Here is a 144,179-nt window from a genome sequence, read left to right as displayed (position 1 = left end):
TAGTTTAAGTTATCCCACTTCTGAGCTCAACCTACCCTTGGGGTAAGTTGTGCCAAAAGTCAAACCTTTTCAGGACTACATATCAAGTATACCAATTTGTTTAAATACAATGATGTTTTTCAAAGCATCAGGAAAAGTTTGAAGGTAATATTTTGTATATTTCTGATTGCATATGATTGCTCTACAAAGCAATCAATCAATAAGCAATCAGGAAAAATTCAGACACTTACGTCTTGCCTTGAGAACCAGCGAGCATCTTCAATTTCATTTTCATCAACCTTTATGGCTGTAGACACTGCTACTGCAAAGCAACCAATCATGAGCGATGAGGACATTGGCCATGGCTGGCAGGAGATATATTGGACAGGGCCAACAGCAACTCCACTCTCTTCTAAAACCTCTCTCCTGACTGCATTTTCAATGGTCTCACCTGTTCCAACAAGCACAGTAATCAATTCATTTACAAGACACTGTATATGTCAACAATACAAAAGTCAATATAAATTAAATCATAGATATGCACTTTTTCTACATAATTACACTCATAACAGAGGGTTCCTCATGGTTTCTCTGTATGGTTGCTTATTCTAGCTTTCAAGAAAGGTTTTACTCAGAACCCTTGTAAACTAAGTGCACTTTTGTCATTTTAGAGCTTTAGTTGCACAAATTTTTTTAAACATTCATTCATTCATCTTCAGTAACTGCTGTTTCAGTGGATTCAAAAACAGTCCTGGGAAACCTGAGCACGAAGTAGAAATATGGCACTGATTAGATGCCACTCCATCACCGGGTGCCATGCGCGTGCACACATTCACCGACAGTGGTGCTTGAAAGTTTGTGAACCCTTTAGAATTTTCTATATTTCTGCATAAATGACCAAAAACATCATCAGATTTTCACACAAGTCCTAAAAGTAGATAAAGAGAACCCAGTTAAACAAATGAGACAAAAATATTATACTTGGTCATTTATTTATTGAGGAAAATGATCCAATATGACATATCTGTGAGTGGCAAAAGTATGTGGACCTCTAGGATTAGCAGTTAATTTGAAGGTGAAATTAGTCAGGTGTTTTCAATCAATGGGATGACAATCAGGTGTGAGTAGGCACCCTGTTTTATTTAAAGAACAGGGATCTATAAAAGTCTGATTTCACAATACATGTTTGTGGAAGTGTATCATGGCATGAACAAAGGAGATTTCTGAGGACCTCAGAAAAAGCACTGTTGATGCTCAGGCTGGAAAAGGGTTACAGAACCATCTCTAAAGAGTTTGGACTCCACCAATCCACACTCAGACAGACTGTGTACAAATGGAGGAAATTCAAGACCACTGTTACCCTCCCCAGGAGTGGTCGACCAACAAAGATCACTCCAAAAGCAAGGCATTTAATAGTCGGCGAGGTCACAAAGGACCCCAGGGTAACTTCTAAGCAACTGAAGGCCTCTCTCACATTGGCCAATGTTAATGTTCATGAGTCCACCATCAGGAGAACACTGAACAACAATGGTGTGCATGGCAGGGTTGCAGGGAGAAAGCCACTGCTCTCCAAAAATAACATTGCTGCTCATCTGCAGTTTGCTAAAAATCATGTGGACAAGCCAGAAGGCTACTGGAAAAATGTTTTGTGGACGGATGAGACCAAAATAGAACTTTTTGGTTTCAATGAGAAGTGTTATCGTTGGAGAAAACACTGCATTCCAGCATAAAAACCTTATCCCATCTGTGAAACATGGTGGTGGTAGTATCATGGTTTGGGCCTGTTTTGCTGCATCTGGGCCAGGACAGTTTGCCATCATTGATGGAACAATGAATTCTGAATTATACCAGCGAATTCTAAAGGAAAATGTCAGGACATCTGTCCATGAACTGAATCTCAAGAGAAGGTGGGTCATGCAGCAAGACAACAACCCTAAGCACACAAGTCATTCTATCAAAGAATGGTTAAAGAAGAATAAAGTTAAATGTTTTGGAATGGCCAAGTCAAAGTCCTGACCTTAATCCAATCGAAATGTTGTGGAAGGACCTGAAGCGAGCAGTTCATGTGAGGAAACCCACCAACATCCCAGAGTTGAAGTTGTTCTGTACAGAGGAATGGGCTAAAATTCCTCCAAGACAGTGTGCAGGACTGATCAACAGTTACCGGAAATGTTTAGTTGCAGTTACTGCTGCACAAGGGGGTCACACCAGATACTGAAAGCAAAGGTTCACATACTTTTGCCACTCACAGATATGTAATGTTGGATCATGTTCCTCAATAAATAAATCTCATCATCTCTAGCCACTTTATCCTGTTCTACAGGGTCGCAGGCAAGCTGGAGCCTATCCCAGCTGACTACAGGCGAACACCCTGGACAAGTCGCCAGGTCATCACAGGGCTGACACATAGACACAGACAACCATTCATACTCACATTCACACCTACGGTCAATTTAGAGTCACCAGTTAACCCAACCTGCATGTCTTTGGACTGTGGGGGAAACCAAAGCACCCGGAGGAAACCCACGCGGACAACATGCAAACTCCGCACAGAAAGGCTCTCGCCGGCCACGGGGCTCGAACCCGGACCTTCTTGCTGTGAGGCGACAGCGCTAACCACTACACCACCGTGCCGCCCAATAAATAAATGACCAAGTATAATATTTTTGTCTCATTTGTTTAACTGGGTTCTCTTTATCTACTTTTAGGACTTGTGTGAAAATCTGATGATCTTTTAGGTCATATTTATGCAGAAATATAGAAAATTCTAAAGGGTTCACAAACTTTCAAGCACCAATGTTCTTGTATGTATTTTGGGAGGTGGGGGAAACTCTCGCAGATATGGGGAGAACATGTTTTCACCTTCAAATTTTCAAGCATTTAGAAATTCTCCTGTTGCTTTTCCCCCAAAAAAGATTAAAAGAATATCAATATCAAGAATACCAAAAATATTTACTCACACAAATTTATAATGATTAGCTGCTTTGTGTTTTTATCCCATAATAATACTTAAAACAGAGTCCTAAGTTTTGCGTAAAGAGCAAACTTCTGCTTTTTGTCTACCTGGTTCAATGAACCCAGCAAGACATGAATACATTCCTGGAGGAAATATCTTCTTTCTTCCTAGTAGGCACTGATTCCCATCTGGGTGAAGGACCAGCATGATCACAACAGGATCTGTAGTATAAGGAGCCTATAAATCTGGTGACTCTGATCAGGATTTCTGATAGATAGCAGAAACAACTAGGTTGCTTACCAACTCTAGGGTAACAGGTATTGTGGATTCCCTGGAGACTGCTGCAGCCCTTTGTTAAACAGGTTCTTTTGTAACCTCCTTCATCCACTTTGGTTTTACCACCACAAGTTGGGCAGAAACTGTACTGGCTGTGCCATGCAAGGACAGACCTGGCTTGTGCAACAATACCTGTGCATATCAAAGAAAAAAATGCAATTCTGTGTGGATTAAAGGAGCAAACTGAGTACATGAAATTCATACCTTTGGAACAAGAATTTATTCAGAAGTTACTGCTTCTAATTGGTTATCCTTAAACGTCATAGTAAAGGAAAAATATGCAAAATATAGAAAACATTAAATTTTACTCTGCGTAGACCTAATCAAATGGATGTCCTACCTGCTTCATCTTCATTGAGCTTGAGGAGTGCTGGCATTGGCCCTGTAAGGAATAAGCTGTTTGATGCTCTGACCTTAAGGTTTTCTGTGGGATTTGTCGGTGTATTTAGAGCAAACCATGCAATGAGTCCATCCTCCTTTGACACTGGTGAAGGTAAACATTTCTGCTTTTCTGCTCCCAGAAAAATAACCACTGTATCACTCTTTTCAAGTACCTCTTTCACAGAGTTCCTTCCAAACCTGTACAGTTTTAACTTAGGTTGAATATCATTAATTTCCTCTTGCTCTGTTGTAACAAAAGGATCCAAGTTGTGAAACACGATGAACACTGTTTCGGGAGAAGACTGTTTAGCTGAAAGCCATTCCAAATCAGTCCTTTTATCGCTCATTCTGTTGAGATATTCTCTACTGAAATAAGTTTCATTTTCTGTAGATTTATTGCTTGGTAGAATCCCATGAAGTGTGATATCCCCACTGCTAGCTAAGAAATGGGCAATGTGTCTGTGTCCCCAGAATTTTGCTATGTCATAAGCAGTTTGGCCTGATTTATTCACCAAAAACTTATTACACCTGTTGACAAGAAAAAAAGTTCATCTTAGTCAGGAACTAAAACTACACTTATTACTTGAAGGAGTTGTATCAAACTGAACAATGTCAAAATATTTTTATATTATTTTATATAGCACTTTTATTCAAACATTGTGAGAGAATAAAATATACACACATTAAAAAAACAGGTGAGGTTTAGGGCCTTGTTTATGGTCCCAGTACAGTCTCTCGGATAATGCTGAGGTTACACATGACCTTCATTTCACTAACAACTAAGATCTATGCTAACAGTTACAAACTTACCCATTTAAGAGTAACGTTTTTACCACATCAAAGTGCCCGTTTCTCGCAGCCAACATTAAGGCTGTCCATCCTTGTCTCCCACTTTCATTGAGCACTTGACTGGAGTGAGAGATCATAGTGGAAACTTTGGCCAAGTCGCCCCTAGAAGCAGAATCCAGGAACTGTTCAACCATCTCATCCTTAGCACTCATCTGAACACTTGTCATGTCTTAAGTACTGAAATAAAACAATAAAGCCATTGTAACATACAGGAATAGACTAATTCACTGTACGTTATAACACGTAGATATCTAACTTCCAGCACATAATAATAATAATAATAATAATAATAATAAGCTTTTTAACGTCATGTAAGTTGACGGTTAAATGATCGGAATTTTAACCTCAACCTTCCGCACTATTTTTAAGTACAATGTGTTAAAAAAGTATTACTTACTTTTAAGTATCAAACGGTAGTACGTGATGAAAGAACTTTCAGTTAGCAGAAATTTAGCACTATGCTAAATGGGTCTTTAGGTATAATATAGTACGTTTAAAATTAATAAAAATAATTAAGCTTTCAATTTTGACACCAATGGCGCTGAGAAAGCACAACGCTACATAATATATACTTGCAGAAGTAGGGTAGGAGTAAATAATTAACAGTCTTCGTCCGAAATGGTGCCCTACTCCCTAAAGTGCATTAGAGGTATTGTTTACCCTCTAAGGTTCGTTGTTTTGACTGTAATATATTATAACGCATTGTGTAATTTTATGAATTCACCAAGTTTTCCCCAACAGTGTGTTTATACGTGGACCCAAAACTCCCCAAATAGTCAAGCGCACTATCTAAGGAACAAGGTACGACTTCTGATATATATTTGTGGTCGCCGCATGTTGATGACGTAACCCCACTTCATAGGCTCGTCAGAGTGAAGCCATCTGGCCACCATCTTACCACTCGCATCGCGGAGCTAAACGGTCATTTAGGCTATTGAGGTATTTCACTCACGTGACCAAGTCATGTGATGCTGCCATTTTGGACGGCACGGCTCGAATCAGTTTGAATGCGAGGAAGGCGACAAACGAAAAACAAAAGAAAAAGGAGCGCGATGCAGAAAACACCTTCACTATCCAGTGATGTAGGGCATTTACAGGGCGAGCAGAGGGAGAGGTATTTGCAAAAATTGAGGTTAGCAGGCTTAGAGAACGACGTTTACCTGCTTCCACCAGGATTGTTCACTGACGTACGGAAGTACACGAAGCCCTCGTCTTTACCTGACTTCAGCCCACATGATCTGTATACCTATGTCGTTAAAAACCCATCGCCATACACAGGTATTGATCTGAAAGCGTATAAGAGTTTGGATGCCTACAAATATTTTGTGTCAGGCTGGGTAACATGCCTACATCAGCGGGTCGTCCCTGGAGCCGGTGGTCGCCATCTGATTACAGCTAAGGTTTGTTCACATTTTCATTTACTTTCGGTCCTCAGGATAAACAAAATGTTATTAAATGTCATTGAAATAACTTCTTAGTCTGTTGAGACATGGCCCGTTATAAATTTGCTGTTACCAGGCAATGACCAAGAACTGTATTATTAGGGTCGGTGTCTGTGTTGTAGCAGTGTACTAGCAGCTAGCTGTTAGCACTAGCTAATGTCAACAACATAGTAGCTAGTATGTTACTGTAGCAATGTTTACGTTCAGTCATTTGGATGACTGTTAAAACCTTTCAGTCTCAAGTTTTTCCTTTACTGGATTTACTAGTTTACTGAGCTAGCGCTCTCCGGCCAGGCCGGGAGCCATCGCGCGCTCTCCGTCCGAGCCGCGAGCCATCGCGCGCTCTCCGGCCGAGCCGCGAGCCATCGCGCGCTCTCCGGCCGAGCCGCGAGCCATCGCGCGCTCTCCGGCCGAGCCGCGAGCCATCGCGCGCTCTCCGGCCGAGCCGCGAGCCATCGCGCGCTCTCCGGCCGAGCCGCGAGCCATCGCGCGCTAGCTCAGTAAACTAGTAAATCCAGTAAAGGAAAAACTTGAGACTGAAAGGTTTTAACAGTCATCCAAATGACTGAACGTAAATATTGCTACAGTAACATACTAGCTACTGTTGTTGACATTAGCTAGCTTGCCGTCCAAAATGGTGGACACCGGGGCGTCACGTGACCCTGTGACGTCAGGTGAAATACCTCAATTGGAAGTTACACAAAACTGGGCAAGTTATTTATGTAGATGGTGATAAAAATTACAAGAAAAATACCTTGTGAACTGGACAAACCGTCAAGTCAAAGGCTGTGGACAGACATTTCACCTGTGAATATTGATAGTGTGATAATTTTTACACGTGTGTGTGTACAGTGCCATTTGCGTGGGCCCCATTGTATAGCATTTTATGATGGTTTGCAAAAGGAAAAAGCAAAACAACAACAACAAAAAAAACATAAAATGTGTCTCATCGTCTTGTCTGTTTTTGCTGAAAATCTTGGTGATATCTGGGATGAACACGGTGACTGTGTCAGATTTTCGATGGAAATGTCCCAGACTAAATCAAAGCCAAAGTTGAGACATGTTTGATATTGAATGTGAGAGCTCAAACTCAAAGGCTCAAATTCAAAAAGAAAAATGAACTGAGCAAATTAGCCCGAGTAGCCTAGATGAAAGAACACGAGCCTTATGCAGAAATGGCAGTGAGGGATGCAAATAAAAAGAGATGTTATTTAAGGTGACCAGATTTCTGAGAAGAAAACCAGTGACATTTTCGGTTCGGCAGTGAAAATATACTTAAAATGTCTGCTTTCATCTTTGTAATAAAAAGGGGGACATTTATGGTTTTCATGTATTTTGATCATGCATTGCATAAAAAGTGGGCTTTTCCTCATTGAGTGCAATGTAGGCCTATTCTGCAACTGTTTTACATTAACATTTAATTAAAGACAATGTGAAAATCTCTGGTATGTAGATTTATAGACATTTATTATACATTTAGATTTAGAGACTCTTAAATTGTAGGCTAGCTGAAATAGATGTTTTAGACCCATGAAAGTAAATACAGTGGTATGCAAAAGTTTGGGCACCCCTGGTCAAAATTGTCTGTTACCGTGAACAGTTAAGCAAGTTGAAGATGAAATTATATTCAAAAGGCATAAAGTTAAAGATGACACATTCCCTTTATATTTTACGCAAAAACAATTTATTTTCATATTTTACATTTTCAAAATGACAAAAAAGGAAAAGGGCCCAAAGCAAAACTTTGGGCACCCTGCATGGTTAGTACCTAGTAACACCCCCTTTGGCAAGTATCACAGCTTGTAAACACTTTTGGTAGCCAGCTAATAATCTTTCAGTTCTTACCTGGGGGATTTTCACACATTCATCCTTGCAAAAGGCTTCCAGTTCTACAAGTTTTTTGGGCTGTCTTGCATGCACTGCTCTTTTGAGATCTATCCACAGATTTTCAATGATGTTTAGTAGGGCTGTAACGATATGCGTATCGAAATCGCGATACGCAGAGCCACGATCCGTATCGCGGTACACCCTTTCAAACTCAGCCCAAAAACAGAGGCACTTCCAAACTTCAATTTATGAATACTTTACTTTTTATTTAAATTACATTTTAACCTTACTTAAATTACGTTTATTTTTTTTTTTTTATATATCTATTAGTAAGCCGTTTTTTCGCCGACCTGCGACAATCTCCTGCAAGTCACGCAACGTCCACACTCGCCACTGGCAGAGCATTCATTTCTTTTAAGCGGTCGCCATTCTGATTGCGACGCGGGGAGCGAATCTGTAAACAAGCAGCTCATTGGCTGGCTAGGTGTGCCACAAGCCAATCACAATCACTTGACCGGAAAGGCATGCAGTGTTGCCAGATTGGGCAGGTTTAGGTGCTTTTTGGCTGGTTTTGAACATATTTTGGGGTGAAAGACGTTAGCAACATCTGGCAACACTGAAGGCATGTCTGCTTGGGCGGAAGCCTTCTGCGGCAGTTACATTTTGACACGCGAGCAATGTTTCACCATAAAAATTCCGTAATTTCCATCTGTTTTCCGCGATCACAGAAAATCATTGGCCTTATGAGAGTGAGACAGTGAGAGAGCCCCCCGCCTCCCCCCCAAAAAAAATCTTAACGGATTTACACGATTTGGAAAAATGACTTTTTTAGAACCGAAAAAAACAGAGCTTCCGGCTCAACAGTATTATTTTGAGAAATAAAACAATCTTTGGATATACATTTGTTCATTTTTGCATACATATTACTCATTCTCTGCAGTGGTCTGAATTATTTGTTATTAAATAGTTAATGTAAGTAAGTAAATGTTTATAAGTCAAATTTACTACTTTAAAAAAACATTTAAAAAAATCGTGGGCGTATCGAATCGTGGGTCAAAAATCGCGATACGAATCGAATCGTGAGTTGGGTGTATCGTTACAGCCCTAATGTTTAGGTCAGGGGACTGTGAGGACCATGGCAAAACCGTCAGCTTGTGCCTCTTGAGGTATTCCATTGTAGATTTTGAGGTGTGTTTTGGATCATCGTCTTATTGTAGGACCCATCCTCTTTTTAACTTCAACTTTTTTACAGATGGTGTGATGTTTGCTGGTATTTATTCGAATCCATGCTTCCCTTGACCAATGAAATGTGCCCTGTGCCACTGGCTGCAACACAACCCCAAAGCATGATCGATCCACACCCATGCTTCAGAGTTGGAGAGGTGTTCTTTTCCTGGAATTTGGCACCCTTTTTTTTTCTCCAAACATACCTTTGCACATTGTGGCCAAAAAGTTCTATTTTGATTTCATCAGTCCATAGGACTTGTTTCCAAAATGCATCAGGCTTATTTAGATGTTCATTTACAAACTTCAGACGCTGAATTTTGTGGCTAGGATGCAGGAAAGGTTTTCTTCTGATGACTCTTCCATGAAGGTCATATTTGTTCAGGTGTCGCTGCATAGTAGAACAGTGCACCACCACTTTAGGGTTTGCTAAATCTTTCTGAAGGTCTTTTGCAGTCAAATAGGGGTTTTTATTTGCTTTTCTAGCAATCCAACAAGCAGTTCTTTCAGAAAGTTTTCTTCATCTTCCAGACCTCACCTTGATCTCCACTGTTTCTGTTAACTGCCATTTCTTAATAACATTACAATCTGAGGAAACAGCTACCTGAAAACACTTTGCTATGTTCTTGTAGCCTTCTTGTAGAATGCGAGGGAGTTACTTAGAGGAGCCCATGGCTGTTGATTTTAGGGACAAGTTTGAGGAGTCAGAGAATTTATACAGCTTTGAAATCTGCATCATCTGACCTTTCCTAATGAAGAATTTGAACAAGCCACAGCTCAATAAGTTAATTAAGGTCTGGAACCTTGGTAAAAGTTACCTGAGAACTCAGATGTACAGTATTGGGGTGCCCAAACTTTCGCATGGTGTTCCTTTTCTTTTTTCATTCTCCAATTGTACTAAACAAAAATAATACACAAATCTTGCAGAAAACGCTGAAAAGAAATGTGTCGTCTTTACCTTTATGCCTTTTGGTGATCAGTTCATCTTCTGCTCACTTAACTATTCACAGTAACAGACATTTTCACTAAGGGTGCTCAAACTTTTGCATGCCACGGTATAGTAAATTAATTACCACATATGCCACTAGTAATGGACAGTATATTTAAAAAAATACAAAATACACAACACAATTTAAATAAACAGTTTACTTCAATCCAAGCAATTTCAAGGTGGTGGTGGTAGTAGTAGTAGTAGTAGTAGTAACTGGGTAGTGGCCTAGTGGTTAGCATGTCTGCCCCTCAGTCGGGAGATTGTGAGTTCTACTCATGATTGGGTCATACCAAAGACCATCATAAAAATGGTACCTTCTGGCAAAGCATGCTGCAATACAGATGCAAGTGGGGAGTCAAACTCTCGCAATTACCAGAGGACTAGCCCACAGAGAATGTAAGGAGAACGTTAGCATTTGGTTCTCTAAAAGTTAGGTTAGAACAAATCCTAACGTTTAAAGAGTGTTCCCTTTTGTTATGCAAAGAACCTAACAAAGGCTAACGTTCCTTGAACGTTTAGGGGACCACCCAACTGAAACGTTAGCCTGTAGTTGCACTGCTACCATCAGCCAACGTTATTCTTGGTTGTTTTTTGGTTGCTCTGAGAACCATCCAGAAAGTTTTTGTTTTGATTTGCTGGTTGCATTTTTGGGACAGGGCGGCACGGCGGTGTAGTGGTTAGCGCTGTCGCCTCACAGCAAGAAGGCCCGGGTTCGAGCCCCGTGGCCGGCGAGGGCCTTTCTGTGCGGAGTTTGCATGTTCTCCCCGTGTCCGCGTGGGTTTCCTCCGGGTGCTCCGGTTTCCCCCACAGTCCAAAGACATGCAGGTTAGGTTAACTGGTGACTCTAAATTGAGCGTAGGTGTGAATGTGAGTGTGAATGGTTGTCTGTGTCTGTGTGTCAGCCCTGTGATGACCTGGCGACTTGTCCAGGGTGTACCCCACCTTTCGCCCGTAGTCAGCTGGGATAGGCTCCAGCTTGCCTGCGACCCTGTAGAAGGATAAAGCGGCTAGAGATAATGAGATGAGATGAGAGATTTTTGGGACAGTTTTTTGAAATATGAGGTTTATAAACATGAGGCTTTATGGCTTGCCATTTCTAATGGCTATTTATTCTTCTTTTTTCATAGCACACTAATTGGACCAAAGTGCAAAGACTAAATACTTACAAAGTCAATTACATTTCAAGTTGCATTCCAAATTTGGTTTTAAATTGAGATACAATTTAAAACACACACACACACAACCAAGTAGGCTGGACAACCATTACTATTCCAGACAAAATGGATGATTTGCTGCCCATTGCTTATATTATGGAACCTGGTTTAAAAATAGCTTTTTGAAATGTTTATAACATGAAGCTTTTTAATGGCTTATGAGTTCACGTACACGACAGCATAATTCTAACAGTTGACTCAAGTTATACAAAATATGCGGTATGCCTTTAAGCTTGCGTCACGCGTACATGGCTGGAGCGCGGAAATTAGATGGGCCGGATGTTTTCTGCGGAAGTTGTTTTGTCTGCACAAAACGAAAAGTCTCACGGCAATTCCGCATGCATATATTTGAAAATGTGTCAGCGTACGCCTACAGCAAAATCAACGGAAGGTATGTCGATTGTACAGCCACTTATTTTCCTTGCTAGCCTCCATGAAGCTATATCCCTTGTGAAAAAAATCACACTCTTAGTAATACTGTAGGTACCTTGGTTTCCCATAAGGGACATATGCCTGTGTATTTACAAGAAAAAAAAACGGTTGTTGTTACAAGCTTTATCATTATGTAGTAGCATATGTGGGGTAAGTCGATATATTTTTAGAATTGGATAACTTTTTATGAGGGGGTTCTATCAAAGATATTTAACATTATACAATGTAAACGTTTGACCTCCCTCCGTCTTCAGTTTGAATTGAATGTGGAATGCTGATTGGCCGCTAGGTTGCCTGACGTCAAGGAGGTGTGGCTGTGAACGCACCCCATTGGCTGAACAAAATGGTTAAATGGCTGCTCTGACTGAATGGAACCACTAGCTACAACTTTGGACGCAGAGAGCTTCTTCTACGTTGACAGCTACTTCACAAGAAGACTTCTTTACACGACCTGAATCAACTCTTGAAAAGGTAAGATGCATTTTATTGTGGTTGTAGAAAGCCAAGTACTGAATGCTGTATATGCTTCTGCAAATACTTGCCCCGTTTCCCAACGGCGACTTAGTATAATGTTATATAGTATACCAGGGCTTTTCAAAGTGTGGGGCGTGCCCCCCCCGGGGGGCGCCAGAGTTCTTCGGGGGGGGCACAACGTGAGGAAAAATAAACCAGAATAAGTTACTATTGCGGACATTTAGCGAACTTCAGCTAGCCTTTACCAGAGACAAAATGGATCAATTTTTAGTACCTAAAGTGAGGTGAGGAGACAGAGTCTGGGCCAAGCAAAAAAACAGAGCCTCCAGGATGTTGCGATTTGCAACTTCAACGCAAATTCAACCAATCCCCGCAAATTCAGGGCGGTGTTGCAATTATATCCAATCACCGCAACTTTCCCGCAAATTTGACCAATCATTGGCGTCGTCTTGAGGTGACGTCGACAAACTACCTTCCGCCTTACTTCCATGTATACGTTCAAGAGAAGCAGCATGTGCGCAGTGTTGCCAGATTGGACGGTTTCAAGTGCATTTTGGCGGGTTTTGAACATGTTTTGGACTGGAAAACGTCAGCAGTATCTGGCAACATTGCATGATGTGCGAATCAGTGTTTATGTTGGCTTAAATTCTGTTACTGAAAGTGTGTTATGTTTACAGTGAAGGACTGTGCACACTTTATTTTTTTTAATACAAGAAATTAATGGATGTCAACATTTTTGCCAAAATGGTATTTTATTTTCCACTGTTTAGGCAGCTTCAGCATCATACTGTGAGATTCTGTTCAAATTGTTTTTTCTTCTATGAAGCCTGAGCCATTTATTTTATTAGTTTATAATTATTGTTTAATTTAGTCTTCAGGAGCGACTGCCTGCACACAGTACTAGTATTAAGTGTTTTTTTTTTTTTCTTACATGAAAGCTGAGGCATTTATATTATATTTTAAGGTAACTTCATGTTGTGCTGTGAGGTTCTATGCACTTTAACTTTTGAACCAACAGGTGCATTTGGATAAGTAAAGCCTATTTTTCTGCATTTTTGTAGTCCTGGTAATCTTTTATATTGGTAAAGTTTTTTATAGGACCATTTCTCAGTGTCTTTTTTGTTTTTTTTAATCAATAGTTTTTCGGTAATAACTTAACACTCAATTTTAATCACAAAAAGAGAAAATCACAATTTCTCGCAACTTTCACTTCCTCCCGCAATGTAATCGCAACAAAAACCTAAAAAACACCGCAACTTTCATTGCAATTTTTTGGAAAACCCCCCACAACATCAGACATTGTTGCGGGCTAAAATCACAAAAAAGGCCTGCGGAATCCTGGGGGGACTGAAAAAAGAAGGAAGTATGACCACGATTATTTAAAGTTTGGATTTTCATGGACTGGATCTGAAGATGCTCCACTGCCACAATGTGTTGTCTGCCAAGATGTGCTAGCTAACGATGCTATGAGATGTTTAAAATGTGTAAAACAAGATGTTTTAAAAAGCACAGATGTTTAAAATGTGAAAAAGAAGAAAATAAAAATGTGTACAACAACCATTTTTTAAAAATACGAATGGAACATTAAGTATAGCAACAACAAAAATTGTAAGGGGGGGCGCTGTTGTTTATTTGCTCTCCGAGGGGGGGGGGGGGGGGGGGGGCTGACTCTCCCACACTTTGAAAACCCCTGTAGTATACTATAGACCCCTTGCACTGACGTCACCCGAAACCGGAAGTAAACAAACCCTGCGCCATTATTGGAAGACCAACAAACTCGTGATTAGGGGGAAATAACGGCAGCGTGCGGTATGTGAACCCACGAGGCACTTGATTCATCAAAAACCTACAATGGTAAACTTTTGTGCTGTGTTAGGGTGTTCTAACAAAGCTGATGGGAAAGGTGAAAAGAAGTCTTTCTTCAGAATACCAGCTGTGATTGAGACACAAGGGGAGCAAACCAAGGAGCTTTCTGCCAGGAGACAGAGTATTTAGCTGCTTTATGCAGAGCGGATCTGAATACTTCAAGTCTACAACAGTACAGAATATGTTCAGACCATTTTGTTACTGGTAAGTCACTAGGCTAGAGTGTTGTAGAACATTTTTTTTTAAATGTTTACTGAATAAAAACATCCTTAATTTTATCACATTTTATGTTATATATCATTTCTTTCTTTTGTTTTAATTTTCCTCCCTCCATCCCTCTTTGGATTTTAAATATAGGTTTTTCCCCATGTCCAAATAATTCAAAGATATATAAATAAAAACAGATAAGTAGTAAATTAAAAATAAATTATGAAATAAAAAAAAAAAAATCCATAACAGCATGAATACAGATTGCAATAGTGGTCAAGTGCTATAATTTTTTTTTTTTAACATGATAGTGGAGAATTTCATTCAATCTGCATTGATTATTATATGAATGTTTACAATGTCTGGGTAGCAAACAGATGGCAGAATTGGTGTCAGGTCCTCCTTATGTTTCCATTCTCCCTTGCCCCAAGTCTTATCATATGGGTCAAACCCATCAATCACAGCCAGTTTCTCCACCTGGTAACCAGTTTCTGCAGCTGGTAATGTACTCACATAACCAGAATTATCAGCCATCGTGTCACTTCACTCTCGCTCGTAGTTTGTTGTATGTATGTACTTGGTCTTCCAATATGGCGCCCTAACAAAATCTCGCGGTACGGTGACGTCACGCGGTAGCCCTCTATTGATTTCTCGCTTCGATTTTAATATCCACGGGATACAGTGCCAAACTGAAGATAATAGATCGGGTGCATTTGATTTGTTTCCCTCTTTGGAATTTTTCCTCATGGTTTCCACCTCGAAACCCAATGCAAGTTCACTCCCTCATGCAAACACTAGCCTACAGTTTTGATTTCACGCAACCATCGGCTTGGATTCTCATGTTGGTTGATTGTTCTATGCCATAGATCGTATTTAAAGCTATTTTGCTGGGTTGTGTCTGAGGGTGAAATAAATTTGCATTGTGTTTCGAGGGGAAACAGGAATTTCAAATAAAGAACCGCATCGAATGCTTTGCCGCCATTTTTGTTTACAAATTCGGGGGGTATGGCGCGAAGCATTCTGGGTAGTAGGCAAAGGTGCAAAGGGGATTGTAATAACTCGAATTTTTTTTAAAATCCTGTTAATGTCTCAATAACTGTACATACCACCACACAAAGGTGGCCAACATTCTTCTGTTACACGTTTGCTTTGCTTTCCTGCTCTATTGAACGTGATGCTACTGATGTCATGTTTGTCAATGCATATTCTTATCTCATTCGCAATTTTTACCCTATGTTACCCAATGTCTGTGTCATGCAAGTATGGTTGTAAGCTGAAGCACTGAGTAATTAATTTTTGTTTTTAATTTTGTCTTCAACTTCGCTTCACTTTTTTCATTACAACAGGTAGGCATCGTAGGTCAAGTCATCTTGCATAGTTTGGCACTAACATCTTTACGGAATAACCTGTTGCAAGTTGTGACTGGTCTGATGGGTTCTTGTACCTTTTTCAGGTCGGCAGATGCCGCCACCCCCATCATGTAAGGTGTTTTTGTTTGTTTGTTTGTTTTGGGTCAGTTGTGTGATATTAGCATGGGTTTATGTTTTTAAATTATATTCATAAGAAGCCCACCATAAAAGACTGACATTTGTATCATCTTTTATTTTCAGACGTGTCAACGCCTCAGATGCGCATAGGCACCAGTCCATCGAGGCCTTCCTATTCCAGTCAACCACCAAGCCGGTTGACATGGGAAGAATCCCTAGAGGGATCATCATACCCACCAGTTCAAGGTACATTTGTTTCAAACTTTACATTTACAATCTGATTACAAGTTCTTTACCAAGAAAGCAAACACTAACATTTTTCTTTTCAAAAACTCCAGAAAGGACCCATGGTAATGAGGAGTGGGCTTCAGTCTTGGACGTCATAAAGAAACGTAAGTACTTAAACACTTTAGATGTTCACATAGGGAAAGTATATTGGATATAAAAACTATAATGAATTTCATCTCAATTCTCCTTGTAGTGCTGGAGGAAAGCGTTATGGAGAGGTTTGATGACCTGGAGAGAAGTAAGTACTTTATACACATTTTTATACACAGATTTTCACATATGAGAAGTATATTATGTACAAAAACTAAAATGAATTCCATCACAAATCTACCTAGCTGTAGAAATACACATGGAGCGGCTAGGAAGAAGAATGGAGGCCATGGAGAGGAAGATGGAAGAAATGGAGGGGACTGCCCTGACATCCTCTGAGTGTGCAGGAAACTGTGCTGTTGGCCCCCTGCAGCACAGTGGAGGAGCTAGACAGGAGTCTGGCTTCAACGGAGAGAAGAAATCAAATGGTAATTAATTGGCCATAACTATACATAACAAATTGTCATTGGTAAGGTATTGATTTGCTTAATGAAAGTAGACCATATACAGTGGGGCAAAAAAGTATTTAGTCAGCCACCAGTTGTGCAAGTTCTCCCACTTAAAAAGATGAGAGGCCTGTAATTTTTATCATGGGTACACTTCAACCATGAGAGACCGAATGGGGGAAAAGAATCCAGGAAATCACATTGTAGGATTTTTAATGAATTAATTGGTAAATTCCTCAGTAAAATAAGTATTTGGTCACCTACAAACAAGCAAGATTTCTGTCTCTCACAGACCTGTAACTTCTTCAAAAGGCTCCTCTGTCCTCCACTCGTTACCTGTATTAATGGCACCTGTTTGAACTCGTTATCAGTATAAAAGACACCTGTCCACAACCTCAAACAGTCACACTCCAAACTCCACTATGGCCAAGACCAAAGAGCTGTCAAAGGACACCAGAAACAAAATTGTAGACCTGCACCAGGCTGGGAAGACTGAATCTGCAATAGGTAAGCAGCTTGGTGTGAAGAAATCAACTGTGGGAGCAATTATTAGAAAATGGAAGACATACAAGACCACTGATAATCTCCCTCGATCTGGGGCTCCATGCAAGATCTCACCCTGTGGGGTCAAAATGATCACAAGAACGGTGAGCAAAAATCCCAGAACCACACGGGGGGACCTAGTGAATGACCTGCAGAGAGCTGGGACCAAAGTAACAAAGGCTACCATCAGTAACACACTACGCTGCCAGGGACTCAAATCCTGCAGTGCCAGACGTGCCCCCCTGCTTAAGCCAGTACATGTCCAGGCCTGTCTGAAGTTTGCTAGAGAGCATTTGGATGATCCAGAAGAGGATTGGGAGAATGTTATATGGTCAGATGAAACCAAAATAGAACTTTGATTAAAAACTCAACTTGTTGTGTTTGGAGGAGAAAGAATGCTGAGTTGCATCCAAAGAACACCATACCTACTGTGAAGCATGGGGGTGGAAACATCATGCTTTCTGCAAAGGGACCAGGACGACTGATCCGTATAAAGGAAAGAATGAATGGGGCCATGTATCGTGAGATTTTGAGTGAAAACCTCCTTCCATCAGCAAGGGCATTGAAGATGAAACGTGGCTGGGTCTTTCAGCATGACAATGATCCCAAACACACCGCCCGGGCAACGAAGGAGTGGCTTCGTAAGAAGCATTTCAAGGTCCTGGAGTGGCCTAGCCAGTCTCCAGATCTCAACCCCATAGAAAATCTTTGGAGGGAGTTGAATGTCTGTGTTGCCCAGCGACAGCCCCAAAACATCACTGCTCTAGAGATCTGCATGGAGGAATGGGCCAAAATACCAGCAACAGTGTGTGAAAACCTTGTTAAGACTTACAGAAAACGTTTGATCTGTCATTGCCAACAAAGGGTATATAACAAAGTATTGAGATGAACTTTTGTTATTGACAAAATACTTATTTTCCACCATAGGGGAAAATAACTTTTCCACCATGCAAATAAATTCTTTAAAAATCAGACTGATTTTTCTGGATTTTTTTTTCTCATTTTGTGTCTTAGTTGAAGTGTACCTATGATGAAAATTACAGGCCTCTCATCTTTTTAAGTGGGAGAACTTGCACAATTGATGACTGACTAAATACTTTTTTTCCCCACTGTAAGTTGTCCACTTTCATTTTATACCAATATATATTTTCTTTTGCAGCAACATTTCCTTGCAAGCCTAGGAGGGGCTAACCCAGGAGCAGCCATTCGGCGAATTCTTCACCGAGTGGCGACCAATGCTGTACTGGCCGAGTATAGCCTGAGGGGGAGAAGAGCCAAAAGGCCCTTCCAGAACCTCACTCTGTGCAAAATTGTAACGGGTAAGTGTTTATATTATTCACATCAGTGTTATGCCAAACTTGATTTAGATGTGTAACTTTTTTTTTTTTTTTTTTTTTTTAAACTTGTAGCTGCCTGCATGCAAAACTTCCCTGGACAAAAAGAAGTGGACATCGAGAAGTGCATCGGGCACGCCCTAAAGTTCACGCCACACAGACGGTAAGTTAAATTTTATCAATTGCTGAATATTCTCAATAATTAAATAAAATGTTGTGGTCTGTACTAGGGTGTATTTAAAGGTTGTGGGGTTTTTTTTTTTTTTTTTTTTTTTTTAAATTCTTTAGGTCAGCTGGTCCTCAAGAGCAAAGACCCTGGAGACCCAAGACACACCCACTGAACACAAGATCCAACACTTTATTTTTAAAAGCATTTTTTATTGTTTTATTCTTTTTTTTTTGTTTGTTTTTAAATTATTTTATATATCAGTTTTTACATTGATTTTTAATATATTGCTTTTTATTGCTCTGGTTAGTTTTTGAAATGTCCATTTTTAAATTAAACTTTCATGTCCTGCAAAATTTGCCTGGTTATTAATCACTGATTACATTTGACAGTATTATGGTAACATTGAGGGAGCCAAACATGCAACAATGTTGAAGGAACGTTCGGGGAACACTGAGGGAACCAAACAGGGTTACAGGAATGTTGTGGGGGAACCTTGTGGGAACCAACACACACAATGAACAAGGTTGGGGGAAAGTTAGAAGAACGTTTATGGAACAAAAAAGTAACCACAAACGTTACTGCAACGTTGCTAACCGCTAACGTTTAGGGAACAAAAAAAAAAACTTTCCAAAAAAACCAAGTGACAACCTTCACACAACCAAAAGTTACTTTCAGGGAATGTTACAGGAACCCCAGTGAGCAGCGGTAGTAGGCGCGCTGCATGCTGCTCGACCGGCCAACCCCACGCTTTGGCCACTTGCTCAAAGAATGCAATGAAGGCTTACGGATCGTCGTGTAGCCCCATCTCGGTAAGGGTGACGTGGGGCGGGTCTGTTGCGGTCAAGGACCCCGCTGACTCAAGCAGGTGCCAGAACGCCTGGCAATCTTCCAGCTGGGCCAGCATCAAGGCTTCATCCCAGCTGACTACGGGCGAAAGGCGGGGTACACCCTGGACAAGTCGCCAGGTCATCACAGGGCTGACACATAGACACAGACAACCATTCACACTCACATTCACACCTACGGTCAATTTAGAGTCACCAGTTAACCTAACCTGCATGTCTTTGGACTGTGGGGGAAACCTGAGCACCCGGAGGAAACTCACACGGACACAGGGAGAACATGCAAACTCCGCACAGAAAGGCCCTTGCTGGCCACGGGGCTCGAACCCGGACCTTCTTGCTGTGAGGCGATAGCACTAACCACTACACCACCGTGCCGCCCGCGAACAGACATTTTACCCAAATATTAGGTGTCCTGTCAATGAATTTTTGACCCTGTATGTATACTTTTGACCGTGTTGATTTCAGAAAACCCAAAGAAAATTGTGCACCAAATTCTAGTATGTATGTATATATATATATATATATATATATATATATATATATATATCTGGATAGTACAGTGGTAATGCTCACTGACTACGACGCAGGAGATCGGGGTTCGAATCCCGGTCGGGGCAAAACATCATCCAGTAAGGGTCCTTAGGCAAGACCCCTCATGATATATCGGCCTACCTCAGGAATGAGTGAAGACATAACTGAGAGAGTCATACCGGCTCAGACGTCGCCCGGGTCAACAAGGTCTGCGTCAGTTGCTAGGGAACCAGGGCAAACTGATGAGAAATGGGCTACTGGAACAAGACATCGATGGACGAGGACAGAAAATACGGAGTTGCTGGAATGCTACTATACAAGCAGTCCCAGAGAGAAGGGATACATGCAGCGAATGTGGGACCATTGGATACTTCGAAACCCACAATCAAGGCTAACAAAGAAACAGCTATTAGCCCAGTGTTCCAACATCTGTAATCGAAATCTACTATCACAACTAGAGATTAATGAAATACAACAACGATGCTACGGCAAGGGGGAGCCAGGAAGACAGGTCAGTGGGGAGATGTCATCATCCCCACAACCAGAGATTGGGTACCAAGCCCCAACACCTAACAGCCTCAACACAAGAGCTGCTGACCTGAGAAGGAAGATCGTGACCCAACTGGAAACCTGGAGCCCCCGACGAATACCGAAGATGAGTTGCCAAGTACCTTCAGAAGATCTACTAGTAGATGTGAATACTGCTCTGAAGACAATCTCCACAAGAACCATCACTGAGACCAACAAGCTGATACACAGTACAGCAACAGTAATCATGGAGATGCTTGGACACAAGCATCTCAAACAGTATCCACCATGGAGAGAAGTTAGCCAGCTAGCTGAACTACAGAAAGGGAACATGGTGAATAAAGGGGCACCCAGGAAGTACAACTCACTCTCCATACCAGAGGCACTTGAAACTGCCAAACAGCGACTAACAGCTCTGGCCACCCGGTTGAAGAGATACACCAAGGAGGGAGAGGCCAGGAGAATAAACAAGCTGTTCTCCACTGAACCAGCCAAGGTGTACTCTCAGTGGCAGGGGAACAACAACCGGTCAGACCCACCAAGAGCTGAGGTGGAAAAATACTGGAAAGACATATGGGAAAGAACGGCATCACACAACACCGATGCCCAATGGTTAGTGGACCTAAGAGCTGACCACAGCAACCTCCCAGAACAAGAACCAGTAACCATCTCAATGGCAGACGTCCAAGAAAGAGTGTCAAAGATGAAGAGCTGGACAGCACCAGGCCCCGATATGATCCATACGTACTGGCTGAAGAAGCTAACTGCACTCCATGAACGCCTAGCAGCACAGATGAACCAGCTGCTGAGGGATGGAACCCACCCAGAATGGCTAACCCAAGGCAGGACAGTCCTAATCATGAAGGACCCCCAGAAGGGACCCATCCCATCCAACTACCGGCCAATTACCTGTCTCTGCACAACATGGAAGGCCCTGTCAGGCATCATTGCGGCAAAAATGAGTAAGCATGTGGCTCAATACATGAGCGAGGCACAGAAAGGGATTGGCAGTAACACCAGAGGAGCCAAGCACCAGCTACTGGTCGATAGAACAGTCACCCGAGACTGTAAGAAGAGACAGACCAACCTGTGCACTGCCTGGATTGACTACAAGAAAGCCTACGACTCAATGCCACACACATGGATACTGGAATGTCTGGAACTGTATAAGATCAACAGGAACCTAAGGACCTTCATCCAGAACTCAATGGAAATGTGGAAGACAACCCTAGAGGCCAACTCAAAACCCATTGCCCAAGTCAACATCAAGTGCGGCATATACCAAGGAGATGCGCTATCACCACTGCTGTTCTGCATAGGCCTGAACCCCCTCAGTCGGATCATCACGAAGAGCGGCTACGGGTACCGATTCCGTAGTGGGGCAACAATCAGCCACCTGCTCTACATGGATGACATCAAGCTGTATGCCAGGAACGAGCGAGAAATAGACTCGCTGATCCACACCACCCGGATCTACAGCGATGACATAGGGATGTCATTCGGATTGGACAAGTGTGGCCGGATGGTCTCAAAGAGAGGCAAGATGATCTGGACTGAGGGGATTGACCTACCAGAGGGCAACATAGGTGATATCCAAGACAGCTACAAGTACCTTGGCATCCCACAAGCTAATGGAAACCATGAAGAAGCCACAAGGAAGTCAACCACAGCCAAATACCTCCAGAGAGTAAGGCAGGTCCTGAAAAGTCAGCTGAATGGTAAGAACAAGGTCCGAGCCATCAACATGTACGCACTACCAGTCATCAGATACCCCGCTGGCATCATAAACTGGCCAAAGGAGGAGATAGAAGCCTCAGATATCAAGACTAGAAAGCTCCTCACCATGCATGGAGGGTTCCACCCCAAGTCCAGCACCCTGAGACTATACACTAAGCGGAAAGAGGGAGGCCGAGGGCTAGTGAGCGTCAAGACCACGGTCCAGGATGAAACATCGAAAATCCGAGAATACATCAGAAAGATGGCCCCAAAGGATGAACTGCTAAGTGAATGTCTCAGGCAGCAGAACCCTGATGAGAGTGCAGAGGAGGAGGAGGAACAGACAACCTGGAGAGACAAACCCCTACATGGTATGTACCACCGTCAGATAGAGGAAGTGGCTGATATCAAGAAATCCTACCAGTGGCTGGATAATGCAGGACTGACAGAGAGCACAGAGGCACTAATCATGGCAGCACAAGAACAGGCCATAAGCACAAGAGCCATAGAGGCCAGGATCTACCAGAGTAGATCAGACCCAAGATGCAGACTGTGCAAAGAAGCCCCTGAAACAGTCCAGCACATAGTAGCAGGGTGTAAGATGCTAGCTGGATCAGCGTACATGGAGAGGCACAACCAAGTGGCTGGGATAGTATACAGGAACATCTGCAACCAGTATGGAATAGAAGTACCCAAGTCCCAATGGGCCATACCACAGAAGGTGGCTGAGAACAACAGGGCCAAGGTTCTGTGGGACTTCAGCTTCCAGACTGACAAACAGATCCTGGCTAACCAACCGGACATAGTGGTGATGGACAAAGAGCAGAAGAGGGTGGTGGTGATAGATGTGGCGATCCCAGCTGACGCCAACATCAGGAAGAAGGAACATGAGAAACTTGAGAAGTATCAAGGGTTGAAAGAGCAGCTGGAACGGATGTGGAAGGTCAAGGGTTGCGTGGTCCCCGTGGTAGTGGGGGCACTTGGGGCAGTAACCCCCAAACTGGAAGAGTGGCTCCAGCAAATCCCAGGAACAACATCTGAAGCCTCAGTCCAGAAGAATGCAGTCCTAGGAACATCGAAGATACTGCGCAGAACCCTCAAACTCCCAGGCCTCTGGTAGAGGACCCGAGCTTGAGGATGACATGGATACCCCCCCCCCCCCCTCCCCCGGGGGTGAGAAGGAGATTTATATATATATATATATATATATATATATATATATATATATATATATATATACACACACACACACACAGATCCCTTTCAGTTCTGCATAACAAAAATAGTGAAAGGAAGTGTTGTGCTCTCTGGCAATGGGGATTTGTGTCATCTTCCCTCTGTACAGAAAACTATTGTTTTCTTCTGACTTGCAGATGCAAATGAGAGAGCACGTGGGAAACGTTTAGCCTTATACAGGACTTTCTTTCTTTCATACCACTTTAGTATGGAAATAACTGATAAGCTGTTCACATAAGCTTCCACTGAAGTGAACACAGCATCAGGTTTATAATGAATGCCTCGAAATTGTGGGGGGAAAGCGTTGTATAATTAATAACCGTCCCCGTTTCATTCTGCAGGCGCACGCGCGCACACAATCTCCAGCTATTGCCGCCGTGCGCAATTACGCACATTAAAAAATCCTTGTGTGATGTATAGTTTTTTTTAAACAACAACAACAACAACAAAAGCTAAAAGGGTTTGGTAAGGTGTTTAACACCTAAAGAAGCCGTATAGTATGTTTAAAAGCTGTGATGATTTCATTTTGTTGAAATTGGAAGTTATCGCGTAACTTAGCAGTTTGGACACCGTTGTTGTTGAACTGTTCACTCTGAAGTGACTTGGCCTCAGTCTGGCAGTGAGCTCCAGCTTGATGAGTCACGAGCTCATGAATTACGTCCTTCACTGCGTGTGGATGCGCGCGCAAGAAAACGCGCTCCACTGAATCCGCGCGTTTTGGTCATTCAGTCCAGCGTGTGCCAGGAGTAACCACCAGTACCATGTCAGAGCCACCATCATCACCTCCTTCAGGCCAGAAACCTACTCTGAAGACCACTGGAACGACTCCAAGCCGGTTTCAGGTGGATCGCGTGGCAGAGGCGGCGGCGGCTGCAGCAGCAGCAGCAGCAAGCGGAGCACCAAAAACTCCTCCAGTGCAGAGATCTGGTCAAACAACGGAGGGATCGGCTGGAAGTGGGGAGGAGGCCAAAGGTCGATTTCGTGTCGTGAACTTTTTGGATCCATCAGGTGCTCCTGCAGACGGAGCACCGGATGTGGCGTTTGATGGCGACACGGTGCGCAGCGAAGCCAGTCTGCACTCCTCTACAGGGGGTCTTAGTCATTTTTCTGACACACACTCTAGTACATATTATCTGCGAACCTTCGGCCATAACACCATCGATGCGGTACCGAATATCGATTTCTACCGGCAAACAGAGGCACCTCTTGGTGAGAAGCTGATACGGCCATCCCTATCTGAACTTCATGATGAACTCGATAAAGTAAGAAATCTGACGACGTCCAAGTCTCTAATTCACCTATAATTACACTCTACTTATTTTCATTTCAGATTAACTGGATAGTGACTAGTCAAAAAAGAAGTTAAACAAACAAGCAAATAAATAGGCTAAATAAATAAGACCTTTAAAATGTGAGCGATACATTAATAATATCATAGATTTATAATGTTGGCTTTATTGGCTTCCTATTATTTCATTAGTTTCATGCTTTCAAGATCAAGGCTGCTGTTAAAAAACCTTCAATAACAATAACAAATTAAATATAAGAACAAACAAAAAGGATTGAAATAATGTAGATGTTTTCTTTCTTATATTGCCATAATACCTTCCACCTCTCGATTTCTTTATAATCATGCATGCTTATTCCCAACTGAATGGGCTGTGTGATGTCAGAGACCTACCCACACACTTGTCTTTAAACAATGGTCTTTTTTCCCAAGCCCACTCCGTGCAGCACCATGGACATTTGGGGCAGAACACAGGAACCCATAACAATAATCTTATGTTTAACCAAAGTTCATGTCAATGGCCTAGTGTTTCCTTGCTGTGGACAGCTGTAGCGCTCTCCTGGGGAGATAATGTGACTTGTTTAGGGTGGCAGCATGTTGTCACATGATCTGACTTGATGTAACATATTTTGCACAAGGCAAACACATACTGTTTAGTAGATAACACAATGTAAAACACTTTTATTATGTACACTTTTCAGTGACTGCTGATATTTTACTGCACATTTGAGAGACTAAGTTACCCAAAGGCAGTGAGAACTGAAGGAAATTTCAGTCATATAAATTTTTCTACATTATATTGTTGTGGGCCAAGTATTTTGATCTTCTTTCAAGACAAAATGACATAATTTATGCTGCAAAACTGCTCTGTTATGCATGTCGGTGATTGAGTATACAGTTGCGTTCAGAAGTTACATGGAGATTCTTTTCTGTTCTCTTACTGTAACGGAATGATTGTACGATATATATCTTTAATAGGGAAAAAAGTATTTGGCCCACAAGTTTTATTTTATTTTGGGTTTTCTGAAATCAAAACAGTTAAACATATACATACAGGGTCAAAAATATATATTCAGCACACCTAATATTTGGTTAAATGTCCCTTGCAAGTTTCACCTTGACTCTTTCAACAAGCTTCTGTCAGAATTCTGGTTGGATATTTGACCAATCTTCTTGGCAGAATTGGTACAATTAAATTTATGTTTCCTGGCATGGAGCCAACCTTTAAGCACAATCCACATATTTTCGATAGTGTTGAGGTCAGGACTTGTTTTAACCTTAATACAAGACTGCTTTATCCATTCCACAACCAGCTTTGATGTGTATTTGGGGTCATTGTTCCTGTTGAAACACCCAGTCGGATCCAAGTTTCTGATGTTTTGAGGTTATGCTTAAAAATTCTGAGGTAGTCCTCATTCTTCATTATTCAGTCCACTCAGTTCCATTCAGTTCCACTGGCAGCAAACCAGCCCCAGAGTGTGATACTACCACCACCATGCTTAACAGTTGGTACAGTGTACCTCTGGTCTTTGTGGCCAAACAAATGAATTTTTGTCTCATTTGAATGAAAAACATTCCTCCAGGAGGCTTCTTCTTTGTCCATGTCATCAGCTACAAACTTTAGTCAAGCTTGAAGGTGTTGATTTTGGAGCAGAGACTTCTTTCTTGGGTGGCATCCTCTCAGTAAAAGCTCGCTTGACTGTGCACAATGTTCCAGCAGCTTCCAGTTCATGGCAGGCCTGTGCCTTGGTGGTTCCTAGGTTGGTTCTGACCATCCAAACCAATTTCCTCTCAGCTGAGGGTGACAGTTTGGGTCTTCTTCCAGCAAAGTAGCTCCACCTCCCAATAACTTGCACTTATGTACAGTTGTCTGAACTGAAGATCTTAGAATCTGCAGTTGTTTAGAAATGGCTCCAAGAGAAATTCCTGAGTTTTATAAATCTATGCTCCTCCTTCTCGGATCTACACTGAGGTTGTGTTTTGGCCAATCCAGTAAGTACTGTCAAACAAACCCTTTTTATGTTGGCACAGAGAAGCTACCAGCTGTAGTCTATCATGATCACTAACATGAAGTTAAGAGGCCTTGGCAAGTTAAAAGACATCTTTGAACTTCCGTCCATCCATCATCCGTAACCACTTATCCTGTGCAGGGTCGCAGGAAAGCTGGAGCCTATCCCAGCTGATTATGGGTGAGAGGCAGGATACACCCTGGTCAAGTCACCTGATCATCATAGGGCTGACACATAGAGACAAACAACAATTCACACTCAATTTAGAGCCACTGATTAACCTTACTTGCATGTCTTTGGACTGCGGGGGGAACTGGAGCACCCGGAGGAAACCCACGCAGACATGGGGAGAACATGCAAACCCCACACAGAAAGGCTGTGGGGCTCGAACCCTGAACCTTCTTGCTGTGAGGCAACAGAGCTAACCACTACACCACCATGCTGCCCATTTTTGAACTTTCAGCATAATTTAATTAAGTGGGTATATGTATTTTTTTTTGGACCCTGTATGTATAATTTTGACTCTGGATTGCTTTCAGAAAACTAAAGTCAATATGTTCAAAATAAATTAAAACTTGTGCATAAATTTTTTTTCTATTGAAGCTGGACAGTACCATAGTAATTAGTAGGTGTGTCCAAACTTTTGACTGGTTGTACTGGTGTCCAAACTTTTGACTGATGTTGTACAATCATTCTGCCACAGAAAAAGAACAATTCAAAGAAATAACTGAAAGATCAATATTGCCATGACATTCATTTCCATGATAACGTGCATGTCTGTGTATGTAAACCTCTGACCACAACTGTAACTATCATTGTTGGTGTATACAGATTATCTTGTGAAATTCCATATTTTTTGTGGGTGCATTACAGTAACTTGAGTGGAATTTTAATGTCTCTAAATTCAAAATAATTGCACTTCATATGAAATATAACCTGAAAAAAAACATTTCTCATAACATGATGCTTTTATTTTACTGTTACTTTAATTTGAAGAATGCTCAAACTATATGCCTCTGGTGTTTAAAATTACCTTTCCTTGTCCACAGGAACCTTTTGAGGATGGCTTAGTAAATGGGGAGGAGCCAGTGGCTGCAGATGAGGCTACATTAAAGGATGTGCCTGAGTCCAAAGGAGGCACAGTGAAGTTTGGCTGGATAAAGGGTGTCCTTGTCAGTATTTCATATCTTGGAGATTTGTAGTCCTAAAATTACAGCTTCAAAGTTGAAGAGTCGGCCACAGAATAAATGTAGCTTGCAGACACTTTAGCCAGTTAAACTTACAAGTGAAGCAGATTACTTCCTGTTCAAGGGCCTGACAGTGGTTGTTTGGCAGACCTTGAGGTTGAACTCATAACTTTCTGGTCACTAGTGTACAACCTTACCTACTGAGTCACCACAGATTTCAACAGTGTCAATGAGCAATAAGGAGTAAATGAATACTAAAAGAGGAAGTCTAATAAACAAATGATGTGTTACTCACTTCTTTTGTTTTTGATTAACACATGGGCCATTTATCGGTCATCTCTGTAGGTACGATGTATGCTGAACATCTGGGGAGTGATGCTCTTCATTCGTATGTCATGGATTGTTGGCCAAGCTGGCATTGGTAATCTTTTGAAAGACTAAAGGCCCTTCAGTCGATAATGATTACATTTTCATAACTACAAAGTTTGTGAAAAACGTGAAATGTGAAAAACACTTTTTTTCTCCTTATTCCCCAGCTCTGTCATGCGCCATCATTCTAATGGCAGTTTTGGTGACTACTATCACCGGCCTTTCCACTTCAGCAATAGCCACCAATGGCTTTGTACGAGGAGGTAAGAATAGTTTTGTCTCAGATGTGTTTATACATTTACTGTTGATGTGAAATACACTACCGTTCAAAAGTTTGGGGTCACCCAGACAATTTTGTGTTTTCCATGAAAAGTCACACTTTTATTTACCACCATAAGTTGTAAAATGAATAGAAAATATAGTCAAGACATTTTTCTGGCCATTTTGAGCATTTAATCGACCCCACAAATGTGATGCTCCAGAAACTCAATCTGCTCAAAGGAAGGTCCGTTTTATAGCTTCTCTAAAGAGCTAAACTGTTTTCAGCTGTGCTAACATGATTGTACAAGGGTTTTCTAATCATCCATTAGCCTTCTGAGGCAATGAGCAAACACATTGTACCATTAGAACACTGGAGTGATAGTTGCTGGAAATGGGCCTCTATACACCTATGTAGATATTGCACCAAAAACCAGACATTTAGTAGAATTTAGCTAGAATAGTCATTTACCACATTAGCAATGTATAGAGTGTATTTCTGATTAGTTTAAAGTGATCTTCATTGAAAAGAACAGTGCTTTTCTTTCAAAAATAAGGAAATTTCAAAGTGACCCCAAACTTTTGAATGGTAGTGTATATAAATGATTTTGTAAGATCTTGATGCATTAATATGAACTGAAATCCAGTAAATTATTGTCTTTACAGGTGGGGCATATTACCTGATATCAAGGAGTTTGGGTCCAGAGTTTGGTGGATCCATTGGCCTCATTTTTGCCTTTGCCAATGCTGTTGCTGTTGCCATGTATGTTGTGGGCTTTGCTGAAACTGTGGTAGAGCTCCTCGATGTAAGTATGCTAAAATATTTAGGTAGAAGAATATAGTGGTTAATAATTACTAGGGATTAATGATTGATCTAGGGATGAATGTTATGATGAATGCATCTATGATTATTTAATTATTGATTTGCTCGATATGGCAGAGTGTAGATGCTCTCATCACAGATGAGATCAATGACATCCGTATAGTTGGGACCCTTACCATCATCTTACTTCTTGGCATATCTATGGCAGGAATGGAATGGGAGGCTAAGGTACTAATGAACATACTCCATGTTTTTAATGACATTATAAATTATGTCTACCACAAAACTGTATCTGAGCAGTCATGACATTCTGTGTTCATCTTTCCATCATATATCATTAAACCTCAGTAAAGCTGAAAACAGACCTAAATCTAATAGGCACCTTTGGGATTTTAGCCATGGCTTGATTGATGGCTATTTTCACAGGCCCAGATTGTGCTGTTGATCATTCTTATGGCAGCAATTTTAAATTACTTCATCGGCTCATTCATCCCCATGGAATCAAAAGTGCCCAAAGGCTTCCTTGGTTATAATGGTTAGGACTATTTTAATTCAGTTATAATTGGTAAATGGTAAAGTTATATGGAATTCATGCCACTGTAAATAGAAATGAATTATAAATATATTTATCTTGTAGTGTAGAATGCAAAATATGACAAAATGTTCTTTTAATTTTCCTCACAGCTGCAATTATGATGGAGAACATGGGTCCAGACTTCAGAGAAGAGGAAACATTTTTCTCTGTTTTTGCCATCTTCTTCCCTGCTGCAACTGGCATATTAGCAGGAGCTAATATCTCAGGGGACCTATCAGTAAGTTTGGGTTTCCTTTGATGTTATAGAAGAGTAGATATTAAAAAGGAATCAGGAACCTATCAAATCACTTGCATCCTTCTGTGTTTACATGCTAAATACTCAAAAATCATGGTTTTGTAAAGTCATTTTTTATTGATTAAGATGAAAGTTAAGAAGAAATATACACAGGAATTTATTCTACCATTGTTACTTTTTAAACTAATTTGTAAAATTGGACAATGGACTTTTTCTGGCATTTTATCAATGATTTTAGGAGACTGACCCAAAAAGCAAATACAATTTTATATATTTGGAAGTCAGGCTTGTAGTACTCGAGTCCAGGACTCAGACTTGAGTCCGACTCATGCCCTAATTTTAAAGGAGATACGCAGAACCATGGCCTCACTTTTTGTTTATAAATGCCTTGAGACCTCAAGAATGGCATAGGAATAGTTTTAAGCATTAACAATAAATCTAATATAGTAATTTTTATGATTAAAATTATTCATATTAGTAGTGGTCTGAGTGAATGATCTTGACATCACAGCAGGAAGGCTATCGGTCTCATCGCCATTTTCGCTATACTAAAACAAAGAGCTAACTGCAACTTCGAGCCTCCATTTTGAGCTAATTTATCGCCATGCCATGAAGATGTGTTGCTGGCGGGTGCAGCAACATGACAGAAGGTGGACTTATGTTGCATTCATGGCTCAAGAATGTTCAAACTGCAAAGATTTGGACGCGTTTTGTGAGAAATTCATGGGCACATTTTACTGATGACTCATATGAAACCTCTGATCTGTTGAGGACCATTGGCTATAAGCCCATATTGAAAGATGGTGCAGCACCAACAATTAAAGGAAAAGAAAACTACAAGAAAAGGAAAGTAAGTTCAGTTGCACCAGTTCTCCCGGATTGTGAGCCGAGCAGTAATGGCGGAGTACTCAGTATGGAGAAAATGGAGAATGAGTGGACCAGTTATCAGATTTCTCTGCTGGATATGCTTGCCTCAGCAGCAATATCTCGCCCTTACATGGAAGAAGTGAATGAATGAAGAACTGGAGGTCAGATTGTTTCAAAACAATTGGCCACAAGATCAGCCTTCAAGAAGCGAGAACACAGACGGGTAAGATGAGACTCTCATTTGGTTACATCACAACAACACTACTTGTTGTTTACCTGCATTCAGATTAATATATGTTTGTAGGACTCCCTAAGTGTGGGTGGAGCACAGAGGACGGCAGGACAGAGATCAGGTCTACAATTCGGCTTTATTGCCACACTTTTCAGTTTAACAATAACCACTCGTTTTGTCACACACAACCGGCGTCTGGTTCAGGGATGAGAGACACTTCCTCTCTCGCTCTCCCTCCTGATATAGGGCGCGGTCACTGGGAAGACACACAAACACAGGTTAATTGTTCTCAGGTGTCGTGATTCTGCCACTTACCTTCCCTGACTCTGCCCTCCTGTCACAGACCGGCGCTTGACCACGCCCCCGCTGCCACATACCCCCACCGCCCGACTCAGGCCAGGCGGCCGTCCGGCCTGCAGCCGACTCCCCCCCCACCCCACCCCTTGACGGGAGAGGAAGTCCGCCACGACCATCTGTGCCCCCGGCCTGTGGACCACCTTGAAATTAAAGGGTTGGAGCGCCAGATACCAACGGGTGATCCGCGCGTTGGCATCTTTCATGCGGTGGAGCCACTGGAGGGGCGCGTGGTCCGAACAGAGGGTGAAAGGGCGCCCCAGCAGGTAGTACCGGAGGGCGAGAACCGCCCACTTGATGGCCAGACACTCTTTCTCTATGGTGCTGTAGCGCCCCTCACGCACCGACAGCTTCCTGCTGATATACAGGACAGGGTGGTCCTCCCCCTCCACCTCCTGGGACAAAACCACCCCCAGCCCTCTGTCCGACGCATCGGTCTGCAACATAAAGGGGAGAGAAAAGTCAGGGGAGTGTAGAAGTGGCCCCCCACACAGTGCAGCCTTTACCTCTGAGAAAGCCCGCTGGCACTGCTCTGTCCACTGGACCGGATCTGGTGCCCCCTTTTTAGTGAGATCAGTCAGCGGGCTGGTGACGTCCGAATAATTAGGTATAAACCTACGATAATAGCCAGCCAGCCCCAGGAACTGTCTCACCCCCTTTTTGGTCTTGGGCCTCAGGTAGGCCGCAATTGCTGCCGTCTTATTAATTTGGGGACGCACCTGCCCGTTGCCCAAGTGGAAGCCCAGATACCGTATTTCCACCCGCCCAATCGCACACTTCTTTGGGTTGGCTGTGAGCCCTGCTCGCCTCAGCGACCTAAGGACGGCCCTCAGGTGTTCGAGGTGCCGCTGCCAGTCATTGCTATAGATGATTATGTCGTCTAAATACGCTGCCGCATACGTGGCGTGAGGGCGGAGGACTCTGTCCATCAGCCGCTGAAACGTCGCGGGCGCCCCAAACAGCCCAAACGGAAGGGTGACGAATTGGTGTAAACCAAACGGTGTGGAAAAGGCCGTTTTTTCTCGGGATAGTGGAGTCAAGGGGATCTGCCAATATCCCTTCGTCAAATCCAGTGTCGAATAAAAGCGAGCAGTGCCGAGTCGATCGAGCAACTCATCAATACGAGGCATTGGGTACGCGTCGAATTTAGACACCGCGTTGACTTTTCTATAGTCCACACAGAACCGGACCGACCCGTCGGCCTTGGGTACCAAGACCACCGGGCTGCTCCAGTCACTGTGGGACTCCTCGACGATGCCCATTTCGAGCATGGTCTGAAGTTCTTCCCGAACCACCTTTTTTTTGTGTTCGGGTAGCCTGTAAGGGCGGCTACGCACTACCACCCCCGGGGGCGTCTCTATGTGGTGCTCTATGAGGTTAGTGCGACCGGGCAGGGGCAAGAACACATCCGAAAACTCGGTCTGCAACTGGGCGACCTCCGTGAGTTGGGTCGGGGAGAGGTGGTCTCCACAGGGGACCGGAGAGGTACGTGATGCCAATGTTCCTTTTTGAACCTCCGGCCCCAGCTCCGCCTTCTCCGGAACTACCGACACCAACGCCACGGGGACCTCCTCGTTCCAGAGTTTAAGCAGATTGAGGTGGTAAATCTGTAGCGCCCCACCCCTGTCCGTTCGTCTCACCTCATAGTCGACATCCCCGACTCGCCGTGTGACCTCAAAGGGTCCTTGCCACTTGGCGATCAATTTGGAGCTCGACGTGGGCAACAGTACGAGTACCTTATCTCCCGGAGTGAACTCTCTAAGGCACGTACCCTTGTTGTACAGGCGGGCTTGCCGTTCCTGGGCCTGCCACAAATTCTCCTGAGTTAGGTGGGTGAGCGTGTGGAGTTTTGCGCGCAGGTCCATAACATACTGAATTTTGTTCTTACTTTGTGAAGGTCCCTCCTCCCAATTTTCCTGCAGCACGTCCAGGATGCCACGCGGCTTACGCCCATATAATAATTCGAACGGGGAGAACCCCGTGGAGGCTTGGGGGACCTCTCGCACTGAGAACAGCAAGGGTTCGAGCCACTTATCCCAATTACGTGCATCCTCACTTACGAATTTCTTAATAATATTTTTGAGGGTGTGGTTGAATCGTTCTACTAAACCGTCCGTTTGTGGGTGATACATGCTGGTGCGGATCGGCTTAATCCCTAATAACTCATACAGTTCGCGTAGTGTTCGTGACGTAAACGTAGTGCCTTGATCAGTCAGAATCTCTTTCGGGATTCCAACTCGGGAGATGACGCGGAAGAGTGCCTCTGCAATACTGCGTGCTGAGATATTGCGCAGAGGCACGGCTTCCGGGTATCGCGTTGCATAGTCCACCAGAACTAATATAAAGCGGTACCCTCGTGCTGACCGATCTAATGGCCCGACGAGATCCATCCCAATTCTCTCGAACGGGGTCTCGATTAACGGTAGAGGGCGCAAAGGCGCTTTTGGAATGGCCGCTGGGTTTACTAACTGGCATTCGCGGCATGCCGTACACCACCTACGGACATCGCCGCGAATCCCCGGCCAATAGAATCGGGCCATTATTCGGGCTAGTGTTTTATCCTGCCCTAAGTGTCCAGCCATGGGATTAAAGTGAGCCGCCTGGAATACCAATTCCCGGCGGCTTTTCGGAATTAAAAGCTGCGTGACTCGCTCTTTAGTTTGAGTGTCCTGCGTCACTCGGTATAATCTATCCTTCATAATCGCGAAGTAGGGGAAGGACGGGGTGGCGTTCGGCGGGAGCGTTTGACCATCGATTACTCTCACTTGGTCAAACGCATGCCGCAGAGTCTCGTCTCGCGACTGTTCTAATGGGAAATCCGCGAGGGATTCCCCAATAGAGAGAGGAGGAGCCGGTGGCTCCTCTGACGCGGAGATGACGTAGACGGCTCTGTGACAGCTGCTCCCGCCAAAGCAACACCGGGACCTCCCCCTGTCAAATGGCAGGACCCACTCTCGACTAGGCGTGTCATTAAACCCCGAAATCCCGGCCAATCAGTCCCCAAAATTAACGAGTGGGTAAGGCGAGGATTAACTGCCGCCTTTACTATAAATTTTTCCCCTCTGAAAATAATGTGGACCGACACCAAAGGGTAGCTGTGAACATCCCCGTGCACACACAACACCTTCACCCCTTGTGCTCCCCCCAATGCCTCGTTTTGAACCAGGCTTTGGCGAATTGAGGTCTGATTACAACCAGAATCCACCAACGCCTGATATGTAGCCCCTTGGATACTCACCGGTATGCGATACGCTCCGGCCCGATCGAGGGCGGCCTCTGGCGCGTCAGGGATCCGAACCACCGCGCCCACTTCCATTGCTGTGCACTGCTGTTGAAGGTGGCCCGGCTCCCCGCAGCGCCAGCAAACCGGCCCGGGCTTACCCTCTGCACTGGTGATCTGGGGCTCACTCACCTGAAGTGGGGGAGAGACAGACACAGAAGGGAGAAACGGGAGGGCACCGTGGGTGCGGCGGGCCGGCTGCGGTGGTGCCGGCCCCCGCCTCCGCGGTGGGGGAATGGGGCAAGGACGGGACACAGGAGGAGGGGGGGAGAGAGAGAGAAGAGGAGAGAAGAGACGATGCCATCTGCTGTCCTGCCTCCGGGACAGCCACCAGATGATCCTCCGCCAGCTCGACTGCCTGATCCAGCGACGCTGGGCGGTGGCACTGGACCCACTCCGCGGTTCCGGCTGGTAAGCGGGCGATGAACTGTTCCAGTACCACCTGGTCGACGATTCCCTCGGCGTCGCGATTGTTGGCCCTCAGCCACCGCCAGCAGGCGTCCTGGAGCTGCTGGCCGAACGCGAACGGCCAGCCGACTTCCTCCAGTCGCAGTGCGCGGAAGCGCTGGCGCTGTTGCTCCGGTGTGCGCCCCACGCACTGGAGGATGGCCCAGCGGAGGTCCGCGTAGGCCAGCCGGCGATCGGCGGGGAGCTGTAGCGCGGCCAGCTGTGCTTCTCCCATGAGCAGGGGGAGGAGGCGCGCTGCTCCATCGGCCACCCCGAGGCTTCGGCGACCTGTTCAAACAACGTGATGAACGCCTCGGGGTCGTTCTGCGGGCCCATCTTGGTGACAAAGAGGGGAGACGGGCCCGCGGCCGGAGCGCTGGTGGACCCCGCCGACGCGAGGAGATGCCGGAACGCCTCGCGATCTTCCTGCTGGGCCAGCACCAGGGCTTCAAAGCGCCGCTCCTGCTCCTTTCGGAGCGTGACAAGTGCCTGGTGCTGGCTTTGCTGAGCCGTGGCGAGGGCGTGGACCAGATCGGCGAACGGGGAGGATTCCATGGGGCTGCTGGTTTGGTGCTCCACTGTCCCGGGTTTCAGCACCACTGTAGGACTCCCTAAGTGTGGGTGGAGCACAGAGGACGGCAGGACAGAGATCAGGTCTACAATTCGGCTTTATTGCCACACTTTTCAGTTTAACAATAACCACTCGTTTTGTCACACACAACCGGCGTCTGGTTCAGGGATGAGAGACACTTCCTCTCTCGCTCTCCCTCCTGATATAGGGCGTGGTCACTGGGAAGACACACAAACACAGGTTAATTGTTCTCAGGTGTCGTGATTCTGCCACTTACCTTCCCTGACTCTGCCCTCCTGTCACAGACCGGCGCTTGACCACGCCCCCGCTGCCACAATGTTATTTTTTTTGTACTGTGTATTTAAGTTACTGGTATAAGATTATTTAATTTGCTTCAGAATGTGATTGTCTCAGTTCATTTGACTATTTAATCAGCCTTTTACATTTTATCAGTGAAAATGCATGCATGCACATGTATGTTGCATAAGTTATAACACCTATCCTGTTTTAATGAGTGTCCCATGAGATTGTCAGTTCAATTCCATCTAGTTCTCTAGATGGCTTTGTTCTCTGGCTTCATTTCGTAAGGTGGGGGCATCCGTGGCCGATGTGTTACTATCGGATTCACTTTCCGATGGTTCGAACTGATACGGTTCTACGTGTATAGCAGTAGCATGTACACACACTCCAATTTCAGGACTATCACAGTTAGATGTATTACTATCTGAGGAATCTGAAGAATCTCCAATAAATCCAAACAAAGAGGCCACTGCAACCACTCTCGCCTGCCGAGTCTGGCTTTGGTCTATAGCTGTCAAAGGCCTCGGCCTTAAAACTAGTTACCGCTGTGATGTCACTCACTCAGGGCTGGCTGTCTCAGCAGGGCAGCTTGAATGCCAACTTTGCGGTCAATTTTAACTCTCTCAAATATTTTTTTAAAATTCCCATTTATGCAGCATACAAGAGTCAAGGATGGAGATACTATCCACTCAGAAAGATATTTAAAAATAAAGGTTCTGGATATTTCCTTTAAGAACTTGTGACTCAACTTGGACTTGAGCACTGATGACTCATAAATTGGAGATGAGGATTCGGATTTTTTCTTTATTTTTTGTAACATACCATAATAATTTGTCATGAGATATTTATATTTACCTTAATTTTTGTAATAATTTCATGAAAGAGTGTCACACCTGCATACCTTGGTGTGTGCATCAGATAGACTCTCGGGCATGCTCCAGACAGCGCATGTACCAAGCAGACTCTCGCACGTGTGCTGTAAACGACGCGCACCTCCATAGGATTAAGGCGCAATTGGTGCACCTATATAAAAACTGTGAAAACACACTTTGTGAAGTATTGAGTTGCGTTGCTGACACATTACTGAGCCTTATTGTCATGCTCCGCCCCGGACATCCACTCTGGAGATTACGGTTCTTCCACGTCAGCGCCGATCCAGATCCGGGACGGGAATTCTATCCTGCCTGTTTCCCCGTTCAGCAAGTGCTCACCTGAACTCACTTCCTGGTTTTCACCGCTGCATATTTAAAGGCCGTTCTCAGACTTTGACAGAACGTCTCATTTGATACTGTAGCCTTTTTCTGTGCCTCTATTGCGTCTCATGTTTTTTTGCTCTAGCTATTTTTCTGGTTCATGTTTTTTTGCACTAAGCGGCTTTGTTGTTGTTGTTCATGGTTTTTTGCACTAGCATTTTTGTCTTTGCTTGTCTCGTGTTTTGTCAAGGTTTTTTTGTCTCTTTTTACCCGGAATATTTTTGCCATTTGTTTTTTTGTCCGGTTTGTTTACCTTTTTTGCCACGCCCTTTTTATTTATTTTTTCCCTGGATTAAATCACCTTATTTATTGGATTACTGTCTGTGTTCTGCTTTTGGATCCTTATCTCACCACACCTCCACCACCCTTACCAGTACATTCTGGCCAACATGGATCCAGTGGAACTCACCCATCTGAGAATGGCCATCCAGCAACAAGGGACTCTCCTCAGGACCTACCAGCAAGACCTCCAACAGATTACCCAGAACCTCGCCACCCTGTCCAACTCACTCAACCTCCTCACCACACAGATGCAGCACTATCAAGCCATGCCTACCCCTGCCCAGCTGTCTCCAACTTCAGCTCCGGCCACTGCTTTTCTCTACGAGCCGAGACTCCCAGCACCTCAGCCCTATGATGGAGAGCCAGGTACTTGCAGATTGTTCTTATTTCAGTGCTCATTGGTCATGGAGCTGCAACCTCTGACCTTCCCCACAGAACGCTCCCGGGTGGCATATATCATCACGCTCCTCACCGGCAAGGCCAGGGAGTGGGGGACAGCAGTCTGGGACGCCAATGCTCCCTTCTGCTCCTGTTTCAAAGACTTCTCCAAAGAGATGAGGTGAACTTTCAATTGCTCACTGTCTGTCCGGGAGGTGGCTAGGGAACTCATGGAACTGCGGCACAGGTCCCGGTCTACCTCGGACTACGGCATCGAGTTCCGGACATTGGCAGCATCGTGCAGTTGGAACAAGAGTGCCCTGGTTGACATGTTCCTGCATGGCTTGTCTGACGCCATTAAGGTTGAGCTGGTATTGCAGGAACTGCCGTCGGACCTCTCCAGTCTCATGGACCTCTCCAACCTTAACGGAGGAGAGAGAAGACCTGCCCCAGCTTCACCTCCTCTCCACCACCCACCTCGTCCATCGAACCCATGCAGGTAGACCGGGTATGGGTGTCAATGGAGGAATGACAATGCCAGCGGAGCACGGGGCCTGCTTCTACTACAGTCAGCGAGGACACATCGGCCGAGCCTGCCCGCTAAAAGGACAAGCCCACCAGGGAATCAAGGGGCCCTGGTGGGTAACACTCGGAACCAGCCCCCTGCTCATCATCCGTTACTCCCTGTCATCATCATCCTTGACAACCAGCATCACCATCTCCAGGCCCTCATCAACTCGGGGGCGGACAGGAACCTGATCTGCTCTGCCACCGCCAAGCCTCTTAGAATCCCACTACTCACCCTTGACATCCCTCTCACTGTCCTGACACTCAATGGCACCGGCTTGACCACCATCACACACCTTACCGCCCCACTCACCCTGAGGATTTCCAGTAACCACTCAGAAACCATCCAACTCCACGTCATGAACAACCCCCATGTACCCATCATCCTGGGATTACCCTGGTTAACACAGCACAACCCCCACCTTAACTGGGCCAACAACACCATCCTAGGCTGGAGCCATTTTTGCCTAGCTTTATGCCTGAACTCCACTCTGCCTCCTGCTAAACCACCGCAGCCTTCAGCCAGCGAGTTTCCTGATCTCTCTCACGTACCTCTGGAATATCTGGACTTAAGACTCATGTTCAGAAAGACCCAAGCAGTGTCCCTCCCTCCTCACAGACCCTATGACTGTGGAATTGACCTCCTGCCCAGGACAGCGCCACCCAAAGGGTGAATCTACTCTCCCTCTCCCAATGAGAGCTGCCAGAGACTCAGAGAGTACATCTCTGAGTCTCTGGCAGCTGGGATCATCTGCCCTTCCTCTTCGCCAGCAGGGGTGGGATTCTTCTTTGTGGAAAAGAAGGACAAGTCGCTCCACCCCTGCATTGACTATCGAGGTCTCAATGCCATCACGGTCAAGAACCGCTACCCACTACCGCTTATGACCATGGCCTTTGAAATACTCGAGGGAGCCAAGATATTTACTAAGTTGGATTTACGCAATGCCTACCATCTCGTGAGGATCAGGGAGGGGGACAAGTGGAAGACAGCCTTTAACACCACCACGGGCCACTACAAGTACCTCGTGGTCCCTTTCGGCCTGACCAGCACGCCAGCAGTCTTCCAGGCGCTCGTCAACGAAGGGACTTTCTTAACATCTTCAAGATTCAAGATGTTTATTTGTCATATACACAATAACAGACACAGCGGTTTATTATTGGGTAATGAAATTCTTATTTTGCAATTGCCCGACCAAACTATGCTTACCAATATAAAAAGGAAAAATATATATATATATATATATATATATATATATATCTCATCTCATTATCTCTAGCCGCTTTATCCTTCTACAGGGTCGCAGGCAAGCTGGAGCCTATCCCAGCTGACTATGGGCGAAAGGCGGGGTACACCCTGGACAAGTCGCCAGGTCATCACAGGGCTGACACATAGACACAGACAACCATTCACACTCACATTCACACCTACGGTCAATTTAGAGTCACCAGTTAACCTAACCTGCATGTCTTTGGACTGTGGGGGAAACCGGAGCACCCAGAGGAAACCCACGCGGACACGGGGAGAACATGCAAACTCCACACAGAAAGGGCCTCGCCGGCCCCGGGGCTCGAACCCAGGACCTTCTTGCTGTGAGGCGACAGCGCTAACCACTACACCACCGTGCCGCCCATATATATAAAAAAAAAAATCTCCTTCTCACCCCCGGCGGGGGGGTGGTATCCATGTCATCCTCAAGCTCGGGTCCTCTACCAGAGGCCTGGGAGTTTGAGGGTTCTGCGCAGTATCTTCGATGTTCCTAGGACTGCATTCTTCTGGACTGAGGCTTCAGATGTTGTTCCTGGGATTTGCTGGAGCCACTCTTCCAGTTTGGGGGTTACTGCCCCAAGTGCCCCCACTACCACGGGGACCACGCAACCCTTGACCTTCCACATCCGTTCCAGCTGCTCTTTCAACCCTTGATACTTCTCAAGTTTCTCATGTTCCTTCTTCCTGATGTTGGCGTCAGCTGGGATCGCCACATCTATCACCACCACCCTCTTCTGCTCTTTGTCCACCACCACTATGTCCGGTTGGTTAGCCAGGATCTGTTTGTCAGTCTGGAAGCTGAAGTCCCACAGAATCTTGGCCCTGTTGTTCTCAGCCACCTTCTGTGGTATGGCCCATTGGGACTTGGGTATTTCTATTCCATACTGGTTGCAGATGTTCCTGTATACTATCCCAGCCACTTGGTTGTGCCTCTCCATGTACGCTGATCCAGCTAGCATCTTACACCCTGCTACTATGTGCTGGACTGTTTCAGGGGCTTCTTTGCACAGTCTGCATCTTGGGTCTGATCTACTCTGGTAGATCCTGGCCTCTATGGCTCTTGTGCTTATGGCCTGTTCTTGTGCTGCCATGATTAGTGCCTCTGTGCTGTCTGTCAGTCCTGCATTATCCAGCCACTGGTAGGATTTCTTGATATCAGCCACTTCCTCTATCTGACGGTGGTACATGCCATGTAGGGGTTTGTCTCTCCAGGTTGTCTGTTCCTCCTCCTCCTCTGCACTCTCATCAGGGTTCTGCTGCCTGAGACATTCACTTAGCAGTTCATCCTTTGGGGCCATCTTTCTGATGTATTCTCGGATTTTCGATGTTTCATCCTGGACCGTGGTCTTGACGCTCACTAGCCCTCGGCCTCCCTCTTTCCGCTTAGTGTATAGTCTCAGGGTGCTGGACTTGGGGTGGAACCCTCCATGCATGGTGAGGAGCTTTCTAGTCTTGATATCTGTGGCTTCTATCTCCTCCTTTGGCCAGTTTATGATACCAGCGGGGTATCTGATGACTGGTAGTGCGTACATGTTGATGGCTCGGACCTTGTTTTTACCATTCAGCTGACTTTTCAGGACCTGCCTTACTCTCTGGAGGTATTTGGCTGTGGTTGACTTCCTTGTGGCCTCTTCATGGTTTCCATTAGCCTGTGGGATGCCAAGGTACTTGTAGCTGTCTTGGATATCACCTATGTTGCCCTCTGGTAGGTCAATCCCTTCAGTCCGGATCATCTTGCCTCTCTTTGAGACCATCCGGCCACACTTGTCCAATCCGAATGACATCCCTGTGTCATCGCTGTAGATCCGGGTGGTGTGGATCAGCGAGTCTATTTCTCGCTCGTTCCTGGCATACAGCTTGATGTCATCCATGTAGAGCAGGTGGCTGATTGTTGCCCCACTACGGAATCGGTACCTGTAGCCGCTCTTCGTGATGATCTGACTGAGGGGGTTCAGGCCTATGCAGAACAGCAGTGGTGATAGCGCATCTCCTTGGTATATGCCGCACTTGATGTTGACTTGGGCAATGGGTTTTGAGTTGGCCTCTAGGGTTGTCTTCCACATTTCCATTGAGTTCTGTATGAAGGTCCTTAGGTTCCTGTTGATCTTATACAGTTCCAGACATTCCAGTATCCATGTGTGTGGCATTGAGTCGTAGGCTTTCTTGTAGTCAATCCAGGCAGTGCACAGGTTGGTCTGTCTCTTCTTACAGTCTCGGGCGACTGTTCTATCGGCCAGTAGCTGGTGCTTGGCTCCTCTGGTGTTACTGCCAATTCCTTTCTGTGCCTCGCTCATGTATTGAGCCACATGCTTACTCATTTTTGCCGCAATGATGCCTGACAGGGCCTTCCATGTTGTGCAGAGACAGGTAATTGGCCGGTAGTTGGATGGGATGGGTCCCTTCTGGGGGTCCTTCATGATTAGGACTGTCCTGCCTTGGGTTAGCCATTCTGGGTGGGTTCCATCCCTCAGCAGCTGGTTCATCTGTGCTGCTAGGCGTTCATGGAGTGCAGTTAGCTTCTTCAGCCGGTACGTATGGATCATATCGGGGCCTGGTGCTGTCCAGCTCTTCATCTTTGACACTCTTTCTTGGACGTCTGCCATTGAGATGGTTACTGGTTCTTGTTCTGGGAGGTTGCTGTGGTCAGCTCTTAGGTCCACTAACCATTGGGCATCGGTGTTGTGTGATGCCTTTCTTTCCCATATGTCTTTCCAGTATTTTTCCACCTCAGCTCTTGGTGGGTCTGACCGGTTGTTGTTCCCCTGCCATTGAGAGTACACCTTGGCTGGTTCAGTGGAGAACAGCTTGTTTATTCAACCGGGTGGCCAGAGCTGTTAGTCGCTGTTTGGCAGTTTCGAGTGCCTCTGGTATGGAGAGTGAGTTGTACTTCCTGGGCGCCCCTTTATTCACCATGTTCCCTTTCTGTAGTTCAGCTAGCTGGCTAACTTCTCTCCTTGCTGCCTTTATCTTGGCCTCTAATTGTCTCTTCCATGGTGGATACTGTTTGTTATGTCCCGAGCCCACCTTGTGTCCAAGCATCTCCATGATTACTGTTGCTGTACTGTGTATCAGCTTGTTGGTCTCAGTGATGGTTCTTGTGGAGATTGTCTTCAGAGCAGCATTCACATCTACTAGTAGATCTTCTGAAGGTACTTGGCAACTTATCTTCGGTATTCGTCGGGGGCTCCAGGTTTCCAGTTGAGTCACGATCTTCCTTCTCAGGTTCCTTCTTGTGTTGGGCTGTTAGGTGTTGGGGCTTGGTACATCTCCCCACTGACCTGTCTTCCTGGCTCCCGTAGCATCGTTGTTGTATTTCATTAATCTCTAGTTGTGATAGTAGATTTCGATTACGGATGTTGGAACACTGGGCTAATAGCTGTTTCTTTGTTAGCCTTGATTGTGGGTTTCGAAGTATCCAATGGTCCCACATTCTCTGCATGTATCCCCTCTCTCTGGGATTGCTTATATAGCATTCCAGCAAATCCGTATTTTTTGTCCTCGTCCATCGATGTCTTGTTCCAGTAGCCCATGTCTCATCAGTTTGCCCTGGTTCCCTAGCAACTGACGCAGACCTTGTTGACCCGGGCGACGTCTGAGCCGGTATGACTCTCTCAGTTATGTCTTCACTCATTCCTGAGGTAGGCCGATATATCATGAGGGGTTTTGCCTAAGGACCCTTACTGGATGATGTTTTGCCCCGACCGGGATTCGAACCCCGATCTCCTGTGTCGTAGTCAGTGAGCATTACCACTGTACTATCCAGCTGATACATGCTGTCGCCTATATATATATATATATATATATATATATAATTCCTTTTTATATTGGTAAGCATAGTTTGGTATATTTATATACATATATATGTACACACACACACAGTTAGGTCCATATATATTTGGACACTGACACAATTTTTTTTTTTTACCTGTTTACTGAAACGTATTCAAGTTGTAGTTATATAATGGACATAAAATCCAGACTTTCAGCTTTCATTTGAGGGTATCCACATTAAAATTGGATGAAGGGTTTAGGAGTTTCAGCTCCTTAACATGTGCCACCCTGTTTTTAAAGGGACCAAATGTAATTGGACAATTGACTCAAAGGCTATTTCATGGGCAGGTGTGGGCAATTCCTTCGTTATGTCATTCTCAATTAAGCAGATAAAAGTCCTGGAGTTGATTTGAGGTGTGGTGCTTGCATTTGGAAGATTTTGCTGTGAAGAAAACATGCGGTCAAAGGAGCTCTCCATGCAGGTGAAACAAGCCATCCTTAAGCTATGAAAACAGAAAAAACCCATCCGAGAAATTGCGACAATATTAGGAGTGGCAAAATCTATAGTTTGGTACATCCTGAGAAAGAAAGAAAGAAAGAAAGAAAGAAAAAGAAAGAACTGGTGAACTCATCAATGCAAAAAGACCTGGATGCCCACAGAAGACAACAGCAGTGGATGATCGCAGAATAATTTCCATGGTGAAGAGAAACCCCTTCACAACAGCCAACCAAGTGAACAACACTCCAGGAGGTAGGCGTATCAATATCCAAATCTACCATAAAGAGAAGACTGCATGAAAGTAAATACAGAGGGTTCATGGCACGATGCAAGCCACTCATAAGCCTCAAGAATACAAGCCTCATTCTTTGGACAGATGAAACCAAGATCAACCTCTACCAGAATGATGGAAAGAAAAAAGTATGGCGAAGGCGTGGTACAGCTCATGATCCAAAGCATACCGCCTCATCTGTAAAACATGGCGGAGGCAGTGTGATGGCTTGGGCATGCATGGCTGCCAGTGGCACTGGGTCACTAGTGTTTATTGATGATGTGACACAGGACAGAAGCAGCCGGATAAATTCTGAGGTATTCAGAGACATACTATGTGCTCAAATGCAGCCAAACTGATTGGTTGGCGTTTCATAATACAGATGGACAATGACCCAAAACATAAAGCCAAAGCAACCCAGGAGTTTATTAAAGCAAAGAAGTGGAATATTCTTGAATGGCCAAGTCAGTCACCTGATCTCAACCCAATTGAGCATGCATTTCACTTGTTAAAGACTAAACTTCAGACAGAAAGGCCCACAAACAAACAGCAACTGAAAACCGCTGCAGTAAAGGCCTGGCACAGCATTAAAAAAGGAGGAAACACAGCGTCTGGTGATGTCCATGAGTTCAAGACTTCAGGCAGTCATTGCCAACAAAGGGTTTTCAACCAAGTATTAGAAATAAACATTTTATTTACAATTATTTAATTTGTCCAATTACTTTTGAACCCCTGAACTGAAGGCATTGTGCTTAAAAAATGCTTTTAGTTCCTCACATTTTTATGCAATCATTTTGTTCAACTCATAAAAAGATATGTGTGCATATGGAATGCAAAATATAAAAGTAGAATGAAAAAGGAAGATAACATTTAAAAAAAAAGAGGCAAACAAACAATGTGCAAACATAGAGGTAGATATACTGTGCAATGTCTCGTGCAAAATTGCTAATATAGAGGTAGATGGTGATTATAATCCGTGGTTCAAAAGCCTGATGGCCTGGGGGTAAAAACTGTTTGTCAGTCTAGTAGTCCTTGCTTTCACACTCCTGTAGCGTCTGCCAGATGGTAGGAGTGTGAATAGTCTGTATTGTGGGTGTGTTTGATCCCTGATGATGCTCTGTGCTCTTTTTGTGACCCGGGTGTTGTAAATGTCCTGTAGTGGGGGGAGGACAGCTCCACAGATGAACGGTGCCATTTTAATGACACACTGGAGAGCCTTTCTATCCTGAGTTGTGCAGTTCCCGTACCACACAGTGATGGAATTTGTCAGGACACTCTCCACTGTGCACCTGTAGAAGTTGCTGAGGAGTTTGGTGGACTGTCCAAATTTCCTCAGCTTCCTCAGAAAGAAGAGTCTCTGTTGAGCCTACTGGTCTGCTGTGTGTTGTGTGTCCAGTTGAGATCCTCACTGATGTGAGTTCCGAGGAATTTAAATGTTTTCACCCTCTCCACCTGTGTCCCGTTGATGTGCAGTGAGGCGTGCTGGTCTCTCCTCCTCTTCCTCGGGTCAATAATCATCTCCTTGGTCTTCTCAGCATTCAAGAGGTTATTTTCCCGGCACCAGGAGACCAGCTGAGCCACCTCCTCCCTGTAGGCTCTCTCATCTCCGCCGGTGATCAGCCCAATGACCGTGGTGTCATCAGCGAACTTGATGATGGAAGTGTTACTCTGGGTGGGGGTGCAGTCATAAGTGAAGAGGGTGTACAGGAGTGGACTGAGCACACAGCCTTGGGGGGTCCCTGTGCTCACTGTCTTGGTGCTGGATGTTCTGGTACCGACTCTGACAGCCTGGGGTCTGTTTGTGAGAAAGTCCAGGACCCAGCAGCAGAGGGAGGATGTCAGTCCAAGGGTGGAGAGCTTCTCAGTCAGTCTGCTGGGGATGACGGTGTTGAAGGCTGAACTGTAGTCCACAAACAGCATTCGAACATAGGTGTCCCTGTGTTCCAGGTGTGACAAGGCTATGTGGATGGCTGCATTGACGGCATCATCAGTTGAACAGTTCTGACGATATGCAAATTGAAGGGGTCTCTTGTGTCTGGGATGTCCTTTTTGATGTATGACATGACTATCCTCTCAAAACACTTCATTACAACTGAAGTGAGTGCAATTGGGCGATAGTCATTCAGGCATGTTATATTGTTGTTTTTCTTTGGGAGGGGCACTATGGTGGTGGTCTTGAAGCATGTGGGCACAGAAGACATGGAGAGGGACAGGTTGAAAATGTCTGTGAAGACCTCTGCTAACTGTGTGGAGCAGGCCCTCAAAGCATGGCCGGGGATGTTGTCAGGGCCGGCTGCCTTTTGGGGGTTAGTCCTCCTGAAGACCTTGCTCACCTCGGTTATGGTCACAGTAGGTGAAGAGCTCTGTGCTGCCTCTGTTGGTAGAATCCCTCTGTGTTGGTTGGTGTTGAGGGTGTCGAAGCGAGCATAGAACTCATTCAGCTCATCTGGTGATGTGTTGTGGTTGGCTGTGACCCTGCTGTTCTTCTGCTGGAAATTGGTGATGTTTTGCAGGCCCTGCCACATGCATCTGGAGTCTGAGGTGTTGTAATATCCTTCCAGCTTCAGTCTGTACTGCCTCTTGGCTTCCCTGATGGATCTGCATAGGTCATATCTGGCCTTTTTATATCCATCTGTGTCACCAGAGGCAAAAGCGGTGGAGCGTGCATGTAGCATGGAGTGTACTTCACTGTTAATCCAAGGTTTTTGGTTAGGATATATTTTGCAGCGCTTGGTGGGGACAATGTCATTAATACACGTACTGATGTAGCTGGTGACTACAGATGCATATTCCTCTAAATCCACAGAACAGTCTCTTCTCTCAAAGCAGCAGTCTTAAACACATCCCAGTTTGTAGAACTGAAGCAGTCCTGGAGCACCAGATCAGTCTCTTCATTCCAAACTTTAACAGTTTTACTCACTGGGGGGGCTTGTTTGAGAAGGGCCTTGTAAGCTGGGTAGAGGAACACAGAGATGTGGTCAGACTGTCCAAAGTGGGGGCAGGGCACAGCCTTGTAGCCATTTCTCACGTTGCTGTAGACATGGTCCAGGATGTTGTTGTCCCTTGTCGGAAAGCTCACGTGTTGATGGTACTTCGGTAGTACAGTCCTGAGGTTGCAATGATTAAAATCCCCGGCCATGACGAACACGACATCTGGGTGTGTGATCTCATGTTTGCCGATGATGTCATGTAGTAGTCCTAGCGCTGTAGTGCAGTCGGCCCGCGGCGGGATGTAAACAGCCAGCATAAACACAGCACTGAACTCCCTCAGTAGATAAAAGGGTCTGCACTTCACCATCAGCACTTCAATGTCCGCACAACAGTGTTTTTCAACCACCTGTACGTCTGTATACCATCTGTTGTTAACATAAACACACACACCGCCACCTTTGTTTTTACCGGAAGCAGATGTGCGGTCTCCGCGGTGCATGGAGCGGGTCTGTAGTTCAATGGCCAGGTCTGGCAGGCTTGCAGTAGTCCAGGTTTCCATAAAAATCAGGGCACAACGCTCTCTGATCTCATGTTGAGATGTTATCCTGGTTCTCAGCTCATCCATCTTATTCTCGAGCGAGTGAATGTTAGCTAGCAGAAGGCTAGGTAGCAGTGGTCTTGTAGCCCTAGCCTTTAGCCTAGCATGTAGCCCGCCTCTCTTACCGCGCCTCCATTTTGGGTGCGTGGATCGTTGGCCGTTTCGCCTACTCGAATGTGATGATGATGCGGCCTGCTGGATGGTGTCGGTGTAGCTTCGGTCAGTGTCAGCGATGAGAAGAAAGCTACAGTCCAGAAGGACTGGACTGGGCCCATGGTGAATTTTACCAATGTCCAGAAGTGTGTCTTTGCTGTAGGTGATCCTAGCATACAAGCACTGAGCATTTGTCACAATCAAAAGTACTAAAATAAACAATAAAGACAATATAAACAATAAAGACAATTCGTGTACCTGGATGACATCCTGATCTTCTCTCGCTCCCTGGACGAACATCGGGGCCACGTCCAGCAGGTCCTCCAGTGCCTGCTAGAGAATAAATTGTTTGTCAAGGCGGAGAAGAGCGAATTCCACCAGAGCTCTGTCTCGTTTCTGGGGTTCATCATCTCCCTGGCTAGGATCCAGATGGACCCCCTCAAGCTTGAGGCAGTCACTGACTGGCCTACCCCATCCTCATAACGAGAGCTCCAGCGTTTCCTGGGGTTCACTAATTTCTACAGGTGCTTCATCTGTGACTTCAGCATGGTGGCCAGACCTCTCACGGTGTTGACCTCAATCAAGACCCTGTTCAAATGGGGGGAGGACGCAGAGAAAGCCTTCTCCATGCTCAAGCGCAAGTTCACCACAGCACCCATTCTCACCATACCCGATCCGACCAAACAGTTCATCGTGGAGGTTGACGCTTCCGAGTCCAGGGTTGGAGCCATTCTCTCCCAGAGGCCCAACAATAACAAGGTCCACCCCTGCTCCTCCTCTCACTGGCTGTCCCCTGCTGAATGAAATTATGACATCAGCAACAGAGAGCTGTTGGCCGTCAAGCTAGCCTTGGAGGAGTGGAGGCACTGGCTCGAGGGGTCGAATCTCCCCTTCCTTGTCTGGACCGACCACAAAAACCTAGAATACCTCAAGTCTGCCAAACGCCTTAATTCACGGCAAACCCGATGGTCTCTCTTCTTCTCCAAGTTCTGATTCACGCTCTCCTACCGCCCAGGCTCCAAGAACGGTAAACCTGATGCCCTGTCCCGGATATTCTCTGCCCACCAGGAGGAGTCTAGTATGCCCGAAACCATCCTCCCTCCATGCTGTCTGGTGGGGGCTGCCCTACTTGAGGTAGAGACATTAGTGCAGAAGGCCCTGGAGCAGGACCCCAGAGAAGGTAACTCTAACAACATACCACCTAACCATCTGTTTGCTCCCTGTTCTGTGCAAACCCAGGTGCTTCAGTGGGATCATGGCTCCAAGTTGGCTTGTCACCCAGGAGCTGCTCGAACCCTGGCGCTCATCCAACAGCGCTTCTGGTAGCCCTCCATCAAGGAAGACGTCCAGGAGTTTGTGGCAGCCTGCGACACACGTGCCCAGAACAAGACAGCCAACTGACCCCCTGCCGGCTTGCTAAGACTGCTCCCGACTCCTCACCGACCCTGGTCTCACATCGGCCTTGACTTTGTCACAGGACTCCCCAACTCAGGTGGCAACACATGCATCCTCACCATTATTGACTGTTTCTCCAAGACAGTCCATTTCATCCCTCTGCCCAAGCTTCCCAGAACTAAAGAAACCACCGAATTACTCATCCTTCACATTTTCCACCTACATGGACTCCCCACTGACATTGTCTCCGACCAGGGTCATCAGTTCACTGCACAGTTCTGGAGGGCCTTCTGCAAACTCATTGGGGCCACCTGTAGTCTCTCTGTAGTTGAGGTTTTCATCCTCAAACCAATGGCCAGGCAGAACGGACCAATCAGGATTTGGAGGTGGCACTCAGGTGCATGGCATCCAGGGATGCCAGTTCTTGGAGTAAGTACTTACTTTGGGTCGAGTATGCTCACAACACTCTCCCTTCATCTGCCACAGGTCTCTCACCCTTCCAGTGTTCCCTAGGTTACCAACCACCACTCTTCCCCAACCAAGAGGAGGAGGTCGGCGTACCCTCAGTCCAGACCTTCATACGCCGCTGCAGGAGGACATGGACATTGGCCTGGAGAAGACTCATTCACTCTGCCCTAGCATCCAAGAGGTAGGCCGACAAACGCTGCTCTAAGGCACCCACCTACCGGGTGGGGCAGCGAGTCATGCTCTCCACACGCCATCTGCCACTCAGAACCGTCTCCCGTAAGCTGGCCCCCAGATATCTAGGACCCTTCCTCATCAGCAAGGTAATCAATCCATGTTCTGTCAGACTGGCATTACGACTCACCATGCGACGTATTCACCCCACTTTCCAGGTGTCACAGCTTAAACCTCTGATCTCTAGTTCTACACGGTCAAAAAGCTGCTGAAGGTGTGGCGATGAGGCAGAGGACTCCAGTACCTGGTGGACTGGGAAGGTTACGGTCCCGAGGAGAGAAGTTGGGTCCCTGCCAGGTTCATCTTGGACCCAACCCTCATCTCTGACTTCCACCGGCAATACCCCGATGCTCTTCCTAAAGCACCTGGAGGCACTCGTTGAATGGGGGGGGTACTGTGATGCTCCGCCCCAGACATCCACTCCGGAGATTACGGTTCTCCCACATCAGTGCTGATCCAGATTTGGGATGGGAATTCCATCCTGCCTGCTTTCCCATTCAGCAAGCGCTCACCTGAACTCACTTCCTGGTTTTCACCGCTGCATATTTAAAGGCCATTCTCAGACTCTGGTTTTGCCAGAATGTCTCGTTTGCTAGCCGTTTCTGTGCCTCTATTGCATCTCATGGTTTTTTGCTCTAGCTATTTTTCTGTTGTGCTGATCAGATGTAGCCAGCAAGTTTTTGCTTTTAAAATTCATTAACTCAACTATGAATAACAAAACAGACAGGCTATCACTACCAAAAATTTGTCAGGGATTGCAATCTATATCAAAATTAGAATTCTACCACCACTGTGTGTAGCCTGATTTTAACATAGTATTGTTGTGTCTCTTTAGGATCCACAGTCTGCCATTCCAAAAGGAACCTTACTGGCTATTCTCATTACAGGGCTTGTTTATATTGCAGTTACTGTGTCTAATGGTAATAAATATTTGGATATTTATGGTCCTAATCTCTATTCTTTATCTAAAAAAACATTGTCAGATTTTGATCTTTGTTAATCTCTCTTTTGAGGTTCTTGCATAGTACGGGATGCAACGGGTGATGCTAATGACACCATCATGGGTTCTCTCGAGAATTGCACAGATGCAGCTTGTACACTTGGTTATGACTTCTCCATTTGCAAGGAAGGAGGCTGCAAGTATGGGTTACAGAATGACTTCCAGGTACAACCATTTCAAATCATATCCATTTTTCTACACCAATCAATTTCTAGAAAAGACTAAATATCTTATTGCTCCTGAATATAGGGATGATCATGTTTGCATGACCATGTTTGTTTAACACAAACTTCAAAAACCACTTGCTGTCTTGATGCAAGTTTCATGGACAATGCATGAGATGTGTATGGACAATGTTAGTGCTGAGTTTCTCTTTTATTGCAACCCTTAGAAATATGCAACACTCTTAGATATATACTGCTTATACCTAATCATTTATCTAATTACATGTTTTTTGTTATACTGTTGTTTTGGTTAGGTCATGAGCTTGGTGTCTGTTTTTGGACCACTTATTACTGCTGGAATCTTCTCTGCCACTCTCTCATCAGCTCTTGCATCTTTAGTCAGTGCTCCCAAAGTGTTTCAGGTGATATAATTCATTCTTCGTGTATAAACATACACCTGTAAATATATACACAATATTACTTAGGTGCATATTGTCTTGCCAAGAATACCTAGTTATTTGTTAGTTATGGTTCATTCATATTAACAGGCAGGTGAATGATGAGATGAGTGGTATCTCCTAGCAGCTACAACCTCTGAAATAAGCCTTGCCACTCCAACTTTGAAATTACGTCACACATTTCTCAGGTCTATCATTCTAGTTCACGTAGATCAAATACATTTACATTTATGGCATTTGGCAGACGCCCTTATCCAAAGCGACAGAAGTGCTTTGAAGTCTCTATCATTTAAATACATCCTTCACTAGTGAAGGGTCATGGACTAAGAACATCAGTCTAAAAACTCAGTTGAGGAAGTAATATAGTAAGAAAAGCACACAGAAAACATTTTTTTGTTGTTGTTTTCAATGAAAGTGCTAATTTAAGTATTTCAGGAAGATGTAGGTCTTTAGATGTCATTTGAAGACAGCCAGTGATTCAGTTGTTCAGACAGCTAGGGGCATTGTTGCAGTCGAGTCATTAAACCTCGAGTCCAAGTACAGTCTCAAGTCCCCAGTGTTCAAGTCCGAGTCATTAAAAAAAACTGAGTCAAGTCCGAGAACAAGACTCCAACCCCACCATTTGATGGTGGCTGTTTTAGCGCCATTAACATTAGTTTGTTCCTGAACATGACATATGAACAGGTGAATGTGCATTCTCTTTGTGAGGGAGTGCAAAGTATTCTGTCAGAGATGGTTGGGAGACAGATGTAAGTGCAGAAGGTGTGTTTATTAATACAAGTGAAGACAGGTAAACAGTTCAGAATGGCAGGCAAAATCATAAAACAGTGAAACAGGCAATAGGTCGAGTGAGGCACAAACAGGTTATCGTAGACCAGGCAGAATCAAAGACGAGAACCAGGAAATCAGGGATCAGGAAACCAAACAAGGAAATAACTCAGTAATGTGTCAGCAACGCAACTCAATACTTCACAAAGTGTGTTTTCAGTTTTTATATAGGTGCACTGATTGCGCCTTAATCCTGTGCAGGTGCAAGTCGTTTACAGTGCGTGTGCGAGAGTCCGCTTGGCACACGTGCTGTCTGGAACGTGCCCAAGAGTCTATCTGATGCACATGCCAAGGTGCACAGGTGTGACACACTTGCACGAAATTAGTACAAAATTAACATGGATATACAGTTAGGTCCATAAATATTTGGACAGAGGCAACATTTTTCTAATTTTGGTTCTGTACATTACCACAATGAATTTTGAACAAAACAATTCAGATGCAGTTGAAGTTCAGACTTTCAGCTTTAATTCAGTGAGTTGAACAAAATGATTGCATAAAAATGTGAGGAACTAAAAGCATTTTTAAACACAATCCCTTCATTTCAGGGGTTCAAAAGTAATTGGACAAATTAAATAATTGTAAATAAAATGTTCATTTCTAATACTTGGTTGAAAACCCTTTGTTGGCAATGACTGCCTGAAGTCTTGAACTCATGGACATCACCAGACGCTGTGTTTCCTCCTTTTTAATGCTCTGCCAGGCCTTTACTGCAGCGGTTTTCAGTTGCTGTTTGTTTGTGGGCCTTTCTGTCTGAAGTTTAGTCTTTAACAAGTGAAATGCATGCTCAATTGGGTTGAGATCAGGTGACTGACTTGGCCATTCAAGAATATTCCACTTCTTTGCTTTAATAAACTCCTGGGTTGCTTTGGCTTTATGTTTTGGGTCATTGTCCATCTGTATTATGAAACGCCAACCAATCAGTTTGGCTGCATTTGGCTGGATTTCAGCACATAGTATGTCTCTCAGAATTCATCCGGCTGCTTCTGTCCTGTGTCACATCATCAATAAACACTAGTGACCCAGTGCCACTGGCAGCCATGCATGCCCAAGCCATCACACTGCCTCCGCCGTGTTTTACAGATGAGGCGGTATGCTTTGGATCATGAGCTGTACCACGCCTTCGCCATACTTTTTTCTTTCCATCATTCTGGTAGAGGTTGATCTTGGTTTCATCTGTCCAAAGAATGTTCTTCCAGAACTGTGCTGGCTTTCTTAGATGTTTTTTTAGCAAAGTCCAATCTAGCCTTTTTATTCTTGAGGCTTATGAGTGGCTTGCACCGTGCAGTGAACCCTCTGTATTTACTTTCACACAGTCTTCTCTTTATGGTAGATTTGGATATTGATACGCCTACCTCCTGGAGAATGTTGTTCACTTGGTTGGCTGTTGTGAAGGGGTTTCTCTTCACCATGGAAATTATTCTGCGATCATCCACCACTGTTGTCTTGTCCAGGTCTTTTTGCATTGATGAGTTCACCAGTGCTTGCTTTCTTTCTCAGGATATACCAAACTGTAGATTTTGCCACTCCTAATATTGTAGCAATTTCTCGGATGGTTTTTTTCTGTTTTCACAGCTTAAGGATGGCTTGTTTCACCTGCATGAAGAGCTCCTTCGACCGCATGTTTTCTTCACAGTAAAATCTTCCAAATGCAAGCACCACACCTCAAATCAACTCCAGCCCTTTTATCTGCTTAACTGAGAATGACATAACGAAGGAATTGCCCACACCTGCCCATGAAATAGCCTTTGAGTCAATTGTCCAATTAATTTTGGTCCATTTAAAAACAGGGTGGCACATGCTAAGGAGCTGAAACTCCTAAACCCTTCATCCAATTTTAATGTGGATACCCTCAAATGAAAGCTGAAAGTCTGGACTTTATGTCCATGTCCATTATATAACTATAACTTGAATATGTTTCAGTAAACAGGTAAAAAAACTAAATTTGTGTCAGTGTCCAAATATATATGGACCTAACTGTAATTATCTTATGCCAAATTATTATGGCATGTTACAAAAAATGAAGGAAGAAAAATCAGTCCTTGTCTCCAATTTAGGAGTCCTGATGCAGTTAACGCACGAGCCCGAGTCCAAGTTTGAGTCATGAGTCCTTAAAGTTAGGGCATGAGTCGGACTCAAGTCCGAGTCCTGGACTTGAGTACTACAAGCCTGGCTAGGGGAAACATATTCTATCACCTAGGTGTCCAAACATAGAGTCTTGGTGCATGCCTTCCTTGCACCCTGAGAGATGGTGAGACCAATTGAACAGTGCTAGAGGATCAGAGGGAGTGTGGTGCAATGCGGGGTGTGATAAGAGCTTTAATGTAGGTGGGTGCTGGTCTGTTTTTGGTTTTGTAGGTGACCATTAGTGTTTTATATCTGATGTGGGCAGCTACAGGAAGCCAGTGAAGGGAGCGTAGCAATGGGGTGGTGTGGGAGAATTTGGGAAGGTTGAAAACAAGTCTTGCAGCTATATTCTGGCTTAGTTGCAGAGGTTGAATGGGGTTCATGGGGTCGATGAGCCAGGAGCAAGGTGCGGTAGTCCGGTATTGAAATGACAAGGGACTGAACAAGCACCTAAGTGGCCTGTGTGGATAGAAAAGTTATGCAGAGGGAGACCTACCAAGACTGAGTTGCAGTAGCATAGTCTCAAAATAAAAGGGCACTGAAAAGGCACCGAGTGGCCTCAGTAGTTAAAAATTGACAAATCCCTCTCATGTTGTAAAGGAGAAATCAGTATGAACATGTCAGATTAGCAGTGTGAGAGGAAAAGGATAGTTGATTGTCCATGGTTACCCCAAAGTTGCATATAGTAACATCTGAGAGTTGTCCAGGGAGATCACAAAATCCAGATGTGGGTGTGAATCACCTGGGATGAACAGCAATTCAGTTTTTCTGGAAAGACATTTCAGTGGATAGGCTGCCAACCATGATGAAATGTCTGCCAGACATGCTGAGATCTGAGTGGAAACATGAGTGTCTGAGGGAAGGAAGGAGAGCGTGAGTGGTATGAAATCCCATGTGAGGATATGCCCTCCCCAAGAGATCGAGAGTAGAGGGAGAACAGAAGAGGACAAGTACCGAGCCTTGTGGGACACCAGTGGAGATTCTGCATTGGGCAGACGTGGATCCCCTCCATGTCATCTGATATGACCAGCCCTTCAGGTAGGAAGCAAACAATTGCCATGCTGTTCCACAAATTCCAACACTCATGAGGATGGACAAGAGACTCGTGGTTGACTGTGTCAAATGCTGCTGAAAGGTCGAGGAGGATGAGGACTGATGACAGATCTAGCAACATCAGCATCAAGTAATAACACTTGTTGCATTGTACATACTAGTGCATCTCAAAAAATTAGAATATTGTGAAAAAGTTCAAGATTTTCCATCAGTTATTTAAGAAAGTGAAAATGTTATATATTATAGACTCATTACACATAAGCTAAAATGTTTCAAGCATTTTTCTATTTTAATTTTAATCAGTATGGCATACAGTACAAAAACATAAAAAAAATCTCAAAATATTAGAATATTTCATTTCGAGTTTGAGTAAAACAGTATGAACACAGTGTATCTCTCAGTCTAGTTCAGTACACACAACCACAATCATGGGGAAGACTGCTGACTTGACTGTTGTCCAGAAGATGATCACTGATGCCCTCCACAAGGAGGATAAGCCACAAAAGGTCATTGCTGAAAATGGTGGCTGGAAAAGGTGCACAAGCAACAGGGATGGCTGCAGTCTTGAGAGGATTGTCAAGAAAAGTTGATTCAAGAACTTGGGAGAGCTTCACAAGGAGTGGACTGAGGCTGGTGTCAGTGTATCAAGACCCATCACAAACAGACATCTTCAAGAAAGAGGATACAACTTTTGCATTCCTAATATCAAGCTACTCCTGAGCCAGAGACAATATCAGAAGTGTCTTATCTGGGCTAAGGAGAGAAAGAAATGGACTGTTGCTCAGTGGTCCAAAGTCCTCTTTTCAGATGAAAGTACATTTTGCATTTAATTTGGAAATCACGGTTCTAGAGGAAGAGTGGAGAGGCACAGAATCCAAGGTGTTTGAAGCCCAGTGTGAAGTTTCCACAGTCTATGATGATTTGGGGTGCCATGTCATCTGCTGATGTTGGTCCACTGTATTTTATCAAGTCCAAAGTCAACACAGCCATCTACCAGGAGATTTTAGAGCACTTCATGCTTCCATCTGCTGACAAGCTTTTTGGAGATCCTGATTTCCTTTTCCAGCAGGACTTAGCACCTACCCACAGTGCCAAAACTACTACCAAATGTTTTGCTGACCATGATATTACTGTGTTTGATTGGCCAGCCAACTTGCCTGACCTGAACCCCATAGAGCAGTGGTTCTCAACCGGGGGGGCGCGCCCCCCTGGTGGGGCGCGGAGGTACTCCAGGGGGGTCGCGAGTAGGCTTCATGTATGGAGGAAAAAAAAATCTGGGGCTAACAGGCTATAGTAGCTAAGCAGATGCAACACATTTACCCATGTCAAAATGCAGGACATTGGACTATTACATACAAATCAATACTATTATAAAATCTATCATCAATCTATCATAAAATCTTGTGTGTAGGTTATTTTAAGCCCGTGACGCGAACATGATGCAACGTCACATGAGTGAGTCTGCATACCATGGCCACCGTGTGAGTGCTTGCCACACACACACTAGTCTGGTTTCTTGCCGAGTTAACTCGTGCCGACTCTCGCTAGTCTACTATCATCAATCCATCGATACAGCGCAAAACCCAAACAGTCTTTTTAAAGACTACTACCCCACACTGTATTTTTGCTTTCCCCATTTCAGCTCTACCCAAATAATTTGTTGTTTTTGTTGTTTTCTTACTGCTAGTCTACTATGGATAATGCTACTACTGCTGCTACTGCTACTACTACTACTAATAATAATAATCTAGCCCAGGGCTATCTATCTATCTATCTATCTATCTATCTATCTATCTATCTATCTATCTATCTATCTGTCGATATAAGGTGCTGTAGGTCGGGTGGCGTCACTGCGGGTGAGTGTGTTTGGGTGGGGGGATGGGGGCGGGGTGAGAAGAGGGGCCCCCAACTGCAATGAACCAGCTTTGGTGGGGCCCAGGTTGCAAAAGGTTGAGAACCCCTGCCATAGAGAATCTATGGGGTATTGTCAAGAGGAAGATGAGAAACACCCGACCCAAAAATACAGATACGCTGAAGGCCACTATCAAAGCAACCTGGGCTTCAATAACACCTCAGCAGTGCCACAGACTGATCACCTCCATGCCACACCGCATTGATGCAGTAATTCATGGTAAAGGAGCCCCAACCAAGTATTGAGTGTATAAATGAATATACTTTTCAGAAGTTGGACATTTCTGTATTGTAAATCCTTTTTTGATTGATCTTAGGGAATATTCTAATAATTTGAGATACTGGATTTCTGATTTTCATGAGCTATAAGCCATAATCATCAAAATTAAAACAAAAAATGCTTTAAATATTTCACTTTACATGTAATGAATATAGAATATATGAAAGTTTACCTTTTTGAATTAAATTATGAAAAAAGGAACTTTTTCATGGTATTCTAATTTTTTGAGATGCACTAGTATAGTATTTTGACCAAATTGCTTGAAATGTTAAACTACAGAGTAACTATATGAAATTAGTAAAGTAATGGTATTCAAATCAAATCAAATCAAGTTTATTTGTATAGCGCTTTTAACAATAAACATTGTCGCAAAGCAGCTTTACAGAATTTGAACGACTTAAAACATGAGCTAATTTTATCCCTAATCTATCCCCAATGAGCAAGCCTGTGGCGACAGTGGCAAGGAAAAACTCCCTCAGACGACATGAGGAAGAAACCTCGAGAGGAACCAGACTCAAAAGGGAACCCATCCTCATTTGGGCAACAACAGACAGCCTGACTATAATATTAACAGTTTTAACAGGTATAACCCTCAACTGTCCTCATGGGGCCGTCCTTCACAGGAGCGGTGCGATAAAACTCCGACCAGACACAGGGCACCAGGATGGATCAAGCAGGTCCGAGGGGCAGAAGAGGCCAGCATCTCAATTCCAGGATCAACATGTAACTCAGAGGGACAGATTGGGGGGGGAAGAGAGAGAGAAAGAAAACACAGGTTGTTAGGTATGCCCTAAAAATGACAAGTATTAAATCTGTGTGGTAGGCTCGCAGAGACTAGTCTTTACATCAGGCATAACACACAACAATGGCATGTTAATATGGTAAAAAAATATCATGACCCTGCTCTGGCTGGATGCTTGATTGGGTGATGGGAGCACACTCCTCAGCAATGATGAGATGCAGATGGGACCCTTAGGGCTGGCCAAGACAATTCAGTTACATTTCACCGGGTCTGGGACATGCGACAGAATGTCTGACGGCCGATTCCCTGCAGGCTACGATAGCCAGTCGAGGTCTCCACCCTCTCCACCAAAAGATTTCCTGTTGACTCCATGTAACTCAGAGGGACAGATTTGGGGTGGGGGGGAGGGAAAGAAAACACAAGTTGTTAGGTATGCCCAATGTCACCTGAATAAGTAGGAGCAGTATACATATTGCACCGAGTACAAGCAGGGACTCCGGCAACTAACTATGACAGCATAACTAAAAGGAGAGAGCCAGAAGGTAACACAGGCATGAGGGAGCCCCGGGATATAAAGCAGCCAGCCACTACACCGTCAACAAACTCGAGTGAGCAAGCGAGTGGGGACTGACAGCATCCATACATCCCAGTTTACCAAAACACTCTATGTCTGAGGACCCTCCAGATCTACTCCTTTACCTCATAAACACCATTAACAAAAGGCTTGACTAAACAGATATGTTTTCAGCCTAGACTTAAATGCTGAGACTGTGTCTGATTTCCGAATATTACTTGGAAGGCTGTTCCATAACTGTGGGGCTTTGTAAGAAAAGGCTCTGCCCCCTGATGTAGCCTTCACTATACGAGGTACCAGCAGATAGCCTGCACCTTTTGATCTAAGTAGGCGTGGCAGGTCATAGAGGAACAGAAGTTCACTCGGGTACTGTGGTGCGAGACCATTTAGTGCTTTAAAGGTCAATAGTAGTATTTTATAACCAATACGAAATTTGATTGGGAGCCAATGCAGTGTGGATAAGACAGGCGTGATGTGGTCATATTTTCTAGTTCTAGTAAGGACTCTTGCTGCTGCATTTTGAACTAACTGGAGCTTGTTTATGCACTTATTGGAACATCCATACAGTAAGGCATTACAATAATCCAACCTGGAGGTAACGAAAGCATGGACTAGTTTTTCTGCATCATGCAATGACATTAAATTTCTTATCTTTGCAATATTTCTGAGATGAAAGAAAGCTATCCGGGTGATGTTATCAATGTGAGTTTCGAATGAAAGACTGGGGTCAATAATCACTCCGAGGTCTTTTACTGCTGCACGTGAAGAAACAGAAAGGCCATCCAGAGTCACTGTGTAATCAGAAAACTTACTTCTAGCTGTATGTGGTCCTAGCACAAGTACTTCAGTCTTTTCAGAGTTAAGCAGAAGGAAATTAATAAGCATCCAGTGTCTAATGTCCTTAACACATTCCTCAATTCTATTAAGCTGGTGTCTCTCATCAGGTTTTGCAGAGACATACAACTGTGTGTCATCAGCATTATTATGTCCATCCATCCGTTATCTGTAACTGCTTATCCTATGCAAGGTGCAAGCTGGAGCCTGTAATAGTATTATGTGAACATTCATTTTGTGGCAGGCAACAAATTAGCTTCGAACATCTCATCTCTCTCATCTCATTATCTCTAGCCGCTTTATCCTTCTACAGGGTCGCAGGCAAGCTGGAGCCTATCCCAGCTGACTACGGGCGAAAGGCGGGGTACACCCTGGACAAGTCGCCAGGTCATCACAGGGCTGACACATAGACACAGACAACCACTCACACTCACATTCACACCTACGGTCAATTTAGAGTCACCAGTCAACCTAACCTGCATGTCTTTGGACTGTGGGGGAAACCGGAGCACCCAGAGGAAACCCACGCGGACACGGGGAGAACATGCAAACTCCGCACAGAAAGGCCCTCGCCGGCCCCGGGGCTCGAACCCAGGACCTTCTTGCTGTGAGGCGACAGCGCTAACCACTACACTACCGTGCCGCCCTAGCTTCGAACAAATTCTGCAAATACAATTATGTCCCATGCCTAATTAGATGGTGTCATGAAGTAGTTTGCTTTTCCCCAGCTTTCCAGCCAAGTTTAAAAATTTGGATGCACCCCGGATAAGAGGAAGGTTTTGTCAATAAAGTCTTCCTGATTTTATTTAATTAAGATTATGGATTTGTATGTGTCCTTGTAGGCTTTGTGTAAGGATAACATCTACCCAGGCTTACGGGTTTTTGCTAAAGGCTATGGCAAGAACAATGAACCTCTGCGTGGCTATGTTCTAACTTTCATCATTGGTCTGGCTTTTATACTAATTGGTAAGTTTATCGCATACGTTGTTCTAATTTTATTGATTGTTTTAAGATTCTTAACGTTATTTGATCTGACTTTTTTTATTACTACTGTTTTTTGTTTGTTTGTTTTAGCTGAGCTAAATGTTATTGCTCCCATCATTTCCAACTTTTTCTTGGCCTCTTATGCCTTGATCAATTTCTCTGTCTTCCATGCATCGTTGGCTAACTCTCCAGGTGGGTGAAGTAAAGCAAATTTGCTAGAAGGATAGCTTCCTTAACTCCTAAGCAGTTGCAATTGCATAGGTGTTCTAGGATTAGTGTGGGTTAATAATTAGTTAATAGTATGTGATATGTATGTAGTCTTTTGGCATTAAGGCCCATGTTGCAGCACATGTCCAAAAAATTCTGATTGGGGTTTAAACAGACAAGAAGTATTGAATAGTGAAAAATATTCTGTTTTATACACATTTATTTTGTTACTCTTAATGTGCACCACTTATTTTATTATGGTTGTGTCTGACTTCTGTATTTTTTTACCCTTAACATAAACCAATCAGGATGGCGTCCAAGTTTTAAATACTACAATAAGTGGGTATCACTGGCGGGAGCTGTGCTGTGCTGTGTGGTTATGTTTGTAATCAACTGGTGGGCTGCCCTCTTTACCAACGTCATCGTTCTGGCACTCTACATTTATGTCAGCTACAAGAAACCAGGTATTCCCCTTGCTTTTAGTGGGCATTAGGAAGTCATTATACAGAAGCTATGAAATGTATGCAATTTACTCTTTTAAATATTTCATTAGTGAATTGGTTAAAATATTGATTTATGTATGCTAAAATTGGATAACAGTCAGATATTGAAATTGAGGCTTTCACCACCATAGATGTAAACTGGGGCTCATCCACTCAAGCTCTCATGTATAACCAAGCACTGTCACACTGTCTGCATCTCACTGGTGTAGAAGATCATATCAAGAACTTCAGGTGATCATATTCTGAAATATGTTGAATTTTTGAAACCTGTATCCTGTTTGTGATTACTACTTTTGTTTAAGGACACAACAGTTATGTTTTCATAAATTTTACCATAGACCTCAATGTCTTCTAATGATTGGTGCCCCAAATGCAAGACCAGCACTACTTCACCTAGTACATGCATTCACCAAAAACATGGGCCTAATGATCTGTGGCCATGTTCGTATGGTAGGCACCAAAAGCACAAATTGTTACTGTTGAAGTTTCAAGCTTTTTCAGATATACTAAAAAAAAAAAAGATACAAAATATGATTTCTTACTTTTGTTTCTCTTAAGGCTTCCCGAAGGCCAAACCACAAAGAGATGATGAATGACCAAGTGCGTTATCAACGCTGGCTTCTTAAGAAACAGATCAAGGCTTTTTATACTCCAGTGTTTGCGGAGGACCTCAGACATGGAGCCCAATATCTATTACAAGTACAGTTTTACATTAATTTGTTGGGTCCTGGTGAGATTAAAAATGTTATGACTGAACATCTCTGAATTTAATCACTGTCCTCAAGCACTAGACATTTAAAATTCTGACTACTAAAAATAACTATTTACTGGGTAATTATTAAGCACTTTTGTGAGGGTTGCTGGAGGTGTGGTGAATTAGGACCCAAAAGCAGAACACGCACACAGACAGTAATCGAAGAAGCGTAGTAGGTTTAATCCAGAAAGAGGCGTGGCAAAAATGTAAACAAACTTGATTAACAATAATGGAAATAGTCCAAGTGTGTGTATATATATATATATATATATATATATATATATATATATAAAAAAAAAAAAGTGAAACTTGACTTGGGGAAAATGAGGCAGGCAAAGACATGAAAAAACGCTTGGAGGAAAACCCATGAAAAACTCGAGGCAAAAAAAAAAAAAACAGCTAGAGTCTACACCAGAGGTGGGACCAAGTCATTGCTTTGCAAGTCCCGAGTAAAGTCCAAAGTCAAGACTGACAAGTCTCAAGTCAAGTCCTAAGTCCAGCAGTTTGAGTTGAGTCCTTTTAACCACAGAGTAATAATATTTACATAGATCATGTATGCTTTTAAATTCTGTATTTATTTATTAAAAAACAAGTGCGATTTGAAATTGCAGGAAAAAAATAAAATAAGTGTTGACATTGCACTATTAACCAGTCATTAACATTTAACTCCTTTTGTAAGAACATTCTTCATTTTAAACACATTTGAAAAGTGTGCAACTGTAATTTGTACAAAAGTGCTAACATTGTATTTCCATGACATATTGCATTTCAACTACTAGTGCATCTCAAAAAATTTGAATATTGTGAAAAAGTTCAATATTTTCCATCAGTTATTTAAGAAAGTGAAAATGTTATACATTATAGACTCATTACACAAACTAAAATGTTTCAAGCATTTTTCTATTTTAATCAGTATGGCATACAGTACAAAAACAAAAACCCTCAAAACATTAGAATATTTCATTTTGAGTAAAACAGTATGAACACAGTACATCTCTTGGTCTAGTTCAGTACACACAACCACAATCATGGGGAAGACTGCTGACTTGACTGTTGTCCAGAAGATGATCACTGATGCCCTCCACAAGGAGGGTAAGCCACAAAAGGTCATTGCTGAAAAGGGTGGCTGGAAAAGGTACACAAGCAAGAGGGATGGCTGCAGACTTGAGAGGATTGTCAAGAAAAGTTGATTCAAGAACTTGGGAGAGCTTCACAAGGAGTGGACTGAGGCTGGTGTCAGTGTATCAAGACCCATCACGAACAGACATCTTCAAGAAAGGGGATACAACTTTTGCATTCCTAATATCAAGCTACTCCTGAGCCAGAGACAATGTCAGAAGTGTCTTATCTGGGCTAAGGAGAAAAAGAAATGGACTGTTGCTCAGTGGTCCAAAGTCCTCTTTTCAGATGAAAGTACATTTTGCATTTAATTTGGAAATCACGGTTCTAGAGTCTGGAGGAAGAGCGGAGAGGCACAGAATCCAAGGTGTTTGAAGCCCAGTGTGAAGTTTCCACAGTCTATGATGATTTGGGGTGCCATGTCATCTGCTGATGTTGGTCCACTGTATTTTATCAAGTCCAAAGTCAACACAGCCATCTACCAGGAGATTTTAGAGCACTTCATGCTTCCATCTGCTGACAAGCTTTTTGGAGATGCTGATTTCCTTTTCCAGCAGGACTTAGCACCTTCCCACAGTGCCAAAACTACTACCAAATGGTTTGCTGACCATGATATTACTGTGTTTGATTGGCCAGCCAACTTGCCTGACCTGAACCCCATAAAGAATCTATGGGGTATTGTCAAGAGGAAGATGAGAAACACCCTACCCAAAAATACAGATACGCTGAAGGCCACTATCAAAGCAACCTGGGCTTCAATAACACCTCAGCAGTGCCATAGACTGATCACCTCCATGCCACACCGCATTGATACAGTAATTCATGGTAAAGGAGCCCCAACCAAGTATTGAGTGTATAAATGAATATACTTTTTAGAAGTTGGACGTTTCTATATTGTAAATCCTTTTGTGATTGATCTTAGGGAATATTCTAATAATTTGAGATACTGGATTTCTGATTTTCATGAGCTATAAGCCATAATCATCAAAATTAAAACAAAAAAGGCTTTAAATATTTCACTTTACATGTAATGAATATAGAATATGAAAGTTTACCTTTTTGAATTAAATTATGAAAAAAGGAACTTTTTCATGGTATTCTAATTTTTTTGAGATGCACTAGTAGTTCCACAGCAGTTTGTCCTGTCCTTCTCATCTCATAGTGTGTGTGTGTGTGTGTGTGTGTGTGTGTACACGTACATGTGAGAAACAAATACATGAGCATAATGAACAGGGTTGTGCTTTTTATGTCAGAGCCCTATGCTGCATTGCATTTGCAAAAGACCAAATTGGCCAAAAGTCTAGTCAGTCATTTGTGCACGATGGGGACGTAGTATGATGCCACCATGGCTGAAAACTCGCTCCACTGGAGCACTGGAGGCAGGCACTGCCAAGACTCTGATGGCCACTCGGAACAGTGAAGGAAGAGTCTTCATGTTCAATGCCCAGAACAAAAGGGCATTCTGTCCTTCGGCTAAGTCAAGGTAGTGACTTAGCTGTAGTGATGGAGTAGTCCCAACATCCTTCTTCTGCCTCTTATGGTATGCAGCAAACAGCCCTTCTCTGAGGTCCTCTCACTCTTCATCAACAAAAGGCACAGGTTGCTCAGTCTCTGCAGCATCTTGCAGGATCAATTCTGGCAAAACATGTAAAAACAATAGCAGAAACAATAGAGTTCTTATTACCATTTATGTTGGTGATGCAGTGTGTTAGACTGAAATACTACAGAACACTTTATTGTTGCAGTCAATTAGATCAGATTATGAGGGGAAAAAAGTTACATTAGACTCAGTAACATTTACCTTTAACTCGTGCCACCTCTGCCTTGATGTCACAATTGACCACCACATGGGACCCCACCCACAACAGAGAAAAGGCTGGATCCAAGGCAGCTGCTTTGAGGTAGACTGGATCTGAAAAGGGAGCAGTGACCCCATCTTGTGTCCTGGCCATTTTCATGTTGATGAAGATTCCAAGAAATCATCTGTTCAGGGATGCCTGGAGATTTCTGACCAGGCTGCTCAGGAAACAGACTTGAGGCTTCAGCTTCTCAAGGTGGTGGTTGAGGGACAAGACGGATGGAACAACAGCACTGATTGTGATGACCACCTCCCCTTGTGTCAAATCAGTTGCTTCTTCAAATGGCTTCAAGATGCCCAACTCCTTCAACAGATTCCACTCCCTGTGCCCAGCCTTTTCTAGAACAGCACAGAGCTTTAGATGATTGCACTGGAGAACTGCCTTCACTTGCCTCAGTGTTGAGTTCCATCTTGTGTTAACTGCAGCAGGGATGCCTTTCTGTTCCCCAAATTCAGCATCAAACACATCTTTGAATGTTGTGCTTGTGTGCAGCAGTGAGCTGAGTGTTGATAACTTTGAAAGAGGAGATACCACTTTTGTTTCTTTCAAACCATCTCCCACTACCAGCTGAAGTGTGCAAAACACTGCAAGCGCTGTTTCTTTGCCATAGCAGCATCTAATGTTTGCTGATCCTCCAGGGTTAAGTCACACCAGAGCTCAGGGTCATCGAGATTATCTCCATCATCGTCATCCTCTTGTTCACTGGGGAAGCACACAGTGAACGCTTTTCACATGTTAGCAGCATTATCACTAAAGTTAGTCCAGTTTATCTTTCATATTGTATTCATCACATATTGACTCAAATTGGTCACAGATTCTTTCAGCTGTGTGTGAGCCTTTGAAGCAGTCACAGGCCAAGAGATTGGACTTCAGCTGTATCCTCTCTGCCTCTTCCTCTATCCAGTGCACAGTGACACCCAGGAATCCCCTCATCATTTGGTCAGACCAAATGTCCACAGTGACTGAAACATGGTCAGTGTTGCTCAATTGAGTTTTTAATTTTGAACATCTCTCTTCAGCAAGGTTCTCCGTTTTTGATGCCAGTGTTCTGCGACACACTGGGGGTGTACTTGCTGTCAAGTACTGTCAGAAAGTGCCTAAAACTCTCTTGTTTTCCACAATAGACAGGGGCAAGTTGCAATCAATAATCAGGTCGAACACTATTGCATTGGTGATAGCTTTCTGCTGTGGATGACTCATGCTGTAATGCCCGACACGATTATCCAGGAATTGCGAGATTGAAGGCTGTTGTGGTTCATTTGTGATGCTTTTGTTCATCTGGTATTCTTCAAATCTGTAAGAGGTAAGCATATTAGATGTCAGAAAATCCCTTATAGCCACAAATGAATTGTATTGAAACTACTCTTTACTCATATTAATATCAATCTTAACATTGCGTTATGAATTGTATGTCTTTGTAGGTGGCTAAAATACGCGTTGCTGCTGACCACCGTCTACTGTGTGTGATACTGTACATTGACTAACATTATGTATAAGTACCTCATACAACCCCGCTTAAAAAAAAAATCACTTAAATGTATGAATAAAGGAATGAACTCGCAGTGGACGCAACAGATTACCATATTTGCAATGTAACGTTAACAGTGAGTTTACAGCCTCATTGATTTAACTACACAGCAAAGAAAAGTTGGCCAATAAACATTAGCTTTCATTCAGAACTTACCGTTCTTTGTGCAACTTCAAATATCGAACGAAGTTGGAAATTGTTGCGTCTCCGTCTGTAATCTTTGACCCGCATGTTTTGCATACTGCAATTCATTTTTTGTTGACCACCTCGTAGTTTTGATACCCGAACGAAACCATCCTTGATATCATTTTTTCTAACTGGCACGTTGTTTGACAGTCTCTCTTCATTGGTTGTCCTGTAATTTGATTGGATGTATGCTGTTGGATCAAAACAACGTGGATCTAATTTGATTGGATGTTGTGCCGACAGCAAATACACGCACAGAGGCACACATACACACAATGAAAGATGCGTTCCTTAATAACATACTTTTTAATCTTCGGGGTTTGGGGAAAGCAGCAAGTCTTGTCAAGTCAAAAGACTCAAGTCCAAGTGAAGTCAAGAGTCATTGATGTTAAAGTCCAAGTCGAGTTACAAGTCTCTTTGTTTTGTCGAGTCTAAAGCCGTCCAAGGCATGTAACTTAAGTCCACATCTCTGTTACATACGAGATGTTCTGGCACGGTCTGTGGCTGAGAACGGCGTTTAAAAAGGCAGCGGTGGTAATCAGGAAATGAATGCAGGTGAGCACTCACTGAACGGGGAAGCAGGCAGGATGGAATTCCCGTCCCGGATCCAGATCAGAGCTGACATGGAAGATCCGCAAACTCAGGAGCGGATGTTCGGGGCGGAGCATGACAACTTTATGAGCTGAGACAAGCATGTTAAAGCTTTTAAAAAAAAACCTTGCAGTATATAAGGTCCATAGAATCATGTTTATCAGCTGCTGCTTTTGTCTCAATCATCAATGATCAATTTGTGTATTTTAATATAAAACATCAGTTAATGATGAATGTGATTCAAGTTTGATTCTATTCTAAGGCTTCTGGTTTGGGTCGTCTAAAGCCAAACACAATGATACTTGGATTTAAAAACAACTGGAGGGATGGTGAAATGAAAGATGTGGAAATATATATAAGCACAATTCAGTAAGTAATTTCAGATATTCGTAATTAAATTTTTTAGTTTGATTTACTTTGGTTTGTTTCTTGGTGTTTAAATAAAATGTTTTACTACATGATCATTTAATTCCTCTACAAGTCCTCTGTAATTATATACATTGTCTTTAAAATAATTTACATTTTCCTTATTTATTTTAGTGATGCTTTTGACCTACAGTATGGTGTGGTCATCTTAAGACTAAAGGAGGGTTTAGACATTTCCCACATCCAAGGCCAAGGTACATTATACAGTACCTATGAACTTACTGTAACTAATATTAATATACACTAAAACATACATCACTGCCAGTCGAGTGAGTATTTTAAACCAATGCTTTTAACTTTATTTAAACTTGGATTATTCTGACCTTCACATAGATGAATTTCTGTCCTCCACTGAGAAAGCTCCAGGGATGAAGGAGCTGTTGGTGGCTATTAACATTGGAAAAGATACAGATGATTTCTTGAAACCATCATCTAAGACCACCAGTGGTCAAAGCAGTCCACTCATTATCAGAGGTGAATTCTCATTGAAATTCTCTCTAAAATACAGCAGAAACTACTCTGATATATGGTAGTTTGATACTTTTTGCATGTAAAATTTTCAATGGCAGTACAGAAAATTCTCAGTTGCAATATATAGAAATGTAAATAATCTTGAAAAATTTGTTTATGGCTGTCAAATATCTGTGTGCTCTGTTGTGAAGATATTTAACTTTCCTATTATGAATTCAGACACCAAGAGTCCTCCAGTACAACTTAGTGTTGCAGATGAAAAGCTGCTGGCAGCCAGTCAGCAGTTCAAAAAGAAACAGTCCAAGGGCACCATCGATGTTTGGTGGTTGTTTGATGATGGAGGTAGGTTTAAGGAACAGTAATTTAAGAAACCTGTTAATGTATTGTTTTAGTTTAAATAATAGCTTTTAATAGCTTAAAGAGCTAAATATTGTCCAATATTGTTCATTAAATTCTTTAATACTGTTTTCTTCATTTGGCATTGTTAAGAGAAATGAACTTGCTATTTTAGGGCTGACATTGCTGATACCATATTTGCTAACTAACAAGAAAAAATGGAAGGATTGCAAGATTCGTGTCTTTATTGGTGGAAAGATAAACAGGATTGATCATGACCGCAGAGCGTAAGTTGCCATAATATGTGTAATAAGGAGCTATAGCTATTGCAGTGTTCTTAACTCCATAATAGTTTAACTCCATGCTGATTAGCATACTTCATAAATATAAACAAATCTCATCATTCACCTTTTGTAACTGGTCAGTGTTGAAGTGGATCTGAAGCATGGCCATACCCTCAATGGGATGCTTGTCCTAGAAGCAAAACTGATTACATACAATAATTAAAAATTTCCCTGAAACAATAGAATCAAATAAAATGAATTCTCATATGAACTTAACATGCATACATGGGGAAAAAATTGATAACCCTAAATCATTATGATTAATGTAAAGAACTTCCCTTGAAAAAATTCTTTTAAAATGACCCTCAGTCCCCAGGATCTATGTTGCCACTCATCATGTCCTTTATATCTTGGGCATAAATGTCAGGTTGCATACATGCACAGTGCAATCTCTTTCATCACCATGGAAAACACAAAACATTTTCAACCTAAAAGAAACAGATTTTATTGATCTCTATAAACATGCATATACCATTAAGCACCATCAGGTTCAAAACTTGAACAGTAAGCATACAGCACCCAGTACCTACATTTAAACCATAAAGAAAATGTGTGAATCGTTACATGCCTAGGAGAAAATGTCAAAACATGACCATGTGAAGGGTTTTTCCAGGTTGCCATACACCATCAGATAGGGTGAATTGTGCCATGGAAGCGTTGTCACATCCTGATCTGGGCTATCACACTGTCACCACTATGACTTCTGATGTATCCTGTGTAACTATCCATCTGAAACTCAACTTTGCAGGAATAGTGTGTTGGGAGCCATGGGCATCTAGTTTGTGGTCAAAGTCCTTTCCATGCCATCAGGCAACACCGATCTCTGTTTCAGTAGCCCTTGGCCTCTCACCTATTACATGGTGTAACACTTCTTTTTTTATCTAATAGTAAGCCCAAATACCAGGCAGTAAAACACTGCGAAATTTGTTTAAATAATCAGAGTATGCAGGTTAAGTGGGGGGGGGGATGCACAAGAACACATGTATCAACTTCAAGTAATCACATGAATCCTTAGTTTCAATGGTTAACTAATGTAGTATACTTGCTTTTAATCTCGGAGACACTTAATGTTTAGTACTGAATTATAGGCAAGAATTAAATTACCAGCACCCACCACATCACACAAGCTGATCTTGGTGCTTCAACCTCTGGCTTTCCCCACAGAACGCTCCTGGGTAGCTTATACCATCATGCTTCTCACCGGCAAGGCCAGGGAATGGGGAACAGTGGTCTGGGACGCTGATGTGTCCTGTTCCAGCTTCAAGGAATTCTCTGAGGAAATGAGGCAAACATTCGACTGTTCTCTGTCTGGCCAGGAGGCAGCAAGAGAGCTCATGGAGCTGCGGCAGGGGTCCCGATCTATCTCGGATTATGCCATCGAGTTCCGGACATTGGCAGTGTCATGCGGTTGGAACGAGAGTGCCCTGGTCGACGCATTCTTACATGGCCTGTCCGATGCTGTTAAGGACGAACTTGTCTCTCGGGAACTGCCATTGGACCTCTCCAGCCTGATGGACCTTGACAATCGTATTGACACGCAGGTTCAACAATGGAGGAGAGTGAAGAACTGCCTCAACTTCAACCCCTCTCCACCTCCCGCCTCATCTGTTGAACCCATGCAGGTAGATCGGGTACAGGTGTCATCGGAGGAACGACTGTGCCGATGGAGCACAGGGGCTTGCTTCTACTGCGGTCAGCAGGGACACATCTGCCAAGCCTACCCGCTAAAAGGACAAGCCCACCAGTGAATCGAGGGGCCCTGGTGGGCAATGCTTGGAACCAGTCCCCTGCTGACCGACTGTTGCTCCCCGTTATCACTCTCAACAATTGGCATCACCATCTTTCGGCACTCATCAACTCAGGGGTGGACAGGAAGCTGATCTGCTCCACCACCGCCAAGGATCTCGGAATCCCATTACTCGCCCTCGAGGTCCCTCTCACCGTCCTGACACTCAATGGCACTGGCTTGACCACAATCACTCGCCTCACCACCCTGCTCACCCTAAGGATTTCAGGCAATCACTCTGAAATGATACAACTTCCTGTCATGAACAACCATCACGTTCCCATTATTCTTGGACTACCCTGGTTGATGCAGCACAACCCCAACTTAAACTGGACTGACCACACCATCTTAGGCTGGAGTCCTTCCTGCCTGAACTCCGCTCTGCCTCCCGCCAAACCACCACAGCCCTCAGCCAGTGAGTTTCCCGACCTCTCTCATGTGCCTCTGGAATATCTGGACCTCAAGCCTGTCTTCAGTAAGACCCCAGCAGTGTCCCTTCCCCTTCATAGACCCTATGACTGTGATATCGACCTCCTGCCCAGGACGGCGCCACCCAAGGGACATGTCTACTCTCTTTCCCCCGCCAAGAGACAAGCCATGGAGAAATATATCACGGAGTCTCTGGCAGAATCCCCAGCAGGGGCGGGATTCTTCTTCATGGAGAAGGACAAGTCGCTCTGCCCCTGCATTGACTATCGAGGTCTCAACGCCATCACGGTCAAGAACCGCTACCCGCTACCCACTACTGCTCATGACCACAGCCTCCAAACTACTCCAGGGAGCTAAGGTGTTTACTAAACTGGACTTGCGCAATGCCTATCACCTAGTTAGGCTCAAGGAAGCGGACGAGTGGAAGACGGCCTTCAACACCACCACAGGCCACTATGAGTTCCTTTCGGCCTGACTAACGCGCCCGTGGTATTCCAGGCATTAGTTAACAACATCTTGAGAAACTTTAACATCTTTGTCTTTGTTCACCTGGATGACCTCTTGATTTTCTCTCGCTCCCTGGAGGAACATCGGAGTCACGTCCAGCAGATTCTTCAACACCTGCTAGAGAATAAGCTGTTCGTTAAGGCAGAGAAGATCGATTTCCACCAAGGCTCAGTCTCATTCCTGGGGTTCATCTCTCCAGCTAAGATCCAGATGGACCCCCTCAAGCTGGAGGCAGTCACTGACTGGCCCACCCCATCTTTGAGATGAGAGCTCCAGCGCTTCATGGGGTTCACCAACTTCTACAGGTGCTTCATCCGCAACTTCAGCATGGTGGCCGGACCTCTCTCAGCCTTGACCTCCACCAAGACCAAGTTCAAGTGGGGGGAGGAAGCAGATAAAGCCTTTTCCAGTCTCAAGCTCAGGTTTACCACAGCACCCATTCTCACCATACCCAGTTCAACCAAGCAGTTTATCATTGAGGTCGACACCTCTGAGTCAGGGGTCGAGCCATCCTATCCCAGAAGGCCAATGACAACAAGGTCCACCCATGCTCCTTCTCCCGCCAGCTATCCCCAGCCGAATGGAACTACGACATCGGCGACTGAAAACTACTGGCCGTGAAACTATCCTTGGAGGAGTGGAGGCACTGGCTTGAGGGGTCTGATCTCCCCTTCCTAGTTTGGACCGACCAAAAAAAACTGGAGTACCTCAAATCCACCAAATGTCTCAATTCCTGTCAAGCCCGTTGGTCTCTCTTCTTCTCCTGGTTCAACTTCATGCTCTCCTACCGCCCAGGCTCCAAGAACGGCAAACCCGATGCCCTGTCCAGGATGTTCTCTTCCCACCAAGAGGAGTCCAAGCTACCCAAGACCATCCTTCCTCCACGCTGCCTGGTGGGAGCTGCCATTCTAGAGGTTGAGACGCTGGTGCAGAAGGCCCTGGAGCAGGACCCCAGTGAAGGTAACGCCAACAACATTCCTTGTAACCATCTGTTTGTTCCCGGTCCTGTGCAAACCCAGGTGCTGCAGTGGGGACATTGCTCTAAGCTGGCCTGTCATCTGGGAGCCGCCCGAACCCTGGGTCTCATCCAGCAGTGCTTTTGGTGGCCATCCATCAAGGAGGACGTCCAGGAGTTTGTGGCAGCCTGCGACATATGCTCCCGGAACAAGACAGTCAATCAACCCCCTGCTGGCTTACTGAGACCCCTTCCAACTCCGCATCAACCTTGGTCTCACATTGCCCTGGCCTTCATCACCGGACTCCCCAACTCAGGTGGCAACACATGCATCCTCACTATTATTGACCGTTTTTCTAAGACCGTCCATTTCATTCCTCTGCTCAAGCTCCCCTCAGCCAAAGAGACCACAGAGCTACTCGTCCACCATGTTTTCCGCCTACATGGTCTGCCTACCGACATTTGTTTCTGACCCGGGGTCCTCAGTTCACTGCACATTTCTGGAGAGCCTTCTGCAAACTCATCGGGGCCACCTGTAGTCTCTCCTCAGGCTTCCACCCACAGACCAACGGGTGACCCAGGCTTTGGAGGTTGCACTCAGGTGCATGGCATCCAGGGATGCCAGTTCTTGGAGCAAGTACCTATCCTGGATTGAATATGCACATAACACTCTCCCTTCCTCTGCTACAGGTCTCTCTCTGTTCCAGTGCTCACTAAGTTACCAACCACCACTCTTCCCCAGCCAAGAGGAGGAGGTCTCTGTACTCTCAACCCAGCTCTTTATATGCCGCTGCAGGAGGATGTGGGCATTGGCCTGGAGAAGACTCATTCGCTCTGCACCCACATCCAAGAGGCAGGCCAACAAACATCACTCCAAGGCACCCACCTACCGAGTAGGTCAACAAGTTATGCTCTCCACGCATCATCTGCCACTTAGGACCATCTCTTGCAAGCTAGCACCCAGGTTCCTTGGACCCTTCCTCATCAAGAAGGTAATCAACCCATGTTCTATTAGACTGGCATTACCACTCACCATGCGACATGTTCACCCTATCTTTCATGTATCTCAGCTTAAACCTCTGGTCTCCAGTCCTTTGCTCCCACTCTCCAAACCCCCTCCTCCTCCCAGGCTCATTGATGGCGGCGAGGCCTACACGGTCAAGAAACTGCTGAAGGTGCAGCGGTAAGGCAGAGGTCTCCAGTACCTGGTGGACTGGGAGGAGTATGGCCTTGAGGAGAGAAGTTGGGTCCCTGCCAGGTTCATACTGGACCCAACACATCATGGAGTTCCACCGGCAACACCCGGACACTCTTCCTAAAGTGCCTGGAGGCGCTCGTTGAAGGGGGGGGGTACTGTCATGCCCCACCCTGGACTTCCACTCCAGAGATTTTATTATCTCCCAGTCCAGCGCTAATCCGGATCCGGGATGGGACTTCCATCTTGCCGGCATTCACTTCCTGGTTTGCTCTGCTGTGTATAAAAAGGCCATTGTCAGAAGGGGACTTTGCCAGAACATCTCGTTGGTTTTTCACGTTGTCTCTGTGCCCTTATTGCTTCTTGGATTTTTGCTCTCTGTTTTGCCTGTTCATTGCCACAGTTTTTTGCACTCACGTCTTGTCATTCTTTCATGTTTTTTTGTGCTACATTTTTTGTCAGGACTATTTTTCATGCTCGCATTTTTATCCTTGCCTGCTTCATTTTTTTTTGTCAGGATTATTTTGCTATTTTTGTTCATTTACTCTGACTTTAAATCACTTATTTATTGGATTTTCTGGTCTGTGTTCTGCTTTTGGATCCAAACTCCCCACATCTTGCCACCCATAACAAAAGAAGGATTTAAATTAAATTAATGTATTTCTTAACTAATCTTCATGTTGTATTCATGTTAATAGCCTTTTTTGGTCATTTCAAGAAGGGTGCCAATAATTATGACAAACTTTACACTCACTGTCCACTTTTTAATAGGAATGCTGGTACCTGCACATTCATGCAGTTATCCAGTCAGCCAAACATGTGGCAGTAGCACAATGCAGATACAAATCAAGAGCTTCAATTAATGTTCACATCAAACATCAGATGGGGGGGGGGGGTGATTTCTGTGACCATGGCATAGTTGCTGGTGCCAGAAGACCCTCTGCAATACCCAGTACTCATCTGGCAAAATCCATGCCATGGTTAAAATCACTGAGCTCATATTGCACCCCCCCCACACACACACGCACGCACCCCACCCCATTTTGATGTTTGACATGAACATTAACTGAAGCTGCACCTTCATACTTTTATGCACTGTGCTGCTGCCACATAATTGGCTGATTAGATAACTGCATGAATGAGCAAAAGTACAAGTGTTCCTTTTAAAGTGGGTGGTGAATGTATGTGCTATAACAAAATACAGCAATGTGTAATAGTATATTGAAAAGGTTTACAAAAAGACGATTATTTCTGTTTTAAAACAAAAATCAGAATGTGGCTGATAATATTAATATGCCTCGTCTCCGTCTCGTCTTCGTCCGCTTATCCGGGGCCGGGTCGCGGAGGCAGCAGTCTGAGCATGGAAGCCCAAACTTCCCTTTCCCCAGACACCTCGGCCAGCTCCTCGGGAAGAACACCGAGGTGTTCCCAGGCCAGCCGAGACACATAGTCCCTCCAGCGTGTCCCAGGTCTTCCCTGGGGCCTCCTCCCGGGGGGACATGCCTGGAATACCTCCCCAGGGAGGCGTCCAGGAGGCATCCGAAAGAGATGTCCGAGCCACCTCAGCTGATTCCTCTCGATGTGGAGGAGCAGTGGCTCTACTCCGAGCTCCTCCCGAGTGGCTGTGCTTCTCACCCTATCTCTAAGGGAGCGCCCAGCCACCCTGCGAAGGAAACTCATTTCGGCCGCTTGTATCCGTGATCTTGTTCTTTCAGTCATTACCCAAAGCTCATGACCATAGGTGAGAGTCGGAGCGTAGATCAACTGGTAAATCGAGAGCTTCGCCTTTTGGCTCAGCTCCTTCACCACAACGGACCGGTAAAGCGACCACATCACTGCAGAGGCTGCACTGATCCGCCTGTCAATCTCACACTCTATCCTTCCCTTACTCGTGAACAAGATCCCAAGATACTTAAACTCCTCCACTTGAGGCAGGATTTCTCCACCAACCTGGAGAGGGCAAGCCACCCTTTTCTGGTCGAGAACCATGGCCTCGGACTTGGAGGTGCTGATTCTCATCCCAGCCGCTTCACACTCGACTGCAAACCGCTCCAGTGCATGCTGAAGGTCCTGGTTTGAAGAAGCCAACAGGACAACATCATCCGCAAAAAGCAGAGATGAAATCCAGTGGTTCCCAAACAGGATTCCTTCCGGCCCCTGGCTGCGCCTAGAAATTCTGTCCATAAAAATTATGAACAGAACTGGTGACAAAGGGCAGCCCTGCCAGAGTCCAACATGCACTGGGCACAGGTCTGACTCACTGCCGGCAATGCAAACCAGACTCCTGCTCCGTTTGTATAGGGACCGGACAGCCCTTAGCAAAGAGCCCTGAACCCCGTACTCCCGAAGCACCCCCCCCACAGAATACCATGAGGGACACGGTCGAATGCCTTCTCCAGATCCACAAAGCACATGTGGACTGGTTGGGCAAACTCCCATGAACCCTCGAGCACCCTATGAAGGGTATAGAGCTGGTCCAGTGTTCCGCGACCAGGACGAAAACCACATTGTTACTCCTGGATCCAAAGTTCGACTGTTGGTCGAATTCTCCTCTCCAGTACCCTGGAGTAAACCTTCCCAGGGAGGCTAAGAAGTGTGATTCCCCTATAATCTGAGCACACTCTCCGGTCCCCTTTCTTAAAAAGAGGGACCACCACCCCAGTCTGCCACTCCAGAGGCACTGTCCCCGACCGCCACGCGATGCTGCGGAGGCATGTCAGCCAAGACAGCCTCACAACATCCAGAGACTTGAGATACTCAGGGCGGATCTCATCCACCCCCGGTGCCTTGCCACCGAGGAGCTTGCAAACCACCTCAGTGACTTCGGCTTGGACAATGGATGAGTCCACCTCTGAGTCATCAGCCTCCTCTTCCTCAATGGAAGACGTGACAGTGGGATTGAAGAGATCCTCGAAGTATTCCTTCCACCGCCCGACAATGTCCCCAGTCGAGGTCAACAGCTCCCCACCCGCACTGTAAACAGTGTTGGCAGAGTACTGCTTCCCCCTCCTGAGGCGCCAGACAGTTTGCCAGAATTTCATCGAGGCCGACCGATAGTCCTCCTCCATGGCCTCACCAAACTCCTCCCAGTTCTGAGTTTTTGCCTCCGCAACTGCCCGAGCTGTGGCACGCCTGGCCTGCCGATACCCATCAGCTGCCTCAGGAGTCCCAGAGGCCAACATGGCCTGATAGGACTCCTTCTTCAGCTTGACGGCATCCCTTACTTCTGGTGTCCACCACCGGGTTCGGGGATTGCCGCCACGATAGGCACTGGAGACCTTGCGGCCACAGCTCCGAACAGCCGTGTCTACAGTGGAGGTAGAGAACATGGTCCACTCAGACTCGATGTCCCCCGCCTCCCTCGGAAGCTGGGAGAAGCTCTCCCGGAGGTGGGAGTTAAAGACCTCTCCGACAGAGTGCTCGGCCAGACGTTCCCAGCAGACCCTCACCATACGTTTGGGCCTGCCAGGTCTGTCCGGCTTCCTCCTCTGCCAGCAGATCCAACTCACCACCAGGTGGTGATCAGTTGACAGCTCAGCCCCTCTCTTCACCCGAGTGTCCAAGACATAGGGCCGGAGATCAGATGAAACGACAACAAAGTCGATCATCGACCTCTGACCTAAGGTGTCCTGGTGCCACGTGCACTTATGGACACCCCTATGCTCGAACATGGTGTTCGCTTTGGACAAACCATGACTAGCACAGAAGTCCAATAACAAAATGCCACTCAGGTTCAGACCGGGGAGACCGTTCCTCCCAATCACGCCCCTCCAGGTGTCACTGTCGTCGCCCACGTGAGCGTTGAAGTCCCCCAGTAGAACAATGGAGTCCCCAGTCTGAGCACCTCTCAGTACCTCTCCCAGGGACTCCAAGAAGGCCGGATACTCTATACTGCTATTCAGCCCGTAGGCACAAACAACAGCAAGAGCCCTCTCCCCGATCCGAAGGCGCAGAGAGGCGACCCTCTCATTCACTGGGGTAAATTCCAACACATGGCGGCTGAACTGGGGAGCTATAAGCAAGCCCACACCAGCCGGCCGCCACTCACCATGGGTGACTCCAGAGAAGTGGAGAGTCCAGCCCCTCTCAAGGAGCTGGGTTCCGGAGCCCAAGCTGTGCATGGAGGTGAGCCCGACTATCTCTAGCCGGTACCGCTCAACCTCCCGCACAAGCTCAGGCTCTTTCTCCCCCAGCGAAGTGACATTCCATGTCCCAACAGCTAGCCGCTGTGTTCGGGGATCAGGTTGTCGAGGCCCCTGTCTTCGACTGCTGCCCAATCCACACTGCACCGGCCCCCTACGGCTACCTCTGTGGGTGGTGAACCCACAGGAGGTCAGGCCCACGTCACCGCTTCGGGCTGAGCCCAGTCGGGCCCCGTGGGCAAAGGCCCAGCCATACAAGCCCCAAGCCCGGGCCTGGCTCCAGGGTGGGGCCCCGGCTGCGCCATACCAGGCGACGTCACGGTCCTTGATCTATTATCCATAAGGGTTTGGGTGAACTGCTCTTGGTCTGGCCTGTCACCTAGGACCTGTCTGCCTTGGGAGACCCTAACAGGGGCGTAATGCCCCCGACAACATGGCTCCTAGGATCATTCAAGCACACAAACCCCTCCACCACAATAAGGTGGCAGTTCTAGGAGGGGAACATTTTAATATGCTTTCTTATTTATTACCAAAATGTATGTATTCACAGCTGGCTTATTTATCTAAATTTAGAATATACAATTTCTCATTAATTTTGTAACTGATTTGAGCCTTGCAAGTAAATCCTACATTCTTAACATGGATTCTTATTCCAGAATGGCTACATTACTGAGCAAGTTCAGGATTGACTTCTCTGACATCAGTGTTCTTGGAGATATCAACATAAAGCCAAAGAAACACAGGTAAGTGGAGAATGATTGTTATGCAGAACAAGCAATTGTACTACTTGTAGCTGATAGATAGTGGCCTAATGTACCCTTTATTTCAGTAAAGAAAAATTTGAGGAGATGATTGACCCATACAGACTGAAGGAGGATGATATGGAGCAGGAGGATGCCGAGAGATTAAAGGCTGAGGAACCATGGAGGATTACTGATAATGAACTAGAATTGTACAAGGCCAAGGTGAATGATCAGTATGTATTTATTCTAGTTTGTTCAAGTAACTCCTGCTGTTATTAGTCATTAGAACCATTTCAGACTTGCATAGATGATATATGGACATTCATACTAATTCTGTTTTTAAATTAGACAAATCGTCAAATAAGATTGAATGAATTGCTAAAGGAGCATTCAAGCACAGCAAACCTCATTGTCATGTGAGTAATTCTTCTTTATATATCTGCCAGCATTTTTGTCAGTTTGTATCTAAGTACCTGTAGTGTACTTTTAACATGGGGTAAAATTTGGAGTCACTTCCAACTAGAAATTTACATGTGCAGACTGGCCAACCCCAAATGGAGCAGATTTGAAACAAATCCCCCACTCGTGATATTTTATAATATTGATCATATTATAAAATTACTCTGCACCATGTTGGTACCCAAATGAAGAATGCAGTCTTATGCCGCTTTTCCACTACCAACGCGGCTGAGTTGGGCTGAGCCGTGCCGTGCTGAGTCGAGCTGAGCGGGGCTGTTGGAGTTGCGTTTCGACTACAACTGCGCTGAACCGTGCTGGCTGGAAGTGGGTGGACACATCGGGTGGAGTTAGCAAAAGTGGGTGGACGTCAGGTGATGTCGTTCGGCGGCGCAAACAGTGACATCAGTGATCTTTTAAGCGGTAGTCTCACAACCCGGATAGTAAACAATAAACATGGAGGACATGGAGTCGTTAGTGTTGCTGGTCTTGGTGCTGTGGCTTGTTGTCACCGACAACGCCAACAGATACTGGCAAGAGCGTATAGATGAGGCGAGGTGCATAAGGCTTCATAATTCTCATAATTCGTAATTCTTCTTCTTCCGGGTTTACGGTGTTTACAGATCCCAGCGTGCTCGCGGGGCATGTGTGGGCGTGTGAGGACACTCCTCCTCACCAATCAGTGCACAGGGGAGTGTCTCCTCACGCCCCTAGCCTCACTCAGCTTGGTTTGGCTCGCTTCAGCCCCACTCCAAAACCGTGCGAGTTTTGGGGGCTGAGCAGGGCTGAAGCGAGCTGAGTCGTGCTGTTCTTAGATAGTCGAAACGCGAGCTGTGTCGGGCTGAAGTGAGCTGAAGCGAGCTGAAGTGAGCTGAAAAAGGGTAGTGGAAAAGGGCCATTACAGTCTTGCACAGGCATATATTCCAAGTGTTGTTTCTGAAAAAAGGAATGCGACATTACAAACAACCCTCTAATACATCTGTCATGCATAGTCTTTATACTTTATGTTGGATAGGCATAGTGCCTGTTACCGTTGTTCTATCCCAAACAATACTCTCTTACACAAAGCTGTGTAAGTATACCAGTAATTAGGTTGACTACTAAAATAAAAATTCAGACAATTTAAATATTTTAAGTGAGCAATATCCCCAGAAAATAAAGTTGTATCCACAAGTCTAGACATTCACTTTATTAGGAATGTGGCAGGAGACCAATTAAATTAAAAGTCTGTAGTGAGCTGAACTAAACAGTTGGTAAAACAATGAAAGAGAACATTTGTTCAGTATTAGATAGTTGTTTATTATGTTTGTGTAATGTAGGACCATCTCTAAAGTCAAAGAAATTACTATGTTGTGGGAACATTGAAGGTTACAAGCACATACACTAGTTCTATCAACTTACTAAAAACCGTCAGTAAAGTGAATTACATATGAAAATAATATTCTATGGTATTCTGTTTCACCCCACCTACCTACAAGGAGCAGTGTGAAACACCTAAATAACCTACAGTACTGTGCAAAAGTCTTAGACACCCTTTTTTTCATACAAACTGTATTATAGATTTCCATTTTATGACTTTTACATTATTGAGTCAGTACAAAAATATTTTAGAGTTCCAAACATTCGTTTTCCGGTACAGAAAAAAAAGTTTGTATCTGAGCAGCAGATTACATAAGAGACCACTTTTCAGATTAAAAAAGAAAATGTAATGAAGGCTACTGGGTTTTGCTGCAAAAAATTAAGAAGCAAGTGTGACAGTCAAAGTGTTCAGAAGAACTGTGACTGATTCTACAAGATGCTCAGTAAAATCTACAGCTCATTTCCTTATAAAATTGCACAAGTACCTGAGACTACAATTTTTTTTAAAGCAAAGGATCGTTTTACACCAAATATTGACTTTGTTTCATTTATTATGGCTTACTGCTCCTTATAGTATTTTTTTTTAATGTTGAAACATTTTATTTCGTTATTTTTAAGCCATTTTTGGTCTACAGCATTTCTTTACATGTGCCTCAAACTTTTGCACAGCACTGTATATCAACAGTGAATATCGGGGCTCATCATAGAATGGCCCTGAAAGGTGCTCAGAGAAGACTGCCATATTCATACCACTGGTAAAGGTTAACATTCTGGAATCTGGAGACTTCTTGAAGCAGCACTTTTCAAAATAAGGCTCATGAGGAGGAGATACTTTTTGTAGGTCTGGGCATTTTTGCTAGATACTGAATACATTTGGATTTGAGATCAAAAGATTACTATGAGACAATAGATAAGTATTTCAGCTTTTATGTCCTGCTATTTACATACAGATGTGTTAAACAACTTAAAACATGACACCTTTTGTTTGAACCCATTCATAATTGATCAAAAGTATTGGAAAATATGACTGATAGGCATTTCTTGTTGCCCAAGTGTGCCCTGTTAGATTTATTGATTGTTTAAACAATTAAAGCTCTGAATGTCTACTTTTGATTTGAGCCCTGGCTTTTACCTGTGAAGTCTGAATTTGTTTCTAAAAGGATAAAACATGAAGACCAGAGAGCTGTCTATGGGAGAAAATCAAGCAACTTTTAAGCTGAGAAAAGAGGGGAAAATCTATCAGACTCTTTGCACAAGCATTGGGTATAGCTAATACAACAATTTAGGATGTCCTGAAAAAGAAAGGAACCAGTGGTGTACTAACAACACACTGAACAGGTCAGCTAAGGAAAACAGCAGTTGATGACAAACACAGAACGCTAAAGCAGCAATAGATGAACCTACTGCTCAGGTTTCTTGGCAGTAGCTCAATGCTAATACTGTGAAGTGTGTACAGTTATGAAATGACTGACAAAAATGCTGAACTCTATTGATTACCATATATGTTCTGCATCTGCCAGAAAATGCTAGTTTCCATTGTAACCCATTGCATTGCAAATCCAAACACATAATTATTTTAAATAGATTACAATCTGGAATGTGAACTGTGTTTTCTTATACATCCATTCTACTGTAGGTGTACATCATGACTCAAACGCACATGTGCAGAACACACACTCTAATTGAGACTGAGAAATAATTTGATGTAATGGATTACTAAAAGAATATTAACCCAACTTATTCAAACAGATGATAAATGTCATTTGGACTGGCCTCAGTTGGTTATGTGTATATGCAGCTTAATAGTCCAATAATGATTTTTAAAAACATATTTCTATGTACTATACATATAGGCTTGTAGGCTGGAATGAAGGTTAGGATTATGGTTAATTTTCTAGCAGATAAAAATGCCAATGGGATTTTGGAAGAAAGTTCTTTTCATGTGTCAAGTATGTTAAAAATTTTCAACAATATTTGCATGTGCTACAAGGAGCAAGGGTAAGATTTGATGAAACTAGAGCATGTACAACTTCCAACCTTATTACTCTAGTCAATATAAATACAAATAGTTTTGTATGCCAGTCCTTTTTTTGTATACATGACTTTAATAATTTTTAACAATATTTACATGTATTAAACCTATAGGCATAGGGGCTATGGCTAGGGTTAGGGTTTCATAAACCAGATCAGATATAGCTTCCACTTATTTTTCTAGTATTTTTCTAGCAGATATCAACACCAGTAATTTTGTAGGCCAACCCTTTTTGTATAGAGTCTACTTTATTGGTTTTTAAAAATATCTGCAAACAAGTCCATGGCTGACTATGGGTCGTCCCCCCTTGGGTTAAAGACTCTTGTTTAAGACTGCTCTGTCTTCACTACAACCAGTAAATCCTGAAATTAGTCTGAAGATAGTGATGACATTGTGGTCCCAAATGAGCATCCTGAAATAATCTTTGCAATATATCTGAAAACAGAAATAACCACCTGTTCAGAATCACTATAATATCCACAATAGTATCGATGCAAATTTCAGATTGCAAGTTGATGGATACTAATTTACCTAGCACTGATAAATATACAGCTAGAGAGATAGATGTACTATTTTGATTCACAAGGGGGAACCTGGCGACCCTACTGGCATTGTGATTTACTATGATACACACTCTGAGAGGGCAAGGCCAATTAGCATGTGAACAAAAGATTTAGTTTAACATTTCGGATTTGCACCATGTATGGTGCCTCATTCAGGGGTCACTTCAATCCAAACTATGGTTGTGTCACTTGGAAGGGGTGACAGGTAATCTTTAGGAAATCTATTTTCAGTTTCTCAGCAATGACACAAAAAATGACCATTACACCATCTGGAATTCTCCAGACCATATGGATTACCACTCCCACACTTTCATTCATTCATTCATTCATTCATTTTCAGTAACTGCTTGGTCAGTGGTGCAGTGGATTCACAGCCTATCCTTGGAATACCATAGCATCATCATTACAGGGAATTCTCAGTGTTGTTTAATGATCATTAGGAAATAACCAATCAGATTACTACTATGTTTCATGTACAGTTAGGTCAATAAATATTTGGACAGAGACAACATTTTTCTAATTTTGGTTCTGTAGATTACCACAATGAATTTTGAACAAAACAATTCAGATGCAGTTGAAGTTCAGACTTTCAGCTTTAATTCAGTGGGTTGAACAAAATGATTGCATAAAAATGTGAGGAACGAAATCATTTTTTAAACACAATCCCTTCATTTCAGGGGCTCAAAAGTAATTGGACAAATTAAATAATTGTAAATAAAATGTTTATTTCTAATACTTGGTTGAAAACCCTTTGTTGGCAATGACTGCCTGAAGTCTTGAACTCATGGACATCACCAGACACTGTGTTTCCTCCTTTTTAATGCTCTGCCAGGCCTTTACTGCAGCAGTTTTCAGTTGCTGTCTGTTTGTGGGCCTTTCTGTCTGAAGTTTAGTCTTTAACAAGTGAAATGCATGCTCAATTGAGTTGAGATCAGGTGACTGACTTGGCCATTCAAGAATATTCCACTTCTTTGCTTTAATAAACTCCTGGGTTGCTTTGGCTTTATGTTTTGGGTCATTGTCCATCTGTATTATGAAATGCTGACCAATCAGTTTGGCTGCATTTGACTGGATTTGAGCACACAGTATGTCTCTGAATACCTCAGAATTCATCCGGCTGCTTCTGTCCTGTGTCACATCATCAATAAACACTAGTGACCCAGTGCCACTGGCAGCCATGCATGCCCAAGCCATCACACTGCCTCTGCCGTGTTTTACAGATGATGTGGTATGCTTTGGATCATGAGCTGTACCACGCCTTCACCATACTTTTTTCTTTCCATCATTCTGGTAGGGGTTGATCTTGGTTTCATCTGTCCAAAGAATGTTCTTCCAGAACTGTGCTGGCTTTTTTAGATGTTTTTTAGCAAAGTCCAATCTAGCCTTTTTATTCTTGAGGCTTATGAGTGGCTTGCACCGTGCAGTGAACCCTCTGTATTTACTTTCATGCAGTCTTCTCTTTATGGTAGATTTGGATATTGATACGCCTACCTCCTGGAGAGCGTTGTTCACTTGGTTGGTTGTTGTGAAGGGGTTTCTCTTCACCATGGAAATTATCCTGTGATCATCCACCACTGTTGTCTTCTGTGGGCGTCCAGGTCTTTTTGCATTGATGAGTTCACCAGTGCTTTCTTTCTTTCTCCGGATGTACCAAACTGTAGATTTTGCCACTCCTAATATTGTAGCAATTTCTCGGATGGGTTTTTTCTGTTTTCACAGCTTAAGGATGGCTTGTTTCACCTGCATGAAGAGCTCCTTTGACCGCATGTTTTCTTCACAGCAAAATCTTCCAAATGCAAGCACCACACCTCAAATCAACTCCAGGCCTTTTATCTGCTTAATTGAGAATGACATGACGAAGGAATTGCCCACACCTGCCCCTGAAATAGCCTTTGAGTCAATTGTCCAATTAATTTTGGTCCCTTTAAAAACAGGGTGGCACATGTTAAGGAGCTGAAACTCCTAAACCCTTCATCCAATTTTAATGTGGATACCCTCAAATGAAAGCTGAAAGTCTGGACTTTATGTCCATGTCCATTATATAACTGTAACTTGAATATGTTTCAGTAAACAGGTAAAAAACCAAAATGTGTGTCAGTGTCCAAATATATATGGACCTAACCAGGCCCGCCGACGGGGGGGGGGGACAAACGGGTATGTTGTCCTGGGCCCAGGAATGGGGAGGGCCCAGAATTGGGCTCTCATGAAGTTGCGATTAAATTATTTTATTTCATTTCAAAATGTGTTGATTTGGGGGAGAAATGTGCTATATTTGCATTCAATAAATGATTTCTAGATCTTTTGCCTTTATTGACTTTGAAAAAGGCGTCAAGAACCCCCTACTACCCCTAATGCAAAAATGGTTTGGTCTGACTCTTTGATTAAGGGGAAAAAACGACATCGTTCGATCATAGCGCTTCGACAATCAGCGTGCGTGCCATTTGCCAACATGCACAAGTCAGGAGCACAGAAAAGAAAAGAGAAAAAGAGAGGAAGAAACCAAGAGACTCAGGGGCTCACTGCATAAATATTTTAAAAAAGATTCGGATGATGCAGCAGGTACTAGCAAAGGCAGTGGGGCAGTTGAGCCAGGTAAGACAGCCAACTTTTTCCAGCCCCGTAAAGTAACCCCAACCAAGGCACGCGCGGCACGCAATTCATGTTACAAACGAGGGGACAGCAAGTCACACTGAACACCATATCAAACGCACAGGGCATTGAATCATTTCATAACCACAATGGCTTAATAACATTGTGTTTCATATATCTGATTGAAGCTAAGAATATTCACATTAGCCCGCAATCACATCCCGCCGTTTCTCGAGCGGTGTGTTCTTCTCTGCTTTTCACACTGGACAGTATGCACGCACAGTATAGTATACTGAGTATACTATGTTCGCCCCCAGCCCTGCCCGAAATCCCCTGTCCATCGCTGCTCCTTCGAGAGCATCCCAATCGCGCGTGATTATAGTAGACTATCCATGAGTTTAGGAATACCTTTTTGAATACCTGTCATTTAAGGGTTGGAGTGAGTAGAGACTGGGATAAGAGAGGTGTGTGTGTGTGTGTGGGTTGGCCCGGGGGGGTTGTTAGGGGGGGCCCATTCAGAGCATTTTGTCCCGGGCCCAGCCAAAGCTGTCAGCGGCCCTGGACCTAACTGTATACTATAATGTACATGTGAAATGCTTAGAGGCCTAACATACTGGAATGGACACTGACAGTAGGAAATCAGGGGTTTATTGATATCTGGAGATTTTATCTGCTTTTAATAGACTTTTTGGAATGTATTGGGGCAAAACATTTGAATAACTTTTGAACAAACACACATCTGTATCTATGTTATATAAAATCTGACATGTTTTATAGATCTGCTGAGGAGATAATTTGATCAAATCACTAGGAAACTTGGACTATTTTCATATATTATTACAAAATGGTTAAATCATGTGTAGCCTTCCCAATTTTTTACAGGAGCATGCCACTTGCCAGGAAAGGAACAGTGTCTAGTGCCCTCTACATGTGCTGGCTGGAAACACTGTCTAATGGTCTTCCACCAATTCTGCTTGTAAGAGGAAACCATCAGAGTGTTCTTACTTTCTATTCATAAAATGCAGGCATGCCATCTTACAAATACAAAGAGGAGACACCATTACAATCAGTAAAGCATTGTAGTATGGTGCATGCTGACTATGTCCGGTGTTGCAAAATCTTTATTCATTTTTACATAGAAAATGTGAAGCCAATTTAACAAACCTATGCACTATATGAAGTTCATTTTTCTTTTCTTTTTTGTGTGTGGTGACATATGAAAAGATTTTTGGTAAGAGCTGATAAGTCTTGAAGCAATCTTAGGACACAGACTCATGAGAAAACTACAAAGGTAGTTGTTGTTGTTATTATACTACAAAGGAAATGTTTTCCAACACTGCAATTTTTATGACGCTGATGCAGTTTCAAATACAGAAATTTACCATTATATCTTTCTACTTTCTCCAGGATGGTAAGTAGAATATAGCCTGCATTCATGTAATATGTTTATATGCTAATACTACATTAATTGGTTTCACACAGTTTCTGATACCTACACTGTCATCTGATAATTATCTGACAATTATAACAGGTTTAACGATTTTGTATTGACCAGACATAAATATGTACATGGTAATAAATAAATAAAAAAGAGCACTGCTGAATTGTTTTGTAGTTGCAACACTGAACAGATTAAATAATTGTATTTCTTTTAACAACATTCCTGACTTTGTGTGATGTTTCCATTGTGATTTTATTGTATAATTTGAATATAATATTTGAATATAATGTGATATTTTACTTGTGGCAGTGTAAAGATTATCTCTAGTCAGTAGTACAGTCTGAAAGATCAAATAAATTTCTAGAAATAATCATGCCTTAATTTGTACCTTTGATTTATAATTGCATAAAATCATGTAGATACAGGTCAAGCGCTTCAGTTAATGTTCACATCAAACATCAGAATGGGGGAAAAAATGTGACCTCCGTGATTTTAACCATGATGTGGATGTTGAAGCTAGACATACTAGTTGGGATATTTCTGAAAAATATTGATGTCCAGAAAAACAAAACCTCCAGTGAGCGGTTGTTCCATGAGCAGAAACGCCTTGTTTTTGTGAGAGGTCAGAGGAGAATGGCCAGATAAACACTCAAATAACCATTCATTACCACCCTGATGAGCAGATAAGCATCCCAAACACACAAAACATTGAACATTGAGGAAGATGGACTAATGACAGAAGGTTACATCAAGTTCCACTCCTGTGGGCACAGGCTCACCAAAACAGGATGGTTGTAGATTGGAAAAATAATGCCTGGTCTGATGGACCTCCAGTTTGTAGGGTCTGTATTTGGCATCAAATGCTTGAGTCCAGGAGGGTGGGGGTCACAGAGGGAAACCAGAGGACATCAAAAAACAATGATCAATCACTGTCTCAATATATGGTAAAACACAAATTTCTATGAATGTTATTTTACAGTCCATTGTTGACAACAGACAGATGAGAGGCTACACACCTAACATATAAGAAAGTTCTAACATGACAATTAAAAAGCTACAGCACACTTAAATGTGTTTTTTGAGCTGAAAACTAAATGATATGACTGTACTGTAATGAAACACATCAATGCTGCTGTTAATATTGACAACATTGTCATTTTTTCTAATAAAAATTGCCATTTTATGGGTTGAAAATAGTTAAAATCATCCTGAAACTTACAAGGCCCATACTGATGTAAGAGTCAACCGTTTGGTACTTCTCTATGTCATGAAGTTTTTACATAAAAAAAGAATGTTAAAAGGTCCACTATGTAGGAGTCAACCAAATGAATGCCCCTCCCTTACCCATCCCTTTCAAAGCATGTACTAGAATATACGGTGGCTATCGGGTACCCATAGCATACTTCAAATAATTATTTTTTATTATTTACACTCCCTTTCTTCTTCTCATGCTAAATAATAAGTATGATCTTTCATTCTTTAAAATTTGGGTTCTCAAACTTGTTAGCCAACATCAAACACTGATTCCTCTTCTTTCTCGTTCCTTGTCTTCCTTTCTTCTTCTTCATCTTTGTTTCTGGTGCTTCCTTCTGGATTCACACTGCCACTTGTAAAAACATGAAATGTGGAAGGCACTTTCTAGACATTTGTCTGTTCTGGGCTTCTGTAATGGCGCAATATAGCGGCTCAGTGGAAGTGGACCCGTGCCCTATGTAGATATAAAAGGCTGATTGTAAGATTAGGAAAACACAAGGATTCATAGTTACAGGTAATTTTTCCACTAATGAATCTGTTAATAGATCCCCCTAAGTCCAATGTAGTGGACCTTTAACACCCTCTAATCACAGGTGGGTGGCCCACCTCTCCCAGCCCCCATCCTTGAGTGGAAGTCTGTGAAACTGCACTCATTATTAGCCCGGCTTCTTGTCCCTCCCACTGTCTCGTTTAGTCCCAGAGAAGCCCGGCTTCCCTGGAAGTGATGATTTTGTTGATTTTAACCAATAACAACTAGCCGAAATTGGTTGTTCAGAGCCGTCTCGTAGACTGCAATGGATACCCGGCTGCCGGTTCATAGAGCCCATTGAAATAAGAAAGGTTACAGCCTGGCAGCAAAGGTGATTCTCGTAGCGAACTGAAAGTTCGTCAGACATCACTCAAATAAGTTACAGGATAGTTATGAACATAAATACAATCTTGGGCATATATTATGTTATGCAAGTTATTGTTTTAATGCGAATTCAACGTCGTAGACGCCGCAGTTTGGGGAGAGAATTTTAGGGGAAGCTCGGCTTCCCTTGTTGTCTCTGAGAAATCGCCCCTGGTATATGTATACAGAGTGAATCAGAATAAGACATACAAAATGTGTGTGTGTGTGTGTATATATATATATATATATATATATATATATACTGGGTGCGATTTGTTGGGGGGATGGGGGGATCATCCCCCCCCTCTGGTTTTTATCTCTGCTGAAAAAAAAATCCTTGGGGGGACAACCCCATCAATAAAACAAACAAACCAAAAAAAAAAGTTGACATGACAGGCATGTTGTGACACAGTTTTCTATGGTCTACATTGCACTCACTTTCAAAATGACCCGAAGTGGCAGCTTTGATGTTCACGAACGTCCCCAGCAAATAGATACATTGTAGATAATAACAATATCTTTGCTTTCTATGCAGGGATGCAAACAGCGCGCCTTTTGGCGGATGCTGCCTTTTTCACGGCCGATTTTTTTTTTTAGGGGGGACGTTGGAGTGTCTGATTATAATTTCAAAGTAAATTCTGTATTAAAATTACTAAATAAGCAAATCCGTTACAGTCCATGAAACAGGAAGTATAAGGATGAGAAAAAAACAGTTTAAATCGGAAAGCTGCGCACAATGTGAACTGTGCCATCAGAGCAAACTGTTCATTTAGTATTCATGTATTTTAGTGATTTTCGAGTCACTGTCCATTTAATCCGGAGGGACAGAAACATCACAGCAACGCGACAAGCAATGTGAACTTTGTTGTGTTAGTGTTCATGTATTTAGTCAGAGAGATAGGAAGATGAATTTACTATCTCTGGTTTAGTGTTCGTTTTCATTTAGTGTTATTCATTTGATATCATCGGATGTTATTGAGCTGTTAGCCTATTGTTACCTTAATTTTGTGACGTTTCATGATTAAAAAAAAAACATCCCTCCTTCTGTTTTTTTGACAAATCGCACCCTGTATATATATGTATCTCGCACCACAGTACCTGAGTGAACTTCTGCTCCTCTATGACCTGCCACGCCTACCGCCTACTTAGATCAAAAGGTGCAGGCTATCTGCTGGTACCTCGTATAGTGAAGGCTACATCAGGGGGCAGAGCCTTTTCTTACAAAGCCCCACAGTTATGCAACAGCCTTCCAAGTAGTGTTCAGGAATCAGACACAGTCTCAGTGTTTAAGTCTAGGCTGAAAACATATCTGTTTAGTTAACAAGCCTTTTGTTTACAGTTAACGGTGTTTATGAGGTAAAGGTGTAGATCTGGAGGGTCCTCAGGCATACAGTGCCTTGAAAAAGTATTCATACCCCTTGAACTTTTTCACATTTTTCCACCTTACAACCACAAACTTAAAAGTTTTTATTGAGATTTTATGTGATAGACCAACACAGAGTAGCACATAATTGTGAAGTGAAACAAAAATGATAAATGGTCTTCAAAATTTTAAACAAATAAAAATCTGAAAAATGTGATGTGCATTAGTATTCAGCCACCCTGCATCAATACTTTGTAGAGCCACCTTTTGCTGCAATTACAGCTGCAAGTCTTTTGTGGTATGTCTCTACCAGCTTTGCACATCTAGACACTGAAATTTTTGCCCACTCTTCTTTGCAAAATAGCTCAAGCTCAGCCAGATTGGATGGAGAGTGTCTGTGAACAGCAATTTTCAAGTCTTGCCACAGATGCTGGTCTGGACTTTGACTGGGCCATTCTAACACATGAATATTCTTTGATCTAAACCATTCCATTGTAGCTCTGGCTGTATGTTTAGGGTCATTGTCTTGCTGGAAGGTGAATCTCCTTCCCAGTCTCAAGTCTTTTGCAGCCTCCAACAGGTTTTCTTCCAGGATTGCCCTGTATTTAGCTCCATCCATCTTCCCATCAACTCTGACCAGCTTCCCTGTCCCTGCTGAAGAAAAGCATCCCCATAGCATGATGCTGCCACCACCATGTTTCACAGTGGGGATGGTGTGTGCAGGATGATGAGCAGTGTTAGTTTTCCGCCACACACAGCCCTTTGCATTTAGGCCAAAAAGTTCAACTTTGGTCTCATCTGACCAAAGTACCTTCTTCCACATGTTTGCTGTGTCCCCTATGTGGCTTCTGGCAAACTGCAAATGGGACTTCTTTTGCCTGTCTTTCAACAATGGCTTTCTTCTTGCCACTCTTCCAAAAAGGCCAGATTTGTGGAGTGTACGACTTATAGCTGTCCTGTGCACAGATTCTCCCACCTGAGCTGTGGATTTCTGCAGCTCCTCCAGAGTGATCATGGGCCTCTTGGCTGCTTCTCTGACCAGTGCTCTCCTTGCTCGCTCTGTCAGTTTAGGTGGATGGCCATGTCTTGGTAGGTTTGCAGTTGTGCCATACTTTTTCCATTTTTGAATGATGGATTGAACAGTGCTTCTTGAGATATTCAGAGCTTGGGATATTTTTTTTATAACCTAACCCTGCTTTAAACTTCTCCAGAACTTTATCCCTGACCTGTCTGGTGAGTTCTTTGGTCTTCATGATGCTGTTTGTTTTTCAGTGTTCTCTAACAAACCACTGAGGCCTTCACAGAACAAGTGTATTTATGCTGAGAGTAAATTATACACAGTAGGACTCTATTAACTAATTAGATTACTTCTGAAGGCAATTGATTGCACTGGAATGTATTTAGAGGTATCAGAGTACAGGGGGCTGAATACTAATGCACACCACATTTTTCAGATTTGTATTTGTTTAAAATTTTGAAGACCGTTTATCATTTTCGTTTCACTTCACAATTATGTGCTACTCTGTGTTGGTCTATCACATAAAATCTCAATAAAAAATGTTTAAGTTCATGGTTGTAAGGTGGAAAAATGTGAAAAAGTTCAAGGGGTATGAATACTTTTTCAAGGCACTGTAGAGTGTTTTGGTAAACTGGGATGTATGGATGCTGTCAGTCCCCACTCACTTGCTCACTCGAGTTTGTAGACAGCGTAGTGGCTGGCTGCTTTATGTCCCGGGGTTCCCTCATGCCTGTGTTACCTTCTGGCTCTCCCCTTTTAGTTATGTTGTCATAGTTAGTTTTGCCGGAGTCCCTGCTTGTGGTGCTTTTGTGGCTGGGGACTGCAGTTGACTTGCTGACTTTAGGACTGCAGTTGACTTGCTGACTTTAGGACTGCAGTTGACTTGCTGACTTTAGGACTGCAGTTGACTTGCTGACTTTAGGGCTGCAGTTGACTTGCTGACTTTAGGGCTGCAGTTGACTAGCTGACTCTGGGACTGTGGTTGTCGTGAACGGTTTTGCGCTCGGGTTTCCGTCAGTGAGGGGTTTATAGCATCAACGAAGCTGACTTTATGTTAGGACTGTTAATGTTAGTCATGTTGTCTGTTGTTGCCCAAATGAGGATGGGTTCCCTTTTGAGTCTGGTTCCTCTCGAGGTTTCTTCCTCATGTCGTCTGAGGGAGTTTTTCTTTGCCACTGTCGCCACAGGCTTGCTCATTGGGGATAGAGTAGGGATAAAATTAGCTCATATTTTAAGTCGTTCAAATTCTGTGAAGCTGCTTTGCGACAATGTTTATTGTTAAAAGCGCCATGCAAATAAACTTGACTTGACAATACTTCCTTTCTATTTAGGACAGTTGTTGAAACAGGATTATTTTCTCATGTTATTTGCCATTTTCACTTTATTCTCACGTATTAACAGTATTTACTGGTCACCTAATTCACTGTTATTTTAGACACAAACAATTCAATTTTGAAGCTTTTTCTTTTTAAAACTATGCAGTGTTTAGTAAATGGGGTAACCTTTAATGTGGTAAACAAATGCAACGAGAAATACAATGTCCAACAGTATTTCTGGCTGCACCATCTTGCCAAATGCTTCAGTGAGAAGATGACTGGACTAGACCCACATTCTGCAAGCAGTTAAAACTCATCTTGCATAGGCATGAATGATTTCATTTTCCAATGCGTACATAATTCATATTTCTGATAAAAGTTGCATTTGTTTGTTACATTGTTTGCCAAGTTATATTTCTCATTGCATTTGTTTACCACTTTAAAGGTTACCCCATTCGCTAAACACTGCATGGGCTTAAAAAGAAAAAGCATCAAAATTGAATCTTTTGTGTCTAAAATGAAATGAATTATGTGACCAATAAATACTGTTAAGACATGTGAGAATGAAGTGAAAATGGAAAATAGCATAAGAAAGTCGTGTTTCAACAATTGTCCTAAATAGAAAGGAAGTATTGTACAGCCTTTGTGTTGGTATAATAGATAGATAGATAGATAGATAGATAGATAGATAGATAGATAGATAGATAGATAGATAGATAGATAGATAGATAGGAAGGAATATACGAAAGAGAAAGATACACTGAATAAAAGAAAAACTGAAATAACTGCTGTAAAAATAATTATAGTCATAAAAGAGCTGTTCAAAAAGAAAAATTATCAGAGACTGGACTGGAGAAGGAAAAAACACTAACAGTGAAGGGGAGCGCTATAAAGATATGTAAGGAATGTGGGTAAAGTTGAGAAAATAAGAGGAGGTAATGAAAGGGAAAAAAGTCAGGAGATACTTTTCTTGGAGCAAATTTGATCATATACGATAGTTTAACACAAACCAAAGACACGCGATGTGAGTGGTAAGATGGCGGCCAGATGGCTTCACTCTGACGAGCCTATGCGCTTTCCAGATTTTTATATGGAGTTCAGCGGCTCATTTTATATATATATATATATATATATATATATATATATATATATATATATATATATATATATATATATTTTTTTTTTTTTCTGAGGCTTATTGTTTTTCTTTGCATTTTTGATGGACTGTTATACCAACTTCAGCTCTGCACTGCCACCTACTGTACCGGAGTACACGGATTGTGATTGACACAAATATTCAGGCAGGGGACACCTGGGGTGGCCCATCAGATTTTTTTTTGCCCCCCCGTTCCTAATAAAGTCACTACATATACACACCCACCCACTGGTGTTAAACACACATGGAATGACCCTTAATCAGAAATGTACAGAACACTACTCATGTCAGGTAAACAATGGGTCAGGTGTGCCAAGAAATTTGGCACACGCTGTTTACCATGGAATTATAATGAGTCATTAATACCTAATACCCTCCCATCCTGTTGATTTAGGACTCATCACCCTATCTGTCAGATATTCTATGTGGAGAATGTCAGTCACTTCCTTCGTCGGGCAGAGTAGTAAGGCAAACGGAGTTGATGCGTACGACAGCGGCGATGATTGGGAGATCGGACTTGGCGATCTGATCATCGACCTCGAAGCCGATTTAGAAAAGGATCGCCGGAAATCGGAGATGAATCGCATTCTGAGCGTAAAAAGCCCTGCGGACGAGCTGCCCTTCGGTGTTGCCGCGGAAAGCGCCAGCGCCGCGTTCGATGGCCTCGTGAGTCCCGCCGCCAGTGTCTGCACCGAGGTGAGGAGATTCAAAGACAAGCGGCGCAATTCCTTCGCGAGCAACGGCGGCGACAAATCGCGGTCGCTCGACCCGCTGCCGCGCGCAGTTCCCAAAGTGTGTATTGCAAAGCGGCGTGAAGCTCAAGGACGCCACGGAGAGGCATTCGGAATGAATTCGAGTGATGCAAGCGCTCCTTGCGCCAAAGGCAAAGAGGGCAAGAGAGGAAAACACCAAGGCAAAGGACTTAAAAAGGAAAAGGACTGTGTGCGGACACGTAAAGAGAAGCACGGCGAAGCGTTTGAATTCGAGAATGCTCGAGCTTTCGGAAGGAACGAAGAGAACGCGTGCTATTGTGCAACCGGAGGAACGGCAGTCATGGACAGGGACGAAATGGACGCAAAGGGGATAAGGGCTAGTGCTTTTGTTGTGGAGGAGGATGGAGGGAGTTGTGAGCGAGAGGCGAACCACAAAACGGTAAGACAGTGTGCGATCCTTGTTAGGATGCTTTCTTTGCACCAAAATCCTCTCGGTCAACATGAATGGCATCCGTTTGTTGATAATCATTGACAAACGTCCGGGTTTACATTTGTGCAGCCTGTCACATCTCATCATCTCATCACAGGCTGTTGATGAGTGTAATCGATCATTCAACCCCGCAGGCTGATATACGGCCAAATATATGATCATTACTGGTGAGAGACATCATAATAAAATATATCTTGAGCAATTTCTATGTGAAATACGCTTCAGGTTTTAAATGAATGTAAAGGTGTGTGTGTGTGTGTGAGAGAGAGAGAGAGAGAGAGAGAGTTACTGCCATGAAGGAGCTCTTATAAGCAAACAGAAGATGCTGTTTGCCAGCCAAGGAGTGATGTGGTCCTTTATTAGTCATCTTCAGTATAGAGATAAATATTGGAAGTAAAACACAAATCCTAGTATTGCTTTATTCATCAAAAGAAAATAAATAAGGGGTTGTTGGTTATAAATACATCACTTCTCACTTCTAGGTATTCAATTGTTGTCAGCCATTTCCTCTGTATTTTGTTAGACATCCCTTTTGATTTTTTTTTTTCATGGCTGTTGCTATTGGAGACCTGAGCATCATCACTCCTTCCTGTTTGGACAAAAGCATTGTGTGTGTGTGTGTTTGATGTGATTTCATATGGTATTTACTGTTTTAATACAGAGAGGAGTGAGAAGCCCTCCCTTGCTTCCTATTGTCCCGCAATGTCTACATTGTTCAGATATTTATCATATGTCCTTTATCAAATTAAATATATTTACACTTGCATATATTTTCATGCATAGTATAAGGAATGATTTTAGTTAAGCATACTGCAATATCCACTGTGCCCCTGCTCTTTTCTCCTCTTATCAGTTAAGTATAAAAACCAGGTCAGTGGGGACCAATACACAAGAGGCTGAAAGAGTTGTTGATTCAAACTACATGGAGCCATGTCAACCAGGAACAAGCGTAAATCTGGAAGGGATTGTGTGGCATGAAACAGAGGAGGGTAAGGACATATGCTTAAGGTACTGGGTTACAGACAATGCTGCATTACTTTAAAGATACCACACAATAGGATAAATTGATTTTGTTGGCCTAATGAGTCATATATAAAATTCCTTTCATATTTCATAAGATAGGTGTCAATAAAATTAGATGGAACAATGTGATTAATTTATGCTGTGGATGTGTAATGATTACATATATGAGGCCAAAGGACTAGTCTTGCCTTGAGCCATAAGCACCATTGAGCTTCATTTACAAAGCAGCTGGGAGACTGAATCACCTACTAAAGTGTTTAAGCATTTGAGGGCAGTGGAGACACTGGTTGCATGTTGATTAAGCAAATTAAAATTTTAGAACACCATCTTAACAACTCTGACTGAGATCAATCACATTGTGAATCCACACAAAATATTATACAGTGGGGCAAAAAAATATTTAGTCAGCCACCAATTGTGCAAGTTCTCCCACTTAAAAAGATGAGAGAGGCCTGTAATTTTCATCATAGGTATACCTCAACTATGAGAGACAAAATGGGGGGAAAGAATCCAGGAAATCACATTGTAGGATTTTTAATGAATTAATTGGTAAATTCCTCGATAAAATAAGTATTTGGTCACCAACAAACAAGCAAGATTTCTGGCTCTCACAGACCTGTAACTTCTTCTTTAAGATGCTCCTCTGTCCTCCACTCGTTACCTGTATTAATGGCACCTGTTTGAACTCGTTATCAGTATAAAAGACACCTGTCCACAACCTCAAACAGTCACACTCCAAACTCCACTATGGCCAAGACCAAAGAGCTGTCAAAGGACACCAGAAACAAAATTGTAGACCTGCACCAGGCTGGGAAGACTGAATCTGCAATAGGTAAGCAGCTTGGTGTGAAGAAATCAACTGTGGGAGCAATTATTAGAAAATGGAAGACATACAAGACCACTGATAATCTCCCTCGATCTGGGGCTCCACGCAAGATCTCACCCCGTGGGGTCAAAATGATCACAAGAACGGTGAGCAAAAATCCCAGAACCACATGGGGGGACCTAGTGAATGACCTGCAGAGAGCTGGTACCAAAGTAACAAAGGCATCAGTAACACATTACGCCGCCAGGGACTCAAATCCTGCAGTGCCAGACGTGTCCCCCTGCTTAAGCCAGTACATGTCCAGGCCCGTCTGAAGTTTGCTAGAGAGCATTTGGATGATCCAGAAGAGGATTGGGAGAATGTCATATGGTCAGATGAAACCAAAATAGAACTTTTTGGTAAAAACTCAACTTGTCGTGTTTGGAGGAGAAAGAATGCTGAGTTGCATCCAAAGAACACCATACCTACTGTGAAGCATGGGGGTGGAAACATCATGCTTTGGGGCTGTTTTTCTGCAAAGGGACCAGGACGACTGATCCGTGTAAAGGAAAGAATGAATGGGGCCATGTATCGTGAGATTTTGAGTGAAAACCTCCTTCCATCAGCAAGGGCATTGAAGATGAAACGTGGCTGGGTCTTTCAGCATGACAATGATCCCAAACACACCGCCTGGGCAACGAAGGAGTGGCTTCGTAAGAAGCATTTCAAGGTCCTGGAGTGGCCTAGCCAGTCTCCAGATCTCAACCCCATAGAAAATCTTTGGAGGGAGTTGAAAGTCCGTGTTGCCCAGCGACAGCCCCAAAACATCACTGCTCTAGAGGAGATCTGCATGGAGGAATGGGCCAAAATACCAGCAACAGTGTGTGAAAACCTTGTGAAGACTTACAGAAAACGTTTGACCTCTGTCATTGCCAACAAAGGGTATATAACAAAGTATTGAAATGAACTTTTGTTATTGACCAAATACTTATTTTCCACCATAATTTGCAAATAAATTCTTTAAAAATCAGACAATGTGATTTTCTGGATTTTTTTTTCTCATTTTGTCTCTCATAGTTGAGGTATACCTATGATGAAAATTACAGGCCTCTCTCATCTTTTTAAGTGGGAGAACTTGCACAATTGGTGACTGACTACTTTTTTGCCCCACTGTACAAGAAATTGCTTATATCGAAATGTGAAGAAAATAAGTCAGGATATAGAAATAAGATATACGGTACAAAGTTGTTGTCATGGTTACATTAAATATGTCATGTAATGACAGTATTTTCTGTGGGAGTTTTTTTTTTTTCAATTTGATGGAGAAAGGACACTTAAGGCATATCATAATTATGCTTTATTATGCAGAACTGTTTGTATTTTTTGGACATTTATGTAAGCTATTTATGACTCATAGCTGGTTATTATTTCTGTCTGATTGCTTGACTTCAGGGGTGCTTGTTGTGAATGTCACATGGAGAAAAAGGACCTATGTTGGAACTCTCTTAGACTGTACCAAGCATGACTGGGCTCCCCCTCGGTAACACTTCAATATTTTTATATATTCAAACAGATGAAATCTCTGATATACTACTCTTTCTGCCTAGTTTAAAGTTAAATAAATATGTTTGGTATGGTTTTAATGATTAATGCAAATATTCTCATATTTCATTTTTATTCACTAGGTTTTGTGAGTCTCCAATGAGTGATTCTGAAATGACATGTGGGCGTGGACGAGGTAAACGGATGAGATTGGCAGTATCCGATCAGCCTGTGACAGAACCTGGTCTCTCCAAAATAAGAGGACTGACACATAAGAGACGTGGCGTTGGCATAGGCAACAAAGGGAGACGAGGAAGTCTGAACTTTAGTACCTGTAGGACCCCTGCATACTTTTCAGTAGAGGACATGAAATCAAGTTCACTTATGTGTGGCAAAAGGATAAGCAAAGCTCCACCTGATCTCGATTTGACCTTAGTTTCTGAGGACATTAGGAATGGAAATGGGAAAAGAATTCGCACCAAATCTAGGAGTGCTCCATCTACTCCACAGGGGAAATCTGATCCAGTGTTTTTGGACCAAGTTTGTGCCTCACCAATGCTAATTGACTGTCCACACCCTAACTGCAACAAGAAATACAAGCATATTAATGGGCTTCGCTATCACCAATCGCATGCACACTTGGACAGCAACAGCAAACAAGAGTTTGAAGCAGAGAGTGAGGACCGGCTTTCTGATTATGACGAATCGCTCAGCAACATGCCCGTTGACTCCAGTGAAAATGTTGATATTATTTCCAAGAAGCCACGAACCATTTATAAGCTTAATTCTGCTGGATCTTTAAAGAACAGAAAGTTACTACTCACCAGTGATCATAGTCCCACAACAAACTCCAAGCAACGAAGGATAGGAATGATAGGAAAAGAGGGACCCACTGATGACTTAAACAACCTGCCGCTTATTTCAAACATGTCTGTAGTCCTTGAGAACTGCCTTATAACAGATCGTAACTCATCTATAGAGATGCCCAAGCTTGAAGCTGAGGGTGTCATTGATAAGAGGGAAGCTAAAAAGGAAAATGGAATTGCTGAAAGGTGCTCAGCCAAAACTAGGACCAACAGGTTTATTGTTACTACCCCTGCACCTCCAAAGCTTATTGCTATTCCTACATTTCCTAGTAAAGTCACAGATGGCTCCTCTCATCAATCTTCACCATCTGTTACTCTCACAAAGACTAAGAATCTTTCACTGAAACCCATCAAGCCAAAACTGGATATTGTTGCACAAGTTAATATGACAAATGCAGCCATAGTGGTAAGCAAGGAAAATAGGAGAAAGGAGAAACACAGGCTAAAGGATAGAAATTATAAAGATTCAAGAAGTCCAAAAGCTGATCCTACTTTCATAAAAGCAGATGACATAAAAAGTATAGGAAAGGACTTACCGGTCAGCTTGTTAAAAGAGCATCTGAGCAAACAGGATGTTGTTAACGGTCTCAGTGAAACTCAAGAAAGTCGAATGGCAAGTATCAGAGCTGAAGCTGACAAGGTATACACTTTTACTGACAATGCACCTAGTCCCTCTATTGGGAGCTCTGCAAGAATGGACTCGGGCACACTTTCAAATTGTGACAGTAGTACCACCAAGACCAACAGTCCAGCATACTCAGACATATCAGATGTGGCAGACGATGGTGGATTAAATTCTAGATCAAGGAGAAACTCAGCTCCTGATTCCAATCTGAATGGAAATATCAATCCCAAGATTACGTCTGTCACTACAGCCCTGGGAAAAGAAACTCAGGCATCAAGTCACAGTCATGGATATGAATCTTATGGTATTCCAGGATACATGCATTCTGGACAAGGAAACTCTGCTGCTTTCCTAAAGGTTTCAACATCTTATACTAGAACTAAGGAGGATATTCGAGAGTTCAGTGAGGATCTGAAAACCTCTGAATCAAGTGCTGATACCAGCTCACAATCACACTTTCAATTAGCTATGACACAATCACAGACTGCTTTAGCCCAGTCCTTGTACTATGGACAGTACACTCGTAATGCTCCTATAGACCAGAAGGTTTTGATTGTTCCAAACAGTCACAGGCAGCAGAATGAGACATGCTGTGATGATGTGCAATGTGGCAAACATAGCAGAGTTCAAGCTAGACGTGTACCTGAGCAGAAAGAACGAACAAAAGAGGATACAAAACAGATGTTAACATCTTCTGTGGCCATTCATAAGGGAACAAACTCTGTTAAAATCAGCTGTGCAAAACCTGGTTTCATCTATGTAGAATTGGATAAACAGTTATCTCTTCAGCAGCCCCAGTTGAAATCTTCTGTTATGTCAATAACAAAAGACCAGGGGCTTAACAAGGAGTCTGAAGACTTCAACTCTGAATGTCAAAATACAAAAACAAATGTGGATACAAATATAACATATCTAAATGTAAGTCTCTGACATTACTACACATTTTCTGAAAACATGCTTGTAAAATATTTCCAGAACTGTCTTTGATTTAGGTGTAACATTTCATAGAATTTAACATTTATGTGTCATGCAATAAGTATAATATTGTACCTTGAGGAGCCTAAGTGATCTTGATATAACTAATATTGAATTCAAATTCTCAGATTTGCCCATTTACTGTATCCTTTAAAATTAACAATCACTACTATTGTATGACAGTGGACTTCCTATTGTAGATGTTTGATTGCGTTGGTTGTAAAACCCTAAACTGTTTGACGGTAGATGTTCCTCTGGGTTTAGGCTTCAGAATCACAGTCCTGGAGCCATTCATTTCAGTCCAAATATGTGAAGCAGCAAAATCAAGAGGTAAACAAGGTCTCTCAGGAAATAGGCCCAGACAAAGGGCAAGACTGGCATGTGCCTCCTGAGCCACAGCCCAGACTGGAGTCTGAGCTTCAAAATGTACATTATGAGACAGCTTCTGAGGACATCGAGGAGAGTACCAGAGCAGAGGTGGAAAAGATGCCGAGTGAAACCTCTGAAAACCTGCAGAGCACAAGAGTGGCTGTGTCATCTTCTCAACAATCTTTCATCCAGTACCAGCACTCTTACCCATACCTACATCTGTGTGAGACAAATAACACATCATTTAGTGTGATGTCACCAGCATTAGTGCACAACTATCCAGGTAATGTTGGATAGAGTTCTTAAAAAATTATCTTTATATGTGGTTCTTTTATTCTGAACAACAGTCATTCAGTAAGTTTTATGCTTGCTAGGTTTCCATTACCCTATGTATGGGAAGACACCTGAGAGGGAGGATTCAAGTGGGATGCAGCACAACAAAACAGTTTCTGACTGCACAGACATTGAGCTGCTGCCACATCACAGCCATCCATACCATGGAAAATGTCCTGTGGTGAGTGTCTTCTGAAAGTTTCTAATCACACAACCTATGTTGTTATGTTGATTGATTTGAGATTTCATCCAGTTTTTATTTTTATTTTTCACCTCCTTCAGCCTGGGGAGCCAGGAGGTACTGAACAGGAGGACAGGGACACAGAGCACGAGAGAGAAACTGTTCCATTTGCTCACCACCTTCACACACATCATCACACTCATCTGGGCATGAGTTACTCTCTTGTGTCGGGGCAGTATGACCAATTTCAAGGTGAAAAGAAAAGCTAAACAAACTATCTGTACCAGTTTATATTTATTTAAAAAAAAACAACATAAAAGCTGGTTGCTTGGTATGAAAATGAGGATCTTCACTCTAATTCTGTGGTTTAACCATCTTTGAAGGTCTGAGTACAGTAGCCATGTGTGGCAGTCAGCAAGTGGCAACCACACAGACCACTTCCTGTGGTATGTATGGCCTTATTGCTTGACTGGAAATAGCTGCTGTCTGTTTAGTAAGTGTTTTGTGAATACTGATTATTCATTTTACAATTGCAGAGAGTGATGGGAAGATGTGAGTTCAAACTACATGTTCCTGGCTCACACAAGGATTCATAGACATCAATTCCATGGTGTTATTCATTGCCTCCATGTGAGGCTACTTTCATTTTTTAATGAATGAATGTAACATTAGAGGTACAATGCAGTGCTATTAATATTATGAAATACTGTATAGGTATGTAATGGCATTACCCTAGTGAGATAAGGATTTGTAAAATAGGCTGTTTGCTTTTTGGGTGCCTGTCATAAACGACAAACATGTAAAACTTTCTGTAATTACTCTGCCTGTAAATGACATCTAGCTGGTAGAATGTACATGTATTGTTGTGTATCATGATATTGAATGTATTTGATATTTTATAACCTCTATGTGCTAAAGGATGATTTGCAGTAGACTACAAGTGACTGTACAGTGGATCTGTCCGCATTAACCTATTAACATGAAATTGCTGTGGCCATAGCCATTAATAGACTGTATTGTGTTCAGTGAAAAGAGTTACTCAACATGTCTCAGTGCCATATAGTACTATTGTGATGTACATTTTGTACATAGTTTAACAAGCAATCAGTACTAACTTACAGTATGTACAGTTGTTTTCGGTGCAATGTATGGTTGTCTATCCAATCTCACCTACATGGATAAAGTTGTACCCTTAATTACTTGAATCGTGCTGCATCACCTAAATACGTTTACAAGCACATCTTTGGAAATATATGTCAGTGTTGTAGTTTGGTTCATCCTTTCAGTCATGAGGTTTTACTTAATGGCAACTATACTGTACCATGAAATTATGTTGCTTTTTTATACTGTTTTTGCCTTAACACGTTTGTCAACCCAAATAAAGGTAAACATTGTTTGTAGATTTCTTCATTACTTATGCTGCATTTACACTGGCCACAGATACAACCCTGATTCCAAAAAAGTTGGGACAAAGTACAAATTGTAAATAAAAATGGAATGCAATGATGTGGAAGTTTCAAAATTCCATATTTTATTCAGAATAGAACATAGATGACATATCAAATGTTTAAACTGATAAAATGTATCATTTAAAGAGAAAAATTATGTGATTTTAAATTTCATGACAACACCACATCTCAAAAAAGTTGGGACAAGGCCATGTTTCCCACTGTGAGACATCCCCTTTTCTCTTTACAACAGTCTGTAAACGTCTGGGGACTGAGGAGACAAGTTGCTCAAATTTAGGGATAGGAATGTTAGCCCATTCTTGTCTAATGTAGGATTCTAGTTGCTCAACTGTCTTAGGTCTTTTTTGTCGTATCTTCCGTTTTATGATGTGCCAAATGTTTTCTATGGGTGAAAGATCTGGACTGCAGGCTGGCCAGTTCAGTACCCGGACCCTTCTTCTACGCAGCCATGATGCTGTAATTGATGCAGTATGTGGTTTGGCATTGTCATGTTGGAAAATGCAAGGTTTTCCCTGAAAGAGATGTCGTCTGGATGGGAGCATGTGTTGCTCTAGAACCTGGATATACCTTTCAGCATTGATGGTGTCTTTCCAGATGTGTAAGCTGCCCATGCCACACGCACTAATACAACCCCATACCATCAGAGATGCAGGCTTCTGAACTGAGCGCTGATAACAACTTGGGTCGTCCTTCTCCTCTTTAGTCCGAATGACACGGTGTCCCTGATTTCCATAAAGAACTTCAAATTTTGATTCGTCTGACCACAGAACAGTTTTCCACTTTGCCACAGTCCATTTTAAATGAGCCTTAGCCCAGAGAAGACGTCTGCGCTTCTGGATCATGTTTAGATACGGCTTCTTCTTTGAACTATCGAATTTTAGCTGGCAACGGCAGATGGCACGGTGAATTGTGTTCACTGATAATGTTCTCTGGAAATATTCCTGAGCCCATTTTGTGATTTCCAATACAGAAGCATGCCTGTATGTGATGCAGTGCCATCTAAGGGCCCGAAGATCACGGGCATCCAGTATGGTTTTCCGGCTTTGACCCTTACGTACAGAGATTCTTCCAGATTTTCTGAATCTTTTGATGATATTATGCACTGTAGATGATGATGTGTTCAAACTCTTTGCAATTTTACACTGTTGAACTCCTTTCTGATATTGCTCCACTATTTGTCTGCGCAGAATTAGGGGGATTGGTGATCCTCTTCCCATCTTTACTTCTGAGAGCCGCTGCCACTCCAAGATGCTCTTTTTATACCCAGTCATGTTAATGACCTATTGCCAATTGACCTAATGAGTTGCAATTTGGTCCTCCAGCTGTTCCTTTTTTGTACCTTTAACTTTTCCAGCCTCTTATTGCCCCTGTCCCAACTTTTTTGAGATGTGTTGTTATGAAATTTCAAATGAGCCAATATTTCAAAATGTCTCACTTTCGACATTTGATATGTTGTCTGTGTTCTATTGTGAATACAATATCAGTTTTTGAGATTTGTAAATTATTGCATTCCGTTTTTATTTACAATTTGTACTTTGTCCCAACTTTTTTGGAATCAGGGTTGTAGATACACATACTTAACACACATTTTGTGTATAGTTCATCTGCATGTACAGTAAAGCGTGTGCATTTCACATTACACAGTTGTATACAATGTTATACTCCAATAGCAATAAAATAGAATGCATAGTAGTAGGTGTAGGCTGTGATATTTACAATTATATTGAAAAAGAATGATGTAATGTGTAAGATAAATGCAACTGTTAGGATTTTTATGGATAGAGTACAAGGGAATATTCTGATATCCCTTTTGTTTTAAGATATGCCTTGCTGTTGTTTCAGAACAAGTGGTGCCAAAAAAATTAAACAAATGATCTGCAAGCAAAATATTAAGCATTGTCAGCTTCAAGTTTAAGTTTTAAATGGGACATGCCATTCACTTTTCAATTATGTAACAATTATTCACCAAAGGCAAAATGAATATCGGTGAATAATAACTGAGACGAAGTAGAGGTTATTATTCACCAATATTCACTGAGCCTGAGGCGGATAATTATTTTAGTATAAATACAAGTACACAGGTGATTATTAAAAATAATAATAAAAAAATCATATTTCAAAAAAAAATATATTTCAAACTTCAAAAGCAGCATGCAAATGTAATAATGGCGTGGCACAAACTTGTGTCACTTGTCTTTGTCAACTCACATAAAATACTTTGTTTTGAAATAGATAAAATAAATCACAATTCCACCTTACCTTTGAATAGTTTTAGACCAAATTTCGTAGCTTCTTTAATGCTTTTAGGAACAGCATTTTCTTTCATAATTTGTAATTCTTCCTCACGGTGACAAAGTGACTGGCCGCCATTTTGTTGAGTTGCTCAAGGTGATGATTGAGAAATAGTCTGAATTTCTCAACTAATCAGCACGCGTGATTTTCTATAATCACCCGTGTATTTATATTAATATAACTTATTCCCTGAGATGCTTTTGTAATGTTTGCAAGTTTTTTTAATTGAAAAAAGCAAACAAACAAACACAAACGCCTTGGTTCTTTTTCTCATGCTATTTTAGCATGGTATCACATCCCTATAGGATAAGACAGGCTGATTTTGCGGCTGTGCTTTTAAATATTAAATATGTAAATGTATTCACTCTGATTGCGTAAGATATTTAAAGGAGCACTCTATCATCCACACCCACACTGAATGGAATTTCAGCTGTTTCCAGAGAGCAAGATCATTTGGCTCAGCTCATCAAAAAGAGCCTACTCTTTCAACTCCCCAATGACTCTTTTCTCTCTGAAACTGGATACGCTGTATTTGCAATATTTTGACCAATTATATATATATATATATATATATACAGTGGTGCTTGAAAGTTTGTGAACCCTTTAGAATTTTCTCTATTTCTGCATAAATATGACCTAAAACATCATCAGATTTTCACACAAGTCCTAAAAGTAGATAAAGAGAACCCAGTTAAACAAATGAGACAAAAATATTATACTTGGTCATTTATTTATTGAGGAAAATGATCCAATATTACATATCTGTGAGTGGCAAAAGTATGTGAACCTCTAGGATTAGCAGTTAATTTGAAGGTGAAATTAGAGTCAGGTGTTTTCAATCAATGGGACGACAATCAGGTGTGAGTGGGCACCCTGTTTTATTTAAAGAACAGGGATCTATCAAAGTCTGATCTTCACAACACATGTTTGTGGAAGTGTATCATGGCACGAACAAAGGAGATTTTTGAGGACCTCAGAAAAAGCGTTGTTGATGCTCATCAGACTGGAAAAGGTTACAAAACCATCTCTAAAGAGTTTGGACTCCACCAATCTACAGTCAGACAGATTGTGTACAAATGGAGGAAATAGAAGGCCATTGTTACCCTCCCCAGGAGTGGTCGACCAGCAAAGATCACTCCAAAAGCAAGGCGTGTAATAGTTGGCGAGGTCACAAAAGACCCCAAGGTAACTTCTAAGCAACTGAAGGCCTCTCTCACATTGGCTAATGTTAAGGTTCATGAGTCCACCATCAGGAGAACACTGAACAACAATGGTGTGCATGGCAGGGTTGCAAGGAGAAAGCCACTGCTCTCCAAAAAGAACATTGCTGTTCATCTGCAGTTTGCAAAAGATCACGTGGACAAGCCAGAAGGTTATTGGAAAAATGTTTTGTGGACGGATGAGACCGAAATAGAACTTTTTGGTTTAAATGAGAAGCGTTCTGTTTGGAGAAAGGAAAGCACTGCATTCCAGCATCAGAACCTTATCCCATCTGTGAAACATGGTGGTGGCAGTATCATGGTTTGGGCCTGTTTTGCTGCATCTGGGCCAGGACAACTTGCCATCATTGATGGAACAATGAATTCTGAATTATACCAGCGAATTCTAAAGGAAAATGTCATGACATCTGTCCATGAAGTGAATCTCAAGAGAAGGTGGGTCATGCAGCAAGACAACAACCCTAAGCACACAAGTCGTTCTACCAAAGAATGGTTAAAGAGGGATAAAGTTAATGTTTTGGAATGGCCAAGTCAAAGTCCTGACCTTAATCCAATGAAAATGTTGTGGGAGGACCTGAAGTGAGCAGTTCATGTGAGGAAACCCACCAACATCCCAGAGCTGAAGCTGTTCTGTACGGAGGAATGGGCTAAAATTCCTCCAAGCCGGTGTGCAGGACTGATCAACAGTTACCACAAACATTTAGTTGCAGTTAATGCTGCACAAGGGGGTCACACCAGATACTGAAAGCAAAGGTTCACATACTTTTGCCACTCACAGATATGTAATATTGGATAATTTTCCTCAATAAATAAATGACCAAGTATAATATTTTTGTCTCATTTGTTTAACTGGGTTCTCTTTATCAACTTTAAGGACTTGTGTGAAAATCTGATGACGTTTTAGGTCATATTTATGCAGAAATATAGAAAATTCTAAGGGGTTCACAAACTTTCAAGCACCACTGTGTATATATATATATATATATATATATATATATATATATATATATATATATATAATTTTAAACAGCAATGCATTGTGTGTGCTTTCACAAATACAGAATTATTAATGTTTTGGTCCCTGTTGCATTTGCTGAAAATACAAATGTATTTAGTGAGGCAACTATTAGGATAATTAAAAAATTCCTTAAAGTTTAGCACAGATGTGTACTAAAAGAATAAAAGGCTCTCACATGGGAGTCATCTCTCAACATTCACCAAAAAATGCTGACTTGTTCACAAATGACACACCGCTATCACGGGATTGTTCTGCTGTGGTCTTCACACTGCTGTTTTTATGATGAAATCCAGATGCTTGTATGAAACAAATATTCCCAAAACTATATACATATAATATTTACTGTGTGCCCTATCACATCCCTAACATTGGGTAAGCTACCTTGCCAAGCTAACCAGAGCGTGGTATAGTTACATGCCTGTATCATTAGTGCTTATGGGTAGTCTGGCTAACGTGACTTCAAAGCTCTGCGAGCATTTGGTCTGGCAAAGATATTAAGCCCAACCATTTCCCAAAGTGCGTGGTTGACCCGCCTCCCTGAAATGCCTCAGTTTGCTACTGGTCGAAGCCAGAAAAGGCTGTGACGAAGCTTAAACCAATCACATCACTCTTTCCTCTGACATATGTGACGCGACGGGGCTAACTGGTAGATTAAACTCTTACCAAAGCCGGTTGGGAGCAAGGCGAAAACGTCCTTCCTTTCAATAAATACCTCCAGGGCTGCTCTTTGCTCCGTTTTCAATGAGAACTTGCTCCATGTTCGTAATGTTTCTAGTGAATGAAGCGCTTCCGGCATAGATTCTGTAAACAATCTATGGCTTCCGGTCGCAGTTCTACTACGTCAGTGCCTTGAACACGCCTCTACCCAGGGCTGTTGGAGATGCTCAAAGTTGATTGGCTCCCGATTTTTCGGGAGCTTGGAAGAGCTGTAGATAGCTTGCCTTGCCAGACTAAGCTCACAACAGGCCCTCGTGTTGCGTCACACTTAGGATGGGCGGGCCCAGGCTAGCTTATGGGAGCTCACCTCAGTGCATGGTGTTTAACAAATTAATCAAAAATCACATAACAGGGATTATTATAGGCTTATTGCTCAAATACTATGGTCAATTCAGATAATGTAGCCTAGCAAACTACATATGCCAAAATAAATTTAGCATCATGAAAAGAATGTTAATGTTAGCTAACCAAGTAATGTTACCTGAGGTCTTTAACTGGTCGTGGAAGCAAATTAAGGTTCAGTCCAAATGGATAAATCTGTTACAATATCCAATACAGACGGCACGGTGGTGTAGTGGTTAGCGCTGTCACCTCACAGCAAGAAGGTCTGGGTTCGAGCCCCATGGCCAGCGAGGTCCTTTCTGTGTGGAGTTTGCATGTTCTTCCCGTATCCGTGTGGGGTTCCTCCGGGTGCTCCGGTTTCCCCCACAGTCCAAAGACATGCAGGTTAGGTTAACTGGCGACTCTAAATTGACTATAGGTGTGAGTGTGAATGGTTGTCTGTGTCTATGTGTCAGCCCTGTGATGACCTGGCGACTTGTCCAGGGTGTACCCCGCCTTTCGCCCGTAGTCAGCTGGGATAGGCTCCAGCTTGCCCGTGACCCTGTAGAACAGGATAAAGCAGCTAGGGATAATGAGATGAGATGAATATCCAATACAATATTTAACATTTGATTTTTTGGAAATTTTGAACATTTTACTTGTGGTTTGCAGACTGGTGGTCAATTCCAACAGAGTTGACACAGTTCCATCTTCTTGATTAAGATGGCTATGGTCTGCCATATGTTAATGTGGGAAGATACCATTTTAAAAAATGAGGGACCTTTCTGCCTAAAGACACACTTTTCTAACAGGCCTAAATTCTCCATTTATTTTCTTTCTATAGCTATTGCAGACTGGGAAGGTAACAGTCCACTTTTAAAGGTTGTCACGTCTGCACCTGCTTGCACTCAAGACTCCACTTTACAGAGGCTTTCAAATATGGCAACCACGGACAACAATAACTATCCTGTACCTCACCACTCACAGTCTCTGAAATTCTAATCACACACACACACACACACACACACAGTATGCTCTGGCCCCATCCCAATGCGGCGTGGCGATGTAGCTTACAACAGGTTATGGTCGCTGAACTGCTGGTTGACCAGGTGGTGCTCTGAAAACAGTGTGGACTTTATAGATAATTGAGCTAATTTTGAGGGCACTGCTGGCTTGTTAGGGCGGGACGGTATCCATCCCACTTGGGAAGGTGCTGCTCTCATTTCTTGCAGCATAAGTCATAGTCTCAGAACTTCTGACAATCCAGAGCCAAGGCCGGGGAGCAGATGAACAGGCTAGACCGACTGTCTGCTAGCTGCACAGAGTCATCACTCAGGGTCCACTACATCAAGACTGTGTCTGTTCCCCGAGCTCAACAAAAAAGTAGAAATACTCAGAGAGTTTATTCCAGTAACCTAATCAATATAAAATTAGATCATACTGACTGGCCTTTCTGTGCGGAGTTTGCATGTTCTCCCCGTGTCCGCGTGGGTTTCCTCCGGGTGCTCCGGTTTCCCCCACAGTCCAAAGACATGTCAGGTTAGGTTAACTGGTGACTCTAAATTGACCGTAGGTGTGAGTGTGAGTGTGAATGGTTGTCTGTGTCTATGTGTCAGCCCTGTGATGACCTGGCGACTTGTCCAGGGTGTACCCCACCTTTCGCCCGTAGTCAGCTGGGATAGGCTCCAGCTTGCCTGCGACCCTGTAGAACAGGATAAAGCAGCTAGAGATAATGAATGAGATGAGATTTTATCTCAGACCTGGTTATTTCCTTAGACAAAGCTTTAGTTGTTGGAGATTTTAATATTCACTTCAATAACCCAGAAGACCCTTTGAAAACAGCGTTTATGTTCATTTTAGTTTCAGTAGGGGTTAATCAGAATGTCATAGGACCGACCCATAATGGTGGTCACACCCTCGATCTAATACTAACATTCGGGTTAAACGTAGAAAATATCGTCACACTTCCACAGTCTGAAGTTATCTTAGATCATTACCTCATCTCATTCAAAATACACTGTAAAAAAATCCTAATTTTACAGTATAAGACTAATTTTTTTTACAGCAGTTTTCCTGTTCTTTAAAAATAGTGTACAAAACTGTAAAATTACAGACATTATCTGTAAATCAACAATCCATCTGTTATTCTAAGTATTATGACAGTAATGATAAACTACATCTCATTTTTTACAGAAAAATACAATATTCATTTTACATGATCTTTTCAGTTTTCTTAAATTACATACAAATTCATGTAAAATGACAGTAATTATCTGTAATTAAATATGTAGCCTGGTATATTAAAGTTTATGTCCATACTAACAATATTAACACTTTTCTCTGTAATTTTAAGGTAAATCTTATTATCTTTATATTTGCATGTAATTATACATTCAACCTGTAATTAAATATGTAGCTTGTTATATAGGGCGGCACGGTGGTGTAGTGGTTAGCGCTGTCGCCTCACAGCAAGAAGGTCCTGGGTTCGAGCCCCGGGGCTGGCGAGGGCCTTTCTGTGTGGAGTTTGCATGTTCTCCCCGTGTCCGCGTGGGTTTCCTCCGGGTACTCCGGTTTCCCCCACAGTCCAAAGACATGCAGGTTAGGTTAACTGGTGACTCTAAATTGACCGTAGGTGTGAGTGTGAATGGTTGTCTGTGTCTATGTGTCAGCCCTGTGATGACCTGGCGACTTGTCCAGGGTGTACCCCGCCTTTCGCCCATAGTCAGCTGGGATAGGCTCCAGCTTGCCTGCGACCCTGTAGAAGGATAAAGCGGCTAGAGATAATGAGATGAGATGAGCTTGTTATATAAAGGTTTAAGCCTATACTAACAATCTAACGTTTTTCTCTGTAATTTTAAAGTAAATCTTATTAGTTTTAGATTTATGAGTACTTTTACATTCAAACTTTGTAATTAAATATGTGGCTTTTTATAGGTTTATGTCCATACTAACAATATGTTTTTCTCTGTAATTATAAGGTAAAGATTAGTTTTACATCTGTGTATTTTTACATTCAAACTTTGTAATTAAATATGTGGCTTTTTATATAAAGGTTTATGTCCATACTAGCAATATAATGTTTTTCTCTGTAATTACAAGGTAAAGATTAGTTTTATATTATGTGTATTTTTACATTCAAACTTTGTAATTAAATATGTGGCTTTTTATATAAAGGTTTGTCTATACTAACAACCTAACATTTTTCTCTGTAATTATAAGGTAAAGATTAGTTTTATATCCATATATTTTTACATTCAAACTCTGTAATTAAATATGTAGCTCATTATATAAAAGGTTTACATGCATGTCCATACTGATGATGTTTTTCTCTGTAATGTTAAGGTAAATCTTATTCACAATCTTGTTCACTAGTACTTGTATGGTATGTATAAAAGTGCTGGTGTAGACTTATATACTTTAATATTCAAACTGTAATTCTGGATATAATGCCAATGAATCTGACAAAAATAAAATGAGTAAAGGCAAAGTCAGGAAAAAGGATTGCAATAGTCCAGGCAGGAAGTAGCAACAACGATTAGCTTCTTGCTGTTGAATGTTTTATTCAAACATTTATCAACAATGCATTTACACTTAATGATAAGGGCATCATGAACCCCCAGAGTGCTCTTTTGAATGAAGGGCCTCCAAATTGAAGCTTCAATTTTTGTGAGCCAAATAGGCCTAACACATGAACAACAAGTCTGATGCACCTTATATCTAACAATAACATGCCAGCTGCAGAGTGAGACACTGATAGCAGAAATCTTCAATCTACTGCAAGTAAAAAAATTAAAAAATCAAGAAACAATATATAGAAAAAGGCTGTGCTTACAAAAAGTTTGTCTCAAATGAATTAACACTTTTCAATAACATTCATCAACTTATTTCAATGCACTGTTCTACTTGGAAACCTTTGGTCCTGGCATTCACATGGACATGTGTTTGTTCGGTGAGGTAGTGATCTCACCCTTTTCTGTCCATTCAAAATTGGCAATTTTGGAAATGAGGCTCAGCACCCTTGGGTTGACAGCATACTGACGTCCCTTTGCTTTTCGCTTGACTTTGGTCCCTTGATCTGAGTTGATTCTGAAGATGCATCTGTTGGAAAAACATTTAACACAAACCATTCAGAGAAAACTAACGTTGGCATTAAAGCCAGTGAAATAGCATCTTTAGATACAAAGTTAATACGTTTTCATAAAGCTACACTATGCAATTTCCAATCATTAGAGGAGGTTGAGAGTAGAAATGCACTGAGACTCCTAACTTGAGCAGTATGTATACGTACCGCATGTCACAGAGCCTGTGAATATTCTGATTCATCCAGGTCATAGTTATCGCAAGGAAATTTAATTGAACACAACTGGACTTGGTTATATGTCTTTGAAGACTGTTAGGGTTTTGCTGGGACTCCAACCCGCGTCGCTGGTGTAGTAAACCAGCAACCCCCCACTAGGCCACCAGGGGAATGACTCAAGTACAGAGGAGTGAGGCGAAGGTAGAGTACAAAAACAGTTTATTGTCAAAAAGCACAGAAGATCAAAAATCCAAAGCAAAAAGTAAAATCCAAATGCTCAGAAGATATAAGGGAAAAATAAAATATCCAAAAGTTCAAAGTCCAAAAATCAGAAAAGAAAAGACAAAAATGCAAAACGCTCAGAAGATCCAAAATGTCAAGTCCAAAGTCCAAAAAGAAAGCAAAATACCAAAGAACACAAGGACATAAGCAAGGTACACGGGACAGAGGTTACTAGCCATAAGCAACACAAAGACTCCGTGACAAGAGGCTAAACTGAGGAAGTATATATAGACAGGGTGATTAAGAAACAAGGCGGGGCAGGAAATAAAGAACAGGTGGGGGTAACAGGCACATGGAAACACAGGCTATCAAAACAAACACAAAACACAAAAACAGTAGCGCCCTCTAGAGGCCAAAACAAACATGACAAGATAAAGAAATAACAGCGGCCTCTAGAGGCCAAGACAGTCCCCAGTCCTAACAGGACCCCCCCCCCCCCCAAGGAGCGTCTCCTGACGTTCCCAGGGCGATCCGGATGGGCCGAATGGAAGTCCCGACAAAGTTCCTTGTCTAACACATCCCGAGTGGGGACCCAACAGCGCTCCTCAGGGCCATAGCCCTCCCAGTCCACTAGATATTGAAGCCCGCCGCGGACCCGGCGGGAGTCGAGCAGGCGGCGCACAGTGAACACAGTCTGACCCTGGAGGATGCGGGGAGGCGGGGGATTCCTAGGGGCAGGGGCATACGAGGACGACAGTATGGGCCGCAGCAGGGATACATGGAATGTGGGGTTGATCCTTAGAGTCCGGGGCAACTGGAGCTGGTAGGCGACAGGGTTCACCCTGCGCACAACCTTGAAGGGGCCAACGTAGCGAGGAGCAAGCTTGCGGTTCTCCACCCGCAGTGGAAGGTCCTTGGCGGACAGCCAAACCCGCTGCCCAGGGCGGAAAATGTGGGCAGGCCTTCTATGGTGGTTGGCCCGAGTCTGGTTGGCCCTGGAAGTCTGGATGAGGGTCCTCCTGACCTTGTTCCAGGTCTTGCAACACTGTCTCACATACTGGTTGACCGAGGGCACCCCAGCGTCCTCCTCCTGTTCTGGAAACAGAGGTGGCTGGAACCTGAATTGGCACTGGAACGGCGACAACCTGGTGGCCGATGACTGCAAGGTGTTGTGGGCATACTCCGCCCATGGCAGCCAGGTGCTCCATGATGTCGGGTTATCCATCACCAGGCCTCGCAGGGTGGTTTCCAGGTCCTGGTTGAGCCTCTCCGTCTGGCCATTGGACTGGGGGTGGAACCCAGAGGAGAGGCTGGCGGTGGCCCCGATGAGCTTGCAGAATCCCCGCCACACTCGGGAGGAGAACTGGGGCCCCCGGTCTGAGACGATGTCCTGTGGGAGACCAAAGACTCGGAAGACATGAGTAAATATTAGTTTGGCTGTTTCAAGGGCAGAAGGGAGCTTGCACAGCGGTATAAAGTGGCAGGCCTTAGAGAATCTGTCGACTATGACCAAAATGATCGTGTTACCTTGAGAGTCTGGAAGGCCCGTGATGAAATCGACCGCCACATGGGACCAGGGATGCCGGGGAATAGGCAGAGGATGCAGGAGGCCCTGGGGATGCTGTCGTGGGTTCTTGCTTCTGGTGCACACATCACAAGACAGGACGAATGACCTTACTTCCTTCTCCATGCTTGGCCACCAAAAGCGTCTTTTCAAGAAGTCCAGGGTCCTCCGAGCTCCCGGGTGGGCGGTGAGAGGGGACGAGTGACCCCACTGGAGGACCTTGGCCCGGGCTTGACGTGGGACGTACAAGAGGCCCGGTGGCCCCATCCCAGGACCGGGGTCCTGGCGTTGGGCTCGTCGGACGGCCTCCTCAACACCCCAGCGGACAGGGGCCACAATCCAGGACACAGGGATAATAGGCCCAACTTCACTCTCCCTGTTGGTGGGAGCGAACAGCCTGGAAAGGGCGTCAGGTTTGGTGTTCTTAGAGCCGGGGTGGTATGATAGGATGAAGTCGAACTGACTGAAAAATAAGGCCCACCTAGCCTGTCATGGATTGAGTCTCTTGGCTTGCTGGAGGTACTCCAGGTTCTTGTGGTCCGTCCAAACCAGAAATGGATGTTGCGCTCCCTCCAGCCAGTGCCTCCACTCCTCAAGGGCCAGTTTAACTGCTAGCAGTTCTCGATCCCCCACATCATACCGGGCCTCCGCAGGACTCAGGCGGTGGGAGAAGTATACGCAGGGGTGCAACCTTCCATCCGAGCATTGAGAGAGGACCGCGCCGACGCCGCTGTCCGGGGCGTCCACCTCAACGATAAAGGGTTGCGAAGGGTCCGGGAGGACCAGAATGGGTGCCGTGCAGAAGCGGTGCTTGAGGTCTTTGAATGCCTTTTCCGCCTGAGGAGACCAGACATACAATCCACCTGTCTTTTTGGTGAGGTCCGATATGGGCGCTGCTACAGAACTGAAGTTCCTGACAAACTTGCGGTAGAAGTTAGCAAATCTTAAGAACCGCTGAACCTCTTTGACGGACTTGGGGGTGGGCCAGTCCCAGACGGCCAGGGTCTTGGCTGGATCCATCTGGAGTTGGCCTATCCATACAATAAAACCCAGAAAGGAGACCTCGGGGACATGAAACTCGCATTTCTGGGCCTTAGCAAACAGATTGTTCTGTAGCAGCCTCTGGAGAACCTGGCAGACATGGTGACGGTGCTCCTGCACGGTCTTGGAAAATATTAGGATGTCGTCGAGGTAGACAAAAACGTATTGGTTGATCATATCCCTCAAGACGTCGTTGATAAGGGCCTGAAAAACAGCTGGTGCATTGGTGAGTCCGAAGGGCATCACCTGGTACTCATAGTGCCCTGACGGGGTGTTAAAGGCAGTCTTCCACTCGTCTCCCTGTCGGATACGGATGAGGTGGTATGCGTTCCGTAAGTCCAACTTGGTGAAGACAGTGGTGCCTTGGAGCAGATCGAACGCTGTGGACAACAGCGGAAGGGGATAGCGGTTGCGCACAGTGATCTTGTTCAGGCCCCTGTAGTCAATACACGGTCGGAGCCCCCCATCCTTCTTGCCGACAAAGAAGAAGCCAGCATCAGCAGGTGAGGTGGAGGGTTGAATGAACCCAGAGACCAGGGCGTCCTTGATGTATTCCTCCATGGCCTTGCGTTCTGGCTGAGAGAAGGAAAACAGTCTGCCCCGAGGAGGGGTAGTCCCAGGGAGCAAGTCGATGGCACAGTCGTAGGCGCGGTGCAGAGGAAGAACGGCGGCCCTACTCTTGCTGAAGACTTCTTTAAGATCCCAGTACTCTGTGGGAACTTGAGATAACTCGGTGAGATCAGGAGGCTCGGCAGGAGACACAGGAGAGCTAGAGAGCAGACAAGAGGCATGGGATGCAGGGCCCCATTCCACAACCTGGCTTGTTACCCAGTCTATGCGCAGGTTGTGGCGGGTAAGCCAAGGAAGGCCTAGAATAACTGGGAACTCAGGTGAATGAATAAGGTGCAGGGATATTTCTTCTTTGTGACCTTGAGACTGGAGAAGTAACTTGGGTGACTCTTCCATCACCTAAAGCTTGGCCATCCAGGGCAGACACAGACAGCGGGACTTCAAGAGGTGCAGTCAGGACATTGATTCTTCAGGCGAAGAGGACATCCATAAAGTTTCCAGCCGCCCCGGAGTCTAACAAGGCCTGGCAAGAGTGGACGGACTCACCCCAGGAGATGGAGACCAGGATGTAGACTCCTTGGCCAGGAAGTTCGGGAGAGAGGGTAGGCCCCATCACAACCCTCCCTCGGCTGGACGGGGCGGTCCTTTTCCCGAGAGCTTGGGACATGATGCTCGGAAGTGGCCAGGCTTGCCACAGTAGACGCAGCACTTGTCCCTCCTTCTGCGCTCCCTCTCAGATGCGGAGAGACGGGTACGGCCCACTTGCATAAGCTCCGGACAGTCACTGGAGGAGGTAGACGGGCTCCAGGTCGAGGCAGTGAGGCCGGGGAAGCTCAGGACTTGGTGGTGTTCTCTAATCCTGCACTGTAAAATATAATAAGTTGACTTTACTTAAAAAAAATATGCAAAGTCATTGCCTCAAAAAAAGTCATTTATGTTTATTTAGATAAATTAGATTGGGTTAACTTATTTTTTGTGAGTTTGCAGTACTCAAATTAACTTAGATTAGTTTGATTACATTAACTTATTTATTTTGAGTTTGCAGTACTCACATAAACTTATATTAATTTGATTACATTAACTTATTTATTGTGAGTTTGCAGTACTCATCTTATATAATTTTGATTACATTAACTTATTTATTTTAAGTTTACAGTACAAGTTAATGTAATCAAAATTATATAAGATGAGTACTGCAAACTCACAATAAATAAGTTAATGTAATCAAATTAATATAAGTTTATGTGAGTACTGCAAACTCAAAATAAATAAGTTAATGTAATCAAACTAATCTAAGTTAATTTGAGTACTGCAAACTCACAAAAAATAAGTTAACCCAATCTAATTTATCTAAATCAACATAAATGACTTTTTTTGAGGCAACGACTTTGCATATTTTTTTAAAGTAAAGTCAACTTATTATATTTTACAGTGTGTTGTCAAGACGAATGGCATGTGAGATCCGGGTTTCGAGGTCACTTGGGCATCCGATAGAGGCTAGACCATCTTTGATGGGGTCAGACAGACCATGGTGGAAGGCTGAAACCAGGGCAGTCTCATTCCACCCACTGACTGCTGTGAGCGTCCGGAACGAGATGGCGTAGTCTGCAACGCTTCCTTCCTGCCGGACGGACATGAGCTTCCTGGCTGCATCTTTACTGATGTCTGCCTGATCGAAAACCCGAAGCATCTCCTCCGTAAACAGCTTGAAGTCAGAACACTCGGGTCCCTGTCTCTGCCAGACAGCTGTTGCCCAAGCTCGTGCCTTATCAGCTAACAAGGTTATCACATATGCAATCTTGCGGCGATCCGTAATGTAGGTGGAAGGCTGGAGCTCAAAGGTGAGTTGGCACTGGGTAAGGAACTCCCGGCACTCACCGTGCTTGCCGCCATACCTCTGTGGTGCAGGAAGGCAGGGTTTGCGAGGTGATGGAGGCAGCATGGCAGGAGGCACTGGAACGGGAGCAGATGGTGGAGCAGGAGCAAGATCAGGAGGAGGAGATGCGGGCATAGGAGTCAGCTATGCCAGGGCTTTCCCAATTTGCTGAAGCAGTACCTCGTGGTGAGCAAGGGCCTCACGCTGGCTTGCGAGTGTTCGTCCATGAGTGTCCATGGTCGCTCCGAAGCGTGTTAAAGCTGCCATGATTCCCTGAAGGTTGGCCGGGTAGACAGTTGAAGCAGCCTCTGCTGAGTCGGTCAGGACAGAGTCTTTCTGTTAGGGTTTTGCTGGGAATCGAACCCGAGTCACTGGTGTAGTAATCCAGCAAACCCCCCACTAGGCCACCAGGGGAATGACTCAAGTGCAGAGGAGTGAGGCAAAGGTAGAGTACAAAAACAGTTTATTGTCAAAAAGCACAGATCATCAAAAATCCAAAGCAAAAAGTAAAATCCAAACGCTCAGAAGATATAAGGGAAAAATAAAATATCCAAAAGTTCAAAGTCCAAAAATCAGAAAAGAAAAGGCAAAAATGCAAAACGCTCAGAAGATCCAAAATGTCAAGTACAAAGTCCAAAAAGAAAGCAAAATACCAAAAGAACACAAGGATATAAGCAAGGTACACGGGACAGAGATTACTAGCCATAAGCAGCACAAAGACTCCGTGACAAGAGGCTAAACTGAGGAAGTATATATAGCCAGGGTAATTAAGAAACAAGGCAGGGCAGGAAATAAAGAACAGGTGGGGGTAACAGGCACATGGAAACACAGGCTATCAAAACAAACACAAAACACAGAAGCAGTGGCGGCCTCTAGAGGCCAAAACAAACATGACAAGATAAAGAAATAACAGCGGCCTCTAGAGGCCAAGACAGTCCCCAGTCCTAACAAAGACGTTTCACCTAGGACTAGTCCTAGTCTAGTACAGCCTAGTCAGACGAGCATGAACTGACGAAGAGGTGAAAGGTCTTCAAAGACATAACTATGGCTAAGTCATAGGCTACAACTCCCTCAAACAAGTCATGCCCTATGCATGGAGGAAGGCCTGGCTGACATACATGGAAATATTTCAGAGTGTTGAAGATGGAGTCACAATATATGCCTTTGACATGATTCACATCACTCTCCTGCAATAACTGCACTGCTTCTTCTTTGTAGTTATCAACTGTTCCTACAGGAAAGCTCTGACTCGCACTCTCAAGTTGGTCTCTTTGTACCTCACAATACCTGCAGAAGTACTTGGAGGTGCTGAAATTCTGAGTGTAACCACCAATGCAGTGTGACCCCAAATTGTCACTTGCAATAGATATTATGGTTGCTCGAACCACTCGACCAGAGGGTGTCACGAGTCCATGTTCTTCAAGTTGTCTCAGGTCTGGCAACAATCTCGAAAACACTGTGTCCTGACCAAAGGATTTAAAGTCTCTCTCTTTGCACAACAGTACTAACTGCATATTGTCAATACTGGAATGATGGAATGGCTTAAAGTCAGCAAGTGTGAAGTATACTCCGACAAGTTTATGTTTTCTCCTGGATGACCCAAGTGGGTTCACAACTTCAAACGCATCCTGATACAAAATCAGTTTAAGGACTATGTCACCTGCTTGTAGAGACAAGTCTTTGGATGTGAAGACAGAGCCATCACAAATATCACTTAAGATGATATCAGAAACAGGATGATTTTGAGACTCCACACACTCTTCCCACACAACAGGATCTTTTATAATGGCTCTTAAAGTGTCATGCAAAGGTATGTATTGTGCATAACAGTCTCTTCTATGTTCAATGGTGTCCAGGTAAACATTTTCTGGGTGCACATAGGCAAAGTTACTCTCAAAATACTGCCTCCTGGTATGTTCAGTGGAGAGATGAGAGCTACATGCAGCATGCAAATCAGTTTCCTGGAGACTCTGAAAAACTGAATCAAGCTCAGCATCTGACATGTTACTATTAGCTCCAAGTGTCTCTTTAATCTTGTCTTTTGTGTACTGATGAGAAATGTCATTCAGGCCATTAATTTCTTCAACAATCATTTGAATAGTTGACGATAGAACCAGGTACTTTGCCTGGAGTTGCATGTAAAACAGGCACAGATTCCTCATGTACAATGAACTAATATCAATATCTTCTGTAACCTGAGACTGATTTTTACTTAGGCCCATTCCAGTTTCAGTTTCATTGGACTCAATCTGAGAGGACACAGATGGCTCGGAGTATGTGACTCTAGTACTTACATCAGTTTCATGTCTATGCGTTCTTGCAACATGTGATGTAAACGATGACTTCACTTTAACCTCCTAAGGCCCAAGCTGTTTTTTTTACATGCATTTTTTATTTCTCTTTGCTATTTGGGCTTATTAGATTAGAATAAAAACTAAGCATCATCTTTTGATAAGATGTACTTTTAGAGAAAAAGTATGTCCACATATGTGGATTCTTGTTCCGAATTTCCATAAAGTGCTGTCCACACATGTGACCGCTAAGCCCTAGGAGGTTAAATGCCTTAATACAATTGCGGAATGGGCAATGTATTAACTCATGCTTACTCAAATGTTCCTTGAGGTGCTCAACAAGATCTCTCAGATCTATGCACTGCTTCCTACAATTAACAACATCACATACAAATGGCCTTTGTGTGTCATCCAACTGAGAAACAGGACTGTTGTGGGAACGATAGACATGAGCTTTTAAGGCAGTGTACTTTGTGAATTTTTGTTTGCAGTCTGAAAAGCAACATGGATAGTGCCTATTCGTCTCATATCTATGCAGAATCTGATGATCAACGTTAGGGCTGCACGATATCAGAAAAATATGCGATATTCGATAACATGACTGAATATCTCGATATCGATATGTATCACGATAATTAAATATATAATGTTTTTCTTACCTCTACTCGCCGTTCTGCCCTGTATCTAGCATTGAAAAAAAAAAACACCCAATGCATCGCTTCCATTCCAACATTATTTTTTACTGGAAAAACATGGCTACACCTGCAATGGTGTCCATCAATCATCTTTAAATCTCTTAATTTTTGTGAGTGCAGCAGAAAATGTCTTAAGTTGAAGTAAACAAAAAACTGAAAACTACATTACATTAACATAAAGCATTCAAAATGGCAATTTCAGCGGCTCCCGGGAGATGAAGGTGAGCGACACAGATTCACCATAAACTCAAACACAATCTGTTAATAACACATGCGGGTGAGAGAGCAGTGGTGTGTGTGAGAGAGAGAGAGAGAGAGAGAGAGAGCGGTAGCGTGTGTGAGTGAGCGAGCGGTAGTGTGTGTGTGAGAGAGAGAGTGAGTGAGAGCGGTAGTGTGTGTGAGTGAGCGGTAGTGTGTGTGTGTGAACGGTAGTGTGTGTGTGTGTGTGTGTGTGTGTGTGTAAGAGTGAGAGGTAGTGAGTGTGTGTGTGTGTGTGTCTGTGTGAGAGAGAGAGTGAGAGAGAGTGCGGTTTTATGTTTTTATGCTTCTGTACAGCAGTGTTTGTCCCAGTGAGCCGCCCCACCACTGTTTTACAGGTACATGTCTTGCAAAGTACCTGAGTTTGCAGTACATCACCCCTCCTGAATCCAAAGTACTTCCAAATAGCAGATGTGCGTTTTTTTTTTTTTTTTGGAAACCAGTTCCTCCTCACACAAGTTTGTCTCACCACACTTGCTCCCGCCTTCCGCCATCACCATGAGGCTTTTACTTGTTTTGCAATAGGGGGCGGAGTTATCCCGCGGCGCTTGTTGACATTCAAATGTGATTGGACGGCACAGAAAAATGTGCCTTTTATCGAAATTTAAGTAATTTTTGCGGTATGTGTATCGCAAACTATGATATCGCGATATCGATACTTTTTCGATATATTGTGCAGCCCTAATCAACATAGCTTTTGATACTTTTTAGAGAGACACCACATGAGTGGCATATATACTTTGGCATAGAATATGCCATTGTAGTCCAAAATCTCTACAATACTCCATACAGCACAAAAGGGCTAGAACAAGCCTAAGAGCTATGTAAATAATAACATAACCAGGTAATAACTGCAGTCAGAATTCTGAACTCTCTAAGTAAAGCCTCTACAGACCCACTGTGCACACATTCACAAACAGTCTCAAGCTGACCTTGTGTTTGTGAGATGTGACATACGAAAGGCTATAGTTGATCAACTTTCTTGTTCCTGTAGGCAAGTTGTGCTCTGAAGAGTGGCCCACTGTAGCTGTAATAACTGCACCTGTAGCCAGTGGGGAAAAAAACAGCAAGTCAATTCAAGTTAGTGCAATGCAGCAAGTAACTTGGCACAAGAAATGCAGTGATGTTGATAGGTTTTCAAGTGAGTCCCTAGAATTTAACGATCTGATTGCCAACCAATAACCCAGCTAGCACCAAATGTTAAACTAACGTTCCACAGAAGTTCTATTTTGGTTCTGTTAAATGAAAACATTCCGCGAACGTTCTTTGAAGGCTCTTAGAAATGTTTACCATAAACGTTTAGAGAACATTGAGCATGAACGTCAGGGGAACGTGGAACGAACATTCGGAGTTTCCAACCGATTAGGTCAAGGCTATGCGCATGCGCACTGCATATCTCCTGCTGCATATCTCCCGCTGCGTGCAAGGAGGGATTTGAATCATCGAAGAGTTATCAAGAAAAATCCATCTGTTTTGTGGGTCATCGTTCCATCATCAACCAAACGTAAGTAAGGTGGAATAAGGAAGTATGAGGAACATTTCTGCACAGAAAACATTTCTGCACAGTTTCTAAGTCTTTAAACTGGTCCTGTAGAGAGCACATGGGGCCTGGTGTTCGCGAAAAGCCTTGAAAGCACGCTTTCAGGCTTTTTCTAGACCAGTCTAAATTAGACCCAAAACATTCCCATAACGTAAACGTGCCTGGTAAAATTTGTCCAGGAGGGCACAGATGGAAGTTTCAAGATGTAGGCATTATATTTATGTAGTGTATGTGTTTTTTTATCATCAATTACTGGTCTCCTCCCATGGCTAGAGATATGGCAGCATGTTTATGCTGCAAAAATACCCAATTTGCACTTTTAAACACTATTAATTTACAGAAAATGTAAAAAAAAAAAAGTATTTTCACTGGGAACAGACTTAATAAAATATATGAATCTAGACTAGATTCATACTTCTACTCAACCAGCATAATTCACACCAGTCAGTTAAAATAATATTTCATGATATTTTATTACTTTGGGGACTTTGTTCCCAGTGAAAATATGCAATTTTTTACATTTTCCATTTCCAAATACTGTTTAAAAAGTTTAAAACGGGTATTTTTGCAGCATAAACATGCTGCCATATCTCGTCATGGGAGGAGACCAGTAATTGATGATAAAAATCACATACACTACATAAATATATGCCTACATCTTGAAACGTCCATCCGCAACCCTACAGGGGGTAGGGGGTAAGAAACGTCAATATTTAAACATGTTCCCCACCTAGATTTCTTTAGATTTTTTTTTTCTGGAGTACTAGGCTATATATAGATACCAGTAATACAAAAATAAATTTTTTTCTAGGTCCGCCCATTTTAGTGCTAGATTCCCTAAGCTACATCCCTGAAAATATTATTTATTCATGTTTAATTTTTAATAAAGACTAATATATATAGAAATCTCTGGACCTTCAGTTGCATCCATATCTAAACTAGATTAAAATACTGACCAGTCTTGAACAGTCAAGGTTCTAAAATACATTTTTGTATGGTACAGGTGCATGTCTGCATGCTATATATATATTTTTTATTTTCATTGATTGCTTTCCAGAGAAAACTAGTTCCATCCACCATGAAGAAAATTCGACAGCAGGAATACAAACGTAGGTGGGCTGCAGCCACTAGAACTTTGAAGAAGCCATGCAGAGACACATTTGTGGAAACTGATGAAAGTGACAAATCGTCTGACGAAGAGTGCATAGACCTGCATAATAATGGAGCATCACGTCCACCACTACCAGCATTACAAGTACAGGCAGAAACCAGGACAACAACTACAAATGAAGGTTCTACGGCTATCAATGAATCAGAATTTGAAGATGCTGCTTCCGATGGTTACCCTGAGCTTCCAGATCATGATGATCATTCTGATGGTGGATGGGACTACATTGACGAACATGAAACAGTGTCATCAGATGCAGATTCAGAAAGCGAAAGTGATAGTTTTGAGGACAAATTATCATCCTGGGTGACAGAGTACTAAGTCAAACAAAATGCTGTGGACAGTCTTCTAAAAGTACTCAAGACATCTGGCCATCCTGATCTACTGAGTACAGCTCGTACTTTGCTGCACACTGCTAGCCAGGTGGAAACTGAAGTCAAATCTGGAATGGACTATTATTATTTTGGATTGGCTAGTGAGCTGGTGAAACATTTGAAGATGTATCCACTGCATAAAAGAGCAGAAGTGGATAGAGTAGAACTTTCATTGAACATTGATGGCCTGCCATTGTTTAGAAGCTCAACTGTGTCACTGTGGCCAGTACTGTGTGCTATAGTGAACATAAAGCCAACGACAGTCTTCCCTGTAGCCTTGACCTGCGGAAAATCCAAGCCCACTGATTTGGATTTCTTCAATGATACCATTCAAGATCTGAAGATGATTCTTCAGCATGGTCTGCAAGATGGCGAGGAAACCATTCACGTCACCCTCAGATGCATAGTCTGTGATGCACCTGCAAGGGCCATGGTTAAAATGACGAAGTCATTTACTGGGTATTTTGGATGTGACAAATGTGCTCAGCGAGGTCAGTGGTTCGGATGGATAACCTACCCAGAAGTAGAAAACCTAGATCTTCGTACAGATTCATCATTTCAGAACCACTCGAACAAAGAACATCACCATGGGGAATCTCTCCTATGTTTGCTACCCATTGATATGGTGAAATCGTTCCCTATAGACTATATGCATCAAGTGTGTTTGGGTTGCATGAAGAGGCTGTTACTTATATGGATGCGAGGTAGACGAGATGTGAGGCATTCAGCAGACCGGATCCATCAGATAAGTCTCCGGCTGGAGGGAATGAAAAAATGTATCCCCTCTACCTTCGCACGGAAACCACGCCCCTTGACAGATGTGGACTGGTGGAAAGCCACAGAATATAGACAATTCCTGCTCTATACAGGGAAAATAGCCTTGCATCGAATTCTTAGGCAGGACTTGTATGATCATTTCATGACTCTGAGTGTTGCCCTTTCCATCCTTGTGAGTCCTGAGCTTGCTCAAACGCACAGAGGCTATGCCAACGATCTGCTTGTGCACTTCGTTTCACAGGGCCGCAAGTTATACGGCAACGAGTTCCTTGTATACAATGTGCACTCTCTGCTTCATCTAGCTGATGAAGTGAAGGAGCATGGATATTTAGATGCCTGTTCAGCTTTTCCGTTTGAAAACTACATGCATGAGCTCAAAAAGCTTGTAAGATCAGGAAGAAGGCCAATGGCACAAATTGTCAAAAGACTAAGTGAAAGGAGTACAAAGCCAGAACTAGCAGTGAAGGGCAACCCAACAGTATCAACAAAGTCACCAAACAATGCCTTTGTACTGCCTAATCATTCATGCTGCGAGGTGATTCATGCTGTCAACATGCCTGAGGACTCTTTCATGTGTTGAGTGTATGAACATTCTGAAGCCATCTTCACTGAGCCATGTGATTCTCGCATCATTGGGGTGTATAGTGTGCATAGGAGAAATGCACACATGAGAGTTGTTTCTGCAGAACGCTTGACCATGCGTGCTATCAGAGTAGAGCATGAGAACACAGGAAAATCAACATTCATGAGGCTCCTGCATGAATAGGCATATACTAGTAGGTCTGTTTGAAAATAGCAGTGTAGCATTAATTATACAAATAGTAAACTAGACTACTAGCCGATTAATGCATGACAGATACAAAGTGACTTGGACAAATGTTTGTGGGTCTCTTAATTATTGCATTAATAACCTTAATTTGTGAACCTCTCAACTCCGTTTTTGTAATATGCTTTTGTTTTTCAAGATGTACGTTGTGGTGGAGTTCCTGAGCGAACGTGGTGCAGTTTCTGTTTGTGCCAGTGATCTGGACAGGCACGGGAGCCGAGGTATGCAGGAAAGATTTGTTATGGATTTTAACCTAAAGTACCGGTAACAATAACCAATGACTGCCACTACTTCCCTTACTCAAGACAAACCTAAGAGCTGTGATCCCTTTTTGTTTTTGTACCTAGGGTCATTTCTGCTACTGGCCACCCGGCTCAGTAGCAAGCTGCTCGAGTAGAGTCCGGCAATGTGAGGAACCTGACAAGCAATGCTGGAAAAGGGTGCCAGTCAGGATCTTTGCGAACACCTTTACTGGTAAGGAGTCTCTCCTTTTATGACTAATGTAATGGACTGGAGTAATTCGCTGCTGTACATACACGTACAGATGGAATAACATTAATTTTCTATGCAAGAACATTCAATTTTGTGAACATTTTATTCAGTATATCATTCTGGCTACTTTATTGTAGACAGCTATGAGAAAGCCCTCTGGTTTGAGCAACAGGCTGAGGATACCTCAAACATCGAGTCTGATCCTGAGACGGGCCCAGGCAAGAGGACACGCTGGACACCAGAACGTTTCCGAACTCGAGAGACAGACCATGAATCAGTAGATGCCGATGGTGATGGTGAGTACTGGTCAAATGGTTTTCATCTTTTTTCATCATATTTGTGTTTCATTACAAGGCATGTATATTGAAGACTGGACAATACTAAAATGAACTAGAAGAATTATTTTTTGTAAACAAAAACTGAAAACATATCCCCCCCTTGACAGCAGCAAGTCTTGCAATTCAACATAATTCAGTTGTTTTGGAAATGTCTGAATTTTGTGATGTTTGGCTGATTTTTAGATGAAGATAAGCTACCAACACCAAGGAAGAGAATGAAAGAGGACTATGTTGTCCCCATGCCCAATCCTCCTGCTTTTGATGGGGCAACCACTTCTTCCTGACGCTCATCTGCCAACAGGATCAGGCAGAGCACATCGGGGTCACAGAGGACCAGGCAGTCGCGCTCACCAACCCCCCCGAGGCAGAGCACATCAGGGACCAGGTAGGGCCAATGACTTTCCGTTTCAAAAATTGATGTTTTCCATTTCAGAAAAGTGTAATTCCATTTCATTTAGTACATTTGCATATAAAAATTCTGTTTCGGGCACTTTCGGGTATTTTCACCCAAAATCTGAAGTAGATACATCTTAGTAATGGGACCTCGTAGTGTTGCCAAAACATATTAAACACATTAAATACTGAGTATAAGTTACTTTAAGAAGTCAAAATTACTGTAGATACAGCAGAAGGCTTTGAAATATGAAATTGATTATTTGCCTCCAAAACCCCAAATTCCGTTAATTCCGTTTCGTCACCAGTAATAACAGAATATCATTGGCCCTAACCAGGCAGTCGTGCTCAACAACCCCCCCCCCCCCGAGGCAGAGCACATCATGGACCAGGCAGCCGCGCTCAACAACCCCCCCGAGGCAGAGCACATCGGGGAACAGGCAGCCGCGCTCAACCCCTCTGAGGCAGAGCACATCAGGGACCAGGCAGTCCCACTCAACAACCCCCCCAAGGCAGAGCACATCAGGGACCAGGCAGCCGCGCTCACCAACCCCCTGGAGGCAAAGCCCGTCGATGGCGACACCTAAGAGAAGCACTCCTGCCTCAAGAGAGCAGAGGCTTGAGAATGAAAGTGAGTCATATTTTGCATATTCCGAATCATTAAGGTTGATGTTATTGATCATGACCATAGTGCTATTTGCTTGTGAACAACACGTCTATTTCACATGGTGGCCTGTCATATTTTTTATCTTTGCAGTCATCCAGCTGAAAATAAAGGTTCAAACTCTACTTGAAAACCAAGGAGAAATCCTGCACCTTCTCAGGAGGATGTCGACCAACTCTCTTGATGGCGGTGAGCCTGTAGATATTGAGGACCTCATCCCCCAGCCACTGCGTACCAAACACGAGCTCCAGGAGCTCTGTGACAAGTTGGAACAGGACGACACATACGGGGCAAAATGGTAACTATACTTGTAAATGGTAAATCTATCCACTATAAATGACGAGTCCTCTAGCTGGATCTAATCTGCTGGTATTATTTATTATATTTTTAGCTGTGTACTCACTTCACTCTAAAATGACTTCCATGAAATGAATGGCAAACTAATGGGTAAATAAGTAGAGATGAAAAATTATTTGAAATAATTGACTAATGTTTATTTTCTTGTTTTATTTCACATAGATAAAGGCCCTGGCTGCCTTGGGAGAACGTGACATACCAGAAGGCATAAGATTGATGTGCTGCCACATTGCAGAAAACAGGCTGTGGGAGCAATACAGCATGAAGGGGAGGAAAGGCAAAGTGCCTTTTCAGAACCTGCGGTTATGCAGGGTATTAGTCAGTAAGTATTTTTTGATATTATCAGGACACACATAGGCTGAATCAACTTTTAGATACTGACAATAAGATGCCTACTGTCCTTAATCATTTAATTTTGTTTACATTATTTCAGAGGCTGCAACCTTTGCATACAAAAAGAAGAATCTGAAATTAAAGCCGCAAGCGGCCTCGACGGGCCCTCGCGCCAGCGGCCAAGGGGGGGCGGGGGCATGCGTCCCCGCGAAAGACCTTCCACAGCTTCTTCGGCAAGTGACATTACTCCCAAAATGGCGACAATGCACAGAAATGGACACAGAGTACACGGTGCGCTGAGATGTTGTCATGGACAGAACATTTTATGCCATGGCTTCCCAACCAAATTAATGTATTTACCTCATCAGTCACCAAGCTGTAGCTACATAGGATTGTCTTCTGTTAGACATCTATTAGTCTGTATGTAACGCTACAACACTTGCTCCCGACTGCCCACCCATTCCCCACAAGTCATGTGTGTTTAAGGCAACCAAAACAACATACTCCTGGTGCCTCATGATTGTAAACACCTGTCCTGCATCTGCTACAGCGCAATGAGCGCCCCCAGTGGTGAAAGTTCACCAAATTTGGTATACATGTTAAGGGACCAATGAAGAGTTGTTTTGTCAAGTTTGATCAAGTTTGACCAATCAGAAGCCGAGATATAAATTGTTGCCTGAAAACAGCGCCCCCAGTGGCAAAAGGTCACAAAATTTGGCACATATGTCAGGTGACCTGTAACGAGTGTGCGTATCAAGTTTGATCAAGATTGAGTAAATAGAAGATGAGATATTGATTTTTGAAGAATAAATTTTTTGGTTTTTCCCATGTCAGTAGGTGGCGCTATGCTGTACATGAGCGATTATGAGTTGGAAAAATAAGTGTCTACAACAGCAATGTACTATCACAAGGAAGTGGTGTGAAGGAAAAGCATTATGGAATTATTTACCAAAAACCCGTTTTGGAGCAATTGCGTCGGCCAAAAACAGCGCCACCCATGGACGAAAATTCCCAAAACGTGGTATACATGACATGGGAGGTAGTAAGAGGGTGGCCGTGAAGTTTGACCAAATTTGAGGAAAGATTGGATTTTTTGCCCAAAAATAGCGCCCCCAGTGGCGAAATATCACAGAAATTGGGTAACATGTCAGAAGCCCAATGACTGATTTGCTTGTGAAGTATGAGCAGTTTTGAGCAATTAGAAGATTTGTTATGAATTTTTAAGCATGTAAAATTTTGCATTGAAAATTGATTGACGTATAACTTCTGAACGGTTTAAGCTACGTGAAACATATTTAGCAACTTTTGTCAGCCATGTCTGTAGATGATGTGTATCAATTTTGGTGACGTTCCTATGAACGGTCTAGGAGGAGTTGCGCCGTCTTCGTGGCCATGCATTTCGCACAAAAATGAAATTACCTCACTTCCTGTAGGGCGTGGCTAATGCATTGGCATTACATTTTTGTCCGGCTTAGTGAGATACATATGCCTACCAAAGGGCATGCCACTACTACAAACTACATGGCAACCAGGCACCTTAATGCGAGAGGCAAAAATCACAACACGTTAGGGGGCGCTATAGAGGCCCTGAGGCCCGCCTGGATCTGGGCTTCTGGTTCTCAGTAGCGGTGGCAGTCTAAGAAAAAGGAGCCAAATTTCGAGCGTTGTCGACCATGGCAAGTGCCCCAATAAGGGTCTTGTAAAGAGTTTGCTTGCCAAGGTTGACAAATCAGAAGCTGCAATATCATTTCTGCCATAACCAGCACCCCCAGGGGCGAAAGTGCACAAAATTTGGCCTATATGTCAGGTGAGCTATGAAGAGTTTGCCAAAGAAGTGTGATGAAAATTGAGTAAATAGAAGATGAGATATAGATTTTTGAAGAATAAATTTTTTGGTTTTTCCCATGTCAGTAGGTGGCGCTATGCTGTACATGAGCGATTATGAGTTGGAAAAATAAGTGTCTACAACAGCAACGTACTACCACAAGGTAGTGGTGTGAAGGAAAAGCATTATGGAATTATTAACCAAAAACCCGTTTTGGAGAAATTGCGTCGGCCAAAAACAGTGCCCCCCATGGACGAAAATTCCCAAAATGTGGTATACATGACATGGGAGGTAGTAAGAGGGTGGCCGTGAAGTTTGACCAAATTTGAGGAAAGATTGGATTTTTTGCCCAAAAATAGCGCCCCCAGTGGCGAAATGTCACAGAAATTGGGTAACATGTCAGAAGCCCAATGAGTGATTAGCTTGTGAAGTATGAGCAGTTTTGAGCAATTAGAAGATTTGTTATGAATTTTTTAGCATGTAAAATTTTGAAGTGAAAATTGATTGACGTATAACTTCTGAACGGTTTATCCTACGTGAAACGTATTTAGTAACTTTTGTCAGCCATGTCTGTAGATGATGTGTATCAATTTTGGTGACATTCCTATGAACGGTCTAGGAGGAGTTGCGCCGTCTTAGTGGCCATGCATTTCGCACAAAAGTGAAATTACCTCACTTCCTGTTGGGCGTGGCTAATGCATTGGCATTACATTTTTGTCCGGCTTAGTGATATACACATGGGTACCAAATGGCATGCCACTACTACAAACTACATGGCAACCAGGCACCTTAATGCGGGAGACCAAAATCACAACGACTTAGGGGGCGCTATAGAGGCCCTGAGCCCCGGCCAAGTTTGGGCTTCTGGGTCTGAGTAGCGGTGGCAATTCTCGGAACTGGTGCCAAATTTCGTGCGTTTTCGCCCATGGCAAGCGCCCCGAAAATGGCCCAACAGCGGAGAAAAATAAAGAAGAAGACGGAAGAATAATAATAGTGAACTCTTACAAGAACAATAGGGCCTTCGCCCTATAGGGCTCGGGCCCTAATAATTAAAGCCGCAAGCGGCCTCGACGGGCCCTCGCGCCAGCGGCCAAGGGGGGCGGGGGCAAGCGTCCCGCGAAATACCTTCCACAGCTTCTTCGGCAAGAGACATCAATCCCACAATGGCGACAAAGCACAGAATTGGACACATGGCAACAATAGGGTCTCGCACTGTACGGTGCTCGGGGGGCGCTATAGAGGCCCTGAGGCCCGCCTGGATCTGGGCTTCTGGTTCTCAGTAGCGGTGGCAGTCTAAGGAAAAGGAGCCAAATATCGTGCGTTGTCGACCATGGCAAGCGCCCCAATAAGGGTCTTGTAAAGAGTTTGCTTGCCAAGTTTGACAAATCAGAAGCTGCAATATCATTTGTGCCATAACCAGCACCCCCAGGGGCGAAAGTGCACAAAATTTGGCGTATATGTCAGGTGAGCTATGAAGAGTTTGCGTATGAAGTTTGATGACAATTGAGTAAATAGAAGATGAGAGAGAGATTTTTGAAGAATAAATTTTTTGGTTTTTCCCATGTCAGAAGGTGGCGCTATGCTGTACATGAGCGATTATGAGTTGGAGAAATAAGTGTCTACAACAGCAACGCACTATCACAAGGTAGTGGTGTGAAGGAAAAGCAATATGGAATTATTTACCAAAAACCCGTTTTGGAGCAATTGCGTCGGCCAAAAACAGCACCCCCCATGGACGAAAATTCCCAAAATGTGGTATACATGACATGGGAGGTAGGAAGAGGGTGGCCGTGAAGTTTGACCAAATTCGAGGAAAGATTGGAATTTTTGCCCAAAAATAGCGCCCCCAGTGGCGAAATATCACAGAAATTGGGTAACATGTCAGAAGCCCAATGAGTGATTTGGGTGTGAAGTATGAGCAGTTTTGAGCAATTAGAAGATTTGTTATGAATTTTTAAGCATGTAAAATTTTGCATTGAAAATTGATTGACGTATAACTTCTGAACGGTTAACGGTACGTGAAACGTATTTAGTAACTTTTGTCAGCCATGTCTGTAGATGATGTGTATCAATTTTGGTGACATTCCAATGAACGGTCTAGGAGGAGTTGCGCCGTCTTCGAGGCCATGCATTTCGCACAAAAGTGAAATTACCTCACTTCCTGTTGGGCGTGGCTAATGCATTGGCATTACATTTTTGTCCGGCTTAGTGAGTTACATATGTGTACCAAATGGCAAGCCACTACTACAAACTACATGGCAACCAGGCACCTTAATGCGGGAGGTCAAAATCACAACGAGTTAGGGGGCGCTATAGAGGCCCTGAGGCCCGCCTGGATCTGGGCTTCTGGTTCTCAGTAGCGGTGGCAGTCTAAGAAAAAGGAGCCAAATTTCGTGCGTTGTCGACCATGGCAAGTGCCCCAATAAGGGTCTTGTAAAGAGTTTGCCTGCCAAGTCTGACAAATCAGAAGCTGCAATATCATTTCTGCCATAACCAGCACCCCCAGGGGCGAAAGTGCACAAAATTTGGCGTACATGTCAGGTGAGCTATGAAGAGTTTGCGTATGAAGTTTGATGACAATTGAGTAAATAGAAGATGAGATATAGATTTTTGAAGAATAAATTTTTTGGTTTTTCCCATGTCAGTAGGTGGCGCTATGCTGTACATGAGCGATTATGAGTTGGAAAAGTAAGTCTCTACAACAGCAACGCACTATCACAAGGTAGTGGTGTGAAGGAAAAGCATTATGGAATTATTTACCAAAAACCCGTTTTGGAGCAATTGCGTCGGCCAAAAACAGCGCCCCCCATGGACAAAAATTTCCAAAATGTGGTATACATGACATGGGATGTAGTAAGAGGGTGGCCGTGAAGTTTGACCAAATTCGAGGAAAGATTGGAATTTTTGGCCAAAAATAGCGCCCCCAGTGGCGAAATATCACAGAAATTGGGTAACATGTCAGAAGCCCAATGTGTGATTTGCGTGTGAAGTATGAGCAGTTTTGAGCAATCAGAAGATTTGCTATGAATTTTTAAGCATGTAAAATTTTGCATCGAAAATTGATTGACGTATAACTTCTGAACGGTTTATCCTACGTGAAATGTATTTAGTAACTTTTGTCAGCCATGTCTGTAGATGATGTGTATCAATTTTGGTGACATTCCTATGAACGGTCTAGGAGGAGTTGCGCAGTCTTCGTGGCCATGCATTTCGCACAAAAGTGAAATTACCTCACTTCCTGTTGGGCGTGGCTAATGCATTGGCATTACATTTTTGTCCGGCTTAGTGAGATACATATGCCTACCAAATAGGGCTGCAACAACTAATCGATTAAATCGATTAAAATCGATTATTAAAATAGTTGGCAACTAATTTAATAGTCGATTAGTTGGGTCTACATTATCATACACATAAGTGCAGTTGCTACTCCCTAATGTGGGGGCAGTAAAGCACCATTAAGCTGGATACCGACCGCCGTAAAAGAAGCAGGAGAAGCGAACCAATGCCGTGCTTTGTGTAGCTCACCTGGAAGAAGCGTTTGAAAAATGGCGGAGGAGGCTAACGTTAGTAGAGAGAAAAATGTCCGACCCAAGTCATCAAAAGTATGGGAGCACTTTACATTAACGCCTTCAAAGAACAGCGTTAGGTGCAAAATGTGCAGAGCTGATCTCGCGTGGCACGGAAGCACAACATCGCTGAATGAGCACCTGAAGAGGAAGCACGTTGGAGTGTCTGATTATAATTTCAAAGTAAATTCTGTATTAAAATTACTAAATAAGCAAATCCGTTACAGTCCATGAAACAGGAAGTATAAGGATGAGGAAAAAACAGTTTAAATCGGGAAGCTGTGCACATTTGCGCAGTCCTGCCGCTCAGGCTGCACAAATGTGCGCAGCTTCCCGATTATTGTCAGCACATGACAGCATTACCCAATGTTCATTTGTTTTTCATTACAGTTATTTAAACTGTTCACCATCTTAAAATTCAAGACTTCAATAGGATTTTGTTTGACAAAACAATATAAAGAAATGGTGGTTGCACTATATAAAAAAAGATTTTATGTTTTATGTGATTTTATTTTCTTTACATTAATTCAGCTGCTACAAAATTTTTATTTTTTTTGTACTCAATGTAGCATACATTTAATTTTTTCATGAGTTGGAAACAACTTTTGAACAAAGACAGTTTGGTTAATTAAATAAAATGCTGGAAATCAAATTTTGCTTTTTTTCCTTTTTATCCGATTAATAATCGATTAATTGAAAAAATAATCGATAGATTAATCGATTATCAAAATAATCGTTAGTTGCAGCCCTACTACCAAATGGCATGCCACTACTACAAACTACATGGCAACCAGGCACCTTAATGCGGGAGACCAAAATCACAACGACTTAGGGGGCGCTATAGAGGCCCTGAGCCCCGGCCAAGTTTGGGCTTTTGGGTCTGAGTAGCGGTGGCAATTCTCAGAACTGGTGCCAAATTTGGTGCGTTTTCGCCCATGGCAAGCGCCCCGAAAATGGCCCAACAGCGGAGAAAAATAAAGAAGAAGAAGAAGAAGAAGAAGAAGACGGAAGAATAATAATAGTGAACTCTTACAAGAACAATAGGGCCTTCGCCCTATAGGGCTCGGGCCCTAATTAAAGCCGCAAGCGGCCTCGACGGGCCCTCGCGCCAGCGGCCAAGGGGGGCGGGGGCATGCGTCCCCGCGAAATACCTTCCACAGCTTCTTTGGCAAGAGACATGACTCCCACAATGGTGACAAAGCACAGAATTGGACACAGAGTACACGGTGCGCTGAGATGTTGTCATGGACAGAACATTTTATGCCATGGCTTCCCAACCAAATTAATGTATTTACCTCATCAGTCACCAAGCTATAGCTACATAGGATTGTCTTCTGATAGACATCTATTAGTCTGTATGTAACGCTACAACACTTGCTCCCGACTGCCTACCCATTCCCCACAAGTCATGTGTGTTTAAGGCAACCAAAACAACATACTCCTGGTGCCTCATGATTGTAAACACCTCTCCTGCAACTGCTACAGCGCATGAGCGCCCCCAGTGGTCCACAAGTCATGTGTGTTTAAGGCAACCAAAACAACATACTCCTGGTGCCTCATGATTGTAAACACCTCTCCTGCAACTGCTACAGCGCAATGAGCGCCCCCAGTGGTGAAAGTTCACCAAATTTGGTATACATGTCAAGGGACCTATGAAGAGTTGTTTTGTAAAGTTTGATCAAGTTTGACCAATCAGAAGCCGACATATAAATGGTTGCCTGAAAACAGCGCCCCCAGTGGCAAAAGTTCACAAAATTTGGCACATATGTCAGGTGACCTGTTAAGAGTGTGCTTATCAAGTTTGATCAAGATTGAGTAAATAGAAGATGAGATATTGATTTTTGAAGAATCAATTTTTTGGTTTCTCCCATGTCAGTCGGTGGCGCTATGCTGCACATGAGCGATTATGAGTTGGAAAAATAAGTGTCTACAACAGCAACGTACTATCACAAGGTAGTGGTGTGAAGGAGAAGCATTATGGAATTATTTACCAAAAACCTGTTTTGGAGCAATTGCGTTGGCCAAAAACAGTGCCCCCCATGGACGAAAATTCCCAAAATGTGGTGTACATGACATGGGACGTAGTAAGAGGGTGGCCGTGAAGTTTGACCAAATTTGAGGAAAGATTGGATTTTTTGCCCAAAAATAGCGCCCCCAGTGGCGAAATATCACAGAAATTGGGTAACATGTCAGAAGCCCAATGAGTGATTAGCGTGTGAAGTATGAGCAGTTTTGAGCAATTTGAAGATATGTTATGAATTTTTAAGCATGTAAAATTTTGCATTGAAAATTGATTGACGTATAACTTCTGAACGGTTTATTCTACGTGAAACGTATTTAGGAACTTTTGTCAGCCGTGTCTGTAGATGATGTGTTTCAATTTTGGTGACATTCCTATGAACGGTCTAGGAGGAGTTGCGCCGTCTTCGTGGCCATGCATTTAGCACAAAAGTGAAATTACCCCACTTCCTGTTGGGCGTGGCTAATGCATTGGCATTACATTTTTGTCCGGCTTAGTGAGATACATATGCGTACCAAATGGCATGCCACTACTACAAACTACATGGCAACCAGGCACCTTAATGCGGGAGGCCAAAATCACGATGAGTTAGGGGGCGCTATAGAGGCCCTGAGGCCCGCCTGGATCTGGGCCTCTGGTTCTCAGTAGCGGTGGGAGTCTAAGAAAAAGGAGCCAAATTTCGTGCGATGTCGACCATGGCAAGCGCCCCAAAAAGGGTCTTGTAAAGAGTTTGCTTGCCAAGTTTGACAAATTAGAAGCTGCAATATCATTTCTGCCATAACCAGCACCCACAGGGGCGAAAGTGCACAAAATTTGGCGTACATGTCACGTGAGCTATGAAGAGTTTGCGTATGAAGTTTGATGACAATTGAGTAAACAGAAGATGAGATATAGATTTTTGAAGAATAAATTTTATGGTTTTTCCCATGTCAGTAGGTGGCGCTATGCTGTACATGAGTGATTATGAGATGGAAAAGTAAGTGTCCACAACAGCAACGCACTATCACAAGGTAGTGGTGTGAAGGAAAAGCATTATGGAATTATTTACCAAAAACCCGTTTTGGAGAAATTGCGTCGGCCAAAAACAGCGCCCCCCATGGACGAAAATTCCCAAAATGTGGTATACATGACATGGGAGGTAGTAAGAGGGTGGCCGTGAAGTTTGACCAAATTTGAGGAAAGATTGGATTTTTTGCCCAAAAATAGCGCCCCCAGTGGCGAAATATCACAGAAATTGGGTAACATGTCAGAAGCCCAATGAGTGATTAGCGTGTGAAGTATGAGCAGTGTTGAGCAATTAGAAGATTTGTTATGAATTTTTTAGCATGTAAAATTTTGAAGTGAAAATTGATTGACGTATAACTTCTGAACGGTTAATCCTACGTGAAACGTATTTAGTAACTTTTGTCAGCCATGTCTGTAGATGATGTGTATCAATTTTGGTGACATTCCTATGAACGGTCTAGGAGGAGTTGCGCCGTCTTCGTGGCCATGCATTTCACACAAAAGTGAAATCACCTCACTTCCTGTTGGGCGTGGCTAATGCATTGGCATTACATTTTTGTCCGGCTTAGTGAGATACATATGCATACCAAATGGCATGCCACTACTACAAACTATATGGCAACCAGGCACCTTAATGCGGGATGCCAAAATCACAACGACTTAGGGGGCGCTATAGAGGCCCTGAGCCCCGGCCAAGTGTGGGCTTGTGGTTCTGAGTAGCGGTGGCAATTCTCGGAAGTGGCGCCAAATTTCGCGCGTTTTCGCCCATGGCAAGCGCCCCGAAAATGGCCCAACAGCGGAGAAAAATAAAGAAGAAGAATAATTAAAGCCGCAAGCGGCCTCGACGGGCCCTCGCGCCAGCGGCCAAGGGGGGCGGGGGCATGCGTCCCCGCGAAATACCTTCCACAGCTTCTTCGGCAAGAGACATTACTCCCACAATGGCGACAAAGCACAGAATTGGACACAGAGTACACGGTGCGCTGAGATGTTGTCATGGACAGAACATTTTATGCCATGGCTTCCCAACCAAATTAAAGTATTTACCTCATCAGTCACCAAGCTATAGCTACATAGGATTGTCTTCTGTTAGACATCTATTAGTCTGTATGTAACGCTACAACACTTGCTCCCGAATGCCTACCCATTCCCCACAAGTCATGTGTGTTTAAGGCAACCAAAACAACATACTCCAGGTGCCTCATGACTGTAAACACCTCTCCTGCAACTGCTACAGCGCAATGAGCGCCCCCAGTGGTGAAAGTTCACCAAATTTGGTGTACATGTCAAGGGAACTAAGAAGAGTTGTTTTGTCAAGTTTGATCAAGTTTGACCAATCAGAAGCCGAGATATAAATTGTTGCCTGAAAACAGCGCCCCCAGTGGCAAAAGTTCACAAAATTTGGCACATATGTCAGGTGACCTGTTAAGAGTGAGCGGATCAAGTTTGATCAAGATTGAGTAAATAGAAGATGAGATATTGATTTTTGAAGAATAAATTTTTTGGTTTTTCCCATGTCAGTAGGTGGCGCTATGCTGTACATGAGCGATTATGAGTTGGAAAAATAAGAGTCTACAACAGCAACGCACTATCACAAGGTAGTGGTGTGAAGGAAAAGCATTATGGAATTATTTACCAAAAACCCGTTTTGGAGCAATTGCGTCGGCCAAAAACAGCGCCCCCCATTTACGAAAATTCCCAAAATGTGGTATACATGACATGGGAGGTAGTAAGAGGGTGGCCGTGAAGTTTGACCAAATTTGAGGAAAGATTGGATTTTTTGCCCAAAAATAGCGCCCCCAGTGGCGAAATATCACAGAAATTGGGTAACATGTCAGAAGCCCAATGAGTGATTTACGTGTGAAGTATGAGCAGTTTTGAGCAAGTAGAAGATTTGTTATGAATTTTTAAGCATGTAAAAGTTTGCATTGAAAATTGATTGACGTACAACTTCTGAACGGCTTATCCTACGTGAAACGTATTTAGTACCTTCTGTCAGCCATGTCTGTAGATGATGTGTATCAATTTTGGTGACATTCCTATGAACGGCCTAGGAGGAGGTGCGCCGTCTTCGTGGCCATGCATTTCGCACAAAAGTGAAATTACCTCACGTCCTGTTGGGCGTGGCTAATGCATTGGCATTACATTTTTGTCCGGCTTAGTGAGATACATATGCGTACCAAATGGCATGCCACTACTACAAACTACATGGCAACCAGGCACCTTTATGCGGGAGGCCAAAATAACAATGACTTAGGGGGCGCTATAGAGGCCCTGAGGCCCGCCTGGATCTGGGCCTCTGGTTCTCAGTAGCGGTGGCAGTCTAAGAAAAAGGAGCCAAATTTCGTGCGTCGTCGACCATGGCAAGCGCCCCAATAAGGGTCTTGTAAAGAGTTTGCTTGCCAAGTTTGACAAATCAGAAGCTGTAATATCATTTCTGCCATAACCAGCACCCCCAGGGGCGAAAGTGCACAAAATTTGGCGTATATGTCAGGTGAGCTATGAAGAGTTTGCGTATGAAGTTTGATGACAATTGAGTAAATAGAAGATGAGATATGGATTTTTGAAGAATAAATTTTTTGGTTTTTCCCATGTCAGCAGGTGGCGCTATGCTGTACATGAGCGATTATGAGTTGGAAAAATACGTGTCTACAACAGCAACGTACTATCACAAGGTAGTGGTGTGAAGGGAAAGCATTATGGAATTATTTACCAAAAACCCATTTTGGAGCAATTGCGTCGGCCAAAAACAGCGCCCCCCAGGGATGAAAATTCCCAACATGTGGTATACATGACATGGGAGGTAGTAAGAGGGTGGCCGTGAAGTTTGACCAAATTTGAGGAAAGATTGGATTTTTTGCCCAAAAATAGCGCCCCCAGTGGCGAAATATCACAGAAATGGGGTAACATGTCAGAAGCCCAATGATTGATTAGCGTGTGAAGTATGAGCAGTGTTGAGCAATTAGAAGATTTGTTATGAATTTTTTAGCATGTAAAATTTTGAAGTGAAAATTGATTGACGTATAACTTCTGAACGGTTTATCCTACGTGAAACGTATTTAGTAACTTTTGTCAGCCATGTCTGTAGATGATGTGTATCAATTTTGGTGACATTCCCATGAACGGTCTAGGAGGAGTTGCGCCGCCTTCGTGGCCATACATTTCGCACAAAAGTGAAATTACCTCACTTCCTGTTGGGCGTGGCTAATGCATTGGCATTACATTTTTGTCCGGGTTAGTGAGATACATATGCCTACCAAATGGCATGGCACTACTACAAACTATGTGGCTACCAGGCACCTTAATGCGGGAGGCCAAAATCACAACGACTTAGGGGGCGCTATAGAGGCCCTGAGCCCCGGCCAAGTTTGGGCTTTTGGTTCTGAGTAGCGGTGGCAATTCTCGGAACTGGTGCCAAATTTCGTGCGTTTTCGCCCATGGCAAGCGCCCCGAAAATGGCCCAACAGTGGAGAAAAATAAAGAAGAAGAAGAAGACGGAAGAATAATAATAGTGAACTCTTACAAGAACAATAGGGCCTTCGCCCTATAGGGCTCGGGCCCTAATTAAAGCCGCAAGCGGCCTCGATGGGCCCTCGCGCCAGCGGCCAAGGGGGGCGGGGGCATGCGTCCCAGCAAAATACCTTCCACAGCTTCCTCGGCAAGAGACATTACTCCCACAATGGCGACAAAGCACGTGGCAGTCTAAGAAGAAGGAGCCAAATTTCCTGCGTTGTCGACCATGGCAAGTGCCCCAATAAGGGTCTTGTAAAGAGTTTGCTAGCCAAGTTTGACAAATCAGAAGCTGCAATATCATTTTTGCCATAACCAGCATCCCCAGGGGCGAAAGTGCACAAAATTTGGTGTAAATGTCAGGTGAGCTATGAAGAGTTTGCGTATGAAGTTTGATGACAAGTGAGAAAATAGAAGATGAGATGTAGATTTATGAAGAATAAATTTTTTGGTTTTTCCCATGTCAGCAGGTGGCGCTATGCTGTACATGAGCGATTATGAGTTGGAAAAATAAGTGTCTACAACAGCAACGTACTATCACAAGGCAGTGGTGTGAAGGAAAAGCATTATGGAATTATTTACCAAAGACCCGTTTTGGAGCAATTGCATCGGCCAAAAACAGCGCCCCCCATGGACGAAAATTCCCAAAATGTGGTATACATGACATGGGAGGTAGTAAGAGGGTGGCCGTGAAGTTTGACCAAATTTGAGGAAAGATTGGAATTTTTGCCCAAAAATAGCGCCCCCAGTGGCGAAATATCACAGAAATTGGGTAACATGTCAGAAGCCCAATGAGTGATTCGCCTGTGAAGTATGAGCAGTTTTGAGCAATGAGAAGATTTGTTATGAATTTTTAAGCATGTAAAATTTTGCATTGAAAATTGATTGACGTATAACTTCTGAAGGATTTATGCTACATGAAACGTCTTTAGTAACTTTTGTCAGCCATGTCTGTAGATGATGTGTATCAATTTTGGTGACATACCTATGAACGGTCTAGGAGGAGTTGCGCCGTCTTCGTGGCCATGCATTTCGCACAAAAGTGAAATTACCTCACTTCCTGTTGGGCGTGGCTAATGCATTGGCATTACATTTTTGTCCGGCTTAGTGAGAGACATATGTGTACCAAATGGCATGCCACTACTACAAACTACATGGCAACCAGGCACCTTAACGCGGGAGGCCAAAATCACAACGAGTTAGGGGGCGCTATAGAGGCCCTGAGGCCCGCCTGGATCTGGGCCTCTGGTTCTCAGTAGCGGTGGCAGTCGAAGAAAAAGGAGCCAAATTTCGTGCGTTGTCGACCATGGCAAGTGCCCCAATAAGGGTCTTGTAAAGAGTTTGCTTGCCAAGTTTGACAAATCAGAAGCTGCAATATCATTTCTGCCATAACCAGCACCCCCAGGGGCGAAAGTGCACAAAATTTGGCGTCCGTGTCAGGTGAGCTATGAAGAGTTTGTGTATGAAGTTTGATGACAATTGAGTAAATAGAAGATGAGATATAGATTTTTGAAGAATAAATTTTTTGGTTTTTCCCATGTCAGTAGGTGGCGCTATGCTGTGCATGAGCGATTATGAGTTGGAAAAATAAGTGTCTACAACAGCAACGCACTATCACAAGGTAGTGGTGTGAAGGAAAAGCATTATGGAATTATTTACCAAAAACCCGTTTTGGTGCAATTGCGTCGGCCAAAAACAGCGCCCCCCATGGACGAAAATTCCCAAAATGTGGTATACATGACATGGGAGGTAGTAAGAGGGTGGCTGTGAAGTTTGACCAAATTTGAGGAAAGATTGGAATTTTTGCCCCAAAATAGCGCCCCCAGTGGCGAAATATCACAGAAATTGGATAACATGTCAGAAGCCCAATGAGTGATCTGCGTGTGAAGTATGAGCAGTTTTGAGCAATTAGAAGATTTGTAATGAATTTTTAAGCATGTAAAATTTTGCATTGAAAATTGATTGACGTATAACTTCTGAACGGTTTATGCTACGTGAAACGTATTTAGTAACTTTTGTCAGCCATGTCTGTAGATGATGTGTATCAATTTTGGTGACATTCCTATGAACGGTCTAGGAGGAGTTGCGCCGTCTTCGTGGCCATGCATTTCACACAAAAGTGAAATTACCTCACTTCCTGTTGGGCGTGGCTAATGCATTGGCATTACATTTTTGTCCGGCTTAGTGAGATACATATGCGTACCAAATGGCATGCCACTACTACAAACTACATGGCAACCAGGCACCTTAATGCAGGAGGCCAAAATCACAACGACTTAGGGGGCGCTATAGAGGCCCTGAGCCCCGGCCAAGTTTGGGCTTTTGGGTCTGAGTAGCGGTGGCAATTCTCGGAACTGGCGCCAAATTTCGTGCGTTTTCGCCCATGGCAAGCGCCCCGAAAATGGCCCAACAGCGGAGAAAAATAAAGAAGAAGAAGAAGAAGAAGACGGAAGAATAATAATAGTGAACTCTTACA

General features: G+C 43.4%; 3 protein-coding genes across 4 annotated transcripts in view; 2 read left to right on the top strand and 1 right to left on the bottom strand.

Moving 5' to 3' along the window:
• nudt12 (nudix (nucleoside diphosphate linked moiety X)-type motif 12) overlaps window positions 1-5,321 on the bottom strand; it is an 8,056-nt gene extending 2,735 nt beyond the window's left edge. The window contains exons 1-6 of one of the 2 annotated variants that reach the window (XM_060931862.1): window positions 4,899-5,321; window positions 4,463-4,678; window positions 3,612-4,180; window positions 3,236-3,403; window positions 3,043-3,156; window positions 231-430 (exon numbers count right to left, since the gene is read on the bottom strand). In XM_060931862.1, the coding sequence (XP_060787845.1) occupies window positions 231-430; window positions 3,043-3,156; window positions 3,236-3,403; window positions 3,612-4,180; window positions 4,463-4,668 (1,257 nt within the window). In that variant the 5' untranslated portion in view covers window positions 4,669-4,678; window positions 4,899-5,321. The remainder of the gene's footprint in view (window positions 1-230; window positions 431-3,042; window positions 3,157-3,235; window positions 3,404-3,611; window positions 4,181-4,462; window positions 4,679-4,898) is intronic. The other variant, XM_060931863.1, reaches the window with a different exon arrangement.
• Window positions 5,322-24,139: 18,818 nt separating this feature from the next.
• On the top strand, window positions 24,140-87,924 carry LOC132893086 (solute carrier family 12 member 2-like). Its single transcript, XM_060931861.1, has 26 exons — window positions 24,140-24,653; window positions 27,738-27,860; window positions 28,221-28,296; window positions 28,412-28,507; window positions 29,169-29,308; window positions 29,443-29,553; window positions 29,752-29,860; window positions 30,010-30,137; window positions 51,106-51,190; window positions 51,284-51,435; window positions 51,749-51,856; window positions 61,084-61,207; window positions 61,316-61,417; window positions 61,741-61,896; window positions 62,067-62,166; window positions 62,274-62,385; window positions 62,494-62,634; window positions 68,235-68,341; window positions 68,513-68,592; window positions 68,732-68,872; window positions 69,089-69,211; window positions 69,381-69,492; window positions 79,220-79,306; window positions 79,393-79,528; window positions 79,655-79,722; window positions 87,188-87,924. Exons 1-26 carry the CDS (start codon window positions 24,153-24,155, stop codon window positions 87,321-87,323), a joined length of 3,354 nt encoding a protein of 1,117 aa, XP_060787844.1. The 5' UTR covers window positions 24,140-24,152; the 3' UTR covers window positions 87,324-87,924.
• A 7,244-nt stretch (window positions 87,925-95,168) lies between these two features.
• On the top strand, window positions 95,169-103,345 carry znf608 (zinc finger protein 608). The gene is made up of 9 exons (XM_060930798.1): window positions 95,169-95,897; window positions 96,802-96,937; window positions 99,229-99,316; window positions 99,462-101,727; window positions 102,049-102,436; window positions 102,528-102,667; window positions 102,769-102,919; window positions 103,051-103,113; window positions 103,204-103,345. Exons 1-9 carry the CDS (start codon window positions 95,169-95,171, stop codon window positions 103,221-103,223), a joined length of 3,981 nt encoding a protein of 1,326 aa, XP_060786781.1. The 3' UTR covers window positions 103,224-103,345.
• The last annotated feature ends 40,834 nt before the right edge of the window (window positions 103,346-144,179 follow it).

The sequence above is a fragment of the Neoarius graeffei genome, chromosome 10 (assembly GCF_027579695.1).
Source record: "Neoarius graeffei isolate fNeoGra1 chromosome 10, fNeoGra1.pri, whole genome shotgun sequence".
Lineage (NCBI taxonomy): Eukaryota > Metazoa > Chordata > Actinopteri > Siluriformes > Ariidae > Neoarius > Neoarius graeffei.
This window is presented reverse-complemented; position numbering and strand designations above follow the sequence as displayed.

Bases quoted from the DNA above. Each gene is read 5' to 3' on its own strand.
- LOC132893086 (XM_060931861.1), top strand. From the start codon at position 24,153: ATGTCAGAGCCACCATCATCACCTCCTTCAGGCCAGAAACCTACTCTG. The intron at 51,436-51,748 runs GTACAACCATTT...TGTTTTGGTTAG, and splicing joins GGTTACAGAATGACTTCCAG to GTCATGAGCTTGGTGTCTGT. The intron at 79,529-79,654 runs GTGAATGATCAG...TTTTTAAATTAG, and splicing joins TAGAATTGTACAAGGCCAAG to ACAAATCGTCAAATAAGATT.
- znf608 (XM_060930798.1), top strand. From the start codon at position 95,169: ATGTGGAGAATGTCAGTCACTTCCTTCGTCGGGCAGAGTAGTAAGGCA. The intron at 96,938-99,228 runs GTAAGGACATAT...GCTTGACTTCAG, and splicing joins GTGGCATGAAACAGAGGAGG to GGGTGCTTGTTGTGAATGTC. The intron at 102,437-102,527 runs GTAATGTTGGAT...TATGCTTGCTAG, and splicing joins ATTAGTGCACAACTATCCAG to GTTTCCATTACCCTATGTAT.